The sequence below is a fragment of the Tinamus guttatus genome, unplaced genomic scaffold (genome assembly GCF_059628265.1).
Source record: "Tinamus guttatus ecotype Peru unplaced genomic scaffold, ASM5962826v1 Tinamus_guttatus_pri_ptg000260l, whole genome shotgun sequence".
NCBI classification, from domain to species: Eukaryota; Metazoa; Chordata; class Aves; order Tinamiformes; family Tinamidae; genus Tinamus; species Tinamus guttatus.
Genome location: NW_028288794.1, coordinates 3,146,385 through 3,290,563, shown reverse-complemented (window position 1 = coordinate 3,290,563; position 144,179 = coordinate 3,146,385). Strand labels below are relative to the sequence as shown.

The window sequence follows — 144,179 nt, the reverse complement described above, 5'->3', positions numbered from 1 at the left end:
CATACACTTGATACACAGCAAAGGTCTGAAACATGCAGTAATGTGTCCTCCAAAACTGAATTTGTGCTCCTCCACCAAGCCTGTTTACAGATCAAGTCCCACAAATTCTCCACAGAATACTTCGTGCATAAATGACCGCGACATTTTATAACAGAGGTTGCATCCTTTATTTTGTCACTGTCTCTCCTCTTCAACTATCTTGTTTAGGAGGAATAAAGGACCTGATGAAGCATCTCCTGCCTCTCCTAATCACAGATTTGGGTTCACTGATGGGAATACTGATCTAACTAGCCAGGCATATTCTTTTGCAATTGACGAAGACAAAATGATCTTCATGAATCTTTTAGACTTTGCTGCTGTGTCTTATTCTACTGTATTTTGTCATGCTTCCAACTATGGCAAACATGTAAGAAATAACGCTTGATTTTTCTCTAAGACACAAAAGTTGCCTAAGTTTTCCTCTGTTGGTAGGCTTTCTCCTGTGAACTTCTCAACCTCCGTTTCTGACCTTGCTTGCATTAAAGGAAGCATTTTAATTTTTATTGCTAATAGTTAGCTGTCACACTTAGCCTGATGTATCAGAGACACAGATAATACAGCAGGCTTCCATTTCCCCTGTGTTTAGCCTAAATTGAAGCCTGTAGGAAAGCACTTTGATTGTAGCCTGCTTTGAAATTAAGGTGATGCCTTTATACCAAGAAAAGTGTTTTGAGAAAGCGACATATTGATGGCACGGTGAGAGATGGCAGGAATGGCATCCTTTTGTTACAAAGATTCATAGCCAAAGGGTCTTCAACACTGCGGCTGATTTTACTGTTTCCAGATAGGGAATGATGATCATAAAATAATAATAAAAAAATATTTCTTTTATAGACTAAAAGACTATTGATACATCCATAGTCCAGTACTAGCTATAATTCCTGTTACGAGAATGTGCAACCCTCTCTCAGATGTGGTTCTTAGAAAAATTGTGTTGCTGCTTTGTCACTGCCAGACTGATCTATCGCACTGAGCCTCTACTCAGCACTACATCTAAAGGCAGATTGCAGAATTTCTGAGAGCACCGCATCTAGTACTTGTCTCTAGATAGTTTAGCTTTCTGTATTTGCCATTTTACAACTGCCCAATAAAATGCACTAATATTCATTTTATATGGAAATAAACCAAAAAAATATAGTATAGATCATCTAGCATGGAAGAACTTATGTCTTCTTCCCAAGAAGCGAAATTAAGTGCTCACTATAGACAGGAATTTATGACATGTTTGGTAAGTATCTTTTTTTTTTTTTCTATTTAGATAATAATATAAACATACAAACTATTACATCTATAGGTAGAGGCCTTTGACATTTATAATATAAATCAGCATGGATCATGTTCTAAACCAATTTCCCTTCTGTTTCTCTCGTGTCACACTTGTCCCACTCATGTCGTGAGATTGTTGGCATTAAAAGTCAAGCAAACTGCTCACGAATTTGTGAAATATTGTGAAAATCAGCATCACCCAGAATGCTATTTCTGATCAAATATCAAAACTACATAATCTCTGTTTTCTTTAAATGGATTATTCATGCTACAATCAAAATTTTGCCGGGACCAACATTTTAAGGTTCATTCAGGCACACAGTCGATCAGAGATCAACACACTGGTGTTATTCAGAGCCATTCGAGCCCATCATCTTTTCTTTGTAGCTGCTGTTCACAAACACAAGTCTGCACACCAAAGGTCCTTGTGAAATATTTATCCTCAGAAAGGTAATGTGCATTACCAGTTACAACTTCCCCTCCAAAAAATTAGTCATTTGTTAATTCCTCCCAAAGTAGTTAAGTGGGCATCGCAGATTAATGCCTTGAAATCTTTAGTTTAAAAGGAAAAGAAAAAGGGTGAAAAAAAGACAGCAGGCAAATTTATTCAAAATTCATAAGAGACTGAATAAACTAGCTGAAAATGTTATGTATTTTGAACCCTTTAAAGGGGGCGAAGAACCAGCTGCAATGTTGAAATTATAATTGGAAGCCCCGACACACTATACCCTACAGCAGCATCAAGAGAACTTTTATAATACTGTCACCTGAATACAGAATAATTTCATTTGGCAAGAGAGTCCTTGCCAAACTCCTAAAACACACTGGATTCAATAATGTAAAATACACGGTAATATTTTTGCATTTATTTATAGGCTTTCTTTTTAATTCTAAAATAAAATTTCAACATAGCATACATAATTCTCTCTGGTTTTAGGGGATTTTCATTAAACTATAAGTGAATTGCCCTTCTGGCTGAAAATCTGTTTTCTTTTGCATTCCCTTCTCTCCTATGTACTACTTTCCGTATTAAATTCCACATGGATTCTATAGATTTTATTTAAGCGGGGCCAAGTTGCATGAACAGATCTGCCCTAGAGAAGTTTGCCTCTTTTAGCATGCAATCCACCACTAATGCTCCTTTTTCATTTAGGTTTTTTAATTTGGATGAATTCCAAATTACTATTTATTCCAATAGAAACACAACTAATTACACAAAGCATCTTAATAAAGGATGGAAACAAGATTAAAAGCTCTCCTCCTTCTGGTCTTTCAATGTGTGACATTTATAAAATGCAGAAAGGTGCTTGAATTTCACACTCTTAGTTAGATCCCTTAAACAATCTCTTATTTTCTGCCTTAGCACTGGTAAAATTGGTATTCCCGTTGAAGGTGAAATGTAGTCACTCTACATACATCTGTTACAAGGGGCTTGCTTTACTCATTATATTTTCCCACATTTTGTTAAAAATAATAATGAAGCTCTTTGTATATTATATAAGTATATGTGTTTACAGCACTTATTCTTCCATGGATAATTCCCTGCCCTAAGAAAGATATTTCTGTCTTCAAAAACTACAGAAAGATAAACAAGTGTGTAACAACTGAGAAAGAAAGCAATATATATTTTTAGAAGTCATCTGGATTCACTGCAAGCAAAACCCAGATGTGTACAGCTTTAGGCACACTGCCCCGCTAGACAAGACCACATTTCAAGCAAGCTCTTAAGGGGCACCCAGGTGTGTGGGTGCTACGCTGAATGAAGAACATGACTGGGAAGAGACAGAAAGGATGCAGCATGCTGGAGGAGGAGGTATATTTAAGGAGAAGGTATATTTATTTGAAGATGATGGTGGCAGTATTTCTGGTGCCACCAGAGACATGAAGATGGTGACTGAAGTCTAGGACCGAAGTCTAGCATGCCCTACAAATGGGCAAGTTTGATGGCAAGTGTCATGGTGTGGAAGACAGGGGAACACACAAGCTGAGGAGCTAACAAATAGTCTTTTCACTTGCTCCTAGTCCAGCCTAGGTAGTTACAGGCCTCTACTGGGCAGGAACGGGTAGCAAAAGGAAAGGGGTATTTTTTCTGCTAGCTCCTCTGCACCACAAAGCAGCTTTTGGCAGGATACAGTTAAAAAAACACCTTTTGTAATACAGAGGATCCCTTCCTGCGATTCTGATCAGCTAAAACCCAGTCCCTGAATGAAGTTCTCTCTTATATCCTTGGTGATCTGGTGAACCAAATGTTTTATTGGCAGACAGGCAAACAAGATAAGCCTAGTTCTAAACCTAAAGGAGAGTTGAGGTTCAATGCAAATGTGGCAGAATCCTGTGGAAAGTTGAAACTGAAGTTTAAACTGGAGTAAGTTTGTGTCCAGACAAGGCAGGAGTCAGGATGCACTTTAAGTCCAACAGTCCCTGCCCCAGAACATTAAGATTTGCCTCAGAGGCTAACTGTGAAAGGGTGTTACTGAAATGTATGGAATAACCCAGCTAAACTCTGCACCCCAGTGTTTCAGCGGCAGCCACTTCAGCTGCTGGCCTCCTCCTGCAGGCAGGGTCTGTGCGCCCACTCCCAGAAGGAGCACCACAAAGTTTGCCTTTTACCTGCTCAGTTATTCAGCCTGTCATTCAACTTCATCAGTGACATCTCCTGATGCTACAGCAAATTGGTGTGTAGGAGTGACTCAGAGGTCAAAAACAGGACACCGAGAGGACTGCTTCCTTCACCCTGCATTTAGTTTTCAGCAAGGTTCATGCGAGAAATCAATGATTATACAGAAGAGACCTCCAGATTTTGCTGATGGAGCTAGTGAGACTGAACAGGATCATACAGTGTCTATACACTGTACTAACTAAAAGATTCATTCTGCCTCTGCTATACATTCACTGTAAGGTAACATGTATCAGAAATGCTTAAGAGCACAGGAGTTCATAATAGAAAAAATATAATTTATCTAATAAATTAAAAATATAATTTATCTAATAAATTTTATGAAATAACAAAATGCTATTTGCATGTGATATGTGCTTATGCACATCATTTTTAAAGTGTATTTTCTTCTTTTCATACCTGTTTTGCAGCACATTTTTAATAGAGAATTCCTTTACAGAATACTAAGGATGCCTGTAGAAAAAAATGCAGGAACAAGAAAACATTTTTGCTAATTAGCATAGTTTAATCTGTACTAAAATAAATTTTTAAAAGTCTATGAATAGAACTCTAATAGGTAGCATGGGGAATAAAGCTTGTCTTTTCCCATGCCTGAGAAAACTGTTGCAACTGCTAGAGCCTATTCAGCGCCTATTGTCATTAATATTCTAATGTCAGAAGAAAATATATCCTTTAAGTGTATCAAAAATGAAGGTAAAAAGGAAATTTGTAGAAAAGGGTTTTGTAAACTACTTTAAAGTTAGCATGTTCTACTTAAAAGTCATCAGCTATTGAAATCAGAATTTGCTGTTGAATTGCTTAGCAGTAATTTTCTTAAATGAAATAACTGAAAGGATTTTTAGCCCAGCATGATTTTGTTTATTTAAATGGAAAGATTCATCAGCACACTTTGCTAAAATATCATCCCCTCCGCATGATTCAGTTCTTTGTACACTGAAAATTCTTCTTGTGAGGCTTATAGTGTTTGCAAGTTTAAAAGCAGATAGTGATGAGAGTATGTTACAGACCATACAAGAAATAGAGGACTTCTAAAAGTGCAAGTCAATGAAAGAGCCATTTTTTTAGACATTTTTTATGTTCTTCATGCTGTTATGTGTAAAAGAAGTCAGTGTGAGTATTTGCTTAATCAATGCTGGCTCCGAAGTCCATTAGGTTCAACAGAAATTTTTGGTGAGCAAATCTAGAGTCAGGCTTTGGTGCCCAGAAGTGCTTTTGGAATAAATGAGCTCTAAAAGAAGACAGTATCAGCCAAAGCTAAGTACAGCCCGGACTTAACCACTCTTAACCAAGAAAAACTGGAGAAGACCCAGGAAGTTTGCTGGGATGGAGGAGAAGGAGAAGACACTTTTAATTTCTCTGCTGGGCTGCAGAAGAGGCTTAGTGTTTGAAAGGCCAGTCGACATAATGATCTAGACATGAGATCAGTGCTGTCTGACTTAGCATGGGACACATCATCCTGAGATCGTAGCTGACAGTGCAGGGCAAAGAGAGCTGATGTTACATGGCTTTCCCATGTTGGCTTCATCACCATTTAACATATGGAGCAGCAACACTCCATCAGAATATCCCACAAACTTTCAGCCCAAGTAAAATTGACAGACTGTCTGGCAGACGACTGGAAAAACTGGAGAAAGTGAATTGCTTCTTCCTAAAGAGCCATTTGGGGAGGAATAACCCTAATATGTGCATAAGCCATCTTGAGAAACCCAGATACTGATCTGCAATGTTATGTCTTAAGTTGCCATTCCAAAAAGAGGCCACTTAGAATCTAACTCTGATATAAGGCAACATGGGAATATCTAGTCTTAATATCATTTATTTCAAAGTTATTAGTCCCGTTCACCAGATAGTTCTGACAATTTGATTTTTACCTGATTTATCTGACTGACTTTTGAGATTCACAATAATAGATTTTTTCTTTCTTTTTTTTTTTCCGATAGTCAGAATCTGTCAGAAATTGAGGAGAACTGAGACCAGTTAAAATTTGTGGATGGCAGCAAGGAATCATAATGCATCTAACCCATCTTTCCTGAGCTAAGCTGCTATTTTAGCTATTATTTAGGCAAAGAAAAGAAAAGAAAAAAAGGGAAAAAAAGATCAGTTTTAGAGCTCAGAAACAGACTTAATTAATATATCACATAACAGATGCCAATCTACATCAGATTGCAGCTCTGATATAGATTTCTTCCATGGAATCAAGTGACACACATTTTTTTTTCCTTATAAAATGAAGATATAAAAGTTCTTGGCATCAGGGGATGGAATTGATTCATATTATGACAATTCACCCACATGAAGCTCACGAAAATGCTCTTTTACTTTGAAACCAAAGTATGCATGGAGTGATTCTGCAAGCTTATTCAAGTAAACTCTCACTGAAAGAAGCTTAGCATATAGCAGAGCGTATATTCAGTCTTCTGCTGTAGATTTTTCACACTGGGCACCATTGCAGAAGTACCAATTCTCTATGGGTTAGTCATACCTCTAGGGACATTGGAAGAAACAGTGAACTTTCACTACATAAAAGTAAGCTGAAAATAATACATACTTTGAAATAAGTGTAAAAGATTAACATCATTGTTCTTGAATTTTGAAATATAGCAGTTCTTTTTTTTTTTTCCCAGTCATTTCCAATATTTTATCCATTGGTTATGCCCTTCACACTTAACTGGGAAAAAATTTAAAAATTAGAAAGTTTCTCAGGTGCTTCTGGTCTTACCCAGTGCTAGAAACATATAAAGGAAAATTGAACAAGAACCAACTAGTGCTAATACATTATCTTCTTAGAACGTTACCTTATATTACCTTACATTATCTTCTTAGAATTGCAGAGCTGTAATTAATTATTTTACATGAATTAATGACTGTTTACATGCTCTAATTGCATATTAGTTCTTTCTGTCTAAAAATGAGTTTTAAGAAATATTTTCTTTGTGTGGGAAGAAGAATTGCATTTATCAATAAGTACAAAAAATTGAAATTCACACCCAGTCTTACTCTGTTCTTGAGTAAACACATTTTACATTGCATTTGACGTAGACTGTTTTTGTTTCAAATATTTAAATCTTTCTTTAATAAAGCAAAGACTGAAGTGTACATATTAGGCATATCTCTAATGAGTTTTTAGTTACATTGATATAGATCAAGTTAAATTGGCAAGTTAATTTTGTAGTAGTAACTAAGGATAAAAAGAAGTATAAATATATTGTGAGGATAACATTTTATGAATGATCAATATACAAGTAGGAGAACATTCATATAAGACTGGCTTTTCATTCCATGTGTGTGGCAGATTCCAGCTCTGTTCTAAAAATATATGTGATTGACAGACATTAGCCAGTTAACCAGATTTCAAAAACAGAGAAGAAAATACTTAGTTGTTGATTAATAATAGAAATAATATATGAAATTTGCATAGTACATCTAACATCAGAGAGCTGCCAGCTGTTTTACAAACCAAGGCATTTGTAAATATATTAAAATGTCCAAAGACAGTTCATTTACACCACACTACTATAAACCATTTATTTGTGTTCCTTATTGCCCAAGTGATGAATGGAAATCCTTAGTCCTCCTACCTAAACAAGATCACAAAACAGAAATAAAACTTCATTAAATGCTGCAACATTTTACTTGATTATGACAATTTGAAGACAAAACCCAATTAATATTGTTGAAAAGCTTCTGAATGTCATTGCTGGCCCTTTATGCACTAAATAAGGCAAACGGTCCATACTCGCCAGTGCACCAGCTGACTACAAGAGTATCCAAAAGCTGTATTAAAGCTGTCAAGAATTTAAAAGCCACAAAGACCAAGAAGCTACCAGCCAGCATGTCTAAACTGCCCGTGTAAAGCATCGTGGTTTAATTCCAGTGAGATGCTAGTTCCTGGCAGTGAGATCACAAAGGGGAAGGTTATCAGAATCATTTAAAATCTTTGAATGTAACTAGACTGCCGCTGAAACATGAGGACAGGCCTGGGGGAGGTGGCTGCCTTGGTGTGCTCTGAATGAAGATAAGAACAGCAGCAGCATCCCAAACATTTTGGGGACATCATTGTATGGAATGCCTCCCTGCAAGGGATCCTCAGAGGAGCTCAGAATACTGGAGCTGCCAATTAGAGGCACAAATATTATAAAAAGAAGAGTAAAAGGTAGCAACAAAATAGCAGTGTGACTCCCTAGAAATGATTCTTTTATGATCTAACAGTCTTATCTCTAGTTGTTTGTGTTCTCTGTTGTCTATGCATGTCTATGCATGTGTAATGTGAAATAATAGAGGTGGGTTGTTAAAATTTATTCTCCTACTAGCTCTTTAACAGACTAATTCCTTTGCTTCACTCATTTCTTCACTCATTTGCTCATGCAAAAGAACAGTAACATGCCCTCTCTTCCCATACCCACCAGGGATACCTTCAAGATGCAGGGGGGGCATGTCTAGCACAGTTTGCTGACTTCTATGTTTTGGAGAGTTCTGCCAAATGAATTCCCAGTGGTTTCTAGGAAGCTCCACAGTCCTCACTGAGGGCCTCCTCACCCATCCTTACAATGTGCAACAAGAAGTTCTGCCTAGGTGAGGATCACTACGTACCAAATAGGATTTTACACATACTTCCCTGATCTATAGCCATGTTCATGGGCAGAGGCTCTTTGGAGATGCCAGAACTAACAACTGGACATCTCTCTAGCCACTGGACATCTGGGCAAAAAAACAAATTGCTGCTGATATCAGCCAATGACCATGTGAGGATGAAGACCTGCAGCAAGGTACCTTCTCCCGATATTGCCAGGAAGAATGATTTTTGCTTACTTATAAAGTAGCTGTTTGCTCAACAATGTCCCAAACTCTTAGCTAATCTTGCCTCACCTCCCTGATTGCTCCACCTTCTAGTCTTCCCTGTTGATATTCCTTTGTCTCCCTATAAAGCCCAATCACTCTGAACTTTACAAAGGTTCAAATAGAAGTGTTGTGGCATTAACCTACCATCTGAAAATGCTACTCTTTTCTCTGTTTTATCCTCTTCTGCCTATATCCTACCTCTGCCTTGCCTATTCAACTGCAAAATCTCCCAGATAGTAAGTCCCAGCATCTCATCTGTCACAAAGCAGTGTCATTCTCAACTGAAATTCCTTGGCACCACTATAAATACTAATGCTCTAATACTGAGTTCATTACTGTGGACTTCACTAATCATCTCACTTGAACAAGCTTCTCATATTGTCTCTTTTTTTTTTTTTTTTTTCCCCTCCTGCTCCTTGTTACTGAAAAAAGTTCTGTCAGAAATAACCTATTAAGTTGTTTGCCTAATACTGAAGACTTTGGAGATGTAACTTTCTGCAAGACTTTGTTTTGCCTTTTTATCATCCTAAATTTTTATTCATCCACAACTTCCATGCATTTCAAAGCACTTTGCTGAGTCCAGGACAATACACACAATTAAGTTCCACCATACTTTGCCACCAGTGACACATGGCAGAATAATAAATGTAAATGGAACTAGAGGAGAATCACTGCACTAGAAAAAGGACCCAAGCTCAGTTCAAGAACCTTCAGCAGCTCAGGTTTTCTGAGCTTGCAGGCGATACACCTAGAAGGCGCCACTGTGAATTTATCAGTCGCATCCCTGCTTCATTGCCTTATAGTTCCCATTAAAGGACCAAGACTCTGCCAGAGTGTTGCCAGGCAACCCTTTCTTGTCTGAACACAGAAATAGGTGCCACAAAAGCTTTGGGTTTGACTGTCCCTTTTCATTGTACTGAAGGCAACTTGCCTTCAATTACTGTGCAGGTCTCCCTTTCCCCTGAAAATTTTGCTATTGCTGGGCTCTGAATAGGAGTTCCCATTGTGATGGGAATACATGGCAAGCTGCAATTAACTGCTGCCCCAGAATAAAAAGAAGTCCCTTGCTCAACCATTCTCCTTCAGCAGGACTGTTAAATCCAGAGTATGCTTTTGATGCTACTACCATTTGCTGAGCGTATAACCAGCAAAAGATCATCGCCAGTCTTTTGGCTTGCATGCTGCATAATAACATTGTAAAAAGATCTATCATCCAAGAGTCACGGATTTAATCTACGTCACACAGCACCAATAAGAAATAGGAGTATGTATGTATTATTTATTTATTTCCAGCTGCCTTGATATATACCTGTTCTTTTCCAATGTGGTCCTTAAAAAATAATTTTGTTTTCATAAATGAAAATGAAGGTCTATATTTTGGAAGGCAGCAATTAATAGTAGAGTGAGCTTTTAAGTGTATATCTGTATTAATTATTTACATTTTATGTAATTCTATTTTATCAATATTTTTCTGTCTGCATCTTTTTTTAAATATTATTGACTGGTTGTCCATTTTTAAGCAAAGTATTCACAAGAGTGTTTTGTTTAAAAATGCACAAAGGTATCTTATTAAATAATGTCACAAACATGAAGTTCATTATTATGCAAATACCATCCTCAGAACAGATTTGTTAATTGCAACTCATTTGCATAATTAATGAACTCTCAAATGAATAATGCCTTTGCAGATTTGTGCAGCATTGTTTTAAAATAAATTATAAAATACATGTCAAATGAAGAGTGCTTCTTAGATTCCCACAGCATTGTTTGAAAATTAATTACCAAATGCTTGTCAAATTAAAATGAGTTTATAGTTTTTACAATGTTATTTTAAAATTAATCAAAAAATGAAATGTCACCATGTTAAAGTAAATAACTTGTTCTTTTTTCAAAAGAGATATGCTGAAAAACATGTTTAAACTTCAGTCACATTGTTTGTTATCCTGATCCAGTGCTTTAGTCATTTTGTCATAGCATTATGATTTAACAAACTTGGTAGCAGTTTGCATGTTAATGTTTTAGTAAATTCGGATTAATTTAATTATATTGTGTTGGATCTCTAATAGTGCTAATGATTAATGATAGTGCATGTAAAATGTTGTGTGGGCAAGGTCATAATGTATTAGTAACAAAAAAGCTTGGACTGCCAATGACTATATATTTATGTTAGCTTTTTAAAGTGTTACTTATCTTCAAAACTCATTGTGTTTCTGGATTTGTTTTAAACAGTGCCTTGGACCAGTACTCTTCTTCTTTGTCATAAAACTCCAATTTCCATTTATCATGAAGAAAAACAACCTAAAAGCTCAATAAAGACAAAAATTTCCTACTGCCATAACCATGCAGCCTAAGTTAAGTCAGACTGGTCTCAGAAATTCACCACTACAACTCCAGCTCCTTTAACTCTTTTCTATTTCAAAATCCAGATTATCAGTGGTCTTATCCTAGAGATACGAAACAAGAGGCAAGTTCTCTGTTTCTGTAAGTTAGTGTTTACCACCTTTTGTGGAAGAACAACCTTTATACCTTGAGGACCTGAGAGGCTCTGTAAGTAACACCTCACTGTGAGCTCTCCATCCTTGGAGGTTTTCTGGACGAGATAGGAAAAGGAAGTTGATCAGGAGATTGGACTAGAGGTCTCTGGGGGTCCCTTCCAAACTGAATTATCTTGTGATCTTATGGTCTACAGAATTACAGATTTACAATCTAGAGTGCTTGGCTATTAAATCCATACAGGGAAAACCTGTCTTGCATCTTTATCTGTAATTCAAAAAATGGAGACTAAGCAGTACAGGAATCACATGTAACTTTTTGAAAGCTGGTTTCCAGTTTGTTTCTTTGAAGCCAGAATCCTTCACAGGGACTAGTACACAGTGATGCCTTCAAGACTGGGAGCTGCTTTGCTTTATGTTTAGCACGGTCAGACCCTTGATCTCTTCCATCGTATGTCTTTGCATAACACAATTTATTCAATTGAGTATAATGAACTAATTAGATTTATCCCTGTTTGCTTCTGCTGAAATTTGCCTGATAGGTCTGCAAGGCAAAAGATACATCTTGCCAGAAAGATCCTGTAGCAGACAGCTGAGCAATTAATGGTTGATAATCCCAGAAGTTTTCCATAAATTCTGAAATTTTCAGCTGCAGTTTTTGTCTGAATTTACTATGCAGTAAATGTGTGCAACTAGACATGCACATAACACAGACTGGAAATACACTGCATCTTTTTGAAAGCCCTTAGCTAATCACATGAAATACAAACACTGGTGGTTTCTTTGCAACATTTATTGAAAATCAAAGCTAGACATGCAAAAGATTTAATTATAGTAACTTATTCTTTTAATGTGCTTTGGAAAAGAAATATGGGGAGAGATGCTGCAAAGAGATATCTTCATGTTTTTTAAAAAAATAACAAAACTCAACCCTCTTGTTAATAATAATCAAGGTACAGATTTCTCTACAGTTTATACTTGAACTGGAAAGGGATTTTTTAAATCCTGTAAAAACTGCAGTGAACTAGTTATATAAGATGGTCAAGCACTCTAGAAAATAAAAAATCACCGAATGAATTAAACTCTAATAGACCTGCCTTTAGAAAGTCACACATCCAATGTCAACTATAGAAGGATTACAGAGGACTTATTCTGTAGTAATCTTCAATTTATAATCACTTAGTTTCTTTTGGATTAGATCCAGTCCATTTCATTAACCTGTAGTAAGGTTTTTCCTTTCTTGCTTTTTAATCCACTCTAGCCTGATTTGCAAAGATTAACTTCAGATTGAAGTTCTTGAGTCCTATATCCCTAAATCAGAATATTCAACTTGGAAACACATGTATTATAAAAGATGTCTCAACGAACAGTCCTTTTCAATTTTACTAATGAAAAAATATATTACTCTGAAAATGACTGATGATGCATCAACAAGTTCTTAGGGACACCAGACTTCTCAAATGTTCTCAAGCCAGAAACAAACAGCCCCCTGCCTTTAGTGGCCTATAGTGACTTTTATAATAATGAGGATGGAAATGTAGCAATCTGCTCTAATGAAATAAGTAAGAATTAAGAAAAATACATAAGAAGTAAATAAGAATTAAAATGAGAGATGAAGAACAATCAACATAGCTCCTATTTAGGAATAAAGCCTGAAATAGCCCATAGGTTGATAATAATATAAAAAATATATAGTGAGATTATCTAAATTTAATTTCTAATAGTTATGGTCTAAATTCAGTCAAACACTGCTGAATTACACTAGGTTGAGTATGAGTACTAGAGAGCACTATCTGACTTCATTTATTTTAAATATTAAAATATACCTGGAAAAAAGAGATGGATAACTATATTTTGAAAAAGTAAAAAGCATTCCTCTACTTACTATAATTGTATATAATTATTCCTACAGATGGTGACTATGAATCAATTAAAAAAACCCAAAACAGCTCCAGGTGTTATAATACATCTTCATTTGTAAAATAAGAAAGTCAAAAAGTGAGAATGCTGCTGCGTTAAAACATTGTGAATACATAATGATGGTGCTGTATGCAACATAACCCTGTCATCTTAGCTCTTCTGTTTTGTGTTTAATGACAGATACTTCCTCCTAAAGCATTTCCATTTCATGGTAGTATTTGGATTTCTAAGTATTTTCATAAAAAACAATAAAGAAATCATAAGCCTTTAAGCCTTCTCTGAATATAATTGACTTTTTTTTTTTCAGTCCAACCTGCATTTTTATTCTGAAAGTCCTCTACTTACAATTCACATAGATTAATGGTTTAGTCTATGTATTTTGTTAACTGAAATCATTAGAGTTCCACAAAATCTGAACTCATTAACTGTCTTATTATACCTTGTAGTCAGTGCCAGTCGTTTTGAGGATCAGCAGGCATTTTTCTCTAAGTCAGTCACATTTTTACCTAAAAGGATGTGAAATACAAGCTAGAAAGTAAGGGTCACATTACATAGCAAGGACGCAGTGATCCGCTTGTGAGTCTAAAATTCATGTGCTAATACAATTTGGATTTTAGAGGTGTTATTCTGACTGCTTTACCAATATAACTGGCTGGATCCAAAATGCACGTGGATGTATATTGTAATCCTACCCAAAGATAAAAAAAAGATCTGTCCGATGTGGCTGGACAAATGCGATAGGAGCTGAGCAGGTGACCGCTGGAGGCAGCGCGAACACGGCGTGGGTTCAGCAGGGGGCATTTTTTGTACTTATGAGGCTTTTGCATGACTCTGTGTAAGCAAAACAGTCTCTGTGTGAAAACAATTTGAATTAACGTTAACATAAAGTCTATTGTGTACAGTTCACACCTTTAAAATCCTTTTAAGCAAATAACAGCATACTTAAAATATATTTATTCAATGAAATATTAAGTCTCTATTCAAAATATTACTGTTATGGCTTTTTTTTTTCTCTTTTATACTGCTTGGCATTACATAAAACAGCTGAGAAATAAGTACATAAATATCAATCTGTCATTACACACTGGAAGCCATGATGCAAATGTGTAACAAAGGTTGAACTCATTTCAAAATATTTTTCTGAGAATAGCCATGAACTTGCTTTCACTGATGGTTTTTCCAGACAGTTACCTTTATACCCAGGCTCTATGCTACCAGTGCAAAGGGTGTTATTACAGCTGGAATTGACTGTAATTTACATTTCAGAATAAAAATGTATAAATTGGAAATACTAATTTTTTCAAGCAGGAATGAAAATAAAATACGTATAAATACCTCAAAACCCCAAATGGTAAAAATACTCTGTCCAAAGTATGTTTTTCATATAAATTAACCAAATATTTATCTTCAATTTTTTTTACAAGATTAAAGTCAAATTTTAAAAAGTTTCAAAATGAGAAGGTCAACATTTTAAATTCTAAAACAATGTCAAATGTTTTCCAGAATTTTTCTAACAGAGCACTGGTGAAGTTTATACATGTTTGCCCAATGTTCAAACCTGACAAATCCATGATCAATTTAGTTACTTATAAAAGAAAAAAAAAAATGTTGCCTGCGAAAATTCCCAATCAACTCACACTCCTCTGAGCTCTATGATCAGAAGCTAATTTGGCAAACCTTCTAACTACTACTCTGGTGTAGCTGTGCTTGTTTGGACTTTTTTTTTTTTTAAATGTCTGGAACAAATCCTGTAAAGTACCAAAGACAGCCAAGATATCTTAAACAAAATACTTTTTTCATAGTTAATTTTTTCACAACTGGAATTTTCTCAGCTTCGGGAATGAAAACAACCCAGTTAGCCAAGATTCCTGGTTCCTAGGATTCCCAGACTCATTAGGAAGAAGATAGGCCTTTCTACTTAGGTAGGATAGAGATTTCAGCATGAATCTCTTACATTCTAGGTGAACATATTGACCAGTTGGCTGTTTGGATGGTTCTCACTTACATTGTTTAATTTTTGAAAACGGAAAGCTCAAGGTTGCGGGTTGTTTTCTTTTTCCCCAGTGTAGAATGAATGCCAAATACTTGAAATCATTTACAAAAGAGAATTCTTGTTTTAGAGCCAGTCTCACAGCTGATTTCACTAGAGTTATTTACGTGAATAAGGCAAGCAGATTTTGATCACAGTAGCTATGTCTAGACTAGTGGATTTAAGAGCACCAAGGAAACGCTCCCAAGCAGTGGAATGTGTATAGACAATTCCAGACAACACAGCACGACAACACACCTAATAGGTAGTGCCAATACAGACACCTTTCTTTGGATAGTAAGAGAGTTAAACAGAATGGATGTGGGCTAGTCAACGGTAAGCTTTATTTACTGGTACAGAAATAGCCAGTATGGATCAAGAGAGGAAATCTGAATCTCAGCTTCCCCTACAGAGAATACAAGATGCAGAAAACAACAATTGTCTAATTTTTCATAAGCACATTTTTCTGGATGGGCTTTCCTCCTTCTCTCACTTTCTCAGTTTTAGTAAAAAACTGATATTCCTTCTGACCTTGTCCATATTGCCTTGTTTTTATGTCACTTCTCAGTTTTGGCTACTGTATTGTAATGTAATGATAAGGAAAAATATGCGACCCTAATCCATTAATAAATTTCACATTTAAAAAACGTAGCTACAGCAATTTTGAGCAGGCCATTGTCCAAACCAAAGATACTACTGATGCTTCAATGATGAAGCACAAGAATGGACTTATTCAAATCCTCCTCCTCTGAGTAACCTAAGGCAAAAGGAAAAGCTGCTTTTGAATAACAAGGATCAGCTCAGCCGGGAGACTAAACTAAACTGTGTTGGTGTCTTTGCAGAGATATACAAGGGCAGAAGGGCAGTGTCTTCAGTCATTCAGCCTCTGCAGAGGCTCCTGCACAAAAGCAGTTACTGTATTCCTGGAATGACAAGTCCCTGGAGGGCTAGGGCCTCCACAATCCTGTGTGGGAAAGGGACTGCCCTCCCACCTCCCTTACCGCACCAGGGATAGGGCTGGAAGTGAAACACAGAGTTTCCTGGCTCCTAAGCGCTTGTTGATGTTCTGATTAGAGCCTGTACTGGTGATATTCACCTTTAGGTGAACGCCTCTCAACACTAAGGGAAGCGCTGTGCGAAGTGTCCCCTAAGTCTCCACTACAGCTGCTGTTGCTCAGTTTATCTCCATCACCCTTCTGGAAAAGATGAAGGGCACTATACTATTAAAAACAGTCTATGCAGATGGGAAGCTCTGCTAAATGCAGCTTCAAGGGGCTCACAGAATCAAGATCAAGGATTTGGTCTGTTTATTTTTCTTCTAACTGGATGGATGGAGGCAGCACCCAAGCAAACCCACTGCTAGTTTCCCATCTCTGCACTGGAATCCTTTCCATGCAGCTAATTTTTACCACAGTGCAGATATGAGAAGCAGCAGGCTGGTGAACATCTACTGTGTTTGAGATTACAGCACTATCTACTTATGAAAGAAAGGCAACACAAATTAGTTGATTTGAGGATTTCTCTAATGTTTCAGAGGGACTTTATTTCAAACCATGTATATTAATAAAGCGAAGCTCGTGGTGTTTCCAAGCATGCTTGGTAACATGTGCAGAACTGCCAAATGGTCCATTATTTCTAAAAAATATGTGTCCCAAGGCAGTAGCAAACTTGTTTTCCAGAGCATGGGCATCAGTTTATGTGCTACATTTAGTATGCCCCTTTTTCTTGTGTTTTCCAAGATAAGTTTAGTTTTGAAAATCATATCCTTTAAATAACTTTTTTTTTTCCAGAATACATCATAAAATGCCAGCTTATTCTGCGTTGTTTGCCAGTATATACAGCATTAGCATTGCCCAAGACTGAGAATCAAAAAGTAAAGTATGAAAATAAAAGATCTGGAATTAATGGTTGGGCTATAGTAGTACATAAGGTCTCTGTAGTAGTCAAAAATAAGATATTGATGCATATTTATATGCCCCAGATAGTTTGTCTTTTTAATTATCTGTTTATTAACACTGGCGAGAACAATTATTTTCTTTAGAAAATATAAAGCATGATGCTTCAAGGATTTTTGAGAGATTTGGTTTTGTTCTTAGCAGCCTTCAGGTTATTTTGTATTGCAGTAACAAGAAGAAGTTCAGAGATAATAGTACAGACCATGTATTTAGAGGAAAATACAGAATCTGCTTGCCTAAGAAGTGTAAAGGCATTGCCTAAGGAAAAGTACAAAAATTATAGAATTTAATTCATCCAAAGCTCTAGTAATCATATCCTTCAAAAGATTTTGACCATAAAGTATAGCTTACCAGCCAAAAACACTTATCAGGATTTTAGATTGTAGAGAGAAAGAAAAAAACGGGCATGATAATGCAACAGGACGAATTCATTCCTCTTTTTCTTCAGCGGTTTACTTGTGGGCATGTCAGAACTACAAGGGACTAACTCAGCAACTAAAATGTATGTGCTTTTAATTTCTAACAGGCATGCACTTTGGTAAAGGAGGTCAACACAATCATAAAGCATTTTCCCAAAGGATTTAGTGCCACTGAGAATTTTGGATTCGTGAAGAATCATGGAACAGATCTCTGCCGTCCCCACTGCTTACCCTATAGGCAGAGATAATGCTAGCGATCTCTATAAAGCTCTTAGAAATCTGCTGATGTGAAGCAATACATGTAAGTAAAGTACTACCGCTGTACACTTGACACCCCTTTTCCCTTCCCGGAGATTCCATTGTCTTAGGAAATAAGAGCAAATAAAAGTTTACATTCATACAGTAATCACGCTGTAGTAGAAGGATGAATGCATGGAGATCATCAGTCCTGGCCTCACCAGCAGAGCTGATAATAATCAGTCACTTATGTGCTATTTCACAGCTGATACCTCCTCCTCCAAAAAAAAATTAATTGCAAAAGTTTCACAGATGTCTGCAGCAGTTGACCAGAGCTCTTGGGTTATTGCTTGTCAGACTATTAATGGGTTTGGCTAACCATGACAGTCATTACTTTCCCCCTCCTGTGAGCTACTTTCTGTGTAATTTATGCATAGGTTTTGCCAAGATTTGACAACTTTCAGGATATTAACATAAAATTAGACTGCAGAGCTGAACAATGGGTGGCATTAAAATTAGCACCAGTGGAAACCAATCAAGGAGAATTGGTTTCTCTCCTGCTTTGAAGGGGTTTTTTTAATTTTATTTTATCTTATCATCATTGTAGAAGGAGAGGCAAAAGAGGTAAATGCTAGAAACAGTGTTGATTTTTTTTTCCTGGAACCTTATGAATCTTCAGATTGATTGTGAAATTTCAATTAGACAAAATGCCTGAGAGCATCTTAAACAACAGCTATCCTGAAATCAATCACAGAGGAAGAAAAGTTAGAAGCTTTTTCAGAGGCAGACTTTAAACGGAGCCGAATGCGATCCACACAGATCGCTTAGTGAATGCCATTACAGAATGCGATGTGTGTGTTAATAAGTAAGGACATCTGGTAACCAGCTTTTTTCTGATTCATTAACTGACTCTGCTGCTGTGGCCACAGGGCTTGATAGAGAAGGCTGCAAGACTTTTGCTCCTAGCAAATGGGACCTTGATGTATGCTTCGTTTCTTTGACCTGACCATATCCCTTAAATATCTTCTAATGACTCCATTATAAATACTTAAATTTGAAATCTTGCTGGAAATAATCAAAAACTTCAAAGAATAGGTCCTCCAATTTAACTGCACATAACAAAAAGCCATATTTAAGATTTCTACATTATTCTCTTTAAATATCCACCCCCATCAACACAAATTGCTTGATGATATTTTATTTGCTTGCATTTACCAAGGCTACATTTAAATAAAAACTTATTATCATGTTTTTCAGTATTTAGTTTCTCAAACAAGACTCATGTCAATAGAGAAAATATTTCCGGAAAAAAAAAGGGACTTTCATCTGATTCCTCTTCTGGAAAACTAAAATTTGTGCAATACCAGTAAGATTTAAAAAAAAAAAAAAAAAAAAAAAAAAAACCTCCATGAGATTAACGAGCTTGAATAGAGAAGTAAAAGCATCATACCGTTCATATCAACTGCTGTTTTTCTTCATATAATACGAGGGAAACTGCTCCAAATGCTCTGGAGAGAATGATTGAGCAAAAGAAATCTAACTTGATAGTACATGTTGAGGGATGAAATGGACAATGAAGTTTCCATATGTTGTTTTTACGCAGTAATTAGAAACTGTCACACACCGTTTCATTTTTTAGTTTCCTTGGGCTTATTTGCATGAACGAGGCTTTCCTCAGAGCAGAATTGCAAGCATCAAACTGGCAGTCAGTTGCAATGAGAAGCAGTGACACGTGGGCTCCTTCCACGTCACGGACAAGGAGCCAGCGGCAGGTGCGGTGAGGGCCCCGAGCAGCGCGCGCAGCAGCCAGCTGCAGCCCTGCTCACCTCACAGCCTCGTGGGTTATTCTTTCGCAGGCTGAAGCCATGGCTGATCCTCTGTGATGTAAAAAACTGGACACATAAACCTGCACAAATTTTCAGAGAAATTCTGGCTCCTCATTCCACAAGGTTCTTCTGAAAATCCTTGCAAGTTTCTCAGGGGAAAGAAGGCAATCATTGCTCTGGTTCTCATTTTATTCTTCAGCTTTCCTCATGGATGCAAAAATTGGTCAATACAATTTTTGCCCAATTCTCCAGCTTTCTTTGGTCGTAATTCCTTTCTATATCCTGATGTATGGATTTGTTCACTTATAACAATCAAATAACATTGAGCCTCCAAAACTGTACGACGCCAGGATGACCAGTAAAACTACTTAGCTTTTATTTTCATTATCCTGCTAGAAATGATTTTTCCGTATTGATTTACTATTGACATGTATATTTTTAGTGTTAATGATAAGAAAATATTTTGCGTTGTGTGGCAGTGTTGTGTAAGTTTCTGAAGTTTTCTTTGAGCTTTTCTCAAAACCTGTGTAAGATACCAAAGAGCTAAAGGCATATATCTCTTGTCTAGGCAAGATACATTAGCTCTCTGGATTGCTGTTAAATCACAATCTTAAATGGGTTGTAACTTCTACAGTAGTTCTCTGGAAAACATAAAAAGGCTCTGATTTCATTCACATTTGCATCCAAGAGGAAGAATTCAAAGAACTACTATTAAACTACACTTTTTAAGCATTGTACCAGATCCCTGATGTTACTGATCATCTTTTGTTCAGACCTAAGGCTTTTTTTTTTTTTTTTGAAAAGGGCTGAATATGCTCTTACTGTAATCAGTAATTGCTTATACTGTCATAGCATTGAGACATCTCCCTGTACAAGCCCTTGCATACTGTCCTACAGATCCTCATCTTCATACTTGATCCGGAAAGATCCTATCCATCCACGCAAAAGAACCTTTGAGAACAGGTCATGCTTGTCTCCTAGTTCCTCACAGTCACTTAAAACTATGCAATATACATCTTTGCTTTTATGCAGATTTTACTGAATAGTTAGTTATAACTTATATTTTGTTATTCCAGTTTTTAATAATACACTGTACAGAGCACATTCATTCACTGTTCCTCAGGTTGTTTTTTTCAGAACACGGAGGCAAATCCTCAGGAAGCAATGAAGATAGGCTGTTGATTAACACCAACAAAAACAATTTACAAAAACTTTCAAAGACAGTTATGGTATCCTGGTTTAATTTTATAATTGGAAATAAAATAAAAGCCGAAGATAAGGAAATGCTCGTATAGGAAATGATATAAAACCAGTTTGGGAGAGTGCAGTGTTACTGGTCAGCACTGTGGAAGACATGTCACTGGTTATAGCGCAGCTGCTGCAGGTTGACTGTGTTGGTATCTGTAGCATGTTGATGTGTAAAGCGCAAAAATGAATCTTATTCCTCAGGAGAGTCCTGCATATGTCAAGTATATTGTCTCATTAAGCCAATCCATTTATCAACCCACTGAATGCCAATTAAATTGCACAGGATGGTGCAGGTATATGGTGGGCTGATGGTGCCAAACTTTATTACAGCTGAGCTTTTCTGGCTCAGTACATTCCCGCATAGCAAAATGGCAGACATATCAAAGCCAAATTAAATGTTCTTGAAATAATGCCTTTAAAGAGGAAGAAATGTCACAGTCTGGCACAAAAGGGTATGAAATGTAATGTCACTTCTTAGTGTACTTTTAGTTCCAATGAAGATGTCACGGCTCAGATCCAGCCAGTGCCAAATGTCTTCACAGCGTGCAAATTAGATCAGTGTAATTTCATCAGGATGGTGATCAGGCTCTGTTGTAGTTATATGGCTGCAGTCACAGCTTCTGCTGACTGCTGCAGTTGGAGTGGCACAGCTGAGCTAATGCTGCCATCCTCAGAAAGAGACAGAAGTTGATTTTACAGCATTCTCTTGATGCCAGCATCCAAAGGACATTCCTAAAGCACAGGAATTTGCTCAGTTAGTATCAACTCTAATGTGTAGAAGGAGAATTCCTCTTTTTATCGCCATTAACAGTAACATGGACATCTTTATATATTCTTGTTATGCATTATTGGATTATCAGATTTTGATTAGGAGTTTTCAAACTCTTCAAATGAGCACAACCACAACTTAGCAGAAGTCCACACTGCTCCTCTGCTCCAAGACACTGGCTTGTGCCAGACAGTAGAAAAGATTGTTCCTCTATTGCATTAGTTACTTAAGGTCTACCATCTGAACACAATTTTTTCTTCTTTGGCAGTATTCTTTAAGGGCCGTGACAGACGTACTCTGTTGGATTTAGTATCAGTCACTTAAACACTATAGCCTGGCTGCCCAGCTCAGTCGTTTGCTGGAGGTTATGGCCTGCATAGCAGGGTGGGAGAAGTGGATGTTTCCCAGCTCCGTAGCTCCTGCAGTTCAGAATTCACAACATTAGCATGAATTATAATCACTTAATCTGGTTTATCTGACTTGCAGAGTACTAGGATACCAAGTACTGGAATGGCTGGTGCCTGAACATGTCTTCTGCTTGGCTGATGTGTGTGGGGCTGTCCACCCGCAGGACCTGGGCAGGGCAGGGGGTGGCAAAAGAGCTCGGCCTGCCTGGTGCCCTTCCGTACGCCAGGGTTCCAGGTATGCAAAACGGCCCTGGTTCTCCTCTGAAATTCCAGTGCTCAGCAAGACTAAATCTACTAAGTTAATGAATCGCTGATGAATGAGTTTAGAAGTAGGAGCACTGTTTTGTGCTTGTTATCAGTACCAGGTCTGAAGCATCCATTACATGTATCAAATATTTGGTTTTGCTTCAGATTTTTAGGTGGAGAATTGTGTATGTTAAATTGTTAGATTTGGTGGGTTTTTTTCTCCCTAAAGCATTTGGTAAAGAGCAATTACTTACACACAGAACAGCTAAAATCCCCAAACACCATGGCACACGGCCATTTCAGGCAAGTTGCCAAGTCTGTAGCTTCAATTAACCTTCATATATCCCCCAAACTTGGAACACTATCAGAAGCTATTATGTTCAAGCCATACTCATGTGGTGAGCGCTTAGACACCAAAGTGAAATCAATAGGCCTGGTGAATACATGATTGCTCATGTATTCGGGCTTGCACAAGCAGACTTGTGTTTGGGGCAACCTCTTTCAGACTGAAGCAGTGAAACACGGAAACTTGCAGAAACACAGGATTCTGTGACAGGATTCTGCCACAGAGATCAAGTCCTTTGTCCCTTACATAGCAGCATCTGCCCATCATTGTACCTATTCTTTCAGCTCAGCTAGGAGCTATTGATAGACTGGAGTTAAGGGGAAAAGAGCACAGCAAGACACAGACATCCCAGTAAGACTAAGAAGTAGTCACTGTTTCCAGTAACAGCTACACGCTCATCAGAAATACTGTCCAAATGGGCTGCTCTCTCAGGAGACTGAAATAAAAACTCTGTGTAGCCCAGCTGTTCCTAAGCAGTTTACTTTCCCTTCTCCCTGAGCATTTAATTCTCAAGATGGATGGAGATGGAGTAGAAATGGGAAATGAAATAAAAAGTCAGTTTTGGCTCTAAACTGCAAACATTACTTATGCTCACATGGAAAATGTAAAGCCTCAATAAAAGCAGATAAACACAGTTTATATGAGGGGGCAGGCAAAGGGCTAGATGCCCAGCTGGTACAAACTGGCATAGCTTCACACTCAACTTGATTAAGCATATTGCAGCTTGCGCCAGCTGAAGATCTGGCTGATAGTTACTGCCCTGTATCCCTGTTGTGTCGGTGAAATCCTGTCTGCCTAAGACAGGACACAGGATCCAATGAAGGATATCTCAAGAGCAAAGACTAGAGTCACCTCGAAAGATTTAAGCAGAAAACTTCATCATTTTTTAACCTCATAAATACCACTATCAATTACTAGAAATTCAGAAAACATGCTTCTACACATATTCTACAATACTGGAAGAGAGTCTGTATCATGAGAAGAGAGGAAACTATAGATAGTTTCCTAGATAGATACATAGATATCAATTTATATAGGAGAAATAGTTACACTGTGGCACTTGAGCATTTCACATTTGTGATGAAGAGAATTGTCCGTCTGAAACAAAGCAGCCCCTTCAGCTGAGACGAACAGCAGTCCCCGTGTCCTTTCCACTGCGCACCCGCTCGGTGTGGGGACATCACCCTGGGCGCTGCCGGGGCCAGCCAGCCCACACGCCACCCCCGGACGGGCTCCGGCAGCAACAGCTGCCTGCGCAGTGAGGGCCTAGGGTGGCTGTGCTGACAAATCTGCCAGAGCCCCGGGTCTAGGCTCCCACTCCCACTCTCTGAGGACATAGTTTGTTTCTACTCAGTTTTGTTTTGTGAAGTGTGTGGATTTTTCATTGCTTACATGCTATAGCAATATGGAAAGGCTTTGTACATGATCTGCAGGGATGTTTCCTGTACAGTACCTCCTATACTTCCCCTCAAATCCTTGCCTCATTAACTACAGCCTATGCGAGGTTTTGCCACTTGATTTTTGCCTGTTTCATTTTCACCAAAAGCCCTTTTTGTAAGATCTGATAGTGCTGACTGGAAACACGTGACAAAAAATTTCATTGTACTTTTATTTTAAAAAAAGTGTTTTCCTTTCTAAAATCAGTTCCTTAAAGCTGAAAAATAACAAGGAAACAAATATCTTCTGATCACACTTGTTTCTGGACATGCCAGAAATAGAATTAAGGAAGACTGTGATGAACTAGATTTTGCTCTAATTGCTTCTGCTAGTAGAAATAAATACCAAAAATATGGACAGTAAAACTATGCTATAAATATATGCTAATAAATATGTATGCTATATAAAGCTATGAAGTCACTTCCACATTTTAGCAGTAAACCATTTCATACTGTTCTTATGTCTTTAAGTTTTTCCTGTGCATTACACATGCAACATAAAACATATGCCAAGACAGATCCTTGCATCAATAAAACTGACAAAATATGTTTGGAATTAATTGTAAACTTTGTTCCTGTAATTGCCTGAACCTTACACATACAACTGCTTTGAGAAGTTGTTTGGGACCATGAACTCTGTTGCACCACAAACATTAACATGCTGCCAAAAATTGAGATGTTTCTTTCTGTCCATTATTTTAAAACCAAAAAAAAAAATAGAAAAAGCATTTTAAAACAGTACCAGTTTAGTTCAAATCAATCACAGCCTTGCAACTCACCGAATAAGCTAAATACCATTTGTAAACAGGACAGTAGCCTTTGGCCTTGAGCTAGCTGGGAACAAAAGTCATCACACATCTAACATTCACTAAGATTTAATTAAAAAATCTATATACTGAATATATATATAGTTTTTCCATAGCAGAGTATGAAAAACAAAATAACAGTATGGTATATGGTAGTCATGACATCTTGTGCACCGCTAAGAGAGGTTTAGAAAACTGTAATACCGAATGATATTTCTTTGTATAATTTTCTACAAAGTATATTTTTAAAAGTATGGTAGAATAATAATACTTTAGGCATTCCAGGGGTTTAATGGCACAAATTTATGTTTTCATTAGGCTTTGTGGGTATGAAATAATTTGGACAGTCATAATTTTGTGGAACTAAGAAGAATTTAGATCTTCTGGGAGTAAAGAAATCATTCAAGAAAATATAATCCAAGGGAATCAAAAAGCTCGCAGATTAGTATGGAGAAAAATTAATTGGAGCATTAAAGAAAGCATTAATAAAATAAAATTAAATAAAAAAAGGAGAATTTCATGTTGCTTGAGGTTTTATCTATGGCTCCACTTAACTGCAGGCCAGCTGATAGGTCTAGGATAGGCTTCCCTTGATCTTAGGGTTAACGTTATGGCACATTTAAGTATCCATGCTAGGATGACAGCAAAAGTGATGTGCTGGAGAGCCATCTGTAACAGTAGATTTTGATTGTGGATTTGGGAAGAGAGATGGTACAGTGATAAACATTGCCATGAAATTAAAGTGTATTTGAACCCATCTTCCAACAATTGTGTTGGCCTACCACGTTCACTTACTCAGATTGCTTTTGAGATAATTAAGAAACATGAGATTGAGTTGTCATTAAAGCTGAATCAGGAAAAAGTTAAGAAAATGTTGGTGATAGTCTGTAAACTGTATTTACACATGCAAATTGGGAAGATGCTTATTAATATCCACGTTACTATGAACTCCCAACTATTGTTCCCATGCATCATGTGGTGGAATGTACCCTGCTGTTCACAATCTCCTAGTACATCGTATACTAAACTCTTCTTAGTTTTTGTATGCATCTGTGTGTGGGTAGATGGCTGAGAGAAGCAATTCCTCCTAAATTAATTCAAAATGACTGAAGTTAACTTCATAGAGAAATGAGCAGTGGAAAAGAATTTTGGCACCCAAAAAATGGTAAAATATGCCTGACAGATTTTTCTTTAATGTCCAAGCACAGCTGAACTATAATAGGATAAACGATTAACTATGATTAAGAAATGATGTCATTATTTTTTTAGCATGTAGGAAAAAAAAAAAAAGCATTTACTCAAAGGAATTTATAACTGACTGATTGTTAGAGCCCTGCCTGTTTTCCTCTAGAGAAATATACATATATATATATAGAAACAACTCTAAAAGTGGAAGAATAGTGATGAAGTCTCTTCCCTGAAGGAGATTTCACATCGCTGTCCCTTGTAGCTTGTGTCTTTTCTACGCAAGCAATGAAAAAAGCAATGAAAAGCAGTGCCCTAATGTCCCTTCTGGGACTGTGTTGGGGCACTTTCCCAGGGCGGGTGGAGGCCAATCCCAGGCAGGCGAGCAGGAGAGGCAGCCACTGCTCTCCAGGGATGAGCCAGGGAGAGGGGACAACCTGCCTCTTCCCGCTCCTGGCTCACCCAGGAGCATCATGACAGCTAAGAGCTTTCATAGAATCATAGAATCATAGAATCATAGAATGCTTAGGGCTTTATGAAGCAGTACCTCCTCACTGTCTTCTCCATATGTCTGATCTTCATTTTGCTATTTTAAACAATATGCTCCAATCATGTGAATCATGTGAATTTGCCCAAATCGCTTTGCAGAGCATCAGAACCTAGACAATGACTTTGCCACTAGTCCTGACAAGCAAGTAGTAACATTTTCTTTATAGAGTTCCAAGGCTCAAACTCATTTACTTTAGCTTGTCCCTAGTTGCTCTCCTCCTGCTTTAGAGATGAGGTACCTGGCTCAGCTTGTGCTCTGGGAGGGGAAACAGTCTCACGTTCTCAAGAGATAAGTGCCACTGAGCTTAATGGTGGAGGCTCAGAAAAAAGCTCTGTTTCAGCTTTCAGTATCTCTGAATTGCTTAACTTCACCTTGAGAAAGCAAGGGACACAATAATTTATTTCCTAATCCTTAACTTCCTAATTAAACAATTCCATTGTTTAATATTATTTATACTTGTTCTGCTTTTCTCACTCCACTGCTATTATTCCGAACAGCAGAATGCAGCCCTTTTTTTGCAAGCATGTTTTTGCAAGTAAGGTTCAGATGTATATGGCTCGGAGAGGGTGTCTCTGATGGGACTGTTCTGGCAGGTCATCTGAGAGCAGGATCCAGGCACTTTCATAAAAACTTTTTTCTTTCCTGCCCACACATTTTCTTAAAAAAATATGTGGATTTCAGATATCTATCCTTCCGTCAAATTTAAAATATAACTTTTCTTCTACAAAAGCAGGCTACAATATTTGCAGTAGCACACTTTTTTCCTTAAATTAATACATATTACAGGCTAGTATGAGACCAGAGACTGGCATGCAGCTTTTGATAACAAATCCCTATTTACAGTGTTGTATCTGCTAACAAGAATGGCCTCATTGATGCAGCTGGCGATTTATGATTGTTTTGTTACATGAGTATATTCAAACTGCAAATTACTATGGAATGTTACATCATGCTCCTCTTTACTAAATTAACACCCTTCAGCATGGCTCTTTGGATAATGCAAGGAAGGCACAAATTACAGTCTTTCCCATCGGGTATAACAAGCCGAATATGCTGTAATAAAACACCAGTCTGGAATGTATTTGGCAGATTTATGGTGATGACTATGGAAAATGCTGTAGGTTTAGAAATTTCATTTCCAGCATTCCCTTCTATTCAAGGAATACGGCTGCCCTTGGGAATTTCCTCTGGTTGGTACTAATCTTGACTACATGTACCAAAGGGAACTTGGAGCAAAATATTGGATGCGTAAAAATAAGCTTTCACAAGGGCCATAAAAAGGACGCCAGCACCACTTTCTGATTATAAGTAATTGCATTATATTTGCTATTTAGTAAGTTACGCCCATGGAAGCTTCACACAAAACCTCTTGTGGAGAGTAAGATTACTTTCGCCTGGCCCCAAGGTTGATTTATACAGGTCCTATACATGGCACAGTTTATTCTAACTTGGTAGCTGAGAATATTTGAGAGCTGTGGCGGCAACAACATGGATATCCTTGCCAAATCCCTTTTTTTCCTTAGGCATTCCAGATTGGGTGGTTGAGGAAATTTAACAGAAATTGACTTGTTGACTTTGCAGCTTCTTGCGTATTAGGAAGGGAAATGGTGTCGGAACAACTGAAATTATATTGCTCCAGACAGTGACTCTCCTAAGCAGCAGTATCCAGTTATGCCTTAGAACTGTCTGGCTGAACGAAGAGAAGCTGAATAAGCTCAAATACTTAATAAATAAATAAATAAATAAACTTAACCTATATGATTGATGCCTGAAATTCTTGAATCATGCAAACCAAAGTCATTCCATGGCTTGACTAAAACTGCTAGAAACTCAACATTACCCTTGTCTGAAATTATATTATTTATTGTTTATAGAGACTTCACTGTCACATTAGGTTATTCTTGAGCTTGAGAACATGCAGAGACTTACCACTGCAGGTCCATCTAGGGTTAACAGGAGTCTGCATGGTAAAATCTCACTCACTGCTTTGAAAATATATACTGCCTTTAATTCTTCACACACAGATGTTGGTAGGGAAAAACATCTGTTACTGCTCATATATTACAGGAAAAAAAAGAAGATTAGAGATTGGTAGAAGAGTTGCAAAATTTTGTCCTAGAATTTAAATAATTGTAATGTAAACGTGGGGCCTTCCTTCTCTGTGGCCTATGCTTTGTATTTAAAAATATATATATTTTAATACTGATTTATTGTTTAACTCTTTTCAAAATAAGGAACAACTGTTATTCTTCCAAGTGCTAAACAATTTTACAGTGAAACCATTTTAAGTTTTAAATAGTCTTCCTTATATCACTGTAAAATTTCACTAATAACAGCCGTAGTTTCATAATGCATTCCTTTCCACATGCATGTCATGAATACCAATGTACTAAATTAAGCTTTTCTGAAATAGCCTAGTGTCTTTTGAAGTTAACAGGACAACTCCAGGGTCTTGCCTTCAACATTTATCTGGATTATGTAAACAATTTATAACCAAGTAACCATGTTATTATATAACAAATGTTCTCTTTATCCCAAGTGCTGGTACCTTGATTTAATACAGCGGCTATCCATTTTGTATGTTTTTATAAATATTTAACAAAATAACTTTCCAATAATGTTCACGCTGTTTGTTTTCATAAACATTTCAATTGTTTACAATGTTACAATGTACAATGTTGTTAAATAACAACATTGTTACAATGTTGTTATTTAACTTAATAAGACAATTTTTGCAGTAAGCAAGAAATTAAACATACTTAATTACAAATATCTTCTATGAGCAAAATAAGTATTACTTTCTAGCTAATAACTTATTTGCAGAAGAAAAAACTTCCTATCTCTCCTTTATTCCTTTTTCCACCTAATGCTATTGTATTCTACTTATGGGAAGAGAAAATGGTTCCAAATAATTGAGGAAATGACATCAGCCTCAGCATTTTCTGTCCTTTCTTTCCTTTAGCTGAGTACTGTTTAAATGTGACTTTAGCACTGAACAGACGTCATCTGGACTTCTTTCATAGAAGCAGCTTGCAGACAAGCCCAGCTAGATTTAATAATGTCTATACCTCAAATTAATCCTTCAGTGATGGCTTGTCTTTGGAGAGGAAGTGGACTAGTATAGACACCTAGGAATATCTCTCAGATAAATAAGCTGCTTTTTTATTATTATTATCCTTGAGTTCCAAAACAAATGGCTCACATAGTTTTAGATTTATTCAGTATGCTTATACATTTTGATAACCTCATGCATTTTGCGGGGCCTTCTAATCCTAATAGCTTTACCTCAGAAAAAGGCACCTTCCACCTAGGCAGCAGGCCTGGTTCTAGCAGAGAAGTCTATGAAACATACTGACCTTTGTGTCAGAAAACACAGCCTGTCTTTTTAGGCTTCACTTTGATTCTCTCTATACCCTTGTTCATCACAATTTCTGTTGATAGGACCCATAATCATGTCTAATACCAACTTTGATGCAACTTGGCACCCTCTGAACATAAAAGAAGAAACGTAATACACCAGAGATCAAGAATATCTTGCACTGCCCTATTCTCTCACACATTTCATATTGCCCTTCAGAAACCAGACAGCTTTGCCACTAGCCTACAATAGCTTCTTTGTTCTTCACTCACTTCATTTAAGACTGTTTTCTCTGTCTGGTATTATCTAGAGGATTTTAAACCTTCTTTTCCTCACAGGCAACAGGAAATAAATTTGGAACCGATTAACAATTATTCTCAGTGACTTGACTTTCTTATCTAATACCAGTAAATACAGGATTGATTACATTTTATTTCTCTGAGATAAGAGAGAATAATCCTTCAGAAATGCTTGGAATAACTTCCAATAATACATGTTTTCGTACTATAGAAGTTTTGCTAGCAACTAAATCATATAGAGACACAGCAAAGACAGTAAATCAAACACATGATTTTCAAAAGTACTCAAGGGATATAAGGTTGCATCTCTAAAAAGATCACAGGAGTACAAATGTGGTTTAAAATATGTGAGAAAACTTCACCTTGTTTAACTAGAAAGGATTTGGTCTGAGGAACTGGAAGATGATGGAAGACAGCAGAATTCTTGTAGTCATACAAAACAAAATAATTATTCAGAATAAACTATCACTACTTCGCTGAAAACCCTGTATCCTTTCAAGAGATTCCTTTGACTGCCACAATCCAACCAGGCCTTTAAAATGGAGTGTCTCGCAAAGCTCTTCCCCATTCAGTCTTTGTTTACTTTAAGGTCCTGGTTACCAGAATTTCTTCAGAAACATCTTGTTGTGCAAAGCTCTTCTGTCGGGTTGTGAAAGAGAACCCTCCTACTGTGCTAAACTGAGACCAAAACCAGTATAAGGGGAAAGAAGTCAAGGGGAAGGAAGCTTATCTTGAATTTACCTACTGCTTAAAAAGAAAGCATTCTTGCGAATCCAATGAAAAAATTCAAGTCAAATACGATATGGTACTAGATTTTTTACACTTCTCAGCTCCTAGTCTCATTTGCAGTTTATGTTCCTGAGACTAATTAAAACAAGAACTCAGTGAATTTATTTACTCCTTAACAAACCATGCAGATTCCCCCTGTTGCAACTGAACCACAAACCAATAATGATCTTGCAGATTTTGCTTGTTATTCATCACTGTTCAGTGACACTTGTCCAAACAAATTACTATGCCTGGATTATCTGAACTGTAAGGCTAATATCTGCACATATAATTATGTGACAGATCACTCAAATCACATGTCATTTAGACATTGCTATTTCTACTTCATCAAGCTGAGCATACCTGGAAATTATTTACTTTTACAATATCTAAGTGAGAAAACTAAGATTAAACTCCAGTTTTCTTTTTCTTCTTTTGTGACAGAAGTAAACTAGCTAACTGGAGCTAACTAGCTACTTTGGCATTATATGCAGACCTCAGATTTCAAAGCTCATTCTGTTTCAAGTGAGTTGCAGAACAAAATTTTCATTTCCTTTTCCTTGACATACAGACCTCAATAGGTGAGACATGAATGGCTTGACGCTGTACCTGTACATGGTCTACAGAGACAGATGTCACTTTGACTTGCTTATACGGAGGAATACACTTGCATTGCGTAGGGAGGAATTACTACATCCTTCCTTAATAGCATGCTATTTTGGACACCTGTTTCACACCTGGGCTGAAGCCACTTGCCTTCATATTAGGTTGAAGACTCATAGGTAATTCTGTTGATGAACCAAAATAAGAATGTATTTCCCATCTCACTACACTTGTCCTGCCAAAAAAAGGCCCATACACCTGGGTTATTGGTACAGGATCTTCAAATGACTTGAACCCTGGGAATCCCAGAGAACAGCTTCCTCTCGTACTCCCAAGCAAAATTCAGGACAGAGAAAGGTGAGGACCTAGATAACCATTAGCTCTCTGCCACAAAATAATATCCCAAAATATTGTTTCACTGATGAATGGCTAAAGTCTTTTTGGTGCTTAATCATTTCTTATTTTCAGCAATCACCTTAGAGATGACATTTAGATTCGGCATAGTGAAATTCAGCAATGCTGCACAGATCTGAAAGGGTTACACAGGGTTTCCACTTTGAGTTCTTCACAGTTTTGGATGTTACACTTATTTTAAAATTCATTTAAGTGGTTTGTTTCATCAGGCATCTCATCCTGTGCTCTCCGACTTTGATCTATTCATGCAAAACATTCACTACCGTCAATGGCACTTTTGTGGGAGAACTAGAAGCATGAGCCCAACATGTGGCTTGATGAAGTTAGACTTCCTTCCAATATGTTACAATGATATATCTATACTGCAGACATAGAGGAAACACAGTTTTCTTTCTTTGTGAAATGAAAAAAAATAGAAGCAACTTTAAGTTCCTTAAGAAAAAGAAATAAGGGCCAAATCCTGATACCCATTCAAGTGAATGTCATTTACATCATTTTATGAAGAGGGTTGACATGATATTTAAAATCTTTCCAAAATAATCAAAACAATCCTGGTTTCCATATATTACTTTAAGTATTCTCTATCTCAAAATAACATTCATGCTTTGCTAAATAAAAGATTCAATAGCTGCATGCTGTGGGCATTTACTGTCATTTTTCAGTGTCACTTCCAATGCTACATGCTTATTATATTTATTAGTAGTGATTGTAGAAGGAGGGTTTACTGAAATACAATTATTTTTAGACATTAGGGAGTTGTTTCTTACTACATCTGTTAAGATCCTGTAAAAACTGAGCCAGATGCTGTGTGGTATGCAAACACTCTCAGTTGCAGAGATCATATGTGCAAAGGCTACAAAAATACTCTCTATAAAGTAACTGCAATTATGATGAACCTGATAGGCAGCTAGGATTGAATTCTATCCATTTAAATTGCATAATCCACACAAGTGTATGAGAAGATTTCTGCTGGCATTAAAATTGGCCATCTCTGACTTCTCTCTCACACAATTGCTTTCAAATATTTAATGTCAGCAACTACTGCCAAACAGAAGAAAATGCAGAGGAATATATGCTAGAAAGATAAAAATATATGTATTCTGCACAATGAGTGTTTGTAAATAAGTTACCACAGCAAATTCTCAGGTAGTGTAAAAATCAGCCTAACTCAATTGGTCTCCCCTTCCCCAGCATCCCACAGGCATACACTATGTAGCTTTCAAGAATGCAATGAAAGTCTACAGTTTGCCCAACAGCATTCAAAAAATTTTCACATATGATCCCCATGACTTACTATGGTATATTTTACTACAAGTCACAGCTCATTATAAGTTTTGTCCGCCGTTACAGCTGAAGACGGCAAACAGTTACTTACTCCTTCGTACAGATAGATCTATTGAAGTCAGACCCCGTGCTCACCAGAAGTTCAGAACTGATTAGATCCAGAGCTGCTATTTTGATCCAAATGCCAGAGCTATGCTGTACATTTCCTCTGCACTCATGAACTGGCCCTTCAGATATCATTACAGATTCAAATTGGTCTTTTCCCACTCTTACACAGCACTGTGCTTCTTGCATTCTCTCTTTTTAGTGGCTGCAACTTTGAAATATGCGGTTTCACGTGTTGTGGAATTTAAACAGAAACACAGACACTGCTTTAAATCCTTTTAAGACGTCACAGAACTTGAGAGATAGTGTTCACTGTCTCATGCAGGTAGGTATATACAGACATAAAAGTATTTAATTACAGTAAGAAATCCCAACTAAAAATGTTTGTGATTTGACTGCTCTAAAATTTTAATGCTGATGCTTCTTTCTTTGCCTTATCTTTTACATAAATGAATGATAAAATGAGGGAAAAGCCACAACCTTTGCAAATAATTATCAGTTGCTTATAGTAAATGGTTAGCAGGCATAAGCTAGGTTTAACAGAAACAAATGAAAAGTTCATCCCAGAAAGCACTTTGCAAAGGAAAAAAAAAATCCAACAAAATGAGCTTCAGAGAATAACAACAGTGCCACTGATGTTCCTATCAATTGTTTTGATCCTTTAAACATGGAGACAGGCATTTGAAGATGTGTTTTTTTATTGTTGTTTATTCCCTCCCCGCCATGCCCCTGCCCCACTCCCATTAACTTTTGGGATTGTTCTCTTCTTCCCTGTTCACCTACCCTAAATCTGAAGTCCAACATTTGGTGTAGCCTCCTAATGATTTCAGAAGCACTCGATGATCCTTTTTGTGGAAAAGGACCAGTGAGAGCCTCCAAAACAATATTTGGTAGTTTATGACATATCAGCCTGGGCAGCCATGAACACTGGTCTCATGTATCCTTTACTGGGGAAGATTTGTACTGCTAATCTCATACATCTGGCTTCATACCAGGCTCTTCCATGAAAAAATGCATACAGGTCTCCCAGCAATACATAAAACTAAGGCCATTTGATTTCAAAGTCTTCATAAACTGCATTTAATGACATTTTCAAGACCTAAGCTGTGAACATTGATCCAACAGCCAGAAGAATGTGATTGTTCAGAAAGTTTAGGTCTGGGATTTTGTTTTCAAGAATGTAGCTATTACTGGCCTTGAAAACTAAAAGTAAATATAATGCTGGATCTAGTCAAGAAGAAAGACGGAAAAGCAATACCATGTTCTCTGCATAACATCCCTATCTGGATTCAAAAGACTGTAGCGGTATTCAGGCAGAGATCTGCCCAACTCATAAGTTTTCCAGTGTATAAATATCAGGCCAACTGCCAGGTTTGCTTATGCAAGCATTCCTTACAGTTTGGAGTATGCCATAACTTCGAAAATGATTAACTCACAAAACAGCCAAATAATCTGAAACAAATAAAATTACTGCAAGCAAATACAATTTATGTCTGCCAATTTAATTTTTCCTACTTATCTTTAAAAAAAAGTTACTTTAGACTTTGAAAGGTTTGCTGTCAGCACATGGTTACTAGTCACTGGGAGAGGAGGCAGGCTGTTCACTGACTCCCTCCTTACTGTAACTGCTATACATTATAGCAGAAATGAAGTGTGTCCAGGAAAAGACACACAACACCAAACTTGTTTCCACTTAAAAAGAATAACAAAATACTATTTTTGTTCATAAAACAGAAGGTTGATGATACCAATATTACAGAATAGAGACATGATGACACAGTGCATTGTTTCAGAATAGAAAAGCCTTGGGAAAAGTCATTTAACTAGATCAACTATTTTTTCATTCAGTGTACTAAAAACTTATGTAATTATATTTTAATATGCCAGAATTTCTGTGTAGATTTTAATTAGATGATTAATTTTCACTAGATGGGAAAATCTATAGAAAAATATACTGTAAAGTATATTAATCTGATTTTATCTCATGATTATGCTTCTGTCTTACACAGTCCCAGGCAAACACACAGATGGACAACGTGACAATTGAAACACACAGATGGACAAAGCCCAATTGAAACAAATAAAAAACTGCACTGAGCTAGAACTTCACACTGAGTCTCATCTCGAATCATGAATAGCAGGGGCAATGCTCTCTGCACTACAAACTGAAACGCCAAACAGCTTTTATGGCCTGGGATAGGGCCCATTTCTGCTGCTCAGTATTTGGTAACTCTGGATCTGAGTGTGGTTTTCTGAGAAATATACAATTTTGTCTTAACTACACAAACACACATTCAACACCTTATTTGTACCATCTGTGATGATCCTTCAATTCCATTTTAATTCTACCTTTATCTATCTTTTGCAATCTCAGCAAGCAAAAACAAACAAACAAAACATCATAAATAGCAACATTATTTTTTAGAAACTGTGTCTTTAGACACAGGTCTGTCTATAATACATACTGCATGCTAATTTATAGTTAGTTTGTGTACACAAAATAGTCTGCCTGTGAGAATGAAAAGTGTGGTCCAGCCATGTCATAAAAAAGAAAATGGATCAGTGATTTTTATTTCATTCTTATGCGGTAGTTTAATACCTATATCACTTTTTATGTATAATTTTAAGTGCTATACCATTGATGCTTAAATATAAGTATAGGTTTTTCTATTAGCACATCTTTTCACTTATGTTCTCTGAACAAAACAAGGAAATCCTTTTATTCTTAAAATTATGTTGCATTTTCATATCCCTATTCAGGCTCTTGCATGTCAGTAGACTCTTTATTCGCATTATCTAAAAATGATACAAATTCATAAGTTTAGGACAGGACCTTTGCTCCTCATACTCTCAACCAGCAGCGAGTTCTGTGTTCCTGGATACATACAATACAAACATGAAAGCCAGAAAATTCCATGCATAGTAAGTAAAATGGATGAACAAATCTCAAATTTTCAAAGCATCTGGAATTCCTCTTAAATTGATTTTGATTTGTCAAATATCATTATCTGCTGATTAACAACTACATGACCTTAGACAACCACTTCTAAGGATTGGGCAGAACTTTCAAAAGAGAAAGGAGACAATCATTCTATATACACCTTTATGAAAATAGAGTTAAATTTGTGTGAAATATGTTCTACAAACATAATTCTCAATTGCTCCATTAACATTCTGTATTGTTTCAAAAGTAAGTGCAAGTACTTTAAACAAACTTTTCAGTTATCTTAAATTATTGGGGCATAGGGAGATATCTGTGGAAACAAGAACCGGGACTATTATTTACATATTGCACTTTCTTTTAAGTTATGGTAAAAGCTAATAATGTGTACTTTCTTACCTCTCAGCATTCAAGAACTGGCTTCCCTGTTCTGCAGGTGCCAAACCTTGGTGAAGCCTTCTTTTACCACAACTCTCACAATATCCTGCACCTAAAAAGTAAAAAAAAAACCAAGTCAAATCATATAGGAAAGAAAGAGAGTAAAATAGAAATATTTTCATGCTACTGTATAAATCCATGATTCACTTATCTTGAATGTCACATACAGCACTAGTCCCTTTACACCAAAGGCGGTAGTGTAGAACTGTTGAGGGTTCAGAGAAGATCAGCAAGCATTTATTAAAGATATTGAATAGTTTCCATAAACACATTACTAAATAGTGTAGCCCTCTTCAGCCTGGGAAAGAGGCTAGGGAGTGGAGCATGGAGAACATGGACAGGAATTGGTTATTTCTTGAGTCTTCTAGTACAAGAACTTAGGAAGAACAAATAAACCTAGTGGAAGACACTGTCAAATGAAACGTTAGAACACAGCTTTTCATGATAGTCTGGAAAATCCCTGACAGGGAAATAGTTGGAGACTGGAGAATATTAGTGGAGAGATCATATAAACTTTTCCTGTCCTGGCCACAATTAAGCACCTGCTTCAGCGACCCTTGAAGACAAGAGGTTTGGGTTAGGTAGACCCTGGTCTCAAGGAGCACTGCCATTCTTAACTTCTTAAATCACTATTTTACACATTAAACATAATAACCTTCCTACATATAACTAAAGCCAGTGAAACTAGGATTGTGCAAGATATAAATAATCTAGTTCATGAATTATTTATTAAACTGTTTTTCTCCATTTAATACAAGGCAAGAATAATACAGAAATTATCCAGATTTCCATGCATGCAAGCTTGATTTGAATGAACTAGATAACAAGTTTTATTGCACCTCTTTAAAAAAAAAATCAGAGATTCTAAATTCTAATTCAAAAAAAAAAATACATTTCAGTTCATCATTCAGTCTCAGTATTTCCTGTGAAATCCTCAATACAAAAAGGAATTCAATGAGTCTCTCTCCGCGAAGTTCAATAAATATGAGCTGAAATTTAAGTTCACTGAAATTCAGGACTACGCTGTAGCTAAACACATGCTTCCATGGTCTTTCAAGACATGAGTGATTTTCTCAATCCTCTGTGTTGCTTGAGTTATTAAATAATCATTTTCACTGTTTATGCTGCTCCTATATAAACTTTAATGCATTTGGCATAATTAAAATGTACGTTTCACAGACCCCTCCTATAATGGGATGAGAATGTTTAGATGGAGGCAAGCCACAAATATGTGAGGGACAGACATATGGCCTTTCCCTGGCTTTTGAAAGTACTATCTTGTTGAAAAGAAATGGAAAAATGGTGGATGCTGTTATTTATTCTTAGAAAAAAAAAACCACTGATGTTTTAGAACTATAATGTAATACAACGTAATATTGTCTACATGAGAAGGCCCTTTTGGCAAAGCTTCTGCATCTTGCTTATTGCGTTGCTTAAATGCACAAATATTTTGGAAACTATGTTTTAGCAACAAAGTGTTGGACAGCAAAGAATTCTCAGGTCCCCTTTGTATCAGAGACCACCGGGAATATGAGACTGAAATAAGCACACGCTGAGCTCAGACTAATACTGGGAGTGTGTCTGTAATGCAGCGTCTGCAGCATTTTCAGGTATACAAAACGTTACATACATTTTAACTAAATCAAGCTTTGATTACAACCTTTTAGAAAGAAATTCAGAATTTGGACATGTCAAATCAAAGTTTAAAACAGAAAGATTAAAATATGTAGTAAACCAAAACAGAACTACAATAACTCAAAGAAATATCTCTATGTATAACAGCAGCTCTTTCATTTCATCACGTTTTTCATAGTAACAGTCTGTAAATGATTGATTATGGTGCCTGCTATGTAGAAATACAGAATTTTACAATATATAAATAAAAAAGTAAATGGCTGCAGTCCACGGTCCACTTATCTCAAGAACTGGGACAAGTGTACCTGTTAGTGGATGAAATCTTAACAGAACACTCTGTTTTCTGGTTACTCTGAATATTTCCATATTTTCCTTAAATGTGTATCTGCAACTTTATAAAAACCTCTCATAAGGACTACATGAAGATGATGCTCAGATCTGTCTTGCTCCTGTAAGCCCACTGTGTACTTAAGCCAAACTAAATTCTGAAAAAAAAAAAAAATGGAATGGTCTAAAGACATAAGACATTAAAGAAAATGTCTAATTTTATGTTAACATTTTAATAATTAGAGCTCTTAGAGCTTGCCAGAAAGTTTAGTTATGCAGCCTATTAAATCCATGAAGATGTATTACACAGAACAAACATGTACTTGTGCTAAGATCATCCATATAAGGAGTGCTATAACAATTCTCACACTTGCATAAAAAGCCAGGAAGTCTGACTTCCCAGAAAAAGTCCGAAGTCTCACTGCACACAACTATACAAACGACTGAATTTTCACTGCTTTCTCCCTTAATTCCTCCTTATCATAACACTGCCTGCTCTTTATTGTGGCCTGTCTTAGGCTTGTCTCTGCAACTGTATTGACATCAGGGAGCTCGCCCCTAGCCATGCAGGTGTGCCTTTCTCCTCAGGTAGGCTCAGAGTTGTGAAGTAATCATTTTTGTGCATATCTTGGATTCCATGATAGCATCAAACAAACCATCCAATTTTTTATGAAAAGATGAGAATTTTTCCTAAAATGCTCTCTCTCAGGAAGAGAGATCAGACACAACTATTGCTGTTCTCTATAACGATGACCTGGAATCCATATTCAGGGGTATGATCTCATTGCGATGTTGCCTGATGAAGCACACTATCACATTCTGGAAGATGTAAGTTATGGTATCCTGAAGACAAGATTGAAATTGAAGTGGCATTTCCCCCATGTGTTTCCTTTCAGCACAGCAGTTGTCTTTCAACAATGATTTTTTTTTCTTTTTTAGAAAGAAGGGAGCCTTATAAATTTGTTTCCCATCTGAAACACAGCTCCTACCACTAATGAAAGAACACTCTCAGGCTGGTGACAGGCACACAACAAAAACCTGCATAATTTCTGTCTTGTTTTCACAGCACTGACATTTCCTATAGAGCCAAAGGCTTTCAGCTTTTATGATATCTTTTGACCCACAGACTTGCAACTATTTTGACCAAATGTTATTAATGATTTGCCATGCCCATTTCTTGTCACGAAATAAGAGAGAGATCAGAAACCTACTCTATTCCCCTTAAAATCTTCGGTCATTTGAATATCACTGGATAAACACCACTGGAAAATACCAATTGTTAAGGCAGTCTGTATAACAGTATTGATTCATTGTATAGCATTTGCTCATATTCGAAGGCAAATAAAAAAAAAAGCTATATTTGCTATAGTTAATAAATTGAATAAATTAATCCGAACATCTGTAAGAGGATTCCAACAGAGACAGCTACTGCATAAGCATAGTGCCAGTAAGGCTCATAAAACCCAGGAAGAAACACATGTGTACAGTACAGCTGATACTTCCTGCAGGCAAAACTAGTATCTACTTGGGCTAAAGAACCCAAACTCGAGCTCATGCTTTTAGTGTTCTCCGATTTGGGTTGCCAGCAGAAGTAACAGATCATTCATCAGGTTACAGTGGCTTTTCTGCTAGCAAGCAAATCTTGACAAAGTTTCTATGGATGCTATTCTGTTCCCATTGCATCCCATCTCTTTATCAGACTCATAGAAGCTTCAGAAGAACAGAAGAGAAATGGGGAAAAAAAAACCCACAATATAAAATGATAATGAGGATTTTTTCTTTAGAGAGATTAATATGTTAAAATGGAAATCATTTGCAGAAAAAGGTTGATGAAAAAAATTACTCATTTTTGAAAAAAGTGAGAACTAAAAGGTTTTATTTTCAAAATCTCTGAACATAAATATTTACTTTTCATTTCAAAATAGGTGTTGGTGTCAAACTGAAAACATTTGTTTTAAAGAGTGCAAAAAGTGCTCTAACTGCACTGGTCTAGAGTTTTGCAATGGAAGATGTAGAGAGAGCACACAAAAATACTATTTGTGCTTATTTGAGATAGGAAAGTTGAAAGCGCTCAGCAATTCCTTTGGGATAGGAAAAGAGGTTTCTGTCCAGCTTTACTCAAAATTAATTATTTATGGTTGGGCCTGATCTTGCAGCTAAGAAATCTTACATAAAATTTTAAGAATGAAAGATGGTGTGTATGCTGTTACCTCACATCCACATGTAATAAATAATTTCCAGTCTTCCTCTCCCATATTTTATCATCATAAATCAGAATGTGGTCACTAGTTACCTGTTCTTACTACAATGGTCTCTTATTTGCTTCTGCTGATCAGTTTGCCGTAGCCCTTATCTGTAGGACACTGTTATAATTTTAAATATTGGAAAGTTATGTCGGAAAACCTGTCAACTTCACCAACACATGCACTCAAGAGAATAAGAAATTTCCAGAAAACATACCCTAAAAAGACATCATGTGAATATAAAAAATTTCCTTCTTTTAAAGAAAACATGATTTGTAAATTAATAGAAACAACTTCTTCCTCTTTAGCAGATTCTAACTAAAAATCAGTTCTCTAAAGAGAGCAAAACCATTAAAAAATTAAAAAGAAAAGAAAACTCTTTAATAGTAGCTTCTTTTTAGTGCCTTGGACATCTGTACTTAATAATATTTGTCAGTAGACAATATATTCTATTTTTGCAAGCTCACACATATCTTACTATAGATGGAAGATAATGTTTCTAGAGGAGAATGTTAGGGGTAAATGTAACAGTATATTTGCCTTCTGTAATTTCTCAGATAACAATGACAGCATATGAGTAAGAGATGCAAGAGACAGCCATTGCTGGAAGGAAAAGAAAAACAAAAAAAAACAAAACACTTCTGGTCAGATTAAACCTCCAAATCTTCCATATGCCAGTGGATCACAAAAGCTTAAAAAGTTTCAGTTTGAAACACCCATATTTAAGGAATTTAGATGGTTTCAAAATCAATTTTCTCAACCTTTTCTAATTGGAACTGGAAATCACCCAGTGATCATTTTGTTTTTAAATTAAGAGTAGGTCTGCAGACACTCTTCCATAAACAGTCACAGTCTTTCATTACATCAGGGAGAATAAGGACAGACACAGCTGGAAGCAAGCACATTCATGAAGATTTTTAGGTGTATGCTTTCCCTTATATTTACATATATATTTATGTATATTTTTATATATTTATACATATATTTATGTATATTTTTATATATTTACATTTTATTTACTGTAAAAAAACTTTATTGTAACAGATATTTGCATTTCACAGACAGTACAAATACAACTCTGTAGTTCAGAAACAGCAACATAAAGTGGCTATTTCCTAGAAGCTAAAAGCCAACTGGAGACTGAAGCAAAGCACAATGTTCACAGGATCTCTCAGTTTTGTCTGATGTTCAAGCTGTCCAGCCAGTTAAATTATTGAAAACTCTCAACTTAGTAATTAATTTATCACTATATAATTTACCATTAATATGTAATCAGGAATTGCCTGTGTTATCACCAAAGAAATTATAATGTGACTTCATATTTCAATAGGAGAGACAGCTATAAATAAATAGAAGCTTTTAAGCTATAGAAACGACTCTTAACAGAAATTTCACATAATACTTGATGGAACAGAGTACAAAGTCAGAAACAAAGAGTAAACATGCAAAAGATAGGGAATAAAAGATAAGCAAAACAGCATCAGAATAACTGTAGAAATAAAATCATGGGACCTTAGCATAAAAGCATGGGACATGTATTTTTGCCTGTACTTGATTATGTTAATTAACACAACGGCCTTGAACTCTGGGCAATATGGTTTAACTGATTATTGTTGCCAAGTCAAAACACCAACTCTACCTTCTGATGAAGAAAGGAGAAAACTACTACTTCTAGCTAATGCTACGCTAAGTATTTTCTGGAGAGAGGCAAACAGCTGAGACAGGTTGGTGATTAGACAGCTATCATTAAGGGAGGCTTCTCACAACTAACACCTGTAGTGTAAGACTGGAGAGTGGCCAATAGGATTATGAATGTGTTTTTCAAATTTCTCTTGAAATTAAGAGTTAAAACTCTAAAGAGCCTGTTTCATAAAAAAAGGTTCCCCAATGGTAAGCTCACTTTTGTTCTGTAGTGTCTCAGCAAATTTATTCTGTTGTGCAGTGGTTGTTTAGTTTGTTTCAGGTAATTTTATAGGGGATATGATGTAGTTGCTCAAGACTTAACTTCTGTGAAGTGCATGTATACTGTCTACAGACTTTGACAGTTCTGTTCACGACAACTTGTTCTGGTTTGCATCAGCAAACTTTAAATACTTTTTTTTTTTAAAATTTACATTTGTCTAAATCTAATTGGTATGTGTAATTCAGTATGCCAGAGATTGTATTTGCCCATTGTGGTTATGCCTACAACCTTTGGGCTTTGCATCGGTAAACCTCTGTAGAAATCTGGTATTCATGATTGGTTTTGGAATATTAAATCTTGAAGGATCATATATGATACGATTTATAATCTTATGGTCACCTTGTTCACACTCAATTGTATGTTGGTGTTTATGGCATCAAGATGGCTACTCTAACATAGTTTTCCCAGCTGGGCCCCTCAGGGACACAGACTAAAGAGCATCTAGCCTGAGATCTCTGAGCCTTGTCAGGAAATTGACATTGGTGAAATGGATTTCTGCTTCCATTTGGAGATTAATGTGTGGGCTTTATCTCTTTAAACTCTTGCTACTTGTTTTTTATAGGAAATTAAGACCGTATTCTGAGAAACCTCTGAAAGCAGCATTGCTGACTTACACCACTCTACCAATGCAACTGTCTAACTACACAACATAGACATTTTAAAACTGATCCAGGTTTGGTTTTTTGCTGAGCTATTTTTAACCTATACTGTTTCTGTGATCTCCTTCACTGCTCAGAAACATAACAGTACCAGCATAAGACAGCAGTTTGATTCAAGAATAAGCAGCAAGAGATGAGGACAGTCGCATGGAGTGTGCATATCCACTAGTAAAAAATGCTTGTTTGTCTGCAGCCTAATATACTTCCTCGCTCAAAAAGCCATCCCAATAACATCCATTTCAAAGAAGCTGATGATGAACACGCACCAATATCAAATGGAAGAGGAGGTCACCGTGACATTTTTCTTCTAGACTTGTTAACTCAAAGTTGCTATCCTGTCACATAGAGCACCTCCCCTTTTCCTATCTAGATCATTCTGCAGATGATACTCAGGAAGGATTTCTTTTTATTGTTTCAAAAAAACTCTAGTACCCATACTTTAAGGGAAATATGCATTCTTTATAAATAAAGTGTAAATAAATTTATGTTTTATGTTTATATTTTCTTTATAAATATTGCTACCTTGCTTTCTGTATTGGTTCTACCTTTTCTAGAAGTTCTCCTAGTCTCCAATAAAACTCAAATTCTATTACACACTTCTATCAATTCTGCATTAAAATTTTGCTCTCTACCTGGCCACAACCCAAAACCTCAAGTATTTTTTGAAATAGTATTTTCTCACATTTCAGTATTGATTTCTCTTCCACCCAGTTCACATCTGCATCACGTTCACAGCTATTCATGCATCTGCTTTATTGTCTTTCCTGTCAGCTAAGATCTCTGGCAGCAGTTCGATCCCTTTCTCTCCTCCTAAAACAGCTACAAATACAGGCCACAGCGTTTGACTGCTTGCAGTCATATATGGTTGCTGCACTGAGAATTTGCAGAATGATGGACAGGCATGGTCCTGAGAAAGAGCAGAGAGGATGCTGATGTTTAGGACTTAAGATTGCTAGGAAAAGCAGGCACGGAAACTGTGAGTAGGGAAATGTTCTTTGCTTCCCCCTGCCTTCAAGGGAAACAGAACTTTGTGAAAAACAAGTGGACCAAAGGACAGTTCCCATCTTTGAGAAAACCTGCTAGTATTCCAAAACTGGCCAACTGTTTAGAGCAGGGACAAAATATTGTTCCCAGCAATTAAACCACAGCTTAGTGTTTCAGTTTTGAATCATGCTTGCTTTGCTGCTTTCAGAATGACAGAAACAACTCAGACTGGTAGAAAAAGCAGATTCTCATCTGCTGTTGATTGTCCTAAGTTCTTGAAATCAGTAGTTCAAGGAAGATGACCAGCACCTGAGGAGCTGTTTAACTTGCTTTCCTTTATACAGTACAGCCACTGCTCCACATCAGGGTTATCTAGGGGAGCGCTCTGCTGTCTCCGGTCATGAGTACCTTAAAGAGACATGACAGACTGCAATGTGATCTTGCGACGTGCTGACCTCATTCCAGGAGCTACACATCTGAAGGCATTTAGGGCTTCTGGTAGTTGCTCAGCATTTTGACTAAGTATTAAATTTTCCACTGACATCAGCTGAATGGATATAGCTTTTTGTCACAGATGCTTGAAATGCTGTTTTAAGTTTCACTGGGGCAAGGTTCTCTACCATCCCACACTTACTCTTAATACATATAATTTTTACCACTTGAATTGATACCCATTTTGTCTCCCAGATTCAGTAACGTTTTGTAACAATATTTCATTTTGAGGAAGTTTTTGGGTTTTTGCTCCTTCCATTCAAAGTATCACTATTTGTAGTTACATTAATGCATTATCATTACAGCAGTAGGGAAACCCCGAAAGGCAATGGACCTTGATGAGGCAAAGTTTGTGGCCTGAAGTGGCAGCCTCAATTTCAATTGTACATAATTCAGTAGGAGCTAAATCAAGACTTGATGACTGACTTCAGAAAATGCACATAGCAAAGCTTATCTTTTTGATCAAGAGAGACTTTCCAAGACCTGTAACTACCAGATCTCCTGCATGATACAGAAGTTTTTCTTTCATGCTGTTTGATCCAATGGTTAATAATTTTTCTCCAGAAAGAAACTTGACAGGAATGTGAAAAGGTTATTGTTAAATGGAGGAAAAAATAGTGTAGGGGAAGGGGTGTTGTGACTTCTTCCTGTGTAGAAGGAAGAGGTCGGCATCAGGTGCTATTTTTGCAGAACACAGAGCTCAGAAGGGACTCAGAAGGACTCATCACTTCTACCACCCAATACAATCCACTGTCCTGTATCTGTCCCAGGTTTTATCCTGCCCAACACCTGCCTATATCCAAGCTATCTTAACAAATCCTTCTTGTCCTGTACTGCTAAGACCCCAGTTTTAGAACTCAAATACCACCTCATCAGCAAAAGGAAAAGGCAAAAATATCCTCTCAATGCAATGGCCATGCAGGAAGGCTTGCAACAAGGTCATGCTGAAATCATTTTAAGGAGATGTAATATGACCACGTAAGTTTCCTCCAGAGATGATTCTCCAGCTTTGGCTAATGTTCCTACGCCGGAACTCAGAGGAGATGCATTTCAGGGAAGAGGAAATTGAAATAAGTGATTTCAGTTATTTCAAGGGCGGCTGGGGTGGAAAGTAGCATTTTAGGCAAAGCCTACTCTGCTTCCCCCCTGCAACCACCACAACGCTCATTCATCTACCCAAGAGCAGCCCAGGCCGGGCAGGCGGCAGCGCCCTAGTAGATACGCTCTGCCCTCCGGCTCTGAGGGCAGGGGCGACCCTGGGGCCACCAGGGTCCCCCGCGCAGCGGCCGGCGGGGCGAGGGGAGGGCGGCGAGCAGAAGGGGCGGCGCGGCCCAGCGCGGCGGCGCCCCCGCCCCGAGCCCGCCTCGCCTCGCCGCCGTCCCGGGGCGGGGGCCGGGCGCGGGGAGGAGGCAGCGGCGGGCGGGCAGCGGCGGGCACCGTCTCCCTCCCTCCGTGCCGGCCGGCCGGCAGCCATGCGGAGCGGCCGCGGGGGCTCGGCGCGGGGGGTTGCCCTGCTGCTGCTTCTGCTCTGGCACGGCCTGCCCGCCGCGCAGCCCTACAACCTGGACACGCAGCACCCGCTGCTCTTCCAGGGCGGCAACGGGACCCTCTTCGGCTACTCGGTGCTCCTGCACCGCCACGGCGGCGACAGCTGGTGAGGCGCGAGGCGGCGGCGGGCTCGGCCGCGCAGGGGGTTTCGGTGCTTCTCTCGTCGCCGGTGCCTAGAGCCCGGCGGGCTCGTGATGGGAGCCCGGACGGCCCTAGCCGGCGGAGCGCGGCGGGCAGTTTTTCGTTGTGTTGCCTGTCCCCCCTCCCTTCTCCGGGACGCGCCACAAGTTTGCGCGGCGGCCCCGTCCTGTCCCCTCACGCCGCCCTGTCTGACCTGCAGGCTCGTCGCGGGCGCCCCCCGAGCGAACTGGCCCGCCAACCTCTCCGTAGTCAACCCCGGGGCCATTTTCCGCTGCCGCATCGGGGGGAACCCCGGCGGGGACTGCGAGCAGCTCCAGCTGGGTGAGTAGCGGCGGGACCGCTTGTAACGGTCGCGCGGGCGCTTGTAACGGTCGCGCGGGCGCCTGTAACGGCCGCTTGTAACGGTCGCGCGGGCGCGTGCCAAGCGGGCGGCTCGGGCTGGTCCCGCGCGCGCCTCGAGGGGCACCTCGAGGGTGAAGCCCTCGCTGCAAGGCGGGACGGGCACTGTCCGCGAGCAGTGGCGAAGCTGGCACCTCTTTTTTGCAGCAGAGCTTGGTTTTGGGAAATGAGGCTGGCGTGACAGTGCCCGTTCCCACTGCGCTTTCTTGCGCGCACATTTTGGTCCCTGATGCCGAGCCCTCATGAGGGTTTAGGTTCTCTCCCTCTCTTGTGCTTGCCTTCAGAAGGCTGGTTCAGCTTCTGGAGCAGGTAGCTCAGGGCAGGGGGAGGTGGAAATCACCATCCCTCTTCAAAGTATCTCTCTGTGGAAGCCACCCTAAAGCATGGCTGAAGCACCACACAGTGCTCCTAGGTGTTTCGCACCTGCCAACGTTCTGGAAAACTGAACTTCAGGGGAGCAAAACTCCTCACCACAAAGTCAAGTTTGCCGGCCCTGCGCTTAACCCTAATCTCTCTGCCGCCCCTGTCCTCATGCAATGGGAAGCCGCCAAGCCTTGGAGACTTGCTCAAAGCGCGGCTTCTCTGCAGCTGGTGGTTGTGCATGTGTTGTTGCTTTGGGCTATGTTCTTGCCCTACTTGCATACAAACTTTCAAACTCTACCCCTGCGTTATGCGTTAAGTTTTCCTGAACTTTCTCGCTTGCTATAGATCAAGAGTCACTGTATCCGCTTAAACTGTGCCCTTGCTGCCCAGTAAGGATAAAAGCGCGCGAAAAGCTTTTCAACCAGCAAAAGCAATAAAGTACCATGGACTGATGTCTTTTCAGGGCCAGAATACAGGATGTTACAACAAAATTGTTAAGTCAAAATAGTAATTTCTCCATGCATAGTTGGACATAGCATTTAGAAGCAACAGGTTCCATCCAGTTTTCCAGCAGCTGGAAATAAAAGTAATTTTTCACAGTTAAGCTGCAAAAAGCAAACATACATCAGTGGTGCTTTCTTTGTAAAAGACAGCACTTGCTTGTAGACAGACCTGCAATTAAACATATCCCAGACCCAGCTGTTTTCTTTTTGAGTAATTTCATTCCAATATTAGGTCTACTGAAAAATGATAAAGAACTCTTCTCCAGTGACTTGTCTGTAAGAGGGAATTCGGAAAGTCGAAGAAGTCAACTAATTGAATAAATGGCATATGCTAAAAGGCACTAAATTCCTGCTTCTGGATTGGAGTAAAACTAGTCTTTGACTACATGGGGGAAGTAAGAGGGAAAAGATGCTAGGATTTGAGCTTTGTAAACTACTGGAACCTTTCAGTATTTCTTGAATTATTAATTTGGACAGTGGAGAAACAGAAGCTCTAAAAAAAGTAACTTGATGGCTTTTTCTCAGTTGTTATGATGAAATGATAAACAAGTTTGTGGTCCTAAAGGCTTGGTTTGGTGAGTCTCCCATTCCCATATTTAGAGATTGCAGGTACGCAGTGGTGTTTACAGCCTTGTTCTGCCCGTTTAAAGGTGGTGACACCACAAAGAGAAGCAGTAATTTTACAAAGTGTTTATTCCTTTAGTGCTAGGCAACTTCTTGATAACACCAAGGTAGTTCTGTGGTATTTCTGAAGATAAGTAGGTACTTGAAAGCAGAGTCATATGTGAAGTGAGGTCAATAAAAAAGCCACACCATGCTGCTGCGCATCAGATGTAAATTGAGGGGGATGCAGGTTTTGGTAAGTGTTTGGGTTTGAGTAAGCCACCATCTGTGTGCTGAGGAGTCACAGAAACACACAAGGGAACTTTGAATTGCAAAATTAAACTTAATTATCTCTTCTCTAGCTCATTCAGACTGTCAGCAGCTTTTGGACATACTGACTTTATCCACACTGTGTCTTTCAATCAGTGACCTCCTCGTTCTTCTGCTTGCATTTTTGCTGTTGACAGGTTTGGATTCTGATTTCTTAGAACAGACAATTTCCTCTGAAAAATGAGCAGGGATGTGTTATGTTGCTGGGGCAGGAGAGTTCAGAGGTAGCCGTTTTTATCTTCTGCTTCAATACTTGAATTCCTTTTTTCAATGTAAGACTCTTTGAGGTAATAAGTTTCTAGTTACAAGTCAAAGAAACATAAAGGTGATAACAGGTAATATAGGTCATTTTTTTCCCCTAATGTCAGAGTAATAAACGGATGTGAAGTACTTAGAGGTATAGAAATATTAAATTATCTTGTTGCCATTTTTCACTAAAGTAGCCTTAAAACTGATTTAGCAAATTAGCAAATGATTCTTGCCAATTGTACAAGAAGCCTCTGATCACACAAAATTGCTCTTATTTGGACAGGGCAAGCACTTGGGGAGGTGTCACACAATCTTATCTGGCTCCTTAATAGAGAAGGATTTGCTGGAAATTATTCTATGCTGCAGTCATCCCAGCATCTGGAAATAGCCCATCGAAGCATAATTTGAAGGATTTTAATGTTGTTCAGGATGTAGAGACCAGGGCTAGTTTAAAAACCAAGAAGAGTCATGAGAGACACTGTCTAATTTTTGTTTTCCCAGCCCCACACTTGTACGATAAATCTCTCGATCGCTGAATGGAAGCTTGAAGTGTTGAGAGTCTCTCTCCTAGGTGTAGCACTCCTGTTTTGTCAGTGCTTTCAAATATTCCAAGCCATTGATTTATTTGTAGTTGGATTCCTTTGATGACTTAGGTTAGATGCAGAGGCTTGTAACCAGATAGCGTGCATAAGTGCTTAAGGTTCATTATTTAGAGAACTAAGTGCTAATGTTTTAAGGTACTGACTGACCGTACTCTAGTAATTTTGAATTTCTAGAATATTAAGACCTTGGCCATGTCAGCTTGGGGCAATCATAAATTATTGCAGAGTTGAAGCATAATGTTCTTCAGATGTTTTTGCTTAATATATTTTGGACTTGCAGAATCACATAGAAAATTTTTAACATTTTTCTCAGTTTTGAAACCGTGTGTGATTTATTTGCTAATAGCATAGAATATGATTTGTAAAATTTGCTATCCAGGCTGCCAGAAAGAAGTTTCAAATACAAACTTACATAGTAAATTCTCATGCATATTCTTTAAAATAAAGTTAGAAAGTGTTGTCCCACAGCATTACTCTTCCTATAAGTCCCTTGTAAATTTAACCTCTGAACAAATTGCCCTCTAGCTCCCCCAGCTGAATCATTACTGTGGAGAAGTGAACAGTTAACAACTTTCCACAAAAGACTAACTTACAATTTTTTTCAGCTTTGATTATAGTACACTTTTTTTTTTTTTCCTTGGAAAGTTTGACTTTTTGATCTTACTTGCCTTGGTCATAACCTGCCAGTGACTTAGTTTGAAATAGCCTTATGAATCCAAGGGAAGACAAGACCTTCTTGACCTAGATCTGTTTTAGAGCTGGGGAAACAGCTCCCGCCTAACTCAATGTTTTGGTGAAGATGGTTGGTTGACAACCCCAGATCCCCAAACATAGAGAAGATCTAGCCCTTGCTGAATGAAAATGTCTTGTGAGGCCCCGATATCTAAGAATGGGGTAGAAGGAGGATTATCAACTGTGCAGTAGGCTTCATAGTTTTAATCAGCTAGCAATAGGATCAGAGGAGTTCTGGGAGGACAAAAAGGATCATGAGAGGCTGTTGAGTATAGCGAGAGCTGGAGAAAATTATATAAAACTGGCTTCTCGGTTGACATGGCAAACATCTGTACAGAGTCCTTGTGACCAAAGTTGGAGATGGCTTTTTAAGTTGTGATCCTATTTCTGTGTGGCTGTGTTGTTTCTGCAGATGTGTTCAGCAGGGATAAGAACCAAAGTGTTTCTGCCAGCTGTGTAATGTACCCAGGTTGGGTGATTACTTATTTTTGGGTGACTTCATGGCAGCGCATGCTCCTTTTCCCTGAGGCAGTCAAGCTGCCACATCCTCTCAAGCTTGTGCAGTGCTACTCCATTGCTAGTACAGACAAGAGCATTTTCTCTTCTCTTTGGATAAAACCTTAATAATGTCCTACCCCTGCTCATCCTTGTGCCTTTTGTGTTTCTCACTTACCCCCACAGGCCTGTTATTTTGAAGGTGCTTGAATACTTGCCAGTCTAAGAAGTAAGACAGAGGAACAAAGAGAATGTGAATTAAGATCTTATGCTAGAGTCAAGGAATAAGGGAATACAATCCCGTGAACACAAATGAATAGAGGATTTGGGGGTTTTGTTTGCTTGTTCTTTCTTTCTCATTATGGACCTCAGAATTAGAACCAAGAAAATAAGTGTTAAAACAAAGTAAAACTTCCTTTAGTTTCTAACAACACCATTACCTGATCTTGCTTGACTTGCTAACAGAAAGTCTCCAAAAACCTCTTTAACATGGAAATTTATGATGCTGGTCATAAATTAATGGAGTTACTACAGGCAGTTTTTGTGATTTAATGGAGTGTTAATTCCTAAGCATGGCAATGAAATAGAATGTTGTTTCTGAGAGGACTTGAATCAGATTTACATGCTCTGCAATTCATGCAAACCATGGAAATGTCTTCATGAAATTTCAAGCTTGTTTGTGGAAATTTTTGCAGGGTGCAGTCTATGTTCAATATAGGGAAAATCATGTCCTGGCACTAGCGAACTCAGAAGCTTCTCACCTAGACCTTAGATAGCCTACAGAAAGATCACCACCTTCATCTTTTTGTCAGAGCAAGTAGAGAATGCTGTGTTTGGAAAAATAAGGGGTGAAATACTAAGGAAGTGAAAGAAATCAAGGTCACAACAGTTGTCAAATGCTAGTAGGGAGTGAGCTCTGGAGTAAGGATGACTATTGGGTTTTCCTGTGGATGCTTGCCCTTTTGTTTTTAAACCGTGCAGTAAATGAATATCTTGATTCTATTACTCTGTTTTTCACCTCAAGAAGACTCTGATGCCCTAGGTACAAAATCATTTTAAAAACTGTTAGATATGGGAATGTATGTAATAAAGCACACAGTAATTCATCCTTTCTCAGAATAGCCTAAATACACATAGAGCCCTTACTCTACGTTCATTCTGAATTAGGTGCTTGTGTCTCCTCTGAAAGGAATTCAGGAAACACTGGTAGGCATTTCTTTAAGCTTTCTGATTCATTGATTAGTAATAAATTTCAGCTCTCATGCTGTTGGATGCAAAGTTGGTTTTTCTTCTAGAACGATGTCACCTTTGTCCTTGTAGTCTATGTCCTGTCTTGGCGCCCTCTTCCGGGCAACTAAAAACACTTAAACTTCAAAAATCGTGGGGTCTTCAGTGGCTGTGTTGAACTGGGGAAAGTACTGAAATTACCCAAAAGATCACTCACTTTGTGAGCAGTTTATTTTTCTCATAAATTGTGTCATGCAGGGCCAATATTTGGGTTACTGTCTGTCTGTCAACACAGACATAGAGGAGGTATGGTCATAAAGGCCGAGCTTGCTTTATGTACCTTAACATCCCTTTGAATGTATAGCTTTTCCTTGCCATAGATACTGTACAAGCATTAGACTCTGTGAGGAAGCAAAAATTTGCTAACTGGGCAATACTGTATCTGTTTGGGGAGTTCAAAGGAAGTTCACTCTGTTCCCTAAGGTTTTAACAATTAACATTTCTTAAAAAGAAAATAAATAAATAAATAAAGAGGCACTTCTACATAAATGGAAGTGCAGGAAGGATACAGGACCTGCATCCACAGTTTGTGTACCAGAGATGCTACTTGTGTTTCTTAGGAATTTTTAGGATAAAACCACTCATAAAGTGATACCTTAGACATGAAGGTCACAATCCAGGTTAGGGAATTCAGACTTGCAGCATAAGCCCCCTCCTATATAAATCTTTATATTCATGCTTAATCTGATTAATAGTGACAGAGAAACAGATACTGACTGCCAAATCAGTCATGTTCAGAAACAGCACGTTCTCTTTAACCACACACACCCTTACCTTTGTTCAAGAGGAATGTGAAACATTCGTGTGGAAAAGTTTGCATAAAATACACAGGCATAAGGTCCAACAAAGTTGCCTTTTGAGGTCTTTCAGCAGAACTCTCTGAGGTTTGAGTCTTGGGCCGTGCGTTGTTTCAGTCTGTACATCTGTTCAGTCTTGGTCTTTGTGTCGCAGGCAACCCCAGTGGAGAGCGCTGTGGAAAGACCTGTTTGGAAGAGCGCGATAACCAGTGGTTGGGTGTCAGCTTATCAAGGCAGCCAAAAGAAAACGGATCTATCCTGGTATGTATAACTTGGGGACTGTGGATCTGCTTGTCAGACTGCCTTCACCATTCTTTTGCTTCTGTGTCAAACATATTTGTTTTTTATTCATAGGCTTGTGGACATAGATGGAAAAATATCTTTTACATAAAAAATGAACACAAACTACCTTACGGTATTTGTTTTGCCATCTCTTCTGATTTTCGAACTGAACTGAGTAGAAGAATATGTCCATGTTACATAGGTAAGCAGAATGCTTGAGTCGTTTCTAGGAAAGAATAAGATGTAAAATCAAATGATGCGGAGAGTGTGAAGAATCTGTTTTGTTCTAGGCAGGCTTTCTGCAGCCAAAGGCTCGAAGACTCATATAAGGCCTATATTATAAATCTGTTAGCAAGATGTTTATCACTTTGAAATTGCTTTCAGCAGGCAAAAAAGAATAGCTTAAGTAAGGCATCAAAGCACTTCCTCATTGGATGGGACCCTGAAGAATGTATACTCCTCAAAAATAGGCCAGTACAGGAGCATCATTCCTTCAGTCCTTTGTTTTGTCATCTGCTTGTTCTACTCGACACCCTGCTCACAGTAAAATCCAAGTAACATCTTCATGAGTTATTGCTGCTTAGCCTATCCGTAAAACTGGCGTGGCTCCTCCAAACAGCCCCTTCAGCCTCACGTTCTGCTCGCGCGGCCCTGCTCCAAACTTGTCTCCTGCTGAGCCTGTGCCTGCAGTATGAGATATTCTGCACATGTTCTCTTCAGAAGGTTGCAGGTGCCAGAATAAGAATCAAGCTCTGAAGCTATCAAACCAGCTGATTCCCTGGCTTTTCCTTCGGTACCTTGCTCTTATGTAAAAGAACTACCTAGCGAGCCTGCCCCTTTGTGCAAACAAAAGAGTTAAACCTACCCATCTGTGCTGCTCCAACTATGTATACTATTTCACTTGGTATATGTCTTTCATGGAATAAACTAAAGAGAAAAGTAACTTTCAAAAGCACAAGACTGTTCAAAGGCAGCTGTGATCAAGTGGTACATATTGCTTTGAATTTGTTATACTACTGTTTTTGCAGCTAAGGCCTATACAGGGGAAAACTGTTTTCAGCTTTACTATTGAACTGAAAGACAATTTTGTGCCTCTCTTGTTTACTTTTTTCCTATTGGAAATCTACTAAAAAGTCTGAAATTACATGCTTCTCATTCTTTTTAATACTTCTTGCCAATATCCAGATCATGTGCGAAAGTTTGGAGAAAACCATGGGTCATGCCAGGCTGGAATGTCTAGTTTTTACATTGAGGTATGTATAAAAGATACCAAACTTACCTCCCCATCTGTATATGTATATACATATGCATGTTCTGTATTTTTCAATGGAAGGAAAAATCAGACTTACTCAATTTCTGTTCAGTTGAATCTTAATAAGACTCGCATGGCAATTCACAGCTAACCAGGGATACTTTAGCATAGAAGTCCAAATCAAAAATTGCTTTTTGTGAAGAAAAAGAGCAGGACTGTAACCAGTATAAAGTTTTATTATGCTCTTTAGAGTAATCTATTTAATGCAACATTAATACAAATAAGGCTTTCCTTGATTTCCTTCTTGTTTGTTTAATCAGCATTCCACCATAAGACTATGATTTTTAAAACATTGCTTTGAGAAGATGTTACCTTGTTTGTTGCTTTATTTTAAGTGACGTGATTGGCAGTTCAAAGTTTTAGTAGCCATATGCCTGGAAAGTCTGAAAAATATTGCCTGTGATCTTGTGGTATCTCCTCAATACTGAGTCCATATATCCTCCAATACTGAGTAGACCTGAAGAAAAGCAGTTGACTTGCTTGCCTATCTGCATGAATATTTAAACTTTGTTTTATTTTTCTTTTAGGATTTGATTATAATGGGAGCACCGGGATCATTTTATTGGACTGGTTCTGTTTTTGTATACAATACAACTGCAAATACAATCCACGCTTATGCGGATTCAAATAACCAAGTGAAATTTGGCAGTTATTTAGGTATTTAAATAAATTTAATTTCAAATTAAATTTCAATTTCATTAATCTCAGTTGCAGTGTCCATAAGGCAAGGTATGCTATGGTCTTAAGACACAGAGTTGACTCCAGTCTTTTTAATATATTCCAACTGCACCCGTATCTTGTTTCTGGATGCATGAGAATGCAAACCTTGTCCACGTATGTGTGTGCTGAAAGCCACACAATGCTTGCCATTGTACCAACATCCAAGCAGTTATCTGCATTTAGCATGAGAATTTGTAGGTTTGTTTTATTTAGATTTTTTTTTTTTTTTTTTTGTGCCAGAACCATCAGGAACTTCAGTTTTCTCAGTATGCACTAAGGAAGGCTTGTCTGTCCTTCCTGAATTAGTGTGCAGGAATGCTTTTGTCTGTGATCTTTGATCTGGCATTTTTCCACCCATAGATTCAGTGCATGTGGATAAACAGTTCTGGTTTGTGATTTCACTCTGCTGACGATAGGAAGGAGACATAAGTTATGAAATAACTATTATGCAATGTGAAATGGATGACACTTCAGAATTCACTGCTTTGAAAGGTTGCAGTCTGGATTTGAGGGGAAGTTATGCAGAAGAGATGCCATATGTTTTAAAAAAAAAAAAAAAAAAAAAGATCAGATACCACATCAATATGCTTAATCAACAATGTATGTAACCTTTCATGGGTTGAAGGAAAATTTGGAGAGCGGTGTAAAACCTCGCTGCAGCTTTCCAACAACAGTTAGGCAGCTAAGCATTGTACCTGCCCAGAAAAGGCCCATCCTGGATTTCTGTTCCTATGCTCCATCGAGTGCAAGAGTGGGAATTTCTGTAATGAGTGAGGCAAGTCATTGACAGCTGAAAGTCAGGTACAGGCAAATGGTAAAATCCCCGTAAGAACATTGATAGGAGGGGTGCAGTGAAGGGACTTCTTCATGCATAAAGTCTCTCCTGGTTCTCTTGCCTCTCCAGAAACTTGGATATACTGGAGTGTGTTCCGTGAGCAGTTGTGCAGGGTGCAAGTGCAGCCCTAGCAGCTGGAGTGCTGGCGGCAGGAGAGCCTCCCTCGCAGTGCTGCCCTTTCCAGAGGAAAGGCAGGGAGAAGGGGGTAACTCGCTCCTCTTTGTGCACTACGACAGGAGATGAGCCTTGAGCTTCCCTTTTGTTATGTACTGCTTAAACCTCTCTCTGGTCTCCTCATGTAATACTGTAGTTGGAAGAAAGTGAAGGTATCTTCCCTTACCCTTCCTCAGCTTCTCTTCTCTCCCATCTTTTGCACCAATCTTGGCCTGAAATCTGTTCATGGCTCATTCTGTTATCAGAGATTTTTTTCAGATGAGTTTGTTTATACCTTCAATGATGAACAAAAATATCATTAAAAATACACTGTGAGCAGACTGTAATTCAAGGCACATGACTGCATATAATTATATACTTCTCCTATTCATTTCTTCTGGCAGAGTTGGCTTCTTTATTTAAATTTTTTAGACCAGAGTAATACATAACAATTTAGAGTACAATTTAGAGGAAAAGCATACAAAAAATCATAACATTTTAAGTTGTAAGAAATGAAGGTGTTTGAGATGCATAAAAGCAGAAAACAAATTTAGAAAGAAAATCTAGGAATACATACTGTTTGGTAGATTTCCTTGACTTCTCCAGAATATGAATTCCTTGGAAATTAATAGCAGTCATCTTTAAAGGGATTAGATAAATAAGTCAATCTTTCAGATCACCTGGGCCTGTTGAAAGAGTAACCATAGGTCCTTAAATATCCATCTTAAAGAAATTACAAAATAATAGGTTTTTTTTAGGAACCCGAGAAAGGCTAATGTTTCAGAAAGATGGAAAGTCAATATAACAGGAGAAAAAGAAAAGTTGGTGTAATTTGAGTCAGCCAAACTTACCTTTTTATACCACACTAAAAGCATAGACTCTATAGCTACAATAGTTTTCTTTTTTTTCTTGTTTCTTTTTTTTAATCAAGTTCATTAGAAACATTAATATTTATACTTCAGCAAAACCAAAATATCTAGCATGTAAAGGTCAGAGGAGGTAAATGAAGGTTTATTCACTTAACCTTAATGTTTTGCTGCATAAGTAAAAACTGGGTGTTGACCTTTAAATGATAAATTGTCACGTTCACCTTTGTTAGCTTAAAAATGACAATAAAATGCTGGCATAATGAGAACTTTAATGCCAGGCGGTTTTCTTTACAAATGAAAGATAGAAGGCTGGTTTTCTCAAAGTGACTTTTTCTGTTTTCTCTAAATGCTCTGAATATTGTCAGAAATTTTGTAAATGCAAGAGTAACAAAATATGTTTACTGTTGTCCCTGGCTCAACTTGGCCATAATGGCCTTCAGGAGAAGTGAGGGTGACTCACGCAGCTGGAGCTTTAGGCCTCAGCCCTGCGGGTGCAATTCTGTGGTTGGGCTTTGCATCAGCATGTGTCCTGTTCGTCAAGAGCTGTTTCCACAGCTACAGACACTTTGTTGTGTAGATTATTTCCAAAAACTGGTGAAACATTTTCTTATTGCCCAAGCAGACTTCAACTCCAGTATTTACAGTATACAGTATTTACATATGTGCATATAAAGCAATATAAACAATATATATGTACGCACACACATCTAGGCAGTGCTACATGTCATTTTTCTGCAGTCCAGTTAAAACAAGAGCACAAGAACAGCTGATACTTTGTATTGCAATATGAAGCCACAGAACAGTTAGAGAACACGCATTTACAGAAGATATTTGCATTTTTTTAAAATGACCTTTAAAATATGACAGATAATTAAGACCTTGGGAAGATAAAACCTTGAGTGTTTCTGACCCACAGTAGCTCTGAAGTTGCTTGAACTTTCTGTTTTTATTGACCTTTGGCTTATATTTCAAGAAGCAGTTTTTACATTGGTAGCTTGTTTGTGGTCTGTATGTCAAACTCACAGTAGTGTTGACAGCTTTTATGTATTATATTCTGTTTTCTTCTTTATGTGCTATTAAAAGTGTTGAGTAGTGCATTTCTAATTTACAGGATACTCTGTTGGAGCTGGGCATTTTTTGACGTCAACTAGTATAGAAGTCATAGGAGGAGCTCCTCAACAGGAGCAGACTGGTAAAGTAAGAGATTCTTCATGCTGTTTGTCTGAAGAGGATTTCCTCCTGTCCCTCTCCCTGGGGGGGTTCCAGTTTAGGTTAATGTAATAAAGACAAGAGTTGGATAATGCAATTTCTCACGGCGGGGAAAAAGGGCAAAGATGGAATGATGGAAAAATAATCTGAATAGCTGCTGTGAACTATGGTATTAATGAAAGATACAGATAGGAAATAGAGAATAACTGTATCCTGGGATATTGTGTGTTCCCTGGATCATTCTCTAGCCCCCATTATAGAAAAAGCACAAAATAGGATTTCAGATTACTGCTCACTGAACATTACTTCTATTTGCTTTTTGTTTTAGGCATACATATTTAACATTGAGAAGCAACTAAATATCCTATTTGAACTAAAGGGTAAAAAGGTAAAGGTTTAATGCAATTATTCCACACCTTAGAGCGTCCACCCTGCCTTCATAAAAAATTGAGGATAACAGGATTCCTGTTTGCACGCAGCTCGGTTCTTACTTTGGAGCTGCGGTTTGTGCTGTGGACCTGAATTCAGATGGCCTCTCAGACTTGCTAGTGGGTGCTCCGATGCAAAGTACCATTAGAGAAGAAGGAAGAGTTTACGTTTACATCAATTCAGGTTCTGTAAGTATCTTCTCTTAAGAATATGTAATATTCATTCCAGTGTAACAACCCAATGAGATTTCCTATCTGGTATTGTAAGGTGCAAGCAAAACAACTTCAGTATCAGAATCCCATATCCACTGGTAGGTAGTGCCAAGTGTTATCTGTAAAACAAGCTGACTTTCCAGCAAGAGCAGAATGTGTGGAAAAACAGCAGCAGGACTCTGGAGCATATGTACATGTCAGATGTGAGCTGTGTGAGCTTCAGCACGCTATTTACGCTAGTGTTGAAACCGAAGGCAGGCTGCTTGTGTTTCACAGTAACTTGTGAGTTAGAGCCTGCTACTCCTTCCTACATCAAGTCCCTTCCCATTACCACGCTCACTCCTGAACTGGCATGTTAAGATCAACTTACTTAGCACTTCCACAGCAAAGAAGGAATGAGATATTTGTGTGCAATTAGGAGGAGAAGCAAAGACGAACAGTGGTAGATCTGTTAAAATTCTCCACTTAGGCAAATAAAAGAAGCTGGACCATCTATTAGAACCATTTTCCTTTTATTCTTTTTAGGTATCAGAAATGAAAATATAATCACTCTGTTTTTGGTCAATTTTGAATTTATCCAGTGTTGTTAATTTTATCTCCATATCCATTTTCCATCCCGCCTCCACACACTGATGCACATTCTTTATTTTAGCATTAACATTTTCTTACTATGAATGCACAGAGAGTTAAGCCACTGTAGGACACCTCCAAGTTACGAGAGCGCACACAGTGCCTTTGAAGCAGCTCCTGGCTACTGCCTTTTTCGGTGCATACATGCATACATGTTCACACAGTGAACTGTGCTGTAAGCACCTGCACTCTGATGGAAGCTTGCTGCTGCTTAGAGGGGTTTGCTGTGGCCACATGTCACTGCTGTGTTTCTTAAAGAACAACTCCATTCTGAATATAAACTGTGCTAAATATTGCTGAGTATCTTTGATAATCCTGTCTTGTGCAGCAAGGAAGACTTTTATCATCCAAAAACCCTTTAACATTTGGAGTAATCACCCCAGTCATCTAGAACATGCTTTGTTAATGTACTTTTCATTGATTTTGTTTTCCTTCAGGAGGCAAAACTGGCAGAACTAGATATAGAGCTCAGTGGGAGTGACTCGTATGCAGCCAGGTTTGGAGAGTCCATAGCCAATCTAGGAGACATTGATAATGATGGTTATGAAGGTAAGCATCAAAACAAAACCTTCATTTTAATTTTTGCTTTCTACTTACATTCGTGCTTTCTAAATGTAACTACTGCAGAATTCTCCATGATCCACTGCTGCCAGCTTCTTCTTTTCTTGAGCCCATGGCTGTATGGATAGCTTGCAAGTATGTGGTTGACTTGGGGCCCTTCAGCTAGACAGAGGGGAACCTGTACCCCAGTGCTTGTGTTCATCTTGTCATGTTTTCAGACAGAGAGGAATGGTCAGTGTCTGAGCAGTTTGCATGCACTTCCCTTCAGCAGAGAGGCTGTCCTGACACACTGTGTAGAGAGAGGATAGAAATACAGCAGGAGCTTTCTGCTCTTCCAAGATTCAGGAGCTCATTTTTGAGCCAAAACGTTCTAAGCATTTTACGTACAACCTTCCAGTTTTGCCCCAAAACATTTGCAGACTGCAGAGGAAAACAATATCTAAATATAGGGTTGAGGAACGGAGAAGTAAAAGCAAATTAATAGCACCATAGCAAAATAGGCGTATGATACAATATAACATAGAGTGGGCATCGTAAAACTGTAGGGGAAGGCATAGTAAGCTGTTGTAGGGAGCTGAAGAAAAGGAGGAGATATTTAGCGACAGGAGGAAAAAAGATTTTCTTGTAAGAACAGCTGGAAGCAAAATATAAAGAGAAATTGGGTGATAGGGGCCATTTGTCTATAGTAAGTAATAAAAAAAAAAAAAAAAAAAAAAAAAAAAAAAAAAGCACAGCAGAGCCAACTCGTTCAGTGATACAAACCTTCCGTATCAGCTCTGTGAAGATAATGGCATGTGTGTTCATGTGGACGCCAACCCCACCCCCCAAACATATGTTTTGCTTTAATTAGACAGCATAACTTGGCTGTCCTATTTTCATCTCACCAGCAGAGAGACATAACATACTTTGTGTGTTTTAGTCACTGAATATGGGCTCAGTCAGTATGGATTCAATCAGAGAGCCATTCAGCTAAACCAAGTCATCAGAGCTCTGCTGCACTCTTTTTGATTTGGTGCTGCACACTGGATTTTCTGTATTTGCAAATCATTCAGTTTTTTCTCGTTTGTGAATGAAATTTTGCATTTACTAATTTATACTGGTGAATTTTAAGATACTGTAATTCACTCTCCCTTTCCTTCCTCCTCCCTCTTTTGCTAAGTGTCCTCTGGCTATTTGAACCTTTTTTTCTTTTTTTTGGTAATGTTTTGGTAAGGGCTGCTAAGGGTTTGTTTGTTTATGTGTTGGCACACTCATTTGGGATTAAATCATCTCTGCATAAAACATATTCCTTTGTTTAAACCAGCTACCTTCATTGCCTTGCTGAATGCCCATTCAAGCTGTTATTAGCTGAACATTTCAGGGGAAAATATATGGTTCATTTCGGTCAGTGTAAAAGACTAATTTAAGCCATATAGGAATAGCAGAGTGAAGGAAAATAATCATAGTTTCAGAAAGGTAAAGGTTTTATTTTTCTTTTCTTTCTTTTTTTTTTTCTTTTTTTTTCTTTTTTTTTTTTTAATGCCATGGTCATTTTGGCCGCTCTGCATGATAATCTCTGAGGGGCCATATACAGTATTGTTGGGAAACAGATTTTTGTTTGAAAAAGGTTAATGCCTGTGGCTGGCCCTGTTTTCCAGGCACACTGTTTCAGGCACAGTCATATGACTGTCCTGGTCCGTACTACACAGAATCAGAATGGTTGGGGTCGGAATGGACCTTTAGAGATCATCTAGTCCAACCCCTCTGCTCAAGCAGGGACATCTAGAGCACGTGGTACTGGTCTGTTTGCCTTAATCTTTAGCACTTGTTTTTGAATTCAGTCATATCAATTTGGTCAGGTACTACATGGATCATGATTTGGCTTTCTTTAACTTTTCTTTGCACGCGAGTTGGGTACAAGCAATATTCAACCCATTAAAGCCTGAAGACAACCTTGTATGAAGAGGTTTTGGTGTCAGGTCAGGCAATAAGATGTAGCAGAAATACAAAAAATGATGGGGTTGATTGCAGCTCAGTCATTTTTGTGGATAGACTAGACACATACTTACTCCAGATCAGATCTTTCAGAAGCAGAGCTGATGGATGGTGCCTGAGAAGCTCACGTGAAAGCAAGGTGCACGTTGTGAATTCAGCCACTGCCAGGCTCACAGAGGTGCTGGGCAAGCCTGGTATGGACTGTCCTTGGCATGTCTGAGAGCCACCTCAGCTCCGCCTGCAGCACAAGGCTCAGAGAGAACAGAAACTACACAGCCGTTTTCCTCATATCCCGAGTTCCTTCTCCAAACTGCAAAGTTGCAGAAGCTCTTCCGCTTCCTCCAAGGGGCAAAACAAGCCGTCCCACTAAAACTGTTAGAAAAACAACTGTGGTCAAAATGAGCTGTATGCAGATTACCCAGCTGCAGAGCATCCCCTTCTCAGGTTACCGTGTCAGACCTCTGCTTTCAAGTGGCGCACACGTGTGTTTGCTGTAAACGCATCTGCGTTCGTTATACGGCTGGTACAGTCTGCCCTTTTCTCTTGCTGAAAAGGTGATAAAAATCTGTAGGCATTCTACAAATAATATGTAATAAACATGCAACATGAAGACTTCAAAATCATTAGTTTCTCTCATTAAACTGTTTTCCTACAGATGTAGCAATAGGGGCTCCACAGGAAGATGATCTAGAAGGAGTTATTTATATATACAACGGCAGGGACGATGGAATAACTCCATCATTTTCACAGGTAGGCTTTTTCTATTATTAAAAAAAAATCCAAAAAAGCTTTAAGTTTAAATCTGAGAATATTTTGTGTAATTTAACTTTCAGAGCAGCTCAATTACTTTAAAACAATTGATTTTCAGAATATTTGTACGGAGTCTGTGATTTCTAGTCATAATAGATAACTTGTAACATAAAAAATGTTCTAGAGGCTTCAGACAAGATTTATGGGGTGCATATTTATATTTTTATATTTGCAGCAGTGGTCGAATATTGCTTTCAGAGGCAAACATTCATGGGCAGGTACCTGCCTTCAGAGGCAGGACAGTTGTGCTAGTATAACTGAAAGATTAGCTTTCCAAAAATAATCTTCTTTCCTTTTTCCCCTCTTCTTCAGAGAATACAAGGACATCATGTCAGTAATGGTTTGAGCATGTTTGGACAATCCATAGCAAGTGGCGTTGATGCAGATAACAATGGCTATCAAGGTGAATTAAACCATTTTGTTTATTTTTGTTTATATGACAGTAGAAATGAACAGGAAACAACCCAACCATGCTACTCGCTACTCCTTCCAAGAGCAAAATTTGTTATTAAGGTGACATCTCACATCTTGCATTCAGGGAAGAAAAAAATGATGGGGTAAAGCTGAGGGCAAGCAGTCAGTTTTTACGGTCATCTCACTACTGTTGAAGAGCTCAGAAAAATGTAATCTTCATAGTGCAGAGGAGGAAGAAAAAGCTTATTTTTAGTTTTATGGCAAGCACTTTATCTGCTAATGTGACAGCAAGCTAGATTGGTCACCACAAGTACGTCTGCTGTTCAGGTTAGTGTAATGACCAGAAAATCTTTTATTTCTTTATGAAGTCTGGATCTTGTCACAACTCGTTTAGCTCAATGACTCTCGGGCTGTGCATCATCAAAAAATTAATCTGGCCTCAAGGTTTAGAGCACCGGATTAAGAATGTTGTGGAATTCTTGTGGGTGTGACACGGAAGTGCTAATATGGGCTAAAATAACTTGGCTGGTTTCAAATATATGCTCATTGTTTCAAGCACATTGTCAAAATATTTTGACATTGTATAGATTGGTGCTGTGTCAGATTCAGGTGCTCTGCGTCCTGCCACTGTAGTTATAAAAGCATAAAGTTGGCAGAAACTCTGTTCTGAGTTTTTCTGCAGAAATGTGAGTGGGTTATGCTGTGTGAACAGGCACCTTGGGCTTTCAGCTCATCTGCAGTTGCTTTCTGGGAAGCTCTGCTGTCATCTTTTAGTCTCATCTGGAAAGTATGCTCTTGCTCCCTGCCACGAGAAATTGTACTGTGCATATTTCTTCCCGTATCACATGAACAGTTTTCAGTTAATGTGGAATAAAATAATAAATATATACTTTTTCTATCTATTTATATATTTTTGTGTGTGTGTGTGTATATATATATACATATATATGAACAAATTTACTATCTATGTATGTATACATACAGGAAAACTAAATATTTGATTTACAAAGGAGGCAGGACCTGTTATTTAGCTGAATTGTACTCCCTTGTCGACCTTGGCATGGAAATCACATCATTATGTTACCAATATCTATAATTCCAGACAAATTAGTATGTAGCTTTAAGGGACAGGGAGCAAGGGTTTGAGGAATAATTTTCTATGCAAAGAGGTACTTATTTGTATATTAACATAAACTTTAAATAATGGGCAAACAATATTTTGATGCTGTCCAAAAATGAGCATACTACAAAATGCTTGTATCTGAGAAGTAATTTCTGTTGAGTAAAGATGCTTATCTATCTTTTTTTATTTGTTTGTTTATTCAGATGTAGCAGTTGGTGCATTTCTCTCCAATTCTGCTGTGCTGCTGAGGTGAGGTTGTTGCATTTCCATGCGTAAAGATCGTGCAGTTTAATTGCAAATTTTTAGATGTATTTAAAAATCTAGTAGCATGTTTTGGCCTCATGCAGCTCTCTCTGCTGTTTTGAACTTCTCTTGTTAAACTCTAGAATGCTTTTCAACTAGCATGTGCAACTCAACATTGTAGAGAAATACAAAATACCATTCTTAAGCTCTTTAAGTCAATTTTCTTTCACATGGTATTTTTATGTTTAAGAATGCAAAAATTAAGAAAATATCTTTAAAATTATCATCTTAGATTATAGATTCCGTAAGCTGATTCTGAAGCATTTTCTGAATGTTAACTTTTCTACATTGTTAGAACAAAACCAGTGATAATTGTTGAAGCTTCTCTAAAACACCCCGATTCAATAAATCGAACTAACTTAAACTGCATGGAAAATGACCAGCCTGCCACCTGTATGGATTTAAAGCTGTGCTTTACATACACAGGGCGAGAAGTACCTGGCTACATAGGTAAGCTGCTTGGGAAAAAAATCCAATTAATGTATTCATTTGAATAAGAAATGAACCTAGTTACAAAATAATCATACTGACATTTAATATTCCTAATAGTACTACTCTGGGCTCAGTAAAAAAAAAATAATAAAATGAAAAATTAAAAGCCTGGGGCAAAGTCAGCCCTATAAGTTACTGAAGCAGATTTTCTTTAAACAGTTTGTCTATAACTATAACTTGCTAAAACAAGTTGCATTTGCAGCAAGCATCTGGGATCAACAGTACACAGTTTTCAGAGGGCTAGAAGCTTTCATTAGGGGTGGACTTGTCTCAGGGAATTTGTAAATGGAGCATTTTGAGGTTGATATTATGGAACAATTTCAAGAGACTATGAGTCAGAAGATATAATTTCTGTCATAAATTCATGAAAATTATTGTGCCTAAAAGTTTTTATGACTTTTATTTCCCCTGATTTTAATTTTTCAGTTTTGTTTTATAATCTGAGTGTGGATGTGAACAGAAAAGTGGATACACAAGCAAGATTTTATTTTTCTTCCAATGGAACGTCTGATACAACCTCTGGAAATATAAAGATTTATAGCAAGAAAATTGCTTGCAATGATCATCCAGCATTTATGAGGGTAATGTAATCTTCAATATGTATTTTACTGTAAATCATTTGCTGTCCTTTATAAGCACATCTGCTGCAAAATAATTTGTATTTAATTTACATCTCCATTACATAATTAGAAAAGTACAGTATTTCTGTTGATAACTACAATTAATAGTTTTAGTTCTGGTGCTTTTTCAGCTTTTATGGAAAAGTCAATGGGCTTGTCATCTCTTATGACAAAAAGGATATGTATAATAATCACCACAGTGATGAAGGACATTAATGTTTCTGGCCTTTTTTTTCACCCCGTTTTATAAGAAAGCAGACCACAGATCGAGCCCATTCTTCCATCAACTGAGAATACATGATACAGCATGTGTTTACTACTGAATATTTATGACAGAACTTTAATATCTACCTTGTTCCTTAATTCAAACACTTTAGTAATTACACAGAGAGTATTTACTATGTAACTTCTAACCATTTCAGAGAACGTATCTAAGGTGTTGCTCCCCTTCTTACTGTGAGTGGAAGAGGCAGACTCACCTGATCAGAGAGGAACCAATTCCTGATCCACAGGAGGCAAAATGAATTGATTGCTAGGAGGGTGTCTGCAGGTTGAGGTTTATGGTGTGGTCTGTTTTGTGGACTTCCTGCAAGGAGCGCAGGACCCACTCGCAGGGCATGGACATGTGCAACCTGCTGGGAATTCCTCAGTTCCTCCCTGCAAGAAAGGCAGCCCTCATCTTGGGGAGATACTTGGTTAGCAAATCAGTCGTGGAAAATGAGAGGAAGAGTAGCCCATGGAAGAGTTTCATGAATGAGTTTAGAGCTGAACAATTTTGATAAATAATGTGCACTGTGCCAACAAGTGATGTGCACTCCTCTTAAAAGCGAAGACTGCACAAATGCATATCTAAAAATGACTACAATCTGATTGAGGCTTAGAACATCCAGGAGGCCATTGGCTGGACAAGAGAAAAATAAAATGAATCCATCTGCCAACCATTGTAGATGCCTGCCTGCTCCAGCAAAAACACTGGAGGAATAAATGGGAAGAACTTTAAGTCCTAACACACTGTGGAACAATAAAAACAAGGGACACAGAACTGCATTATATCTCAGACTGTATAAAAATATAACCGTATATAAACTTTATATCAACTGTATATAAACTCAGAAATAATATACTTTTCTCCTGTAAGAGATATCAAAGGGAAAAAGAATTCTTTAAGAAAATACTATGGAAAGGAAATATTTAGATGGAGGTGGGGGAAAGGGTTAGAAAAGAACGATCTAGCTTGTGTAGCCTTTTCTTCAAAATCTTGAAGGTAGCAGAAACTACTTCTTCTGAAACTGGTTACTGCTGCAGCAGATCCCGCACAGAGCCTGGAAAGCAGGCTTAATATTCTAGAATTATAAAACCTGCACAGAAAAATCACCACCTCCTCCATGTATTTTTCTTCTTCCTTCCTTTTACTTATTTTGTTTATGACAACATGAAGAAGTAGTTCTTCAAGATAAAGCTGCAGGGTGGAAAGGAAAGCCTCTACTCTCCTGGAAAGTTGCCCAGTTGCATCTCAGCTGGTAGCTGCCCCTAACTGAATGTGCTACTTAAAGGAGCGCTGGCAAATCGCCCCCTTCTTACAAGAGTTTTGTTTGCTGAGAGCGAGCTCATTGCCAGCCAACCTTGCACAGATTGCTTTGCCAGCATCAGCAAGTATTTGTGTAGGAGGAAGAACATGATGTGGCTTATCATCCTTATTAGATTCATTAGATCATTCCTATCATCTACCATTAGAGCTTTTCCCTGGTTTAACTCAATTCTCTTTCAAATTCCTAATTGGAGCCTTATGTAACTCCTTCCCCTCACTGAGGCTTCTGCACTTGTATGAAGTTCCTGAAGTTAAGTAAGTGTGAACGTCTGTCAAGTACAATTCTTGCAAGAGACCATGTACATTTTACTTTTTTGATGTAAACAGTAATTAATAGCTAATTAGTATAATGAAAGTAATATAAAGCAGATGCAGAAAAGACCTTGTGGAAGATTGTTATGAATTAGCTAACATGCGATATGGACAAAGCAAGCCTGTAGATAAGAATTAAAGCAGTGGCCATGTGGAGGGACAATCAGTGGCTGCCTATCTTAGGGACTCAGGGACACTCAGGGAATAATTTAATCAGGTTTCCTATTGTAGTTCTCAGTGCTTCAAGCTGTTCAGTTTTCACAAGTAGATAATTTGGGCTCTGAATTGCAACATTCCTACACAGTCAAGGTTTCATGTCAAAAACAGTCATTTACTGAGGAGTTTAATCTTCCCAGTGTGAAATAGGAAATATAAAGAAAGAAAAATAAAATTCAGTCGTGAACTGATTTTGTGGTTTTATGGGTGAAGCCCTTTTGACTTCATACAGAAATATTCTTTCTTTTTGCCTATTTTTGTAATTGGGCAGTACAGCATTCCACAGGTGTATAAAGCAGTACTGTTGATTAAAGTAAGGTAGGTCACTATTTAGTTAAACATCTTTTAATTAAAGGATCTTATTTCGAAATGCCTGATGCTGTCATTAAATGTATTATACTTTTCTGCATTTCTAATTTCTTTTTTTAATGGCTGGAAAATACAGGAGCAAATATGTCTTAGGAAATTATTTTATATGTGAAAAATAAATTAGTTCTAGGGATTTTTATATTCTTTAAAACATAAAGAATATGCATACATGTTTGTCTTATATGATCAACTCATTAGGTTTCCAATTTTCATAGAAAGATGTAAGGGATATCTTGACTCCTATACATGTTGAAGCAAGTTATCATCTGGGGCGTCATATTCTACAGAAAAGAAGAAACGAAGAATTTTCACCACTTCAACCAGTTCTTCAAAGGAGAAAAGAAAAAGATGTTATTAAAAGCAAGGTTAGTATATGAGTTACATTTTCAAATGCAATAAATAAATATTCTTTAAGTAGTCTTTAGATAAAAGAAATTTCACTTAGTAATATCTTGTATTTTATAGACCAGCACCTAGTGCCTGGATCTTATTTAATAAACTAGAATAATATACTTAATTGTCATTAAATTACTTTGTTTGCAGAATCCCTATCTAAGTTTTGTTATGCTAATGACAGTTGTGTGCAGAGAACTTCTAAGAATATTTAATACTATATATATTAAAAATATACATGTATATGTAAATATATATATTACACACATGTATATGTAAAATTACAATTTATATACATATCTATACGCACATCTCAGGACACACAGGTATGCAATTCATAATTTAAAATCATTATCTGTTTTTTTTTTTTTCTTTTTATAACTATTTCAGCTACGTTTGATGAGGCACTTTGCAGAATAAAATTTTATTTTAAAGTGAATTCTGTGTTAAATACCTAATACTGTGTTTGTATCGAACTGTTTCACTAACGTTGCAGGAATACTGAATCCATGGTGGTTTTCAAAAGCAGTCTAGGGGAGGGAGGGAAGAGGGTGGTGTATTCTGTATCCTTAAATGAACAGGAAATTGACTCTTCCCCAAACTTAAGAGACTTTCACTCTGGCTTAAGCCAAAGACAGGATGCTGTGAATTTTTAATGACCAGGAGGTCACAGAAATAGTATGGCTTCTCACAAACAGCAAGTTTCACATAATTCAGATATAGTTGACAATCAGAATTTTGAGATGTCTGACAGCTTCTTTAAATGGCCTTTTTTTTCCCCTTTGGTGTTATCCAATGTTTTGCTTTAGGAACCAAACAGCCTGAGAGAGAGAGAGAGAGAGACAGGCAGGCTCTTGTTGAACATAGGGACATGGTTGTGCTCTGTGCAACACTGTTAACAAAGGCACGGACACAGCCAACCCGTGGTATCCTTGGGCTCCTCATAAGGTAAATGAGGTAGTAAAGGTAGTGCAATAAGACTCTCTCGCTGCTCCTTACCAGAGGAGAGAAGGCAGGGATGTGTGCTGCGGGGCCACGGGCTGTTGTTCTGCGCGCGCACAATGTGCTCGGACACTGGCAGGTCAGAGCCTCAGAGAGGTGTGTTTATGAACAAGGACTATAAACACATTCCAGGTATTAGGTAAAAAGGTCATAGATTTCTTTTTTTGAAAATACTTCTACTCAGTATAATCTACCTAGTCTACTGAAATGCTGTTGTTATTTTCCTTTATAGTTTGTTTTTGCAAGGCTTTGCTCCCACGAAAATTGTTCTGCCGACCTAAGAGTTTCCGGAAAAGTTTTGTTTCCAAAGTAAGTATAGTACAGCTTTCATTTGCAGAAATTTGCCTTTTCATGAGGCTTTAGGATTATTGTGTTTGAATAATTTTGAGCTTTTCAGGAAAATAATGTGCAGCATTTTTATCTGTGATACTAGCAGTGCTATTTTTGTAAATGCTTCAAAGCTCTAAGAAAGGAAAAGAGGTCACAATGTATCTGTTTGGCATTAGGTACTGGAGAACAATAGCACCTTTTCAGTATAAATAAATAGGCTAAATGTCTTAATAAAGTGTGAAGCATCATGCTGTATTACATTGGGCCTCCAGTACCTCCATTAAAAATTACTTAGCTGTGAAGGATTAATTTATTTTGTCTAGACAGAATGCATTCATTATCCAGGAACAGCAAAGCAAACAGTTTTAGTTGGAAAAAGATTGAAATAAAGTAGGAGGGTCTGTAATGCCTTAGCTCATAACTTATGAGTCTTCATGAATACACTTTCATGTTTTATTTCAGTTGCTTAGATTCTGACCTGCTCTGTAATTTTCTAGTCTGTATCATGAATATTTTAATGAAGGATGACTGCCACAGAGATGCCGTGGTTAAGCTTGGCAGTTACAGCTGCTTACCTGGTGCTTTTGTCTTCTCGAGGCGGTGTTAAACTGGGGGGCATTTTTGTGATGGTGTCGTGTTAACAAATTCAGTGGTAATGTATAAAAGAAAGCTGAATGGTAAACAGATAACTGTAGTAAAATGCTTTTAAATTTTAAACTAAGCTGAAGTCGAGCTACTGAAATGTTAACATTGTATTTTGCTTGAATTTGCTTTTGTCTTGGAGCCTGTCTGCTTATGCAGTGCTTTTACCTTCTGTTACTTGTCTAAGTGCCAAATCCTTTCCCAAAGGTGTTCAGTGACTAATGCCTTGGTTTCGAGCCAGAATATCTGATAAATGTGTATTTCTAGGCAGCCCTTCTGCAAGTCTTAATTAAACTTTAATGTCAAGCTGAAGTTTACTTTTAGACCCTCACAGGGTATCTCTACTTGTAACACGATTACAGAGCATTACATTGAACCTGAAGCAGTCGTAGCTCAGTCTGGATTGTGATCAGAGAGATATAACAATAATATGAAAGAACTTAAATTACCATCTCATTTCTTTATAATAAAGTACATATCCGTGTTCATGTAATATATTGGATCAGAACTGTAAATCATTTGAGACGTAGCGTATACATGTTCTTAGCATTCTTTGATGCATCTAAATACTCCAACCAGGCTCCACAGGCTTTATGGTACCTCTCTGTAAAGAACTGAATTTTGAATAGCATCTGAAAATAGTGTTGCATTAGCATATTGCTATTCTTGTCTGTAAAGTGAACTGTAAAAGCAGAACCTGACTGCTCTGATAACATCGTTCTTGCTCTCACATTAATAACCTTATGGTTTAAAAGATACAGGACTGGACTTGACTGTCATTTGTTGTTGTACTGTCACACAGTTGTTGTACCTTTTGTTAAAGGAACAAGAAAATACTTTCCTCATAACTTCCAGCTGAGTTTGTTTTCAGACATTAGAGCAAAATGAAGTTAACTGAAGGAGCAGTAGAGGGTTTTTTTTGTGTATAAGCTCTGAATTGTTTTTCACATTGTGTTGTTCTTCACGCTGCTTTTCACTTACATTCTGATCATTATTTTATAGGCCTAATGAAAAGAAAATGTATCTTACTGTTGGAAACACAAAGACATTGTTATTGAACGTTTCTTTGCTCAACACTGGAGATGATGCGTATGAAACCGTCCTCCACATTCAAATCCCGAGAGGTCTTTATTTCATCAGAGTTTTAGAAGTGGTAAGAACAAAAAAATCTTACAGGTGTTTATGTAGAATTACCTTTCCCTTCCTTCAGCAGACAGGTTTTAAGCCGGAGTGGGCCTGATGCATCCATCTGAGCTTCACTATGAGCAATGGACTGTCAATTGACAGCATAAATTGGTCATGTCTTGAACCAAAATCTTAAAATGTCTGAAAATAGTTTTGAATCATTAATAATGAATCATTAATAATTTGTCCTTTATTTTAGGAAGAAAAGCAGATACATTGTGATGTAGTAGATAAAGATACTCATGCAGTGAAACTTGAGTGCAGCGTTGGCTACCTATATGTAGATCAAAAATCAAAGGTAAACTTTCAAAATTTTCTAAATATTTTAATAAGATTTGCAGGGATGGGGGAACACTCCTTTTTCAAAATCTCTCCCTCATTCACAACTACTGTCATCATTTATCATGCTAATATCCGAATGTCTCTACTCCTTTTAAAGTGAGTTGCTTAAACATTCTCTGGAATATTTCATTAATGAACTACATTGTATCAGTTGATTGCACGTGGCTTTCTAGACAAGTAGAAAGATAGCAAAAGTCTTCTTCTAAAAGACTTCAGAACCTAAGAAATTATAAATGATCTTAACAGAACATTTTTATTTAGACTGTTAAGATATAGTATCATTTGATATAAAGAAAATTTCATTTGTTCTACAGCTGGATTTTAGTTTCCTCTTGGATGCAAGTTCATTTACTAGAGCAGATGACGACCTGAACCTCATCATTAATGCTACCTGGTAATGTGTGATTAAAAATCGCTCTTTTCAATGAAAAATTCTCTTAGCTTTGAAGAACAGAACAGGGAACACTGAAAAAACTTAGTAAAGCACAGCTGCAAGAAAGAATATCTACTGCAAAATCTAGAGAGAAATTACAAAATAAAATACAGTAGCTATTTAAACAACGAGCGGATTTCTGCCCCTATACAATGTTCATTTGTAATACCTAATAGGTACTTATGAAATGGTTTTGTTTTAATAATCTGGAAGATATACGTTTAATATTTGTTTATATAAACATATTTGCAATATCTGCAAATGCGTATAGCATGTGACAGTGCATTCTAAACTCATTTTTCTCTTTTATAGTGAAAACGAAGATGTGAACACATTGTTGGATAATACTGTAACTTTAGTTGTACCTCTGAAATACGAGGTTGAGTTAAATGCTCATGGGTAAGTCAGCTCTTGCTATACATGCACATTCATAGAACTGTTGTCTTGTTCATCTTGCATTTCTGTGTAAAACATTTGGAAATTTTTAAGATAATTGAAAATCCTGAGAATGAGATGGCACAGCTATTCTAGAATCTGCTGTATGATTTTTTATTGAGAAGCCCAAGTGATTTAAGGAGAACTAAGGAGGACTTAATAGCACACACAAAATTATGACTGAATATTTGAATTTTGAAAACATGCACAATGAAGGTCTTACATACTGGATGTGATAAATTAATGCTAATCTAAGAACCAAAATAGATATTTTATCAGTTTTTCCAGTAACAGATGGCATCAGTTATTAATTCTAGCACAGTGAGTTTTGCAGCTGTATTTTATTTGACTGTCCAATTAAATGTTTCAAGAACAAACCTATAGCTATGTCAGATTCTTATAGCAACTTTCTGATGATGGTTTGCTTTCTTAAAATCATCTTGAACAATCAAGGTCTTGAAAATGCAAATAAATCTTGAAAACTAAAGCTGGAGATGGACAGGACTGAAATTCCAACTGAAAATAACACCTCAGCTGGAGGTAGAAGAGATGAGTGGCCATTCCTCATCATAGGACTCACTTTGCTCCATAGAAGCCTCTTCAGTGTAAAATGGAACCATGGCGTTGTATTCCCTTGTCACTCAGATTCCTTGCACAATATGAACGGTATTCTGGTTTGTTATGGGGCACTTATGGAGCATAGTTTTTTGATAGGAGAGTTCCTGACTTTTCTGATTCTTTTAAGAGGAAACAATACAAAGGTAGAGAACTTGATGTTCCTGCATTTACTTAAATGCAAATTTAAGCCCTAGGATCAATCTTACTGGAGATAGACCAGAATACTAATGATATATATTCTTTCTATTAACAATTCTGCCTCAGATTTGTTACACCAGCTTCATTTATTTATGGAACAAATGAGAAAGATTCACCAGTTACTTGCATGAAGGAGAACATCAACTTCACTTTCCATGTAAGATCTTTACTTTGTCAAACCTATTATGCATGTTTTGAATGTGAAGGCTTTGATTTCCAGCATCTCTAAGGTTTGTCTGTATGCTCAGAAAGGGAAATTTCTAAAAGTACTGGGTTGCCAACTCCCACTTATTAGTGATAGGAAGTGGTATCAGTCCCTCTCTGAACTTCCTTTGTCCTGAACAATCTTCCACTGAATGGTCAGAGAAAATAAAACCCAAAGCATATGCAAGCAAACTTGAAAGTGGTAGAGCAGTTCTGACTAGACACTTTTTCCAAGCAAGAAACAGTTTTAAAGGAATTATGGATATTGCATAGAACTGGGATTTACCCATAAGTGTATTTCCAGTTATCAGCACAGACTTGTCTGAGCTGGATTAAAAGCAGGAGCTAGACATGAGTCTCTCCTAGTTCCTTTTGCGGGCAGCCTGCACGGCTCCAGGGCAGTCACAAGAGTCGCTGGGTCACAGAAGTGCTCAGTGAGCCTCCAGAACAACGTAGACAATTAATCTCTTGAGATATTTCTGTCCCTAATAGAATCCAGTTTCATGACAATGTAACAGTACATGTGCTACCCAAATCTGTGATTTTTTTTGTATTTATAGTTTCTATACATGTATTTGTCACTTGAACAGCTACCATGAATTATAGCTTTAAAACATTTACCATTCTTCCCTACAAGCTTATCAGTTCAGGACCAAGCATGGCTCCAAATACAGACTTGGAGATAATGGTACCTAATGCCTTTCCACCCAACAACTTCAAATTATTCAACTTGCTGGATATCAAGGTGAGCATAGGCTATTTCACATTGTTTTAACTATATAAATTAGATGAAGAAAGCTGAGCATAACAGGAGTAGCACCATGTATGTGTTCAGTTTTTATCCCTTTCTTTCAAACCTGCCTAAATTCCTACTAGAGTCCCAATGTACTAAATCCATCTGTGCAAAGCTCGATCCTAGACATGAATCTATTTGATTCATGATTTGTGTTTGTCAGTTCTTTTCTGCTGTGGCACTGAACACTTTGTAAATAGTAAAATACAGTGCGTTTAAAAAAGAATCAGAAAACTTCTACACTGAATAGCCTCTTTACGATATTTTAAAGATTCCAGTTCATCAAGCCTTATTATATCTTGTGAAGCAGAAGATTTGTGGTTATGCAGAACATGTAATACACAGTCCTTCCATTTTAGAACATTCCTATTCTTAAAAATAGTGTACAACAGATGTCCTGTGTCTACTGTACAAACACAAATTACCTCAAGCCTCTCTCTGGCTTATTGTATCTCACTCCCAAATTGTTTTGTGTAATTTGGTGAAACAAGGAAGCATAAAGTTTAAATTAGCCTGTGATGAGGTAGGATGGGCAGGAAAGGTCGCCTTCAGCCCTGTGTGTTTTAAAATTTTGCAGGTACAAGTTAGGTTCCTTTTGAGCTTCTTGCTTTTCAGAAGTCTGCCTGTCATCACTATCTGATGTTTAAAAACAAAGCACTGATTTTGTTGTTTCTATTTCCAGGCAACTACTGGACAATGTTCCTATACTAAATATCCTAGAAACTGTAACGCTGCAGGGAAGAATGATAACATATTAAAGGATCTTGTCACTTTCTTTTCAAAGCCCGATAAGAGACGTATGGTAAGGCCTGGCCTTTGCCAGCAGTGGGAAGTCAGTGATTACTGAGTGGGAATGAGCCTTGTTTTATATAATGAGGTCACTAGGGCAGTCTTCCAAAGATTTGAGGTGGAAGTTATGGAGAACTACTACACAAAGTGAGATTATTCTTGGCTCAGGAAGTTTCTGATGGAAATGCATGGCAGGATAAGAGTATTTCATACATACCTAGCCTGTTCTTACTCATCCCTCAGTATCCGCTTATGGAGCCTGCTGGAGATCAGCTACTGGACTAACTAGTCTAAATCCGAATTGCTATCCTAGTGTTAGCTCAGTGTTTATTCTAGTAACAAAAATCTCTATGGACTAGAACATGTTTAACCAAATACAATTTTAATACTTTCATTGTAAAAGGAACTGTATGTCTTCAAATACTTAATTTTTGCCTCTTAAACAAGCAAGTTATAGAAATGTCCACAACTGATGGAAAGACAAGACTATGCAGTAGAATATCAGCTTTTTTTTTTTTTTTTTTTTCTTTTAAGTCAGATCCTTGGCAGTGCAGCCTAGCACTACAAGCCTACTTCTTTTTTCTTCCTCAAAGCTTTGTGAAATTGCACTGCCAATCTACGAGTGCCCTCTCACAATGCAATAGTTAAGGACCCAGCAAGTATACAGGGTATATTATTTATCTTAGGAAGCATATAATCACTCCTTATATTTATAATTCCTGATAAACAAACTCAATTGAATTAAAAATGTAAAAACTAATCTACTTAGAACCAAGTTATCACAATTGTTTCCTCATATTTCTAAATATATATATATTTTTTTAAGATTAAAACTTGTTGTCTTGCACAGCAGTTAGAGTTCCTTGTACCATTAGCGACAGTTCACGGATGTTACACCTGCCCTTGCATCCTCACCTGTCACACACAAACACAGAGCTTTTCATTTTACTCAGTTCCTGAATGTCTCTACTTTCTAACAAGAAAAAGATGATCTAGTTTTTTTTTCCCTCTTCTCTACAGTACTGCATGAAAAATGACAGTCTTTGTTTGCAAATACACTGCAAGCTTGGAAACATGGAAAGCGGAAAAGAAGCAACTGTTCAGGTGCACCTGGAGGCTACTCCTTCACTTTTAGAAATGGTAATGCATTTTTAATACTCAAGTGGACAATTTCAAGGTGTATTTGAAATAATCTCTGCATAGCATTTCTAGATATTAACATTATTTGGATTTCATAGTTCAACAATAAATCTGCTAAGCGTTATGTATTTTTGTTACATTTTCATGTTACGTTTCAAGGCAATTTGTGAAAATGCTACCCACCAGAAAAGATGCATTTCAGATAAAGTAAAATGGTAATTTTACTTTATAGCATGCATTGCTTTGCCTCTTCTGACTAGGTTATGTAGTGCAGCTGAGTATTTGCAATAAGGTCATGATCAGCATATAAGAAGCAGGGTAGCTATTGGAAAATGGTTAGCCGAGAGAGTATATATCAGAGTTATTTTAGTTTTCATGTGAGAAAGAGGAGGGATTCTTGACTAGAAGAAACACTGGTCCATACCTTCATGATATGGCAGTGTCTTCTGTCCTTGCATACCGTAAATTGTTTGAAGTGCTAAGTCTATTCTGAACAATCTACTGTTGCTCTGCCAACTGCTGCTCTATTATTTCAAGCATATTATAAAGTAGCATCCTTCTGTTAAAGTCAAAATTAATTTAAACTTTGTAAGCGAGAAGTACTATTTGAAGACCAAGTTAAAATGTACTTCCACAGAAAACCCAAACACAGTTCTGCTTTATGATTGAAGACGACTTGCGCAGTGCACACCTGCAATGCCAGGGTCTTACCTTCTTCCTTGGATGAGGAGATCCATCAGTGCATGGGGACTGTTCTGATGCTTGCAGCTTTGCTTCAAATATCATTGATAGGGTAGCTCCTGGATGAAGGAACAAATAAGGGAAAAAAAAAACCCTCTTAAAATAGAAACTAGAATTCTGTTAACCACAACTGTCTTCCAGACAGGGCATCTGTCATTAACACTATTAGAATTTAATTCTAGTTCATAACTGGACTTCTCTGGAAAAAAAGCCATAAAAAAAAACCCTATTTTTAAAAAGGTATGTTTTGATTTGTGTTTTTTGTTTGTTTGTTGTTTTTTCATTTTATTCAGGATGATGCATCAGCCTTGGAGTTTGAAGTGAGAGCAACAGCATCACCAGAAAAAAATGGAAAAGTTATTGAACTACAGAAGAACAAGCAATCTGCTTATGTAAGAAGTCCTTAAGTGGTGGATTTGTGATAGATACACAATCATAACTATGTAGTTCATTTTCTTAGCATGTTTTAGAATCAGCTAACATGGACCATTTTTGCTCTTTTCATAGGTGTACTTAGAAGGACTGCACCACCAAAAGCCAAAATACCGTGTTACTGTCCTGATAATTGGGATAGGCTTAATAGTTGGTGTTACCTTGTTTCTGCTTCTTTCATTTATATTATGGAAGGTAAGTCTTCAGTAAGCCTCAGATATTCTCAAATCAGGAATTTACACTGATGGTTCTTTGGATCCTGTTGGATTCATTATTGAAGTTTAAGGGATAAATAATATTTAATAAGATCTATCTTTTCTAAAGAAAAATAACTTATGTAAGTTGCTTTTTCCAAAACATTCTGTTTTTCTTAAGTATCTTCTGCATATTTTGCATCTCTAATTTAATCAGCAACACCAAACTCTTCCCATATTTTATACTGCATCTAAAGTTTATAAAATGAGATCAAAAAGAACAGCTTTGTGGGCTCCTGCTCCACACTTAATATTTTTTTTAAGACCTGATTAGTAATGGTTTACAGAACAGCTGGTCAGAATAAAAAGTGTTTTAGATTTTAAGCTGCCACACAGATGCTAAGAAATCCTGTGCATAAGTAGCAAAAGAAAAGGTTAATTGAAGCAGCTACTCCAACAAGTGATTAAGCAATTGGAAGTTTCACTGACAAACAGACTTCTTCCTTTTGCCTTTTTTTTTTCCTCCTTTCTCTCTCCAGAAAAGTGTAAGAATGAAATTTTAAATCCTATGTTTTAATACCATTTCACATTTAAAAAATCCTGGAGTCAGTTTAAAGCTCACTTGTTCTTACTCCTTACAGAAGGAGAGCATTAGCCTCCCAATTTTCAGAGGATTTCCTCCTTCTATATTATGTACAAATTAGAAAAAGAAAAAGCAACCTACTTTTCTGATTAATGAGTAACATTCATTACTCAATATGATAAAGTAACAGCAAATACACTCTATTCATGGGCACAATAGATGGTCATTTCATTTTGGTTCATGTTATATTGTTTAACTCTGATAACAAAGGGTTACTGATATATGCTAACAGATTCCACAATTATGTATTTCAGATTGGCTTCTTCAAAAGGCCATACAAACCAGTCTCTCAAGACCAGGACAGAAGAGACAGCTGGAGTTTTACAAATGGAAATAAAGATGACTAAGATGGCAAATAAAAGCTCTTTACAAATGAAGAATAAAAAGTTGAGCCTAATTCACATGAGGAACATCAATGACTAGAAAACTGCTCACTCTTAGAAAATACATTTTATTTCCCTGACCTGCGTGGAAGACCACACCTTTATGTACAGTTTTATTTCTAACATGGAAATGGTAAAGCAGTTGTATTGAAGTAGTATTTGAAATGCCACATATCATCTTTGGTTTCAGACAGACAGAAGAACACTAAAGATAAAGAGAAGAATAATTACATACCCGAAAGAAGAGTTCTTGCAAAGTGGTAAAGCTTGGCCAATCCTGGACAATGAGATCTCAACCATATTATAGCACAAGTAATTCCATTAGTTTTCAACTTGCAATAATCTTTTGACAAAGACATTCAAGAAGAAATGCTCCCTCAGGTTGCTTTGACCATTTAACAAGGTAAAAATGACGTGTAGAGGGAGACTGTATGTAGAGCACGCCCATTTAGGAGACTGCTCAGAAGCTCTCGGGCTTCTGAAGGCAACATCCTGAGCCTTGGTTTCACAGGCACAACCTGGCACTGCAGAGATTCACACACCCAGGCAAGCCAAAGCCAGTAAGGTCAAAGATTTAAAGCAGGGAATTCTGAGTTGTAGCTTGGAGATGCAGCACAGAATCCTACCTCAAATGTAGAAAAAGTAACTTATTGGAGATCATCATTTTTAGTCATCTAAACCGTGTGCAAAAGTGACAGAATTAGTTGTTTCATCCTTTCCTCAAATGTCAGTGCTATGATATTTTGGACTTCTATAGTGAAAGACTTCCATGTGAGTAATTTTTAAGCAAGTATTTATTTGTATTTATTTGAAGATTTTTTTTATAATGTTTAGCCTGGTAGTATTTAGTACTGGTATTCTTCCAGAACCTGAAACCCTTACTGGGCCAGATTTTATCTTTAGATTTGTCAAATGCTACCTGAACATATTTTAAGTCTTTTGAAGAGCTATAGTGGGTTCTTTATAAGTGTTTTCAAATAAATATCCAAACTGGCATCCACAGTAACCACTCAGGGGAAAGGCAAAGCAATGAACAGAACCATGGTCCAAACCGCTGCTCTGCTCTTACAGCGAGTTTCTTGAGCTAGGTAAGTTTGCACTGCCATCTAGCTTTGGCAAAAAAATACAAGTAACAGGGAAAAAAATGGGTTTGTTCCCCGGTACAAGTGGAGAATGTACAGCCTCATCACTAACCAAGTTTCATTGCAACAGCAGCTTAATAGATGGCTCATCTTGCCTTGTCTTGGATGTCTTTCGGAATGGTGCAGAGAAAGGAATGTAACATGTGCTTACATTCTGAAGCTGTATCATCATACGGGAATTAGCCTGTGACTCAAAAGCAAGACCAAGTGCCTTCAACAAGCAAATTTGCTACTCGAGTATATCTGGTGCCATAAAAGCCACACTGTCCAAAGGTACTAAGTATTGGGGACCATTTTTCTATGTAAGCTGAGCACTTACAATTTTCTTTCACCTCATTTGACTACAAAGATGTAGCTCATTCTAAAATAGCTTTTTGCTCTAAAATCTTCTGCAGTGTAAGGACAAATGAATGTGCATATATTTAAAAAAAAAAAAAAAAAAACAGACTAAAATGTGTGAAGAATAAAATATTTTCTTGCAAGTCTATGAAATACATACAAATAAGTTTATTTTCCAAATGGCTTTAGTGAATTATTGCACTTTAACCAAAATATCTTTGAACAGAAATGAGTTTGTTACGACAGCATATTGTGAAAAATATACCTCAAATACTGGAAAAAGCATTATAATTCCTCTTAATACAAACAATGCAAAGAAAATGAAACTAAAGCATTTTGTCTTAGGTAAAACTTGTTTCAAAACCAATAAATACAATAATGTCGACTTGGAAATTGCATATTTTCTCTTCAGATTTTATTATTAACATATAAATGTTGGTTGACTGTTCTTAGGACATGAAACAAAATGTTGTTTTTAGGACTAAGATTGACATGAAAATAAATGTATATCCCTGATGACAGCAAAGTTAAAGTATCACTGAGTTTCACTTCACTAAAAAGACCCCACAACTTAAACACGTGAACATCTCTCTTCTGCAAGCTCTTATTTGCCTGTTAATTTTCAAATTTATAATAAACCAGTTTAACGCAATACATGTTGCTAGAATAGTCTCCTTAGCCTTAGAAAGCTTAGTTTGAATTGCCTTAACTATGTTAAAATATCTGATGTGATACGGAATCAAAGTTGTATCAGTTACAAGGGTTTAAGTGAAGGCTGCTCAATCCTCTTTAGACAACAGGTGCAAGTTGAAACAAGAGGTTACAGCTGGAGCTAAGGAAGAACCTCCTTCTCAGAAGGACACCCTGACCTTGGGATGGATTTTAACTCAACTGCTTACTGAAGTAAGGGTTTAAAGTAACGTAAGTCTTGAGCCAAGACAAGTTTCATAACATTTTCTCATTAGCCTTATTTTGAGCAATAATTCAAAGACAAGTAAATAGGACTACATTTGTTATTCCTATGGTCCTGTGGCCTGACAGTCTTGTCAATTTCCATCTCAGAGAAAGCCCGTTCCCAGAAAAAAACCACAAAAACATAAATAAAAGAGTGCTAACCTGCACAGGTATCTCAAATAGTTAAGGAACTGCCCTAAAATACGTTTACACCCTGTAAGACAGCTACAAAAACTGAGCTGATCATACTTAGCACAACTATGCTGAATAGCACTTGAGTTCTAGGGTGCATTAGATGCTTAAAAATACTTTGTAAAAACAGTAGCCTTTCAAATGCATTTCAAAGAAAAAACATAGAAGACATCAGCATATTAGGGCTGACTAGAAGTGGACTTAAAGTATGGCATAAGCAACATAAAAATAATGATGCTTGATCCTGATCAAAATATACCTGATCAAAAATACAACTATTTTGCCTCTGGTTGCCTTCTTAGTTTCTACTAACCTAATTCTCCTTACTTAAACTGAATTACCTGATACCCCATATACCAACAGCAGGCTAAGTAGTATCTTGTATTTATCACAGTAGCTAAAATAATTTTTAATAAAAATATATTTTATTCTGATGTACACTTTCAGTGTACATTTTACACTCCCAATTCATAAAATAGAGACCAATGTATTTTTTCTTGTTGTGCCTAGACATCTTCTTTACAGTTACACATTTTTATCAGGATATAGTTAAGACCAGAAGTACTACCACCATCCAATGAAGCTTTTGCTACAGCCACCACATTCACTGAGTGAAAGTCTGAGGCCTTAAAAGAACATGCTCATAGGTAGAAAAAAGGTTCTTCCAATGCAGAACCTGCAGCAAAAAGGCTGCATATTCCTCCTATATACAATTACAGGTTGCTTTGGAACCCTCCAGTTCATCAGTGTTCACTCCATAGAGATCAATGAGTTGAGGATGGAGCCTGTGAGGGAGGAAGTCAAAACTTGATCAGTTCCATTGACTCTTGCAGTGTGTGTCTTTAAAAAAAAAAAAAAAAAAAAAGAACAAAAGGTCTATATGAACTGCTGCGTGGAGTGAAATCAGCTGGATATACTTGCCACAGCTGCTACAAGGACATCTTTAAAAGGGTGCATTTGGAAGTATGCATGTATGCATTTAAAAGTATATTTCTCACCCATGCTGTAACGTGGTCCCGCTTTTCTTTTCCAAACCAGACCACGTTACAGGGTGCTCTACCCTGAGCTGCTGCCCTGTGCTGCAGAAGGACGAGCCACCTCCTGTTCCACTGTGCTGGTCCTTTCAGGTCCTGCTGTACTAGGACCAGCTATGCAGACTGTTCCCCCAGCAGCACTGAATTGCCCACTGTTGAACACCTGCATTTTTTGTTGAAGCTACAGGCAGGGCTTTCCCAAATCAAGCTCCCCCGCAGCCCCAGACCTTCGCATATGGCTGATCTCCTCTGAGGAACAGAAGGGTGAAGCAGCAGGCAGAAAGAGACGGAGCTGCAATGTCCGGATGTGCCAGGAAGCGAGGGCCCTACAGATCATCAACCTTCTCAAAGATGGGCCTGTGGGGATGGGGGATGTCCGCAGGATTGCAACAGGCCACACTGCAGTGCCCACTGGGACACAGAACTACTATTATTAGGCTATTTGCAACACTCAGGTGTCATTTTTATTATATACCCTTAAGATTGCAATACCACTATAGTGTTGGTGTAAGGTATTACAAATACTGGAGTCTTACCGAATGTGAACAGCAGATGCTTCTTCCATCAAGTCTCCATCTATGTTCCAAGGGTAAGTTCCTTCTGCAGAAGTGCCATTCCCGTACGTATTGTCTTTGGTATCAAACACGCTTTTACATTTTGGCTCTACTTTTACTTCTTCAACTGTGTAGGTCTCAACAAAGGGAAAATTGAACTACACCAAGCACAAATGTATATTAGAGATATAGCTCATAGGACTGAACTCCTTAAAAAGAAAGAGCAAGCTTTTCAGTTTAATTTAACTCTAGCTCCAAAACTGCGCATGCCTTCAGAGTACATGAAAGTCAAATCAGCAATTTTCCTGTAGTCCATTCATCGCTACCAATAATCCCGTCCTAAATGAGACTATTTATATACCCAGTAATTGGTCATCTTAGGTTTAAAGCAGGGTCCACATCCCCTTTTCTAATTTCCAATGATAAAGAGGGAGATGGAAAAAAAATAAAAATAATACCAGAGGCTTCCTCCCAGGACATACTAATGGCAAAGTTACCATAAACTGTTTCCTAAACCGAAGGGGTAGTGCTGGTTATGGAACTGTCACTCACCTCTTCCCCAAGATCTCTCTCTCTCTCGGATGTTTATCTAATCCAAATCTAAACTTTTCTGTAAAAATGTTTTTATTTAGCACAAGCTGTGGGAAGGATATGTTGACCACAATTTGGAAATAGTTCTGCAAATGTTTGTGACTAGTAAAACATCTACTATTTGCTAAAATCAGTGGTAACAGCCTACTGCTAGAAGCCTAGTATGGAATAACCTGCCAGAACTATGGACTTTTCCACTTCCTTACAGCATTGTACAGCGCCCCAGCCCGTATTCTCTGTTCCACACCAAATTTAAACGCAGTGGTTATTTCCTCTTTTTTTTGATGCACGGCTTTATGCTCATAAAACTATGCTGCAGCATAAATACAACTTAAACCACAACAGATGGGCTGAAATAGGCTAATCGGTATTAGTCTGGTGATTGAAAAAGAAAAAAAAAAAAAAGAAAGAAAAATCAGATGAAGGGGGCTAATGTATTCTGACAGGAAGCTAAGTCTCCTTAGGAGGTTGCTAACATTAACTCTTACAGCATGTCTCTGTCCATGATTAACCATTCTTTTTACAATTACCAGAAAAACATTAACAGTACCTGATTTTTTACACTTGTGTATCTTTTCAGGTGTTTAATGAACTCCGAACGAGAAGTATTTTGCACAATAATGAGAGCCATGCTGCCATTATTCAGCCTGGAAAGCAGACAGAGTAAACTTATCACCTGAAAGTCAAAGAGGCTCTTCAAGCCTAGGAGCAAAAGTAAATTAATAGTAAAAAATTCTCTTTTTCTTTTTTCTTTTTTTTTTTTTTTTGTCAAATAGATTTTCTGTAGAGCAATATGAACTATGCAACTGAAGTTACTTGGCATCTACACAATAAAGAGAGTGACAAGTAATGTGACTCCTCTATCAATTACCTATAATCTGCTACACATAATAGATGCTATTAAAAAAAAGATCTTCATTTTTATTTAGCAGATGATTTTTAAACCTCAGTGATCACAACCCTATTCTCACACTCCTCTTGCCAGCCCGGCGCGGCGATGCCCGCGGTGCGGAGCGCCGCACTCCGCAGGCAGCCGGGACGCGGCGGGTGCAGCCCCATCCCGCAGCCCCCAGTGCCACGGGGGCTCCTTCACCCGCAGCCCCCAGCACCGCAGGCTCCTTCACCCCCATCCCGCAGCCCCCAGCGCTGCGGGGGCTCCTTCACCCGCAGCCCCCAGCACCGCAGGCTCCTTCACCCCCATCCCGCAGCCCCCAGCGCCGCGGGGCTCCTTCACCCGCAGCCCCCAGCACCGCAGGCTCCTTCACCCCCATCCCGCAGCCCCCAGCGCCGCGGGGCTCCTTCACCCGCAGCCCCCAGCACCGCAGGCTCCTTCACCCCCATCCCGCAGCCCCCAGCGCCGCGGGGCTCCTTCACCCGCAGCCCCCAGCACCGCAGGCTCCTTCACCCCCATCCCGCAGCCCCCAGCGCCGCGGGGCTCCTTCACCCGCAGCCCCCAGCACCGCAGGCTCCTTCACCCCCATTCCGCAGCCCCCAGCGCCGCGGGGCTCCTTCACCCGCAGCCCCCAGCACCACGGGCTCCTTCACCCCCAGTGCCCTCAGCCCGGCCTCGTTCTGTGCAAGCTCCTTCTGGGTGCCCGTTTCCCAGAGAACAGGAGAGTTAAGAATTGAGAGGAGTTTTATACAAAACCAACAGGGCACATGCAAGAGATTAACCACACAACACACTGCAGTTCTGATTCTCAATGCAAGTGCCCATTTGAAACTGGTACTTGAGCATCCCCTCAAGAACATGGATCATGACACTCAGCTACTATTAATTCACAGATTTCTTAACCTTGTCACAAAAGGTAACAGCTAAGGTGTAACACAATCATCCTGAAGGCCCGTTTACGTTATGGAGACAAACCAGCCTTCAACAAAAAGTATCTGATGAACAGCACAGTGACTGCAGAGACTGTATTTTATACACAAACTACATATTTTATACATTCCGAATATACATGTATATGAATACATGCTTCAGAATGTATGCTTTGAAAACTACATTTAAGATTTTATGTATATATACATCTGGCCTAACACCACAGACGGAGTGGTGTAATAGTTCCATGGCTATTTAACTGTTGCATTTGTAATATTATGGGACCACAATAAATTACCATCTAGAAAGATGTTTTCTACTGGCTGGAATAGAACAGAGTATAAATATTGGACAATGCAAGTTCCTAGGAGGGGAACAGCATTTGGGCACTATTTGGAAGTATGAGGCTTACCAGGACTCCTGGAGCATAGAAATCTTCTCAGCAAGAGCTTCACTAAAAACATCCATTTCTACATTTTCTTTCTGACAAATCAAGTTCTACCAGAGCAGCAAGAGAAGAGATTCATTCCATAATCTTTTCTAGGAGTGTATAGTCTTATATACAAGAGTTTTGATGTCTTATTTGGGGGACTGGTGTTGTAGTTCATGTATAGACTATGGAGGCGCCACTTGCTGTTCTACATAGCCTTCCACAACATGCAGCAAGTACACATATTTATGATCCAATAGTTATTTTGATCACTGCAAGACATGCCTTTATAATAACCAAAGGCAGCATGAGTCAGCATCCATGGAGAGATTAGGTACACGGTTTGGGGAAATGACTGAGTCTCTGTGGAAGTTGTATTTTCTAAGCTCAGCAAAAAAGACAAAATATAGTATGAATTTCAGTTCTTCATGATACCAGAAAAAGATTCATGTTTCCCTTTTCCTGTCTGTTGAGTGAAAGACGAAGAGCATCTTTATAGTTTAAAAAATAACAAAAACCTTTTAAAAAATATCCAACATGAAGCTTCTACATACAGCTGAAATGGGTGACAGACTGCTTGGTGACGACCAGCTAAGTCAGACTTGCCAACTAATTTAGTCGCAGCAATTATCCATTCATTATTCCAGTTAGACTACTTGACCTTATTTGCTTGATCTAAAAACTGATTACAATTCCTAGGATTATCGAGTCTGCTGCAGTCTATTCTCCCTCCCCCATTCCAGAGGGTCCAGACTGCCTAAACACGGCCTAGGGCTCGCCGAAAAGCCAAGGTCTTAAGGTAAGATGTCAGAATTTATAGACATGACTAATTCCCTAAACCCCTACTGACCTCGTATTAGGTGCCAAGCCTCTTGGTGCCATTGAGCACAGACAAGGGATTGCCATAATGCTCACATTCAGGAAGTGACCCTGGATCTTGTGCCATTGATCCTTGCTGCCTAAATATAACACAGTAATTCTGCATTATTTAACTTTAACCAGACACAGTTCACTTCTAAATAATTAAGCTGAAACTCACCTTTGTTTTTAATTGTCTCTTTCTTCCTTCTAGAAGGGTGAAAATATGCAGATAATATTATTTTAAGTGATTTTAACACATTGGAACAATATCTGCTTAAGAGAAATGTAGTATCTCAACGGAAAAAGGACTAATGAAACTGAACGAAACTAATATTAAGTGAAAGAAAGTCTGCTTTGCAACAACTCTTCTATGGTCTCATAAATGGAAAGTGAACATTTCACAAAATGTGCATGCTAGCAATTGTCAAAATAAATATTTAAGATCTTTTTGCCTGATTATTAAATTGGAATAATTTAGAATTAGTACAATTGCATCTTCAAAGATTAAGTTTCTTTTTTTTTTTCCAGATTTGGGGTTACCTCAGTTTTACTTACCTGTCATTCTCATGAGAATCTTCTTGTGAAATCTGAAGAGGTAGAAATGATAGCTCACATTCTTCTGGCCTGGAAAAGCATTAATATTTATTATCACATAAGCCAAAACTCTGTTTAGATAGACTTTCATAAAAGTTAAAATGATTCTAAGAGGATGTGCATATACAAAAATTATTTCTTCTTTAAATTGTAGTGAAAATATACATCACACGGATTTGGCTGCGATTGAGTTGGCAAGTTATCTCTATATTTTACTTCTTTAGTTACTGCATTTTCTGTGAGAAAATGAAAAATATTTGAGAAAATACAGCAGTTACTGCATACCTGAGATTTGCCAGTGTTTTGATAAAAGCAAAATCCTTCCGCCGATTAGAAGGCATCCAGCGGTGCTTCTCAGCCAAAGCCAAAGTTCTTGCCCCAAAGCCAAACATGGCCGAGAACCCAAAACGTAAAAGCCTGCTCGGAGTACTAAAAGTGCAGACATCAACTGGTTGAACATGTCCTAAAATTTTCAAAGATAGACATCGGAAATTATAAACATCCGTTTTTCATATATCGTAAACGATATATCGTAAACGATTATAACTTACAATCTCCTTTCCACCTAATTTAATTAATAAAGGTCCGGACTCTTTTCTTTTTAGGAAGTCAAGTATTACTAAAGAAAACTGGAAAGAATTTAGATACGATTTAGAGTCTAAAAAATAATAATTCTGCTACAAAATGTTAAAGTTACAACATCTATGACCAAAACTCAGGTACTATCAGACCAGATGTAGTAGTTTGACTTTTAATTACTTCTCAGATTAAAAAATATATATATAGAATCAGAGAAAATTATTGCTACACAAATATTTGCAAAATTTCCACCCAGTATGTGCAAGGACTAAACTTGGTACTGATTTAGCAACAGTACACTTACGTATTTTATTGGAGGAGTTGCAGAGACTCTTAAATATAAGTTTCAAATGCATTTATTTTTATAATCACAGAATTTAAGCATCTAATTTTGTTCAAGACAGCCTATATAAAATTGAATAAAAATTATTTTTAAAAGACCCTCTGGCTTCCATTAATTTGAGTGTCTGATTAAAAAACAAACAGTCCTAGATTTTGCATGTAAGGCATCTATGTTCCTATCTAAAACAGAGCAAAGACTCTTCCATTACTAACTGTGAAGGCTAGAAAGTAGTTGGTCAAGGTGAAACTCCCTTCTCCATTATCTTCTTTTCATTTAGAATAGGTATCCCAAACCAGAAATGCTCCAATGGAAATATTAATAATACTCAACTAAGTATTTGCTGTTTCCTAAGTACAGAAGTAAAGTTTTATACCAGCAACCTAGTTTTTCTGCTTTTAGCATAATTACATTTTCACAGTCAAGCAGCTACTTGTTGTGCAGACGTAATGAAAAGACATACAATTTATCTTCAAACAAAGATTCCCAATGGAATATTTACCCATTATAATGTGCAATGTTGCAGTCACTGGGTGCTTAATACCATAGAGCGTGTGGGCCAAAATATTAGTAGTACCTGTAAAGGGAACACAGGAGGGAGGTACATGCATTACCAGGCACAAAACTCTCTCTCAAGTTTTTACCTTCAAAGTGGCACGTGGAAGGAAGCACACAGGAGTGACACACAGTTAATCATCAGCACACAGAGTCCATTCTTATTTTTGAATAATTCAAGGAGAAATGTAATCTATTTAATGCAATCTGTTTCACAAAACTTTATAGGTGATTATACTATTAATTTCTTTCTTTTTTTTCTCCCTCTTTTTAGAAAGAAATGCTTAAGTAAACCCAGCAAACTAGAAGTAGGAAGTACTGTGTGAGAAACAGAAACTGGAAGGAATAAAGGCAAACCCCTGGTCTCCTCCAGTTTTCCCAGCAGACAGTCTCTCTAAACATGCAGAATCCTACCAGGAGGCACAGTTTATTAAGAATACAACAACGTCCATAATTTATACCCAACCGCTCTGCTAAAAATATTTTTCCATGATTTTTCTCTTTCTGTAAAATAAGCATAAAACGCAAGTCATCGTTCAAACTACAGATGTTACTTAATACGCAAACAGGTAACATTTTCAATTCAGGGACTATAAAATGCAGTTCTATACAGATGTGTTGAGACAAGAGAACCTGAACAATTCAGTTTTGATCTAAAAAGCAGTGCCTTACAGACTGCTTGAAATATATGCCCAAAGCCCCTTTCATGTTTTAGTGGCTTATTCCATTTAACCTCTACATTCAACCACTTTTGCTCAGACAGTGAATTAGCTCAAAAGTAGCTTCTTGGATCCTACTTTTGCAACTCTAATGGACTTTTATAAGAATGTAATTTTTTAAAAGTGGGAATGTTTTGTAGTTGAAATTAGAAAACTTCTTTTCAAAAGCACAGAAAAGGAAAGCATATAGTGACAAACAGCTGGGATTATTGGAAGTCATGCAAACCATGTTGACTTCCTGCAAAGGGACAATAGAGAAGCTGATATTCTGAAGACAAAATCTATGTCACTAAAGATCAGCTAATAAAAGAGCACAGGATAAAAAATACTTCTGAAGATCTGGCTCAATATGTCTTAAAACTGTGATTCCTCATTTAAGCAACAGTAGTTTATCAACACGGATGGCAAAGAGGAAACAAATGACCAGGGTTGAAGTCAGTACCAATCTTCATACTGACTTTAATGAGAATTAAATCCTCTTCCTACTAAACGGAATAGGCACAAGTAATTGAAGCCTTAAGTCTGTAGAGCCCATTAGCATGTGCAGCAGTAAACGAGGCAGAGATGCAGCCTCTCCTGGCTCCCGGGAAGGCTGGACCCACTCCCCTCGGGGTCTCCAGACCTTGCAAGCAGAGCCAGGGCCAGGCACGGTACCGTGCAGAACAGGAGGCTGCAACACACACTTGGCAGAGTTCGCTTCTTCAAAATATTATTCATCTTGCCAAGTCACCTGAACTTTTTTTTCTCCTCTGCATAAAGTTGGGATATTGTTCACCAGCCACGAGAGGGTTCCCCTGAACACTGGGGTGTTACGATGGAGGTTCTGATGAGCGTTTTTGATGCTCATCTCTGCACTTGCACTGCAAAATGGCATGAAAAGGTTTCAACTGTACGATGCCAGCATATATTTTATCAGAAAAAAATATTATTTCATATATATAATGCTTGAAACATATATTGAAGCACATATTTCTGTTTGAAAAAACAAAAAACCAGCCCGCTAACATGTTTTCTTGACACTGCAAACAAGTTCCTGCAACCTCCTCCCTGCATCCTATGGCCCCTGCGGGACAAGGTACCCACAGGTCAGGAAGAGGCGGACCGAGGAAGGGACCCGGCAGAAACTGGTGGGGAGGCAGGGAAAGGAAGGGGCGTCCTTGGAAGTGTGAGCACTTCTGCAGTTCAATTAACTTAATTAACCAGACAACATGAATATTCATAAGGATGCTAATGTCTCCCCCATCCAAACAGATAAATGTGATGTAATGACTTCCTAGTCAAGCATATCTAAAATTCTGATGAAAACTGCACCAACATTTTGGTTCCTTGCCTGAAAGATTGCAGAAATTAACAGTCCCTCCATAGTACTATGTTTCCAAATTAATTGGAAATCATGAATTTATTTAAATGAGCCACAGAGGACAAAGAGGGCTCGCAGCCATCAGACACAGATTCACTCTAGCTCTGTAAGAAGCAGGGAGCTTTTTTTAATGTCCTCCCAGGCCCCCTTCCACCCTCCTCCATGCGAATCGCCCTCCCACCCACGTCCTCTGTAGCAGGAGTTCCCATAGCAACATTCCCTCTTGCTTGCATCCCAAAGACCCAGCCTTCCATCCGGCCCGGAGCAGCTTGGCCTGCTGCTCCCCGGGGCGCTCCGGGAAAAACATCCGTCTCCTCGGGAGGCGACGGCTTCAGTGGCAGCAGCTCCGGACCCGGAACGTCGAGGTGCTGATTTAGCTACTCGTAGCAGAGGCCCAAGCCCAGACCTTAATCCATTCCAGTAATGCAGTGCTATACATAGCCCCCGTTCTTACTCACTATTAAACCTTAATATTGGGTATAATGGATTTCGGAAAGGGATTTAAAAAGATTAATTGGCATTTAGCTGCAAGTTTTTCATGTACAAATATCATACTTATCTATTTCAATATGATTACTTTTGGATAATTGGGGTATAATATGATATTGAAATAAAATAAGCTTAATGTTTGCTGAATCTGTTAAGAAGTTTCTCCCGCTATTACATAACTTGTTCTCATCACCTGGCAATGAAGACTGCCTCCAGCTATATGATATTGGGACTTCTTCTGGGTGCACAAACCTTGTCTGATCTTAAAACATTATAGTGTCAACCTGAAGGGTTTCAGTACTAACGAGGAGAAGCAGGAACCGGAGCAAACCCAAGGAGCACAGAGCCAGGGCTGGAGAGAGACCAGGTCATCACCCCTCCACCGAGGTGATCACTGCGGCCCAACCGACAAATCAAACTGCTGCCCTAAAATTTGCTTTTGCTTTTTGTTTGTTTATTTGTTTGTTTTTCAGGAAATTGAAAAGAATGATTTGCTGTTCACTTGGCTACAGTGATTTTTTCCTTACTAGCTGAGAACGTTTGAAAAACTGCAAAATAATGTGCACAAGAGGGGACTGTCCATGCAAAATAACGAAACAAAATAAAAACAAAGCTCCTCTGTTCTGAAAATGAGACATCAGTGCAGAATCACCCCTGTCTGTATCTATTCTAGATAATCTTCTCTGTCCAGTCCAAATTATATTCCTAAAAGGATGAGGCAAAAACTGTGAAAAAGGAAAAAAAAAAATAGAAAGCAAGATATAAGTTAATGAAATCAGACAACATAATAAGAATAGAGGGAATATATTTTTCAGAGAGACGCTTTTTGAGAAAACCTGTCCAGAAAATTGAAGGGAGAAGATAACACAAGGGCTTATATGAGGCCAATTCTACCAAATAAAAATTTGAATTTTGTGTCATTTCTTCCAGGAGATAAGGGCAAAATCATCTGCTCTCTACACAGATCAACTGAAAGGAATTCCAATTTTCTTCTTCTGGAGCTTCTTTCTTTAGAAAAGAACTCATCTGTGCCATTAATATAAATAATAAATAAATGTCATTAATATAAATAATAAATAAATAATTAATATAAATTATTCTCGTGATTTAAAATCTAGTCACTTGTAATGTAGTCATTTGGCCCACAGCATCACCCATCTAAATCACTAATTTAGGTGTTTTATTCAATAGCTCTCCTTATGTAACTGAAGGTTCAATAGCCCAAACTGCACGACGTGACAGAGTGATCTAAAACCAAACTGTAGTGGTACTTTTTGCCTCACCTGCTGGAATTACTCCAAGAGGAAGGGATGCTCTGGCAGGCCTGAGTAGGTAGTCTGTGTCTTTTCCAGCATCTATCTGGGCTTTCAGTAGCAGACCATGAGCAACTTCGCTGACGGATCCATCTCCACCGACACAAACTACCCTATTACAAAATAAAGATGCTAAGCAGTGTGGAATGAATAGTTTCACAGCTGATCAAACAAATGAAAGGTGGCTGTCATACATCATCATACTGATATTTCAAATAGCTATAACTGTTCTGTTTTTTAAATAATAAGTTAGGGCTTCCCTGTCAGATCAGTAAACATCCACTAACAAAATTGTTATTTCTGCCTTCTTCTGAATATAAATAAGTATTTTAAAAATTAAAAACTTACCTGTAACATATTTCACGTAAAATGTACATAAGAGCACTTAACATTGGAGCCAAAGAACTAATCAGATGATAGTTAGGCATGTGCTCAAGTGCTTTAGTGGAAAAGTTTTTTAAGTCTTACAATCCTGACCCAGACGGACTTTGCACAATTTTTAACTGCTGTTCAACAGCAGCTCAGATACCACCACAAAGCCGGCTCCGCCGCATAAATCTGAATGTGGTTGGGAAACTATGCCCAGTAACTTAGACAGATAAAAACGGTAAGCTCTTTGTAAGGAAATATCCATGATGTTATTACCTTGGATTATCTCAGCTTCTGTAATATTTTTCTTCGGTTCCTATTATTATTATTTGCCAATTATTTCTCCATTTCTAAATTTTGAGGAGTATTGCTTCTTCTTTCTAGCTAAACACAGTCGGTATCAAAAAAGGTAAGAGTATATATGCAAAAGTTTGGAGCACCCCCTCTTCCACCAGCTCATGAACAGTAATCTCCTGATATTTGTCTCATTGATACCTGAGTTTAAAAGTCTGTGGCACTGCAGCAAATCCAAGAATCTTTGCTACTGCATAAATTGTCCACCTGGAGGGACTTATTTTTGGAAAACAGATATATTTTACTCTCATTCTAGGGACGTGCATTTGTTGTTGTTGAAAACAGATTCAGAGGAATAGCAACAACATTTTCACTTTTGCTCTTAATTTCTGATAATAATACTGATGATAATATTCTGATAATAAAACATAGTTAATTGCCAAATTTAAAAGAAAAAACCACTTATCTGAGAAGACAGAAAAGCAGCTTTCTTCTCAAAGCTATTCCTAGCCCTAAGTTGTTTTTTTATAATGAGCTAGCTTAGAAAAGGCAGGAATCTTTTTTTAAGTAACCCTCAAGTCTTGCAGCTTCTTCTGTTCCTCTTTCCCTTTACTTCTGGCTACTGGAGGTAAATCTTATAGGAAAGCTACTTCGAGGTCTTTACACCAAGGTAGAAGACAAAACAAAAAATACAATGTTTTTCAGGAATGAGACACAAATAACTATGTGTCAGTAAGTGATAATTATTAAAAGAAACACAATGTCCCATGGGAACTACTTTTCTCAGTCTTAATATATATCTGAATCAGTAACTCATAAAACACCTTTTGGCATAATTTGGGATGGAATGCAAACAATAACTACAGGATTTATTTCCATTCATTACCACAAGCCAACTTACCCATCAAATGCCTGGAGATCACATTCTTTAAGTACTGAAAGAGCATGGCCTTCATATTCAGTTACTGTGGAAAGTAACATTATTAAAATATCAGAAGAATAGTTAACTTAAGAGATTTTATTTTTGTCCTTCTAACATAAGGAACATGCATTAAATCAGCTCAGAATTTTTTTTTGATCACCAAATATGTTGAAAGTATAAAAAGCTATGCATATTTTACTCTGACATCAAAAAATATGATATTTATACTTAGCTGACACAAAACATACAGCTATTTAGTGCATTTAAATTCAGACAATCAAATAAAATGTTTGTTGCGTTAAAATAGAAGTTTTACAGTTGGCAGTTGGTAAGCTTCAGGAAAATGTATGCCTATCCTCAGTTAAGACCGAAATATTTCAGTATCAAATTTAATTGCCTTTGTGTTAGGATATGCCAATTGCTAAATCAAAAAATATGAGGAGTTGAACACAGAAATACGAAATCAAGCCAAATACCAGTGACAACAGAATACAACAGAAAGAAAGGTGGCACAAGCCTACACCAGAGTTCGTAGCCTCTGGAGGAAATGAATCTGTCACTCTACATCCATGTCTCTGTGTTTGTTGATGCCCGATGCAGTACTGTAAATGCCAGTGAAGACAGGATAAACTGGCATACTACAGATGGCACAAAGCATCATAACTACATTTAGCTTTTTCTAGGCCAGCTTTGCCAGAAGAGACAGCCCAGCTGCATCCACCCATCAAAGATTTTTGCTGACTGACATGACACTTGCAGATGGATTTTTTGTGTAAGAATGTGCATCATTATATGCAAAATTACATTAATCTTTCATGCTTGTCTGTCCCTGGTGCTAGCATATTTGAAGCCTTTTCTCCAGTGTTTCTAAATATTGTTAAAATTATTAGCCTTGGTGTCTAAAACAATCATGCCATATCTGTACCTGTTGTAACGCAATATTTCTACCAACTACTCAAATGCTGCTTACAAGAACTCAGCACTTACTTACCCATTTGTGTGTGTGTGTGTGTGCGTCTGCGCATCTTAATTGTATATAGAGAACATTCTTCAATGTCAACGGTTTTCTGTTTTTATATATATAAATATATAAATAAGTGATACAATTTGCTACCCTTTTCCATATTATCTGCATCAGCAGATAATGCAGTTTGGGAGATTTAAAAGTTAACAGAGTTGTAGTGTAAGGAAAATCTTAAATAAAATGATGATGACTGGCAAAATTTTATGTTGTGTGCCTGCAACCTGTAAATTCATAAAGGTTCAGACATCTTACCATTACCTTACTGTGAAAGAAAATCTTCCCACAAAAACAAAGTCACCAACCAAATTACATTGCACAGAACTGAATGTCATTATATTCATTTAAAAAGAAACAATTAAAATATTTACTATTTTATTTTGTAAAAGAACACAAGCTTGGAGACAAATTATGCCACAAAAATATTTCTTAAGGCTTTTTTCTCCAGCCAGCTTCAATTGAAGAGCACCTATGAAGTCTCAAATAAAGACAACTGAACGCGGGGCACTGCTGGGGTAGCTTATCTGAACGGAGCGCCGCAAAGCCTACAACACCGGAGCACCGTATTTTCATGCAGTCAGTAAGAAACTAAATGTTGAGTCCCTGCATAAAGACAGAGGAAAGCAACACGTAACTAGTTCAACCCTTCAAAACATGGGACAGCTCTGTATGACACGTTTAAACACAGGCGCTCTGGTCACAGACTAATGCCAATAGGATTAAAACCACTAATGAGAACAACAGATTAACTGGTGTTAACACTTGCAGGAAAGAAAAGCACATGCAGTAAGTTTAAACCGACAATGTTGCCCCAAATTCTGATTTATTCTCTTTTCTTCGGTGGCTGTCTTAGAAACAGAGGAGGAAGGAAGAGAGAAGCAGGTGGCTCTCGCTTTGCCTAAACCCCCAGCTTGTTGTGCTACATACAGGAGAGCAGAAGACTCAGCAGGAGGAAGCCAAATGAGACGGCTTGATTTGACGGCTAGGACAATTCAAGTTACTTTATTTATTTTTCTTAAGTTCACGTTAAGACTTGGCAAGACTGTTACATCTCTAAAATACTGGCTCCAATTATCAGTGTTTATCTGAACTTTTGGACATCCCAAATTTAGAGCAAGTTCTGCTGAACTTAATTTTTCAGAATTGTTCCATCCTCTCCTCCTAAAAGCTGTATCCCAATCACAGGTATTTAGTGTAAAGACCACCTGGTGAAAACCTTCAATTTTTAATACCTAGTTTTAATTTCTAGTGCACTAGTAATCTTTCTGAAAATTAGCATTAGTGACACTCCAGCTTCATAAACAAAACCCCAAACAATGAAGAGGGAAAGACATTCAATTTACTTGAAATGAGTCACTTACTTAGCTTTATTAGAAGTGGGTACCAATGAACATTGTTTTTTCATTATGTAGTTCATAATTATGTACTTCTCTGTGAGCACTTAAAACTAATGCAGTTTTCTCATTTTGCCTGTAGGAGGAGTGTTAGGCAGCTAATAAACATAGTAGTATTTGGATATCGCCAAAATAAGCTTATTTTAATGATAAGCCATTAAACATTTACTCAGCTAAAATCAAATGTTACTTTTCAAAACTAAATAGCTTGAAACTGTTTTTATTCAGTTATCAAAAAAAACAGTTTTAAAACCAATGATATTCATAGTTCATATTAAATTCAATTTAATTAATTGATCCATATCATTATTACTACAGACTTGGCTTATTATTTCAGTTTTAAGATTCCAGCTGACAATACACAGCTAGAATGGTAATGCTATATATATTGATGAGAATGTTGCCTTTAAAATGAGGTTATGTCCATCGTAAAAATAACAGCAAAAAAACCCACTAACCAGTAGGAATGAAATAAAAGATGGATCATTTTAAGCTAGTTATTTCAAATAAAGTAGCTATTTAAAAACATGATGTATTCTGAGTTAGTAACCTTTTAATCAGGTTTGCACCCCTAAAAAATGTGACCAGACATGGCAACATTCAATTGCTAAGAAGGCAATGTTGTTACTAACCTGCTTACACCATCATAGTGTCCTTCAGGTGAAATATATGCTATGAAAATATTAACACTTATTTAAAGTGTCTGACATCACCTTGTCTCAAAATGGGAGATTAAGAAAATCTGCATTTAAGAAAGGACCACTGTAATTCCGAGATTGAATTCCTTTTTGTGCTCATTCTTGAGTTCAGTCTTTAATCTTCAATTGATTTGACACTACTCGATCTTACATGAATAGATCTACAACGCCCGCTTTAGCAAGGTACCGCCACCCCTGTGCCACTGAGGGGAGCCTGAGGCCACCCGCGGCTGCTGGCAGGGCAGCCTGCGACAGGAGGCAGCCTGGACCAGGGCTGTCCCCGAGCCCCGTGCGTGAACGGCACACACACAAGTGCCTGATACAGGGCTCTCTGCTTCATTCTATTGACAAGATACTTCGGTATCACACCTGGCTCTTTGCTGTCCTGAACTGGAAGTCTTCGTAGTATCTGATTATTTGTAAATGCATTGTCTAGACCAAACAGGATTAGGGTTTGCCTCTTCCCACCAAGGCCTGCCCTAGCAGAGATTTAGCCCGCTTTCTCCTCTATTGAGGATACTGCTGCAAAGAAAAGAGGAGCAAAAGAGATGAATGAATTCTTGTTGACCCTTCTCCTTTCTTCAGAGTCACAAAACTAATGTTCTAGTCACTGGGCAAGCAGAAATTTCATTGAGTTTAAAGAAATGTTCAGAATAAGAGATGGATAGAAGACAAAAGCAGAAAGCTGAATTGCCCCAAAGCTCAACATTTAAAGGCAGAAGGACCTAAACAAATCTATAAAGTTTTTGAGATTCTAAATGTTTTCAAAGAATCACCACAAAAGGACCTAGATACTGTCTAGATCCTTTAACTATTATTTGAATAGAAGCAATACATATTCCAATATTGCTAATTGATCTTCAATACATTAAAGAAATATGTTTTGTGCTTCTATGATTTGGGAAAAACATCTAGTTAAAGTGCAAGTGCTTTGCAAAAAATGATTATATAATAATAATAAAAAAAAAACCCTAAATTGTTGCTGCAGTGGAATAATCAACACTTACTCCACTGAGGCAGTGGAATTTGGCTTTTATGACATGCGGAAAGAAGTCCAGAGGAATCTGGGGTCCGAATATTCAGTCCCCTTCCAAGAATGCATCCTTCCTGACTGTCAAAATCCCCCCAAAACACATAAACATATACAAGACTGTCAGAGATTAGATGTCCCTCCTTTCTTAACATGATGCTTGCTTTAAAAGCACAAAAGATACTATATCACTTGTACTGACATCCATAAAGGGATATCCATAAAGTTATTTAATGAAAAATGGAATGATCAAAACCTTTTAGCTGAAACAGAACTATCCTGCACTGTATTAAACTGCAGTTACAAATATGCTACTTGCAGACAAAGCCAATAAGGATTAGCAGTAAATTCAAATTGTCTTGCATGCTTAAGTACTAGTTTCAAGCAGGATTAAACTGTGCTTTTGCAGCAACTTACCCATGACATCCGTTTTGATGTCTGCAAGCTTAAAAAGAGGTGCAACTTGTTCATAATAAACATGCATGGCTTCTCTTTTGTGGCTGCTTGGATTAACAAACACTTTTAAGGATTTTGGTCTATTCTGAAAACCTAAAAAGAAAATATGAAACGATTAAGCACATATATACAACCCAGCCATTTCTACATCTTAACTGAGTTTTAATATTAGGAGTGTTTATTAGGACTTTAGGAAGACAAAAATTGCAAACTAAAAAAGTCTCAACCTTTTATTGAAAGTAAGTGCTATTTTTTTTGAAGTCACAGCATGGTGCCCAAAGTTCTGATCACTTACACAGACAGCTAATAAACAGTAAAAATGAGTTATACTTTAACCAAGATATCATGAGAATAAGAAAAAAAAAAAAAGTTTATATCATATTCCAGTTTAAGCCTGATATGGGAACAGAATGAATGTTATAAAATAGAGTGACCAAAAAAAAATCCTAAATATCCTATTTTTGCAATTAAATGTAAAATATTTTCCAGCAGGCAAATGTCAGTAATACACACAAAAAAAAAAATCTACAAATTCAATAGCTTTATATTTCTTACAATATACACTCTACAATATAAACTACACAATTATACAATACGAAGGAAATTTCTTCATCTTAAGAAAGTTCAGAAGAAATGAAAAAAGACAATATATTTCAAAAGTCTAGAAGTTATTATTCATTTTATTTAAAAAAAAAATCGGTTACATTTAATTCTGGCAAGTAACATGGATTTCGAACAAGCAACTCTAAGAAATATTGCCATGTTAATCCAGAGATTAATTGCATGTTAATCCAGAGATATTTCTTCTGTGAAATTAATTTTGCTTTTGCAAACATTCTTTTTTTGTTGAATCATAACCAATTCATATAAAACAGTAATACCAGTACTTTTCAAGGGCTCTTTCCCAGAATTCCTGTAACTGTCATGATTCAGTGAGATTGCCTTTGACCTATAAAAGTCACATGTTGGCATGCAATGTCACTGTTTCTTTAATAGTTATTTAAAAACATGATTTGAACTATTTTGTATTCAATTGCTTCATGTATAAATTCTAATTCTGTCTTTAGTAGCAGATTTAAAGATACTGAAAGAAGTTTTATATACCAGTTTGCCACTACTATAAGCACATATAAAATCAAAGCTTCTAATCATTTTGATGGCATTATTTCACTAAAAATTGCACACGCTCTAGGTAAGCATTTTTCTTCAAAAATGTTGTGCTGAGGAGCTCTCTGTGATGTACCATCTTCTGTACATTCCACTGAAACTTGGAAAAAAACTAAGAGGAAAAATCACAGCAAGCACGGCCGGGGGGTTGGACCCAACATCTTACAAGGAGAGGCTGAGGTAGGTTGGGTTTGTACAGCTTCAAAAAGACCTTACTGATGTCCTTAAGTATCTAACCCAGGGGTAGTAGAGAGGACCAAGCCAAACTTCTTGCAGGCACACAGCAAAAGGACAAAAAGACAAAGTTGCAGCAAGGAAGATTTCAATTTGAAACAAGAAAAAATAAAATTCTTCACAACGAGGGTGGTTGAGCCATGGATCATAGCGCCCAGCAAAGCTGTGGTCGGGCCATCCCTAGAGATTTTCAGAACTTACCTGGACAAGCGGCACCCAGCTGAGCTTGTTTAGAAGCTCACCTGCTCTGAACAGGAGGCTGGGAAAGAGCATCTCTGGAGACACTTTTCAACGCAATTTACTGCGGCATTCTATGGAAACAGAACCCTAAGTACTAGGAGGAAGCACCACAGCAAGCTCCCTCCTCGCCGGGGCTACAGCACAAATAAGGCAGACCACTGAGAACACAAAAGGTCCCAAAGGTTATCAAAATATACAGCCATCGTCATCGAGACCATAAATTCAAGACATTGACTAGAAATCTGAAGTAATACTACAGTCTTTTACAACAGGCAAAACTACACTTATATTAAGAAAAAAAATAAATCTTGTAAATTGGTATTTTGCCTAAACTGCTAGGAGAAACTGAATGCAAAGCTACAAGGATAAGCCTCCTGATTTGGCCAAATTCATGCGTGTGCTCTGATGTATCTCATCTTCTACGCAAGAAGTTCGGTTTAGGGCCCATCTGGCCCTAACAGCTCAACTCACTCCAAACTGATGTGTCATAAAACCATAAAAAGTGAATAGAGAGTCTAAGATTTCTAAGTAAAACATACTTACAAACATAAACATACAAAACAAAAGAGTACACAAACATGCCTTGCCATACACAAAGCTCAGGGGAAAGAATACAGGCCTACAGAGTATGCAGAAGCAGGCAATGCAGTGAATCCAATGAATCCTGTGACCTAGACTGCATGAGCTAGGGTTAGTTTTCACCTGAAAAAAAAAAGAGGTGAAATCTGAAGGGAACAAAGTAAATATGGATATCTCACTTAAACTTTAACATGAAATTGAAAACTATTTTTTGAGGCCCAAGTGGCAACACAAAGATTTAAAAGAACTTAAGCAGGCAGAGAAAAAGGATTTTTTTCTCCAAACTGAAAAGTCTGTATATTTTAAAGAAAACTTGATTGGATTTTTCTGTTTTACTCTTTACCTGACATTTACTCAAGAAAATTCAAGAATGGTAGGTGGTTGTATATATTGAGCTATAGTTTAGAGACAGAGTCACTAGATTTTTTTCAAGGCATAAATCCTAGTGAGATTTCTCAAGAAACAAATGAATTCACAGACTAAAAGTGTTATAATAGTCTCTTTATGACTTTAACTATTCTCTAAATATTGCTTTTCTATTTTTAAGGAAACACTGTAGAAACAGCTATCACAAACGTATTCAATCAATATCTCTGAGAGCAGGAATATGAAACAGAACCGATGTACTTTTGTTTGTGTCAATGGACGTGAACGCTCGCGACAAAAATTATTTACCGCTCCCTGTGCCCTGGATTCATTTCATTAAATGGAGCTGTCTGGTGTGTTGTCAGAATCTATGCAATTAGTTAAAGGTGATTTTTTTTGCACAAACAGATCGAAATCTCTGTTAAGCTTTTTAACCTAACAATGTTCCCTCTATTTTTCCTCAAGCAGAGCAAAGGTGCATGGCCGAGGCAGCCTTTCCCGGGGCCCACAGGGGACGCGGGGCTGTTGGCCTGCGGCTCCGTCTCACGTTCTGCTCTCGCTGTCGGCAGTGGCCGCTCAGGTTGTGCTGGCCCCGCCATCTCGAGCGAGCGGGAGGGCCAACTGCTCCACGGGGCTGGCAGACACGCCAGCGTGGCCCGGTTTAAACTCGATGCGCTGGCCCCGCCATCTCGAGCGAGCGGGAGGGCCAACTGCTCCGCGGCGCCGCAGACACGCCAGCGTGGCCCGGTTTAAACTCGATGTGCTGGCCCCGCCATCTCGAGCGAGCGGGAGGGCCAACTGCTCCGCGGCGCCGCAGACGCGCCAGCGTGGCCCGGTTTAAACTCGATGCGCTGGCCCCGCCATCTCGAGCGAGCAGGAGGCCCAACTGCTCCGCGGCGCCGCAGACACGCCAGCGTGGCCCGGTTTAAACTCGATGTGCTGGCCCCGCCATCTCGAGCGAGCGGGAGGGCCAACTGCTCCGCGGCGCCGCAGACGCGCCAGCGTGGCCCGGTTTAAACTCGATGCGCGCGGCCCGCGGGGAAGCGCGAGCGCGGGGGGCCCAGGCAGACGCTCGCCCACAACGGCCGCAGGCCCCCCCAGCCCACGGAGAGCAGCTCCCTCACACGCTGCAAGAGCCCGGGGTCATGCACTGCTGCCTGCCTTGATAAATACGTCGGGCAACAACAAGGATATTGCACCCGAGGAGGACTGGTAACGCCAAACAGAGCTGTTCGCGTAGCTATGGAGACGCCGCTGTTAATATTAACTAACAGAAGTTAATGTTTAACACTAATGTTTTAATTAAAATTGTGAAGTTTGAGACATTTGTATCAAATCTCATGGTGAGACAAGGTACTACAGAGCAGTACATAAAAATAAAGTGCACTTAATGAGTTTTTAGCTACTTTATCATTTTTTCTCAGCTGTATTTATTGTCACATGGCTCACATAGTTTTTAAAGTAATATACTCTCAAATCAGATGCTAATGAGCCTAAGTGCTACCCCAGCTATTTTTTTTCAAACAAGACGTGAGCAAGCATGGCTCATTATCTGTTTTCTCTTATTGCCCGCTCTGTGCTAACCCTATACATGACCATGAGTGCTCACAAGCACGGACAGTGGAACTCACTCGTATTTGCAGTCTGTTCACTGCAAATGCCCACAAGTGCCGTACGGAAGGTGTAACATGCACAAACACAGGAGTCATGCGGTCTGACAGACCCCAGGTTTCACATGAGCAAAACAGCATCCCAGAGACAGCTTAAGTCGCTGTCCAGGGTTTTCAAGGCACCAATCCAGAACTCTGGCTCCACACATACATGCTTTTAAGATGGCAAGTGTTATTTTAAATCAGTTTAAGATATTAAAATGCATGGTACAAAAGACAGGAGTTCTTCTGAACACCACATCATTGAACACAAAGTTGTGCAGAAAAGAGGATTTTATTTAAAACTAGCATGATGGTAGCATATGTCACACTGACATGAAAAAGCCTAAGGTACTGTAGCATCTGTATCACTGTATCATTGTAGCATCCTTTAACTAACTCTATAAAAGATCCACGTGCTCCATAAAAGATCAGAACCTAGACATACTTCAAGCTTGTAGGAAACACTCTTGTCAGATACTCAAAACACAGTAAAAGGGAAACTGTGGATACAGTATTTCAGGAGACAGCTGAAGTCCTCTCTAAAATAAATCTCCAAACGCAACTCTAGATCATATCATCCCTGATGAATTTGCTATTTATTAGAAAGCATTAAAAAAAAAAAAGGAGTTAGAAAGAAAGAAATAGATACTACACTTACTTTCAGCTCCTAGAGACCCACCTTTTAATACTTAGTCGTTATGGCAAGTAACAGTCTGCTTTTATTGACAGCCATAAACAAACATGCATATACACTATTTTGGAAAACCACCTGCTTTTAGTTTGTTCCATCCTAAGAGTACTAAAAATCTTCAGCTAAAATGCAGCAGTTAAGCAGAAAACTCACTTATTTGTCATATTCAATCCAAAAAAAGGTAAAGATAAAACATATTTTAGAAAGATCAAATTTACACTTTATATTACAGATCATGAGCAATGCAAAAAGGAGCCACTTTGTGAGTTTATTGACAAAGATGCGACCTGAAAACATATTCTAAAAACAAGCTGGGAGAAAGTCTATGAGAATTCATCACTGTTTCGAGCAGAGATTTATCAAGGTATCTACTATGACTTTCATGACTGAAGACTCAACAACTTACTTGCATTTCAAACTTTTAGGCCATACTTGTATCTGACTAGGAGCTTCCTGACAAAGTTTCCATCGTTTTTAAAGCAGTAGAACAATTTTCTGAGTTATATTGTCACTGTAAATTGACAATTGTAATCGGCTGTTTAAATTGCTAACACGTCTCCACCACACTGAATGTGAAAATGCTGCTGAGGATTTGCTGATTTTCCAGACAGAAGTGGGTGGAAATTCCATTCAGGCTTCAAAATTTAACAGTGCAGAAAATGTTCTATTGTAATTACACAACTTCAAAAAATAAAAATCATTTAACTAAATTATCTGGGAGGAACATGTTGCTGTTCCGATTCCTGATGACTCCTGAAATAAAAAAGAAAGATGGAAAAAAATGTATTGCTTGGAGATGAAGAAAAATCTGTGTAAGGTTTGACTCCTGGAGAAAGATGAAAGTCATGGCAGAACCAGAAAGAGCAACCCTGCACAGAGAGGTTTTTTTTAGGTTCAGGCAGATTTCAGTTAGAAAGCAATGAAAGAGAGACTGCACCTTGAAGCCAAGGCAACCTGAGCAGGAGATGTGAACATATGGCAGCAGCGCTCCTGACGGAGGGAGGGCGAGCCGGGAACAAAACAGACATTTGCTCCTTATGCAAATGTCCTCGCCTTTCCGGGAGCTGCCGATCTGCAAGAATCCTGCCACTGCTGCAGATTGAGATATTTAGAGATAAAACCTTTCCAGAGGGGTGAAGCAAGGCAGGGTTTTTTGGTAAATATACATTTTTAGTTGTTAAATATACATTTTTAGTTGGAAAATACAAACATAAATTGTAAGCAAACAATATAACCACACACCATTAATACATGTTATTTTACATTCTCTAATATCTGCTAATAAGTACAGTATAAATCACTATTGAAAATGTTGCTTCTTTACATTACAGATTTGCAAAATTTGATTCTGTAATCTTGCTTATATTAACAATTCAGCTGGAGTTTTAATAGTCTGTTACAATAGGGATTGTTTTTCTTCTGTAGTAAACACACTCCTCTATTACAGTCTGCAGCAAGAGACATATCAGACTGCTTTGTTTTTTGTTTTTAAAAAATCACTAATGCACCATATTCTGTGTCTTTCCAAAATTGGTGGTATCATGTTACAGTGAAGAGTTAAGGGTTTTTTTTCCTAAAAAGGAAAAAAAAACTTTCTTAAGTTTGATACAACTTCTAAAAGAGGGAACTACTGTGAAACTACCATTAACCTAGGCAAATACAGAAAAATATTTTTTAAATAATGTATTGCCCCTCATCACTAGCTAGTATCAATATACTTGATACCAAGTTATACTTTTTTCCCTGCCATGATTCTAACATGGAAGGAAATTTAATTAGCAAAGATAATGTGTTTTAGGGAACAGAAATATGCAAGCTTGTCCTCCAAAGATATCATACACAAAGAGTACACACGAAAACACTGTTGCCTTCTCTTTGCTGTTAGTGTTCATCACGGTGAATCTAAGAGGTTTATATGCCCAAATAATCCACCACCTCTCTGATGTCCTTACACCAGCGCGTTTCAGCGTACGCTCACTACATGGGTCTCACAACCTGCTTTTAACACCCAAAGAAAAGCTTGAGATTGCCTGCAAAATCTTGACCACGAACAGTAGTTGATGAAAATTAAACTCTGTTACTGTTGTTTTAACAAGATATCAAGCCTGTAACAACTGCTACTTAGAAGTACCAATTCCTTCTCCTCTTCCCCAAGGCTGCTTCCCACTAAAGACACTTTTCCAGGAGAACCACAAAGAATTCCCGGAACAGGTTCTTCCTGTGAAGGATGGCCCCGGCCTCCCAGCTGCAACAGTTCTGCACACGCAGGACCTTGCTGCTAGAACCTGCCTACAGCAAAAGCAATTAGCAGAGTGATTACGTTGTAGTGATAATGCGAAAAAAATCTTACCATCTCCTGACGGCCTAGGGAACAACTGACCAAAGTAACTTTGCAGTAACCAGGGTCCCTCATAAGCACACTTGCCACGGAGATGCCATGGCTTGAGATCCAATTCTTTGTACCAAGAGCACTTGGAGGCTGCTGTACTTCCCTGCGTTTCCCACGTCCTCGCCCTCAGAAGTGTGCATCACCTACCCTCATTCGCCTCTCAGGAGGGAATTTTAAAAGACTTGACATAACAGAAGTGAGGAAAACATTTGTAAGCAGATTTTAGGAAACAACAGTTCCAGTTCTTTTTTCCCCTCACTGACTGTGATTATCATCTGCTTTTCCCCTCTTTAATCACCTTTGACGCAGAGTCCACCGCAGGTGCCTGAGGCAGGTGCCTGCTTGCTTAGTTAAGAGAGACCCTCAGAGCCCTACCGAGCCCCAGGACCCTTTTCACCTCTGAACTCCTGCAGAGGAAAGCTGTTATATCTGACTAGTCTCCTAAAGAATCAGCGTGGCTGTCAAGTGGGAGCTCCTGAACAGCCCCAACTGAAGAGACCCAAAGACTAACTGCAGTATCATTAAATGTACAGTAATTCTGAGTAGAGAGATCAATATACTCTAAGGAACAGATTTCTCCTAAGTCTCTTCAATTGGGGTATATTAACCTTTTTTTTTACAGTGTTTGAGCAATTCTAAGACATAGCACAGCTTTTAAATTTTACAAATGCACACATCAATTTACTATTACCATTCTCTTAAATTTTATAGTTTACGTATAAATCTTTAGTACTAAAGAATCCTGCTCAGCCATAACATTTACATCTTCAGTATCGTATTTTCTCTGTTTTGTTTTTTTTTCAGGCAAAGTGTTTTTCTAAGCCTCATTCAACCCTATGTATCACCAGTAGAAACAAGTCTGAAATCATAATAATTAAATCAACTCCAGCCGAGTACTTACCATTCAAAATTTCCTTCAGACATTTAAACCATGCATGGCAGTGATCTTCACTGAAGTTATGCAAATGGATAGCACAGTCCGTCAGCTTATTTTCTTCTTTATACAAGCATTTAAAAATTGTGATACCCAGCAAAGTGCCGCCTTTTTTCTGTCCAGCAAAACGACGACGTTTCAGTTTTACTGCAAACATATCTTTCATTTCAATAATTTCCTCTTTAACCTGTACACCTGTGACAGAATCACCTGTGGAGAGGAAAAAAATGAAACTGTTATTAACATGATTAGGAGTAACATTGTAGAAAAATTGTAACTTTAATGTCTTCCTCTGTAGCTTCACTTATTGCATCTACTCATTTATGTTGCAGTTTTTTGAACATCACTGGCTTTGTGTTTTGGAGAAGATTTTTGGGTTTGTTTTAAGACCTTGGGGCGCTCATGCACAAACACGCCCTGTGGCTGCCATTGCTGTCACCCTAATGACACTGGCCCTGTGTGCCTTTGGAGAGGTTCTGCTTGAACATCTCCGGTAGAGGCTGCTCCTTTCCTACCCCTTAAGCTGCAAGACACTTGGTTCCTCTGAAGCCAAGCAAGCCGCACACCACAGCAAAGGACACAAGTACTTATTTCTGTATGTACTAGATGGTCTTCTTGCAGCAAGGGAAAAACTCCCCTGCCTTCTTCCAGCTCCAGCAGCTCCAACAGGTTAGACCATAAAGAATGGTCTCCCTGCAGCCCAAAGCAAGAAAAGGTAAAGGTAAAGGCAAAAATCCAAAACATATATAATGAAAATACAGATGCAATAGAATCTGCAGCACTTTTTCACAAATATATGTTACCTGTCTTGGCTTTTTATGTATTTTAAAATAGACTTTCTTTTGAATTAATCTATTGGCTTTGCTGTGTACATCACAAATTATCTTATGCTACAGTAATACATGAGATTATATTACAAACACCAGCCATTTTGTTCTGGGTAAATCAAGTCAAATGAAGGACTTAAAATATTCTGTAGCTCCTTCCCAACCAGTTTCCATAAAGTGACATTTAATCAGAAGTCAGGTAAGGTTTGTCTTTTCTTTAATGCCATGATTTTACTTGCTTTTAAACCTAGGTCTTACTCTGTATTTGTCAAATTCTTGTATTGCTCACATGCACATCAACATTTTTGCAAGTTAAAACAAACATGTTCTAGTAAGTGTTATTCTTTCAAATCAGCAACTGGCTCTTATCACTCTACTGGAGTAGTGTTTTCAGATGCACCTTTGAGAAAGCCTATGAATTGTTGGGATACTGAATCATACAAAAGCATCATCCTCAAGTTTTAAATTGTACAGAAAACACTGAAGTGGCTAGTAGATCAGGACAGCCAATTCTTGCTTGAGCTAAACACAGCATCTCGAGCATTTTTATCTCTTATTGTTACTAAGAAAGATCATCACAAATGCAATAAAATGCCATAACAAATAAAAATTCACATGAAGAAATGAAGTAATTTGCTATATCTATAAAATTTGATACAAAATAACCAATTTCCTTTAAAGTAAGATATATGGTGGATTAGACACTTTTTAAAACTTAAAAAAAAAAAATATTGGCTCATGAGTATCATATTGGTTATTGCTAGCTGTTTCAGGACATTAACTGTCCTCTCACATTACTTAGAAAGATACGAGGTACCATCTGTTCTTGCAAGAGATTTAGGTATACATCTATTAGATATCATGCTATTTATTTAATTCAGTACCCACGTCCCATTGTTGTATCTTTTGAAAAAAAAAAGTCAATTTAATTACGAGGAATAAAGATAATCTCTTCTGCCAGGCTGCCCTGTCATCATGAGAGCAGAGCGGGAACCTGCATAAAGTAGGTTACAGGCGTTAGCAAGAGTAAAACTCACAGCACTTAACATTTAACAAAGATCTAACAAAAACAGAATATATAGCACTTAAAAAAAATACTACAAGCCAAGGGCTTGTCTAAATCAATCTCGGCACATCTGTCTGATGCAGAGCGTAAACAGGATTAGAGCTGGATTTATCTGCTTGACGCTAATTGTACTCACAGTTTCTGCACATGTCCACTTTTTTCCAAATATAGCATGAAAAATAAGCCTGCCTGATACATGAATTTCTAACAAGTTTTATGCATCTATTTATCCTATCACTGATTTCAACTAATGAGACTATCCTACTTTTTTCTTCCTGGCTATTTAGGGTGGTCAAATCTCTTATTTAATAAAAAAAGCATTCTATCTAAATATACCACACACTGAGCTGAATCAAAAGCACTCAAATTCAGCTTAATTTAAATAGAAAACTAAATTTTAATTGCCTAAACTAGATTTTAAACAGATTATCTCATGTTTGCAGCAAAATCAAAACATACACAAAGGAAGAAGCTGTACTACTGAAATTCAAAACAATTTGCAAAGAGAAATTAATTTTTATAATATAGAGACCAGAATTTCAACAATAGAAAACATTTACTGTACAGTTTTCCTACAACAGATGCCTAACAGTTAAACATGATATTTAACAGCTTAGCTCCTATAACAAATATCTGAAGTATTTGGAAAAATGTGGGAGGAAACAAAAGGAAGAGTTGGCTATTTAGTTGAAGCACGAGATTTGGGGGTTGATAAATGGGCTATGCTCCCTTGGTCACAAATACTTCTTAAGATCTTTGGCAAGACATCCAACCACACTTAAATTTATCTATGAAATGTAGCTATTACATATGTTGTCCCATAGGACTCTCTTAAAAGTTTTATGCCCTTCATAATTCCACATTATATCTGACTGCCGTGTAACATAAGAGAAATAACTGTAAAATGAAAACCATCATGATGGTACCTAAGAAAATAAAGTGAAGAACAATATCTGCCAATCTTAAGCAATGGACTTGAATGGATTTTAAGTAGATACATCTAAAATTGCAGCCTGAACACCATCCCCTCAGCAGCCAAGGACACCTACATTATAAGAAAGGACTCTTAGAAGATAGGTCTCATCTGCCTTCTTATTCCATAATTGCCACAAACTACCCAGTTAGACCTCTGTCCTGTCTAGTTGGGACAAGTAGGTTGCTTCTTCCTACATTTTATTCTCCTCTCTGAACTCTCTCCGTGTTCCTGCTTACTCTTTCCTGCCCAAACCACTTGATTCCAATCTCTGTTCCACCGGCTCTTTCAAAACTTCTCCTTCCTTCCCAACTCCTACATCAAACCTAGGAGGCTGTTGTGTACATGTGCCTGCCCAGTGACCCTCATCCCTACAGCAACTGACGGGAGTGTTTCCACCTAGTCCTTGAAGTCCTGCCTTGGTGCATCCTCAGGGTTTTAACACATGGGCAATAAAATGGCAATAAACTAACTCCTGACAAAAAAAAAAAAAAAAAAAAAAAAAAAAAACCTGCCAAACTGCTTAGATCTGGCAGAAATGGAAAGAAACATGAGACTAAATCAAGTGACTGCTCAGGCAAAACATCTGCTTCAGCCACAAATACAGAGTTACAAATCATCCATACTACTAAATATCCTCTTCGGGGACCTCAAAATGCCACATCCAAATGTTGGCCTTCAAAGGCTTTCAAACCAACCTTCTCTGCAGGGAAAAAAAAAAAAAAAGACATTTCCCATGCTAAACACAGCACAACTTCATTCCTGAAGCTACTGGATGGTAGCAGTCCACACTTTTACGTATCCAAAAGGAAGCACAGCTAACAACTGCTAGACAGGCTCATCTAAGCACTTCTCATTGATTAACGGTATATATTTGGTTTTATCCCCATTGATCTTTAGCTTTTTTTTTCTAGGAGCTTTCTTCCTATCTTCAGCCATCCTTGGCATCCTGCTGCTTTTTCTACAGCAGGAGATGGCAACAGTGCCCTCAAAATGATCTGACGAGTCCCAGGCCTCCCGCAGCACAGTGGCCCCATAGGAGCACTGCACCATCTTGCCTGCAAGGATGAGACACTCCCGTTTTTTCATCTACACCACGTCTTTAGGAGACTCAAAACAAAAAAAAACAACAAAAATAAAAACTAGATTTTTGTTATGTGATCTTTACAATACGTACTTTTTTTTGCATTTACTCTTACAAACGCTGTTCATATTTTCAATATGAACCTTTTTCAAAACTTCTCAATAAGGTTTGAAAAATATTTCTGGTATATTGATATTTTTATACCTCACAATAGATATGTAGCACAAATAAATAATTACAAGTTACATAGAACACAACACAAAAATTAAGGTACACAGTTTTGACTGGCATACAATGCAGCATTTATACAAACAGAAGGCTTACGAAATGCAAGCACTTCAGGAGCTTTCCATTACTATGATAAACAATTAGACTGCATTTACAGTGATTCATAATCCTGCAACTGAGAAAATTACAGCCTCAGACTTTCACCAATTTTAAAATTTTGTTTGTAGCTTATCCCTATGACAAAGGTTTTACACAGAATTTGATACCAATGTGATGTGACACAACTGAACCAAACCTTAATTTCACTCACAGTAAGAAATCACAGGATTAAGTAACACTGTGCAGTCTTTTAGAAAAGTTTATTGCTTCCAGATGGATGCAAGTTTCCTTTCAGCACTGATTGTATCTTCTGTACACAGGGTGCCAATGTTACTATAAATACAGATAAAATGCGGTTATAAAGATAAATTTTTAAATTATTAACATAAACAGGCTTGCACTAAACCACCTCTCTCCACAAAAGGAGGACAACTGCACGAGAGTGATGTGGAGTATCACAAATGTTCAATATAAAAACATGTGCCCCTTTTAAAAAAATCACAGTGCACATAGGAACAAGCACAAATTCACAAGGTCCCCACAAAACGGCTGGTAACTGCAGCCCGTGCTCTTTGCCCCACGGCGTGCCGTGCCACGCGTCTCCCGGCACGGCGCTTCCCAGCGCGACGCCCACCTGCGCCCGGAGCGCCGCGCGGCCCGGCCCTCAGCACCCACCGCGCAGGCCGCAAAAGCACCCTGCAAACCGGGAAGGCCTCTCTGCTAACTTAAAGCTAAATGCTCGTGCATACAGTGCTGCCCAGCCAACACCAACAGCTGTTTTAATGGAAAGGATTGCTTTGAGGTATACCCAGTTAGGTGATTTTCCTTAAGAAAGAATTATAATGCTATTTCGCAAATTAAACTACACAAGAATAATTGGGGAAAGAAGGTCCTTTGAGTTGGTTCAATATTTTATGCTTTTATACAGTTTAGGGTAATAATAATAGATAATGAGCAAATTAAGGGCACATTTTTGAACTTATCACAAAACTTGCACAAAAAAGGAAGATCTTTTAGATTTATATAACAACTGCTAAGCAAAATAAGGTAATGAATTTTAAAATAACATCCAGAAAACATGCTGCACGTGTGAAAACAGAAAATGTTAAAATTGTATTCATGCAGCATTAAATTATGTCACTTATCACAATGTACTACAGATTCAGAATTAGGTATCGGTATAAAAATAACTTTCACTATTACAACAAACTACATTACTATACCTAGTTAGACACAGAAACCTATGCATTTCCTGATAGGCATATCAGCTGTTAAAATAAATAAATAAATAAAAATCCATAATTCATGCTTTGCATCCTTGCATATACTAATAATCTCACACTGAGCAAGTTGCTAGACATCTCTTGTCGCCTCCTCTCAGCTCTTGTACTGTAGCTACACAGCACATGTGACTATCTATTACTAATTGCAGTGTTTCAAGGCGACAGCAAACTGTAGCAAAGCATGGAATATGTTCCTGGAAACCTGAAGACTTGGTTGCCTCCTAAAGCAAAGCTCCTCACCAATTTCCTCAGGCAAAATACACAATTACCATCAGAGACATTCAAGCCCTTTTCCCCCTCCTGAGGGGGAAAGCGAGACGGAGAAATGTTGCACCAACAAACAGAAATACATTGGGGGAGAACAGCAACATGATCCAGAGAACTGTCTGGGTATGCTGGGATGATGGAGCAGCACAGGGAATATCAGGAAATACTAGAATCAAATGGAAAGCCTAATAATCTAGTTATCAAACAAAAGCAGCCGAAATGGTCATTAGTAAGGATGGGAAAGCTCAGAGTCTGAGGTGACTGATGCAGAAGAAAAGCCCCCACTGCAGACAAGCAGGCTACACACAGAAGGCTACAGAAATATTGAAGTTCAATTTCTACTGAAGAAAAATGTTCTTAGTAGTGCAGATGTAGGCAGAGTTGCGGAGTAGTTATGTGTGTGTTTTTATGTGCAGTATAATTTAACACATAATTTAACTGGTTTCTGGTACTTTAAGCAGGCAATACTGGGTCAGAGCAAAAAGCCACCCTGCTCAGTATCATGTCACCAAATAGTCACCATAAGGATATGGTGAGAGAACACCAGGAACAGAGCAAGCAGCTGTAGTATTTCCTCTTCGTACTTTTCCAGTCTCCATGTGTTTTCATCTGTAGCATCTTGATCCAATGGTGATTTCTAGGTATTTCACAGCCCTCAAACAAGACGTTCAGTTTCTAGCTGATTTCACACAAACTTTCAGGCTCCGCACTGTCCTTCGCAGGGAGTTTCACAGCTCAGCACCTCCTTACACAAGCACTCCCACAGCTTTCAGCCCGGTCACTTTTAGCTCCACTCGATGGCCCATGCCCCTTGTTTCGGGACGGGGACAAGGCCATTGCCACACGCTGCCATCGTGGGGGCGATGCTCACGCGGGAGCTGCTCCTCCGCAGCCGGGCTGCCGCGCTCCGAACTTCCTTCAGCTCCGAGACGGCTGCATCGAGAATGGCGGAACCGCACGCAGCATCCTGGCGCGAACGTCTTGGTTGGCACCTGCATGCTTGGCAAACCAAGTTATCTGCTTTTTTCCTCCATGTATTTCCTAAAAATTCCTAACATAATAATCCTAACAAGTATTTAAGCAATACATGTTTTTTCTACATAAGCAGTCCATGTTCATATACAAAAGGAAAGGACTAGCTATAGTTCCTGGTATTGATCCCAAGCAGATGACACCGAAATAAAGAAAAAAGATTGAACCATTATGCCTAAGGGCATCAACTCTTGATACTCTGCCTAGTGACATCTGTAAAATGGACATTGCTCTGAAGTTTTCTTGGAGGAGAGAATCAACACACTTCAAGTGTGTCGCTGTTTCTATTTGAACCAAACATACACATTCAGCAATTCTGTCTTTGCATCTTCATTCCCTGCCCAATTTTTCTCTCTTCCCTACTCCTTTCAGATCATACCATTAACACCAAAGGCATTACGAGCTATTCAGGCAGTCTTCGAACCATGAAACAGACACAAAGAAAATAGGTTTAACAACATTTAACAAAGCTGTATTTTTACTATAAACTCATTTTCAAGTCTGTTCTTGCATGCAAATGAACACTGCTAGCGTGGCACTTTTATACGGGCATATGTAAAAAACACAAATACAGCAGCTCATTTAAGCAAGGCAAACAACAAACAGCTATAGGCGTAAATCATACAGGGGGTTCAGCAGTAACCCATTCCTTCCACAGGTTTCTGTAAACCAAGCAAGACCCAGGGACCAAATTTCCCAAAATGACACCTGTTTATTTTCACCGTATTCTAAATAATTAACTCCCCAACAAATGTAAATGCAGATAAAAAGCTTTTTGATTTCATTTTTGTTTGTACTGCAGTAAAAATAAATACAAATATTTAGCAAATATTCTTTTCTCTTGTTAAGCACCTCCCTAAAACCACCTTAACTATCACTATTCCTTCATCAAAAAAGATCTCTGGAATTGAAAAAAAAGCTCAAAGATCTTAGCTTAAACACAGCCTAATTTAATGCCTGCAGTAAAGTGAACAAAAGCCACTGCCATTTCATGTTTTGGGCAGTTTTGTAATATTCAGAAGCTTTTTTTTCTTTTTTCTTTTCTAAAACGAGCCCAACTCCCTGCAGGCAGCAGTTCCTCAGGGCGCTCGGGAGGTCAGCTCCGCTCGAGCCGCCCTCGCAGCCCCTGACACAACCACGAGGCAGAAACACACTGTTCTCGCACCAAACACCCGGCCGCTGGCTTTTTCATTTTTCTTTCCTATTTACTTTCAGCAATTTATTTATAAGAATTGCCATTAAAGTTAATAACATAGACTCTCTCAAAAGCCATTTTCCTAAAATTTAAAAATAATAATAATAAATCAGTAAGCATTGTTTAACTACTTAGACTCAGAACAGTATCTGTCAAACACAGCAAATTTAGCTGTAGGTACTTACTGCCGTTACTCTTAACTCGATCGCTTGTATGTCAAATTCTGCTTTTCCAAGACACTGTCTGCCCTGTGCAAAGATTTGTTTCCAGGATACGAATAATTGTGCAGTACACAACATCTGTTGCTTTGCATTTTCTGAGCTTTGCAGAGCATGCTTGCCTGTGTTCACTTAAGTGTATGAGCTGACAGAAGATATATGGTCACAGTGCAAATAAACTGACAGTAGCAACAACTCTGGACTGAAAAGCGTCTAAGTAAAGCACCGCCTGAAGCTTCTATAGAGAAAAGCCAGGAAATTCAGAGCCATGCACTGAGTGTTGGACAAGAAATGGACAGTCGTTTAAATTGTAGCACACAGGGGAAGAAACAGCCACAGATTAGAGAACTACATGGCTAAGGTGTTGTTTGCTTTTAAAACAGACATTTAACATATTCTTACACCTTCTAAAGGAGAAGCCAGGGGAAAGGGAAGCTGTGCCAGATTTTTAACATCAGGAGTTTGTTTTTTTCCATCCAACCCCTAACAAAAGGGATACATGAAAGTTCACATAAAAGTTCAGATCTAGAGCCTTCCTAGTCTTTCATAGCCTTTCCTTGTTATTTATTTAGTTTTAAACATTGAGAAATAGACATATTTCTCAAATTTGGGTCTGTATCCATTAGCAGATCACAAAATAACTGAAACTTCACACAATTAGAAAAAAAAAAAGCTAATAGCAATAAGCTTCGTAATAAAAAGGCCAGTGATGGAACTGGAACAGAATTTTTAATGTGTACAATTTATTAGGGGATCATTTGAATGGTTTCTATGATTTACTCTGCATTCTGGCTCTAATTTTACAATAAATAAATAAATACTCTGCCATATAATCATTCTAAATGCCCGGCTTAGAGTCATACTAAGTAATACTTACACATAGTAAAACTTTGGAATAAGTATAGCTTGGGGCATTCTGATGGTTTTCAGCTTGAGGGCTTATGTATTCCTTATTTCAATCTCGAAGTAGAGCCGTGTCCTCAGAGATGGAATCACACAGAGCTCAAGATAAGTTCTGTTCTCATGTCTTCCTTAACCTCTAATATTTCAAATAACACCCAGTATGTACCCTTTGTAGTACAAACTGCGCTGAAACACTTAGCAATATCTGAATAGCAATCCTATTCAGAGAGGTTGACAAATGTCACTTGCAAGTGCCATTGCGATTCGCCTGCAAACTGCTCCTCCAAAACTCACGCATGACTCTTGAACAGTCAAAAAGAGGCAATTCTAGTCACTTATTTCAGGTTAGCAGAGTAAAATAGATGAAATTACCTCTCTATATATATGTATCAACTTCACAGTTGCACTCTATTCCTTGGTATGTCCAAGCATGGTGAAACTCCATTAACTCAAAAAAGAGACGGTTAATGCCTATGACACAGGAATCAATTTAGCGAAAGGTCCCAGTATAAAAGAGTTGCTCGGGAGCCCCAGTAGTAATTGACCAAAAGGTCAGATTTTAAAAGGAAACAGCAGATACCACCACAAAACTAGCAGATGTTCATAAAGGATCATCTGTACGCAAACATAAGCATATGTGAAAGAAATCCAACACTATCATGAAATCAGTTGGTGTCTAAAATAATAGCAGCTCCTTATGGCTACACAGTAATAGACGTATCAGATACTCAACACATTATGGCTTTTTGTCCACCCATACTGCCACAAGGTACATCCTAGAAACCAGGGCCACCGATTTCCTTAAAGGGCAGCCAGTGGTTACCTGAGCCACCAACACGAAGGTGCACAAAGAATATTCAATTCTTCAGCTTTACGAATCTCACATTTCCAGCTATTTACGCTTTTTTTTTTTTTTTGTAAATTTCCTAAAAAGGATAAAATATTTCAAAGCACTGCACACACGGAAGTAAAAATGTATTTCTAGTGGCAGCGCATATCGGAGCTGATATACATAATAACAAAACAAAGTAACATTTCTTCTGTCTGTTAATTTTTTTTTTGTTTTTCAGCACACAAGCAACAACAGCTATTAGCTACCTGCTGCTCTTGTCATATACTCAGTGAAGAGTAAGACGTGTCACAGGGAGAGGAAAACATCGTTTTGAAGTTTTGTGTACTTTGCCTCTAACAAGAGCAGATGACAGACTTTCTTCTTTTCTTTTCATTTTGGTTTTGTAACAGTAAAAGGACACAAATGTATTAATCTCAACATGTTTTTGTCAAGAAGTAAAATTAAAAGAAAATATAGCAGAACATCATGTTCTCAATTCCACTACATTTTCTGTCATGAGCAGTCCCAGCTCTAGAAAAAAGCTCACAGGATCTGCTGTGTGCGCAGCCTCCTTAGGCATCACTACATCCTCACAACTGTTTCAGGTACCATAAAACCACCAACAGTCCAAGGCAAGAAACAGCTGCAGGCAAAGAGACCGCGAGTGCAGGCAGCAATCCCAGACCTTGAGCAAACAAAATATTAATCTGATTTTGGCTTTGTTTACTGTACATATTACTTAAAATATATAGAGAGAGATGTAGGGAAGTATTTCAAGAATAATACAGCTCCTCAGATGTTCACAGAGCATTCCTTATGGATGTGTGGGAGCAGTGGAGCAAAGCAAGCGGGCACTTTCCGCACACTCGGGAATGAGCGGCTGGCACTGCCTGCAAGCTTCAGTGGCCTCATGAGAAGTGGCAATGTGGGTACAACAGGGAAACGAGACGAGAAAGTCAAGACAAGCTGCCTACCTTGGTTATAACAGAAACGATGTAAAGGCGCACAGTGAAGGGACACCAGCTCGGGAATGATATGCTAAAACCACAACTAGGAAAAGATAACAGCACTATCTAGAAGGTAAAAGAGCGGGACAAAACAACATTCCACAAAGCTGAAGAAAGTCAATCTACTAAGGGAGATGCAGGATTAGTGCTTAGATAAGGGATCTGACTGCACACTGCTCTTTCAGGGCTTCTGAGGAACATTTGTTTACAAGGAACAAGAGATTTTTATCCCTACATCACTAGCATGGACAAAGATTAGTTGTCTTGTCTTTATGTATTATAAATCAATAAATGTATCAGTTTCATGGAGCATTTATCTAACAGACATGCAATATTTTACGGACTTTGCTGAAAAAAGTTAAGAGCTTCCTGCAAGTTTAAAGGCCATGGGTTTGTTTAACGTTGCATAATTTCTTTGTTAATATATAACTTCAAGATGTAAATTGAATGTGCTACATACATATCACACTCTTAGTTACACTTCATATTATTTATTTTTGGCCCTTCCTTAAAAAATATAGTTTTCTTATTTTTTCTAGACAATTTATAGGGCATGATAAGGAGAAATTATATTTACTACACAACAGAAGCCAAATCAAAAGCTTTCGATTTGACCAGCTAATAACTTCAATAATTCATATTCTGTAACGGTCGATTCCCATTTCCATTATTTTTACTGACTGACAGAGTGACAGATGTCTTACTTTAGAGATCCCAAACAGACCATTGGTATCTATTTCACCCACATCTGTTCCTAAATAGCCTTGGCAGCAGGCCACTTTGCACTCAGAATTAATTCTAAGTCCCTTACTCCTAACTCGCTGTTTTGATATTTCAGTGATTCCTCCTTATTGCTGTACTTAAAGAATTATTCTACCTAAAACTATATGCACACACATGTATAAAAGTACTTTTTAATAACAAGAAGATATTATATAAACTACATATTGACCTTTTTTACTTCATTATTATAAAAGTATATATTGAATGGCATACTAATCTCAGGGCTGCTCCAGAGAGCTTACTTTCTTATTAATAAACAAATTTAAACTATTATGTTTACTTACTTACACATAAAGTATACTTATACATAGTTTTATTTGAGAGGCCTTTTATCCAGGCTACAAAGTAGGTGCCTGAGGGAAGAGCTTCGTGCACCCATTAGTCGAGCATGTCACACCCACAATCTACATTTAAAAGAAGTTTTTCAGAATGATCCAAAACCTCCAGATTTTGCACACCAGAAAAACACCAGGTCGGTGACAGTTTAGCTCCATTCCTTATCGGATAGAAATCTGACAAGAAATTGCAATTACTGTCAATCAGGAAATCCCATGGGGTCTCCAAAAAGATGCAGTTTGAATGAAGATTTCTCTTCTAATTTTTCTTTACACAGCAAATGCAAACCATATTAGAAGGCCAGCACAAAGGGCACTGAACTAACACTATCTTTACTGAAAAGGTTCTACAAGTATATATACATACTATAATACATATATACTATTATACAAGTGATTCCCATGTCTACTCTCCTAATCCCCTACAGTTCATTAGTTTTAAGCTTTAGCCACACTGGCCAGATTCCTTTCTATCTATTCTTAAATGTAAGATATTATTTTTCCCATCACTTGGAAAAGTTTCCATCACTATAAACCAATGCATCATACCAATGCTTATCATCTTTTGGTAACTCAAAAATCTTACACTATATTTAAAGCTGTACTTTGGATAGGTTCTCTAATGTGGTTTTGAAGCAGCAAGCAGGAATGAATTGCTCTACAGTTCACAGCTCTATTATTAGTGAGCAGAGGGAGCCCTTACTTTATTTATACAGCTAACAAAAACCTCTAGGAAGCAGAAGAAAAGGGCAGAGCCAAGCGGCAGTGTGCCTGGCAACCATGCTGCCCCAGGAAAAGGGAAGCTCCACAGAGGCAGCGCAACGGGACACGGCTGGGCACACTCCAGGGTTCATTCCGGCTCTGCCTGGCTTTGGTCATGTCATTTACTTGAGAACTTTTAGCTGGAGCTTCAAATTTTGCTTAGAAGAGCCAAGACTATCAAATGTAAGACCATGTGGTGGGAACTTTAGCATTGCAGATGATGGACAAACGAGGACTTCGGCATGACCAGAAAACCTCTGGTGAACTACGGGGAGGGCAGGAAAGGGGAATAAGGAGACAGCCTGGCAGTTCTCTGACTTGCCAGTCTGGAACAACTGCCATACAAGAGAGATCTTTTCTTAAAGCAGGAGGGAAAAGTACATAGAAGTCCAGAAAACTCTTCAACCTAGCTCCCCCGGGGCAACAAGTGCTGCCCAGGCAGCCACCAACCATCTCCTGTGCCTGCCTGCAGCCCAGACCAAGCCCTGTGCTGCTGCAAAGCAAAATGAGGAAGCAGCAGCGTGGCTGCTCCTGCAGCAGGACACCTCTCACCTTCAGTGCTCCCTGGTAACTGCAACAGGGCTGCGAGATGGATGGACCAAAAAAATATCCAAGCTTCAAAATACACATTTGACCTCCAGAAGTGCACCACCTTAGAAGACAGCACTATTTTTTCCACTGAAACTAATAAGGGAGTCAGACACTGAAAACTTGGAAACAAAACATTCAACAGCTCCATTATTATGTATACTAGTACTTCATTGTCTCTGAAAATTCAGTTTTGCAGCAGCATCTTAATCCACAAGCACTAAAGGCCCAGATCCTGATATAGCTGACATCAACTTGATAGTGCTGCTTTCCACAAGTCCTGCCATCTGCAACATGACTAACAAAAACCAAGAAAGAAGAGCTTGCAGCGTCTGAATGGGTAAACTCGGACAAAAGAGATCTTCCAAGAGTAGCAATGTCTGAACTTTCCTACTCAAAAAAAAAAAAAAAAAAGGCAGGAATATAGTCTCATCTCTGGAGGCATGAAGCAAAGTATTGAAATGTCACCTTAAAACCTGGTCACAATTAAAAGACAATCAAGGACCCTAGCTTTAGAGAGACAACAACTCAAACTAGTATAGTAGTCAAAGCATAAAATAGCAAATTGGAGCGTTGTACATAAAGCTACATAGTTCATAAATGACACGTCAGGTCAGATACAGAGAGCTGTGGATAATCCAAGCGGCTACAGTGTTGGGTAACAGCATTACTGAGACGCTCCCACCAGCTACAGGAGGAAGGACCACGTGTGAGCCAGCGCCGACTCCATGAGAACTCAACAGCCCTTCCAAAGCGCAGGCATTCCTGTCCTGTGGCACTGGCTCGGTTACAGTAATTGCTGGGTAAAAGCTGGTAGCTGCGCACATGTGCTGCATTAGCTCAACCTGAGTAGCTCTGGTGTCTCTATGTGGCTACACAGAATGAAACATAACGACTTCAGATTCGGGCATCCGAGTGTTTCTCTCAGCCGTGGTGGAATCCCGGCCTTCCACAACTCTCCTGATGCTCTGCAGCACACAGACCACCTCCTGAGGGGACACATTAACATGGCATAGGAAAAGAGAAACAAAAAGGGTATTTGGAGGCAACCTTGCTTCTCTGTATGCAGAGCTTACCGCTAGCAGTTGAATCTCAGCCGCACTAAGTGGTACGAAAATAGATGTGGTTTCTAGGCCTGGACAAGTTAACGGAGCGTGACAGACTGCAGTTGTGCTGTCGAGAAACTTGGCATTCCTGAAACACAGCTTTGATTCATCCAGGGCAGGAGCACCATGAAAGTCATAGTGCACTAAACAGCACATACAGGAAGAAGCAAATAGCTTTAAAAGTAAGATTATGTTATCACGTTTTTGACAGGACAGAGGGGAAGAAGCAGACAATTGGGATCAATCTGAGGCATTTTCCTTTTCCTCACGTTTTTTTTTTTTGCATAGAAGTTTGGTTTACTTGACCAAATACTGGCATTTTGGCATTTTCACATATCATGTGGCTTTATCGGAAGTTTCCAAGCCAGATTCTTCCATAAGCTCTTTTCAACATCCACCTTAATGGCAGGAGCCATGAGAAGCAGCAGTAAAACACGGAGCCCCGGGGAGGCTGTCGAGGCCCAGCGCTACTCGCTGCACCCGCCAGCATCACCCCACAGGGAGCCCAAGGATACTAGCGCAGCTGCTGCCGTCACCGCAGAAATGCCACCAAATAAATCCTCTTACTGCCCCTGCCGGGGCCACGGGACACAAGGACCCACTCTGCCCCGTCTCGCGCTACTGATGCTGGGGATAGCGGTGCCCTCTGGGAACAGCTGGAAGGCAGGTCTGACGCGTCCATGGTGCTGCAAACCTACTATTACTATTATTATTATTTTCCGTGATGGGATGCGCCACACCAGCCATCGCCCATCCCAGCTAGCGACGGCGCCTTCCCATCCCGCTGCCCCGGAGCGCCCCGCGCGAGCGCGGTCCCACCTGCGGGACTCTCGGGCAGGATGGGGCTCCAGCGCAGGCGCCGCGCGCTCAGCACCACGTCGCAGCTCCTCCGGCCGATCTCGAAGATGCCTCTGAGGAGCGGCGGCTCCTCCTCCTCCTCCTCCCCCGCCGCCGCCACCCGCCGCCGCCGCCCGCGCTGCTCGGGCCCCGCCGGGGCGGCGGAGGGGACGCTCCGGGCACCCCCGTGGCGCGGGCGGCCCCCGACCGGGCCCACCGAGCGCTCGGGCCGCGCGCGCAGGAAGGGCCCCCTGGCGCCCAGCATGGCGGCCGGCGCGGGCGGCCGTTGGGGCCGGCGCGCGGCGTCCCCGCGGCTGCCAGGCAGCGCCCGCCCCGCCCCGAACCGCCCCGGGGCGGCCCCGCCACGGCGGCCGCGACGGGGGCGGGCGCCGGGGAACGGGGCCGAGCGGGGGGCTGCGGCCGGGCCGCTCGTGAAACACAAGTGTGTCCCCTTTTCGCGGGTCACTACGGTCCAGAACCGCGTGTGAGGGTATCCCAGGCTCTGTGTAAGGCCTGACAAGTATCGATTCTGTGAGGAAATAAATACACATCTAACGGATATGTGAGGGAACACATACACGTCTAACGGGTATATGAGGAAAGATGTGTGCATCTAATAGATATATGAGGACATACATGTACATCTAACATATATGTGAGGAAATACGTGTACATCTAACAGATATATGAGGAAATATGTGAGGAAATATGCGTACATCTAACATGAGGAAATGCATACATATCTAAAATATATAAGGAAATATATACACATCTAAGATATATGAGGAAAGATATGTACTTCTAACAGATATATGAGGAAATACATTCACTTTTAATGGATATATGAGCAAATATATACACATCTAACAGATATATGAGGAAATACGTAACAGATGTATGAAGAAATGCAGGTAATCACCTGTAATCAATCCAGGGGAAGGCCACAAAATCCCGCACTATGGAATGGCTTTGGGATAGCCTTCTTTTGGTGCTTTTGAATTTGCCCCAAATCACTTATACAGCTTTAAGTGAGATGTAGATCTGACAAATTTCCCTCTACCAGTGTCAACTATTGCTGTTACAAGATTGTTGTCAGTCTTTGGGGGTTATAAAAATATATATTCCTAGAATGAACACAAAACGTATAGAATATTTTGTTAACTAAATAAAAAGTCTACTTAAAATAGGTTTATTAAAAAGGGAAAACAGTACTTCTAAATAACACATTCACATTGCTTCTGCTTCCTTCAAACCATCATTGGTCTTCTGACTCTTTTTTTAATTGTGCTAATATTCTGTGTCCCGTAGAAGCTCTTTGCTGGAAGGTAATTATCTTGACTGCAGAATAATCAGACAAAATAAAGTATGAACAGTTGAAATTATGTACAATGTATGAAAGTTTTATGCAAAATCCATTTTTTTTTTTTTTGCCTAAAGAGAAATGAGTGATGAGGCAGGAAAAAACTGTAAGACAAACACACTTGCCTTACCAACTTAATATTCTGAAGACTACAGGAGTATATGAACCAATTAAGCTTGTACCAGTTCTTTGACATCAGTGAGCTTTAATGTGTTTTCACTGATGTCATTCAATATGAAAGTTAAATCATTAACTAGAAGATAAAGCACAATATTCAACAGAAAAAATGATTGATTCATCTTTGAGGCTCTGTGCTCTTTACAAAGCACTGCAGCCTTTCTTTATTTGTTTCCGAGAGCATTTATTGGCCTACCGAATCTATGTATATATTATATTGATACCAGATTATTTCTCCTAAGGTAAAGGATAAGCTAATAACTGTCTTAGAGCCATAAAGTGATACTGCTATCAGTGCCATCATTGAAAGAATATTACAGTTCCCAGGAGACTTGTAATATCCTTCAGCTTATGTCAGTAAAAGTTGTAATACCATTTTATTGATGTTACTTGAAGGGAATATTAAACCAATATCTGTCAAGATACAAAAATGTAGCAGATTAAAACATGAAATAGCAATATCAAGGAAGTCTTATACCATAAGACAATAGAAATAGCAAGGAAGTCTCACGCTAGAGAAAATATTTCAGTGATACAGGGTTCTGTTCATTCTTTTTACAAATATGCCATTATTACAACCATTTCTATGAGACAGATACTTATTTTCCTGGAAGACTACTACTCAATGCAAGGTATTAGTTTTCAGCTTATCAGTTACAGGGATTTTTATTATTATTATTGATATCACACTTCACAGGTTATGTCACCCTGAATTGGGAGAAAACAGAATAATCTAGCAGTGAAATATCCCAGCCCTTTTCTAGACCAGTGTTGGAAGTTTCCACACTGAGGACATCCCTGGAAGAGGGGCTGTACCCGCACGAGCTGTTCCCCAAGAGCAGGGAGCAGAGCCAGGTGAGCAGGACAGGCCCACCAGCCATGGCTCATCCTGCTTGACCTGGGCGAAGTGATCAGGGCCAGGTTGAGCTGGGTAGGGTGGCCACAGGGGTGACCACAAGCCCCCATGGGTCTGGGGAGACAGGACAAGTGGGAAGGTTGGAGTGCAGATGAGCAGGACCTGGGCAGGCAGGTCTGGAGTCCAGCACCACCACAGCATCACCAGAGTCAACACATCCTGCCAGAAGTCATGATGGCAAAAAAAAATCTATAGTGATGAGGCAGGTCCGAGGTCAAGCCAGGATGTCAAGTCAGTGAGTCCATGGTCCGGGTCTAGATCACCCGGGCAGTGGCCAGGAGCAGCATGGCTGAAATGTCACCAAGGCAAACACCAAGGGCGAGATCTCCAGCCTAAATGCAGCTTGGAGTGAAAGAGTGAAGGTGCTTCGAGGTTCTCCTCAGCAGTCTGAGGCGGAGGAGACCCAGCGGGGCATCCAGGTGCTGCCTTGAGCTGCTGAGCTTCCCGGGGAGGCACGTCACGACCTGGGCCCTGCAAGGAGCAGGAACCTGGGGGACAACCTGACCTTTCCCAATTGCCTGTATTGCTTGCAGGATTCCTTCCTCCTTGAAGAAATCAGACAGAAAAAAAATGACACGAGGTGGATAACTGGGGAACTGGAAGGCCAGTCTTTGTCCTAAGAATGATGAAAAGCTGAGATTAAGGTAAGGAATGTGATTTAAGTCAAGAAGAGATAGGTGATGCTGTGAGGAAAAAAAAACCCTCTGACCTATCTGGAGGATGCAGCTGGGTATTTCTGGTAGCAGGACTGTATCACAGGCTAAGAGAGATTTACTCCTGCAGGAATGTGAATTTTGAAGCTGGCAGCATATCCTTGGCTTGGGTGTTTTTCTGGCTACAGTGTCTGCTCATGCAGTAAAGGTTTAGTGGGTGGTCAGTTATGCCTCAGCTCTTCAGGCCCAAGGTATTAGCCCTTCTAAGCATTTTCTTCTGTTGCTACTCTACAAAAGTATCTATTATTACTATAACTTTACAATATTAAATCCTTTTTGTTGTGTTCTTTTTCCCTTGACTTAAACAAGTATGAAGCAGAATACCAAGCTTTCTATGAAATGAGTGCAGCCCTAAATTAATCATTCTGAAGAACGGCAGAAATAATATGTAGAAAGGGCATTAGCATTATCCTTCATTTACTATGAGCAAATGTCTGGAAAAAAAAAAAGAGAAGGAAAGCTTCAAAAAGAGAGAGTGAGGGGAAAGACCAAAGAAGGAAAAGAAAGCCTGAAGTGGTGGACATGAACGAATACATGTCTGAGAGAAAAAAAAAAAACATATTTTTCTCTCGAAGGAGAATAGAGAAAAGGGAGAATAAGAAGGAATGAAAGGATTGTGCAGGTATAAGAAGGAAAAAAAAAAGGAAGTCAAGGTTGAAGTTGTTCTTAAGAGAAATGGCAGCTGAAAGATCTTAATCAAAACAGAAGGGGAAAAAAGTGATAATGGAAAGAAATGAAAATGAGAATGTGTTGATGGGGGATCTTTTTTATTTCTTCTTTGTGTAAAGGTCAATTCATCATCTTTTTAAGAAAATAAAACTGAATGTGGCCCTTGTTTACTACTGTTCTGTCACCAAAACATTGGTAAAGAGCCTAGGTCATAATTGCTTCAATTTTGTTTCATATAAAATGCAGTTAACCCCATCCTACCAACTACTACAAGCTAAGAACTGAAAATCAGGACTGCTTTTCTATGTTTTACATACCCTGTAGGCAACCTAAATACTTAAGAGAATACTTTCAGAGCATTGTCAGCTTCAATTTTGTATTGCATAGCTTCTGACGGTTTGCTGAATACATATATGAATTATTTAAAAAAACACTTATGTACATATTTAAAGAACAGTCTATTTACAGATCTTCAGCTCACTGTTTCAATGTGTATTAATGTGCTGTGTTTTTCCAGGCTTTTTGTATCTCAGACTTTTCAGCTATGGAGTGGCTGTAGACCATTTATATTTTCTGAAATAATTACCACACAACCCATCTTGGTGTATAAAAACAGTGACCAATTTCTGCATATTTTCCCTGCTACTTCAGCAGGCAAAACTCCAAGTTTTGGGTTCTGTGAGAGCTCTTCCTGAGCAGGCATGAGTAAGAACGGAGTGATTTTGACTTCAGATACTGCATATGGAAACAAGACAAATAGAATTTAGCTCTCTAATATTTCAAACAACTTGGCAGGTTTGTGCAGGAATACTGCCTGGTTAATAACCTTTTCTTTTTAAAAAAGGAGATACTTCATGTTTTGAAAATGTCAAAACTAACTGTTAAGATAATACTGGATCCAAATTTGATCAGTTACAAAGTTAAAATAGCTGAAAGATATTTCAGCATTGTGCATGATACAAAAGCCTTGTTTTACTTGCTCACATATAAACAGTTTAGAATAATTTCTGTTAATTCCTATTACTGCTGAGGCCACGTGTTGCTTTCCAGTGTTAGTTTATGAAGGTTCTGGAACACGGGCCTCCTGGGAAGTAATGCTGTGGTGCATCGAGATACCTCGGTCCTCCTGCGCGGCTCCTGCCCGTGCTCCCTCGGGCAGTGCTCCTGCAGGGAGACACTGGGCTCAACCCGGGGATGTCCCGGCGCGTTTGTCACCCAGGTTGGCTAGACCCGAGGTTTCCGTCTCTCGATGCCTCATGGCTACACCTGGATGTGCTCCATGGTTACAGGGCGCTCTGCCCTGCGCGGGGCCTCCACGCATCGACAGGAATATGCGAATGTGTGAATAATCTCCGGATCCTCTCGTGCTGCTTCGGAAACCAAGGAGGGAAGAGCGTCTGGCCATGACAGTGACTCGTGTGCTGCTCCGAAGGGGTTTTCCAGGTGTCTTCCCAAGCACACACCAGGGGCAAAGCACAACTGCTCCCGGAGACACACGGCATGAAGGAGCAAAGCCGCAGGTCGCCAGGAGCCATAAAAATAAAGTTCTAGGCCTCTTCTGGATTACCTAGCACAGACGTGGGCATGACTCACCCCCAGCATCGCCCCCACACGAGAAAGTTAGATAATCCCTCTCTAGCCTAAGTTAATTAGTGATATGTTCATAGGAGAGGAGCAGGGTGACTAATTCTTTCCTTTGAAAGAGCCCTTGATAGACCTTCCTGTGGGAGTCGCAAGTGCGGATTTCAGGATTTGGCCTGATATTATTAACAGTACAAAAAATAAATAAATAACACAGAGGCGTAAGAAGCAGCAGCAGGAGAAAAATAATCAAAAGAACTGCAATATATTAGAAGAGGGGGGGAAACTAAACTAATTGAAATAAAACTCACGAGTGATTTGTAAAATGGAGCCCCTAGTTACCCAAATGCCTAATTAATTTTCTTTATTACGCTCCTCATAACCTTAAAATATTATTTCATCTCAAGTGTTGTGGTAGCAAACACTCAGAGAGCCTACTTGGATCTTTTAAGTAAATTGTATTGGCTAGAGGAGTTGGATTTTGTCATTAACTGGGAAAAAGGGAAAGGTAATTGAAAAGGTTTCTTGTGGCTTGGAAATGCCTTCCAAATATTCATTAAACATTTAAGCGACTAAATTTGCAGAATATGTTCCTGCCGTTGGCACTGGTTCTGTGGCATCTCTCCCCTCAGATGGAAGCCGCGTGTGTTGTGCGGGCTGCTCTCATGCATAAACAATATCATTTTCATAAATTAACCCCCCCCCACAGAAGGCACATCTGTGCCTGCCTTTGAATAAAAGATGGTGGCATGCGAGCAGCCCCTGCACTCGCCGCGAGGATCCTCGCGTGGGAGGGGACCGAGCGCGACGAGAGGCGAGCGAGCCCCGGCCACCTTTGCACCCTCATCCTCGGTCACGGCGGCGCCTGGCTCGGGTTAGCCGGGCTGCGCGCAGCGGAGCCTGCCCGGCTGCAGGGGCTGCTCGCTCCCTTCCCGGCTCCGCAAGCTCGGGAGAGCGGAGCTGCCGCGCGGGGAGCAGCGCGGCTCCCGCCCGCTGCTTTTCGGACGCCCCGAGCACAGGAGCTCTGCGGGGAGAGCCCCGCGGAGCAAACGCGGCGTCCGGCGGCACCGGCCGCTGGGCTGGCGCCTGCGAGCACTGCCGCGGCCGCCGGGCTCCTCGGGAAAAGGCGCTGGTGTCGGGGGAGTCCGCGCGGGTCCCCGCGCCGCTTGGTTCCGAGGGGCCCCCGAGCACTGGGGCTGCGCGCGGGGCTCGGACCTGTTGCTGCCGGGCGCGCACCGCGCTCCGCGGCTCCGCCTGTGCGCAGCTTTAACGGGGAGACACGGCCCGCACCGCGCACCTTGCGCGGAGGCAGCAGCGACTCCCGCCTCTCCGCTCCCGTGTTCCTCCCGCCGCGCAGGCCGCGTGGAATCCAGCGAGCAAAACAGCTAAAGCAACGAAGCGCGTCCTCCCCCCCCTTTTTTTTTCTTTTTTAGTCCAAATTTTATTCTACAAATAATGTGTCGCACCTTTCATGAGCTATCCGAATAAAACAATAATCCCATAGGAATTACTCACACTAAGGAGAAAAAATAATAATAATCACATTTAAGGAGAAATGCAACATTCGACCAACTGTTCAACACTATGTCGTTGCAAAAGGAGAGCTGTTCTCTACAACCCCAGTGTGCATTACACCATCATATACAGGATTACAAACAAAATTACAGTACAGATTGATTCCAGTTGAACCAGCATTACATTTCAAACAGCACTTATTCTGGACTGCATTGTACATGCAAGAGCTATTGTTCTAATTACGGATTAAATGGGTTGAATTTGTTTTAAGCTACCGTACTAATCGACTACAATAGGTATAGCGCCCAACTTTAACAACCTGATTAGTTTTAGGCTCCGATTTATAATATGAGCATATGACAACCACGGATCATGTGAATATGTATAAAATCATGCATTTATGTTGTCTGGAAACATTAATATCTTCAAGTTCTCTTCAAAAAAAAAAAGAACACGGAATGCAAAAGGGATCAAAGACTAAAAAGAAACAGTGCAAATTGTATGTGATAGTCAAGCAGCTTTTGATTTAAAAAGGGTGTTGGCATTTGCTTATAACATTTATATACAAGTTTGTGCAAGTAATGTGTTGAACTGATATGTTTTAATAGAAAATAAGTCTCTCGTTCTTATATCTTCTCAAGACCTAGGAATCTGGTCCTTGTTGTAGGGGAAAAGAAAAAAAATAAAGGAGGAAAAGAAAAGAAAAAAGAAAGACTTTCATGGGAAATCAATTGCCCGGATTGTGCATTTTTTAAAAACTTTGAAAAGAAACAAGTGCTAAGGCAACATAACTTTTCTAAGCACTTTTCTGCTGGTTTAAATTAGTTAAATTATTTCGTATAAATTAGATATAATTCTACCTTTCCAATATGTATAAAAATTGATGAAGCTGCATGGTTTAAAATAGGAAATTCACATTATAAAAAGTCATTAAAAATTCTGTACAAAAATCACAACAAAATAATTCAGCATGGGAAAAAGGTAACAAGTAGTAAAACGCCGGTTGAAAAATATATAGATCTCATATATATTTTCTTTCTTTCTTTTGTAATTGGCCCATCGCGAGTTTTAAAAATTGCATAGATCCTAATTATTGCTCGTGACTTTCGCTCTGCCGATGGAGGGGGCTCGGCCGGGAGGAGCCGTCGGGGAGCAGCGCGGGGACGGCTGCGGGGCTGGGGCGGGAGGCACCCGCGCCGCGTGGGGACGGCGGCTCCCGCGGGGCCCTGCCCGTGCGTGGGGGCGGCCCGTGGCGCGAGGAGCCGCTCACTCGTGGAAGATGGCGTGGAGCGGCGCGGGCAGCCCGCGCTCGTGCGGCGCGTGGCCCTCGTAGGGCAGCAGCCCCTCGACGGGCAGCTCGCAGCGGGCCGCGCCGAACAGGGGCCCGTGCGCGGCGGGCGCGAGCGCGGCGGCGGGCGCGGGGTAGTGCATGGAGAAGGCGAAGCCCTTGTCGAAGTCGGCGGCGGGCTCGTGCTTGAAGGCGAAGTTGCCGCTGACGCTGAGCGGCGGGCTGAGCGGCCCGTCGAAGGCGGCGGGGCTGGCGCACTCGGCCAGGCCGCCCTCGAAGAAGGGCTCGAGGGCGGCGCCGAAGGGCGGCGGCGCCTTGCCCGGGAAGAGGTGGGAGCTGTCCATGGTGCCGTAGGGCGGGCTGGGCAGCCCCGGCGACTGGTAGGGGTAGGGGTGCGCCGGGAAGGGCGCTCCCGCCGGCGCCATGTGCGGCGGCACGTCGGGGCTCTGCTCCGGCAGGAAGGTCCGCGGGTTGAGCTGCAGGCAGCCGGCCACCAGGTTGGTGGTGGGCTGCGACAGGCCCTTGCACAGGGTCTGCACGAAGGAGACGAGGTCGGGGCTCTTGCCCGAGCGCAGGATCTCGGAGAGCGCCCAGATGTAGTTCTTGGCCAGGCGCAGAGTCTCGATCTTGGACAGCTTCTGCGTCTTGGAGTAGCAGGGCACGACCTTGCGCAGGTTGTCCAGGGCCGCGTTGAGGCCGTGCATGCGGTTGCGCTCGCGCGCGTTCGCCTTCATGCGGCGGAGCTTGAAGCGCTCCATGCGCGCCTTGGTCATCTTCTTCTTCTTGGGGCCGCGCCGCTTGGGCTTCTGCTCATCCTCCTCGTCCTCCTCGTCCTCGTCCTCCTCCTCGTCCAGCTCGTCCTCCTCATCCTCCTCGTCGCCGTTGCGCAGCGCGTCCTCCTCAGCCTCGCCGGGCAGCCCCTCCGGCTCCTCCTCCGCCTTGTCGCGCTCCCCGTCGCGGGGGCTGAGGCGCCCCTCCGCCCAGCGCGGCGGCCCCGGCTCGCCCATGAGGCCGCTCTCGCTGTACGACTTGGTCATGGCGACCCTGCGGGGACACGGACACGCGTTAACAGCGCGGAGGTGCCCGCCCGCGCCGCGCTCCCCCGCGCGCTCCGCTCCGCACACGCACCATTATGCAACGGGACAAGATCCGTGGGATTATAAACGGCTCAGGGGCGTTAGAAACGGGGGCGGCACCAAAAGCGGTAACAGGCGCGAGGGGCGCGCAGGGAGCTCCGCGTGTCTCCGCTGCAGCCACCGCCGGCTGCGCGGGGCAGGAAACAATGCGGAGAGCCGGGCAGCGCAGCGCTCCAAGTTGCAAGGTGTATGGACGTGCGCGCATACACCTATATGCACATATACACGCATACGCAGACACGCACATGCACACGTATAGAGTTGCACACACACATATTATGTATACGTGAAATAGCCCCGCGGCGGCCGTTACCTGGGCGTCTCAGTGCGTCCCGCGCGGAGCGGGGCTCATAACCCCGCGCCAAGGGCGTCGCGCGCCTTTCCCGGGCGCGCAGCGCTGCGCACCCGCCTTTTATAGCGGGGCGGGGGGGGCGCGCACGCGGGTGCGGAGACGCGCGGGGGGAGTCCCGAGCGCGCCTGCGCCCGCCCACCTTGGCCCCGCCCACCTCCCCTGGCCCCGCCCTCCCGCGGCCTCGCCCCGCCCGCGCGGGCGGCCCGGCACGCGCCATCTGTCCGCGCGCGTCAGGGGCGGCACGTGACGCGCGCGGCCCTTTGTGGCGCCGCCATCTGTCGCCGCCCGCGCCCCGCGACCAAGCGGGGGCTCCGGCCCCGCGCGGAGCGGAGCGGAGCCACCCGGGCCGCTCCTGCCGCCGCCGGGATCCCGGGGCTGCGCGCGCGGCGAGCGCAGAGGGAGAAATTCGAAAAATAAAAATACCGGTTAAAAAAAAAGAGAAAGAAAACGAAAAAAAAGGAAAAATCACTTTTTGAAGCTCCGGATGACGACCGCCCCGGTGCCTCGCCGCCCGCGAGAAGCCTCCGCGACGGCGGCGCTGCGGGGCCGAGGTGCGCGGCCGGGGCGCAACGGCAGTCCCGCCGCGCGCGCCCGCGCTCTGAATTTTGTTTTTCTTTTCCTTATTTTGTTTTGTCCGCCCGCGATCCAAGGGAAGGACGGCGGTCATTGCTGACGCCGGCTGCAGGGCTCCCGGTCCGTAACGGGATCGCGGGTCCTGAAGGGGGAGCTCAGCAAGCGCCCGGCTCGCAGGTACGCGAGGCTCTGCTGCGGGTCCGGCTTAGCCGCGGATTTAGTCACTACGAGGAAATAAATAAAAAGAATCATTTGGTCTGGAGTTAGGGGATTTTAGGTACGAAACGAGCGGTCCTGCCCTACGGAGACCCGTCTGAAAGCTACTTCGCAGGCGGGTTGTTTTCTGGAGCGCTCGTGTCGCGCTGTGACCTACATAGCCCTGGGCGAGCGGGGAAAGCCGCGCTCGGCCGCGGGCCGCTCCGCGCATGGCCGCCCCGGGCGCCCCGTCGGGCCGCGCACCGGGAGGACGCGGGGCAGCCGGGCCGCCCCTCGGAGTTCGCCCTGCGCCCGCTCCGCGTCCCCCCTCCCGCTCCGCTCCTCGCTCTCAGCGTCGTCCCCCCGACCTACTGACTCCTCCTTCTCCATCTGCTCCTCGTTTGGCTTCCTCTTGCCTTCTCGCTTTTTCCTTTCTTTTCTTTTTCCTTTTATTTTCTTATTTCTCCCCCTTTATTTTTTCTCCCTTTCTTTTTTTAAGAATATCATTTTCTTTTGTGTTTTCTATGTTATTTTCTATTCATTTTTCCTCCCCCCTCTCCCTGGTTGCCCCCCGCTGCGCGGCACGCGCCCCCACGAGCCGCGGCTGCTGCGGGACGGGAAGCGGCGGGTGCCGAGGGCGACCGGAGTCCGGAGGTGGGGGAAGATGATGATGATGAGGAGGAGGAGGAAGAGCAGGAGGAGGGCGGCCGCCGGGGAAGCCCCTGTCCGGAGCGCGAGATCCGCTGGCGAGGAAATCTCCCGGGTTTGCGGCGTTGCCTTAATTAAGATAATTGATTCGCATCGCACCTGCGAGAGCGGGGCGAGGGACGGGGCTGCCCCCGACGGCCGCGGGCGAGCGGGGAGAGGAGCCGCGCTCGCCACTTACTGAGTGATTTACGGCCGCGCCGGGCACCCTTGCGCTTGGCCGGGGGCAAACGCAGCTCCCCCCTCCCGGGACAAAGCCCCAAAACCGCGAGAGCCCCGCGGGCTCCATCGGATGGTCCCGCCCGTCGGGTCCGGTCCGGTTCGGATACCGCTCGGCTTTAAGGTGAGCTCTTTTGCTCCGGCTTTTTTTCCTCCCTCTGTAGGACTCAGAGTATTAATTTTATTGCGTTTCCCCCCCGTTAGATAAACGCCGTTGTTTTAATTCTATAAATGTAAACTTCTATTTAGTTAATGGAAAATGCATCGCCACCGAGGTTTAATTATCAGCTCTCTAAATGACTCTTTTAGTCAAGTACACACAATTATGAAATCACAATAGATTTAAAATATCGTTCAGATTGATTAAAAAAATCAAATCACAGAAGTACGCACCATTAAAACAAAAGTCTAAATTGTATTGGTGGGTGAGCTACTGCATCGTCTGGAGTTTAAATAACATCAGCAGCCTCTGCTATTGGTGCCGAACCACCTCTGTTATTAGGAAAAAGGATTCTTATCAGACGGGATTTAGATGCTGCTGTAACTGGAAAATCTAATTATTTTTGATCCAGGCATTTACCCCCAGAGTCCCACCTTGTTTAAATAAAGTGTTTTCTTTCCTCTTTAACAAATGCATTTCCATCTGAATTAAATATTGATAATTTGACCTTTCAGTTCTTTAACTAATCAAAAGAGGGGGAAAAAAAAGCACCCACCAAATGTAGCTCCTAGTGCCTTGCCCTGGTGGGTCTCTCCGCTTGAATAGACACCGAGATTAAATGAGTCAAACTTCCTCTTTCATCGCACTCTCTTTGCACTAATTGCTTATGCAAAAATGCAGATTTGTATTAATTAGTAACTCCACTGATTAGTTCGGTGGTATTTTCACGTAATAAATCATGCTGCAGACACGATTTTTGGCACGTCCCCAGTAGTGGCTCAGGCTGCAATAAGTTTTCCATATTAAATAAAATCTTAGACTAAATCTACCTTTTCGTCGCAGGTACACTGTGTACCACCTGCTGTATGCACCTGCTACGGGAAATTACCTTCTGTCCCTGGCAAGCCTCTTTGCTTCCCTTAATAATGCACTATTCTTCACAGGGTGTAGGCTTTAAAGTGTGAGGCATGAATCACAGAATCGAAGAATTGGATAAAACCTGGTGTCATTTTAACCCTTGCATGTGAATCCTGCTCAGTGCTTAAGGTTATGAAACCTATTTAAGATCTGTCTGATGAAGACTTTTTTTCCCTTTCCTTCCTATGCTCATCTATGTAAATTCCTTTTACAGCACCACTTGCTCTGTTTGCCCAAAATGTAACCAAAAAAAAAAAAAAAAACCTCTTCCATTTCTTTTTCTTTCTCCTTCTGTGAAGTTGCAGAGACTGGACTCTTTCAAGCACAACACTAGTTAATTCTTGTTCATATTTCAGTCGGATCCAGAGGCCTCAATGGAAACAAGACCCCACAGTATGAATGATGCCATCAATCACAGAATCAATCTCCATATTACTGAAAATGCTCCCCCGTGTTTACATCATGAACCACTGGAAGTCTCTCTCTGGAGCACCCACAGGCTGGTATCCCGTCTTTCAAAAACCATCCCAGATAATCCCTTTCTATCTGTTTCACAAGGGCTGAGCTGTCCATACATGACACAGGTATGCAGTACTCCCTATGCATAACCAAGGCCACCATTTCCTCAAGTGAGTCTGCATAGGACAACACAAATCCCAAGACATAATGTCTACCAGAACAGTACTTGGAAAAAGAGTTTCCAGTGGAATGAATATGTATATATATATATATATATATAAATCCTGGCATTGATGTCTTTTCCTCATTTTTGGGAGCAAATCCTGAAGAATCTTTGCCTTGCTCCTGCTGAGGCAGGACCCGCTGTCATGAGCCAAGCTGTGGAGCCGGCCTTTGGCCCTGTGTTTAAGGATGCAGTGGGGTGGAAGAGGAGCAAACACAGGTGCCAGCAGATTATCCAGAGCTTTGCCGAGATTAAAATCTTGTCTCAATATGAGTTATTGCATATTCTCGAAATAGAAATCTCCTTAGTAGTGGCTTTAAAAGGTCTGCTTGCGTTTTCCTCTGTGGGAAAGTAATGGTTGAACCACAGGCTAAATACATAATAGCTTGTGGGCTCTTTCCCTATAGGCATGTTGTCTGAACATTTTGCTAAATTCTTAGCAAAATATTTTTTCTGGTACTGTTATCTTCTTAGAGAGATAAAGAAAAAGTCAAAATACTCTTATACAAATCAAAAAATCCCAATTAATTTAGAAAGATGGTTACTTGAGAACAGAACAAGGGAGGTTAAATCAGAGATCGAGGAGAATGGAACATGAGATTCAAATGATCATTACATCTTATTGCACAGCACACCTTTTTTTTTTTTTTTTTTTTTTTTACCCTCTCCGACAATTCATACCTAGGCACGTGCTTTTCTTTCACAGAGAGCTGGGCATGATGGAGACTCATTTTCCTGACACTGTATAGTGTGACCCCTATGCTTTTAGAACCAAACTCATCAGATTAAACTCTTGCTCCTCAGTATGTCTGAGGATATTGCTCATTATAGAAAGTGCCACAGTTTGGTTGGAAGCCTCCTTCTACCATCACTGTGATCACCCTCCACCTTCCCAGCCAATAGCATTTCACAGCAGAGTAGGAAGCTTTCACAAATGTAGTGTCACATGTCTCGTTTTCTAGAGATGCCTCAGGGTGCAGACATACATGAAGGAAAATGCTTTCAAGCAACTAGAAAGAAGTTAACCTTCCAGCTGTGAGTATGCTTTCACCAGGTCATTGGGTACACAACGAGGTCTTTTTGTATCAAGGTGGCATCTCAACTTCTTATCCATAAAAGACAAGATATATCAGATAATATCTCTTCTGACGGACTTTACCAAAGACAAGAGTCCCGTGGCCTTGAATTAAATTTCTACCAATTTTGTGGCATCTCCTGCAGGGTAGGGGAGACTGATTGGCTTTGAGGTAAGGCTATATGGCATGTATGAGAGAGTACAGAGGGCTCTCTCTCCCTGGAAAAGCCTGCAAAGAAATACACACCCAAGTTGATGTTGTCCTTAGTGCAAACTCCCTAATAGAATAACAGTTTGGAAATGGAAGAAGTACTTCCATGAGGTCATTTGGTAGCCTGTCTTCAACATTCTTCTCTTCCTCTCCTATTTCTCATCATTAAAAGATTATTACTCTGTCTTTTCTTGAACTCTCTTCTTCCTGTTGCAGTTACAACACATTTTCATGCAATGCATTTCCATGTAATTCCTGATACGTGTCATTCTTGTCATTCTCTCATCGCTTTATTTTAGTTAGCCACCTTTTACTCCAAAGATGCAGTGAAGAAAGCGGCATCATCTTGCCAGCTTTGTTCTACCATCAGTTACACAGAGAGCACAGTGTGATTGCCTTCCACTGACTGGGGACAATCTTAGCAGTTGCTGAAATGAGTTAAATACAAATTAAGACTGTGGGAGTGAGATGGAAGCACAAGAAACACAGCATAGACTGTGATTACATTCTCAAGAACAAGTGCCCAGTGCAGTCACAAAGAAAACTGAAATACAGAACATCTTCTTGCAAAATCTTGTACAAAAATAACTTCCTGTGATCAGTCAGGAAGACAGATATAAGGGGTCTGGCACCTGAGGACTGCAAGACTTGTTCAGGTGCCCGAGGCACAGAGACTGGTGGTCTGACCTGAGGTAACTGTGGGACTGGGACAGACAAGCTAGGAAACACAACAGCTTGAGAAGGTGCCCTTTGGAGGAAGCCTGGCGTCAGCCGGTGGTGCGATAGGTAGGGATGCAGTTGCTGAGTCCTCTTGCATGGAGACGTGCTGAGTGCAGAGCTTTAGCTGAAGGCTCTAGAAGAGAAAGAAGTCATGAGAGGAGGACGTGTACGTGATGCACCTCAACTCTCCTCTCACGCCCAAGTACTTCTTTCTTGTTCGTCTGTGGTGATCCAGGCACAGGACAACACTGCTCTTTGGAGCCCAGAGGAAAGGTGTGTCTGAAGAACTGTGGGGCTGTTCTGCATTTGTCCTTCTTCCAGAGAGTTTTTCTCAGCGACGAAACTTTGCTTGCCATATGTGGATCCCCAAGAGAGGAGGAGCATGCTGGTGATCCACTGTTTGCCCCGCAACCATGCTCTAGTTACACGCCACTATGATAACATAAATATTTACTCATTTTGTCCCTCTTCACTCCTGTCAGAGGATGAGAGCATCTGGGTCTTTGTTGATAACCTACTGTCAGTTTGCTACAGCACCCACTTACTTATGTTCTCTTGTAGAGGAACACACAAATATCGTAGCTCGTAGTCACTGCTGAAGGTGTGTTAGACCTGCCCTCCTTCTGTGAGTGGAGAATTCTCATCTCTTCAGACGGCTTCCAGGGTGTTTCACAGTGTTTTCAGGGTGTTCAGGATGTCTAGATTTTCTTTCTAAAAAGAACTTGGAGCTTGAAGTTGTATTTACTGATTTTCATTGGAGGGAGAAATCCCATTTTAAAAGAAAAGCTGAGATTATTCGCTCCAGAATTTTAAAGCAACTATTAGCTCATCTTCTAAAACCACAACAAGATTCATAATAGAATCTCTAAGAAATATAAAAGAATCTCTAACTCTGAGAAATTTTATTTATTCAATAAATGGTGGTTGAAAAAGAAAAAATGCAATTGATATAATTGGAGTCTGTTCACAATTTCAGCTAGTGTCAGACCCATAATCGAGTTCATAGACCAGATTTCTTGAATCTACATGATCTGAAATTATTTGCTGAAGAATTTGGGGCAGCTCATTCAGCAGCTAGTGTGAGCAAGTCCACCTAAGAGCTATGAACCAAAGCCAAAGTTCTGCGGTGCAGGCCTGGCTGCCCACGGCAGCACTGCTGTGTTTCCATTTGTTGGCTGGGAGCTTCCTTCTGAGAAAACAAGCCCAAATGTGCCAATGTAGGCACCTGCCTAACTGCAAGTAGAACTAGTGTGATCACTTGCACAACTTGCAGCTCACAAGCTTATAGAGCAAGAAATAAGGCATCATCTCACAGAGGTTTTGAAACAGATAAAGACTTAATTTTTGCTGCCTTTTCAAGCACATACAGAAAATTTAATGGTTTGCTGCTGATGAAGGAGCAAAAGTTCATTCTCTCTGCCTGTTTTTCTTCCGCTCTTCCCTTTGCCCTTGTCTGTGTAATTCACTCCTTGTGGGACTGCTCCGGTGCTCAGTAAAACTATTGAAAACTCCTCATTGCTGACTGAGTTACATCAGCTCACAGAGGATCTCACAAATGCCCTTACAAGTGCAAGGCAACTGGCACAAACGCGCATCTGGGAGCAGAATTTAAATGGGAGAGGTGGGAGAAGTGAACTGGAGGAGACCCTTCCTTCTGCTGCTGCAGTAGGTTTCTCCATTGAGCCCCTGGGTTTTGTGGCACCGCTCCATTTAAATCATTTTCTCCCCTTTGCTAAGGTATCTAGCATATCTTGGAAATAAAATATGCTACATGCATTGTTGGTCTGATCCTCCTTGAGAACATGCTATTATATTCACATTGCTCATGTTTTCACCTATGTATGAATCAGCAGCAGAAGGTAATTCCTGCCTGTCCTAATTTGGATCTCTGGACAGATGTTCCCTAAAATGCTTTCAGTGAGGCTGAAGGCTCCCTGGATGGCTGACCCATGCCGCCCTGCTTGCTGCACTACTTATCTGCAGTGCATTTCCTTCTCACTCCAAGTTCACACTCGTGAACCTGTGTCTTCTGTGCTAGCTCAGTCTGAGGGTGGATGGCACAAGGCTGCTTAGAGCTATGGTGTTGATTTAAGACAATGAAGATGAGGATGAGAGCCTCCATCCATGTGGGTAACAACAACATTTCAGTCAGGAACCAAGCTAGCAAGTTCTATGGGGAAGAAAATGTCTGGCAAGGTCAGGTGATTTTCACACTAGATTAGCAGGGATTTTGCAAAAGGATTCACAAACCATATTTAGAATGAAACATAAAATAGTTAATATTAGACACAGAAAAACATTTATTTGTCCTTTATGTAATCACAAAAAAAAAATTCCTAAAACGTGCGGCTTGCTTTGGTAACTTTATCTTGGCTTTTTCCTTCTGCTTAGCTTCTAGTTGATTTCAGTGAAACATATCTTCGTTATTTCTCATTAAGATGCAAATTGGAGAAAATAATCTTGACCATGTTTCAAATTGTTTACAAAGGGCTGAAAAAAACTCGTATGAAATAGAAGCATTAGAATGTGAGGTGAGATGAATAAATGGATTTGATCAAATGTTTTTCTTCAAACAGGCAATAGAAAGGAAATTGAGCACCTATACAGAAGTTCACCTCAGCACAGCACAGCTGGGGTGGAGAGATGGATGGAGACGAGTGCAGGACTAAGCAGATGAGTGGGAGGGCTGGGGGAGGATGAAACAAGGCAACTCAAAGCCATTTCTGTGCTCATTTAACTACTGCATATCCAATCAGCTTTCCGGATGAATTGGAGAAGATGAAGAATGCCTCTGATTTATGTGGGTACCAGTTGCCTTACACAATTAAAATGCGCAGAGAGGCACCACGGGGCCCTGCGGTCGCTGGGCACAACCTGCTGTGGAGATCTGCGTGTGATGCTGCGCTCGGGGAACCAGACTCGTGCTTTGCTGTACCTTGAGTCCTCACGGGTATCCAGCTTGCGGCAGTCACGGCAGCATCTCCTGATCCACCTGCCAAGTCCCTTGTCTAGGACTGCACTGTCCATATGCAGGAGCAGGGTGCTATTCTTGGACTCTCCAAGGCCCAGCCCTCCAGCTCAACTCATCTCAGAGCTTCGTTACTCCAAGGTGGCACAGGAGGCCTCCTGCAGAGTCATGGAGCGATACAGTGGGAAAGGCACTCACTTCCTTTCCTTTTCTCCTTTGCAAAACTTGTCTGGTTTCTCTGGCAGAGGAGGCGGTAAAGCATTTTTATTGTATACTTCATATAGCAAATATTTGTCAGATGGTGAAAATAAGCAAGCTAGCTTCCTTAAAAATCTATTTTCACATATACATGTTTGAATTAAAATTTCTCTGACACATAATATGAAATAAAAGCAATGCCATCCTTGTGCATTTATTTGTTTACAAATAAATTAATCTATTTATATGCATATGTAATGAAGGTATGCATATATATGAAAGGCATGATAGGAAGATATAATATGCATATATATGCATATTACTAATATTGCATTTCATTATTCATATATTGCTATATTTCCTGAGGAAGCCCCAGCAGAAACCAGGATCTTATCACTTTTAGTATCACAAAGAGAAAATTAAAGGTAGTCCAAAATATTATTTGAAGGCTCAGCTACTGCAAGGATACACTAGTAAGCTGAAAAACGAATACTATAAATCAGCAAATATGTATGAACTTGCAGGTAACTTCAGGAAAAAAAACAAAACAAACAAACAAGCACAAAAACCCCATGGATATCCTTCCTGACTGTTCTAGGTAAGAGGAGACAAATAGTTGGTGAGGTCAAACAGAATCTGACTGTTCCAAAATTATGAATCTATTCTACTAACTGCCATGTAAGTACAGAGTTTCTATTGCTAGAAGGATTTAGGGATAAGAGAAGGAATTTGCCTATCCCAGACAAACCATCTGATGCCCAGAGAGGTTGTTTTATGGCTCTTGATGTTATTGACACTTGTATACCTGAACTCAGTTGTGGTACAAATGGCACAAATCATGCAGAGAAAAAAAAAATCTGCTATTACAGCATATCATTTTATTTGGTAATTTGCACAAACAAACATCTGTGCTGACATTTCAGCACGTCACCTGCTAGGTGGATGATCCTTCTGATGAGTATGCCTACAAGAAGACAGCATGAAAAGAATCTACCCTGTTGGAAGCCTCAAAAAGGGGAAAACTCAAATTGATAAACTGGCTGTGAGTTTGTGAGGGTAAACCAACCAGCCGCCATACCGAGGGACCCGTGTCTCCCTTTTAGCTTGTCTCCCTCCATGCTGTTTACCATTTTCTCAAGTAAATTCTTTTATGAAATTACAGGGCTTCAGGGTTTCTTGCTAACACAGCCCCCAAAGCTCATGTACGAGAAGGAATGTACAGAGAATTGTTATTCACTCTAGTTTGCTGATGGGATAGCCAAGCCGCTTTGAATCTAGCTGTACTTGTGGCTGAAAAATGAAATTTTCCAGCATCACATGGAAACATGCTTTTGAAATGTCAGCGTAAAATAAGAAGACTTTATAGCGACTATTTTTTTTTTTCCTATTTGAAGCTGTATCTAGTAAATATTAAAATGACTTTTTTTGGCTTCATGGTAAATTTCAGCAAAGTAGATTCCCATCCTAGAATGCTAAGTAATTTCAGAAAGGTTCCTACTGATTTAAGGACAGTTAATGGGGTGTAACATCCTTTGGAATCTGTGGCAATTGGAGTTAGGCTGGAAGAAATTAAAATATGTCGTATTTTTGTGGCAAAAGATAATAATTATAGCAAATATAAAGACTACAAAACAGAAAAAATGTTCTATATCTCTTTTTCTCCAACAGTGTCTCATGAAATAACTTCATCCTGACCCAAACTGCACTTAAGCTTCATGAAGTTTCACTTCCTGCCTTTTGAGGCATCTCTGATCAGGCTGTGTTTTGGATGGGTGATGGTATAGGCCTGGTAACTAGTACCAATAAGCGCTAATGTCAATTGCACTAACTACAGTCTCCAGCTGGTCTGTCTGTGATTTGTTTCTTATGTTACCTATTCCTGTGTGAGGATTCCTTTGCACTGAAGAAGTCTTTTTTTCCTTTTTCTTCCAATTTTCTTCAGGCATAATTTAAAAGGTGTTAATTCCTATTTGCTTTGACAAAATACAATTATGCTTTTATCTTTCATCTTTCAAGTGATTTCTTAGATTATTTTTGCATGTGGCTTTAATGTTACATCTGAATTTTTAACATCTTGTCGCTCATTCATCATACAGCTTGAAAAATCACCCTCAATATTTTTTTAGGCTAATTTGGGCTGTTTTATTCACATTTGAATATCACACTTTGCTTCTCTGCTGTCACCATGTGAGAACTGAATGAGTTTGCTTTTGTGTTGCTGAATTTACTTTCCTTTTTCAGATCAGTATCCACTGAAGAGATACTTTCATCTGCTGCTTTCCTTCTGTTTGGGCACATTTCTGCTGTTGCTTCTGAAATGCTAGTGGCATTTTCAGGCTGAACATTTATAGCTGTCAACCCTTCACACTTTGCGCACCACAGCTAATTCCTATAAAGCGTTAAGCCACCATTAAGCAGTTGCACTAAGATTTATATAATTCCATTGAACATAAAGCTATGACCCTTAGCTGATAGTTATTGTATCCCTTCAAATGACTGTGGCTATCCCTGAAAATCCTATGGATTTCTGACATG

The 144,179-nt window shown here is 39.4% G+C and overlaps 3 protein-coding genes across 3 annotated transcripts; 1 reads left to right on the top strand and 2 right to left on the bottom strand.

Annotated features, from left to right (window-relative positions):
- The first annotated feature begins 46,677 nt into the window (after window positions 1-46,677).
- ITGA4 (integrin subunit alpha 4) lies at window positions 46,678-81,350 on the top strand. The gene is made up of 28 exons (XM_088526989.1): window positions 46,678-46,859; window positions 47,094-47,215; window positions 53,409-53,515; window positions 53,609-53,738; window positions 54,722-54,789; window positions 55,376-55,505; window positions 58,537-58,622; window positions 58,963-59,022; window positions 59,114-59,251; window positions 60,343-60,454; window positions 63,096-63,190; window positions 63,563-63,653; window positions 64,991-65,036; window positions 65,386-65,540; window positions 66,009-66,163; window positions 68,903-69,052; window positions 70,315-70,391; window positions 72,057-72,207; window positions 72,439-72,537; window positions 72,896-72,975; window positions 73,327-73,413; window positions 74,332-74,422; window positions 75,107-75,214; window positions 75,945-76,064; window positions 77,072-77,191; window positions 78,226-78,324; window positions 78,440-78,559; window positions 79,456-81,350. The coding sequence occupies exons 1-28, from the start codon at window positions 46,678-46,680 to the stop codon at window positions 79,546-79,548; spliced, it is 3,072 nt and encodes a 1,023-aa protein (XP_088383115.1). The 3' UTR covers window positions 79,549-81,350.
- A 1,555-nt stretch (window positions 81,351-82,905) lies between these two features.
- Window positions 82,906-123,578, bottom strand: CERKL (CERK like autophagy regulator). The gene is made up of 13 exons (XM_010215705.2): window positions 123,296-123,578; window positions 107,856-108,098; window positions 99,598-99,729; window positions 95,017-95,080; window positions 93,423-93,565; window positions 89,519-89,593; window positions 88,383-88,560; window positions 88,059-88,127; window positions 87,682-87,710; window positions 87,493-87,601; window positions 84,941-85,037; window positions 83,782-83,957; window positions 82,906-82,996 (listed from the first exon to the last, which is right to left on the bottom strand). Exons 1-13 carry the CDS (start codon window positions 123,576-123,578, stop codon window positions 82,915-82,917), a joined length of 1,680 nt encoding a protein of 559 aa, XP_010214007.2. The 3' UTR covers window positions 82,906-82,914.
- Window positions 123,579-131,508: 7,930 nt separating this feature from the next.
- On the bottom strand, window positions 131,509-133,048 carry NEUROD1 (neuronal differentiation 1). The gene is made up of 2 exons (XM_088527057.1): window positions 132,982-133,048; window positions 131,509-132,576 (listed from the first exon to the last, which is right to left on the bottom strand). The coding sequence occupies exon 2, from the start codon at window positions 132,567-132,569 to the stop codon at window positions 131,511-131,513; it is 1,059 nt and encodes a 352-aa protein (XP_088383183.1). The 5' UTR covers window positions 132,570-132,576; window positions 132,982-133,048; the 3' UTR covers window positions 131,509-131,510.
- Window positions 133,049-144,179: the final 11,131 nt, after the last annotated feature.

Excerpts from the sequence above, each read along its gene's own strand:
- ITGA4 (XM_088526989.1), top strand. The coding sequence starts at position 46,678 with ATGCGGAGCGGCCGCGGGGGCTCGGCGCGGGGGGTTGCCCTGCTGCTG. Across the intron at positions 60,455-63,095 it reads TGATAATGATGGTTATGAAG|ATGTAGCAATAGGGGCTCCA; the intron begins GTAAGCATCAAA and ends GTTTTCCTACAG. Across the intron at positions 65,541-66,008 it reads AGAAGTACCTGGCTACATAG|TTTTGTTTTATAATCTGAGT; the intron begins GTAAGCTGCTTG and ends TTAATTTTTCAG.
- CERKL (XM_010215705.2), bottom strand. The coding sequence starts at position 123,578 with ATGCTGGGCGCCAGGGGGCCCTTCCTGCGCGCGCGGCCCGAGCGCTCG. Across the intron at positions 89,594-93,422 it reads TCTTGGAGTAATTCCAGCAG|GTACTACTAATATTTTGGCC; the intron begins GTGAGGCAAAAA and ends TTCCCTTTACAG. Across the intron at positions 83,958-84,940 it reads ACACAAGTGTAAAAAATCAG|TTCAATTTTCCCTTTGTTGA; the intron begins GTACTGTTAATG and ends TGCTTGGTGTAG.
- NEUROD1 (XM_088527057.1), bottom strand. The coding sequence starts at position 132,569 with ATGACCAAGTCGTACAGCGAGAGCGGCCTCATGGGCGAGCCGGGGCCG.